Source organism: Scyliorhinus torazame, chromosome 4 (assembly GCF_047496885.1).
Source record: "Scyliorhinus torazame isolate Kashiwa2021f chromosome 4, sScyTor2.1, whole genome shotgun sequence".
Lineage (NCBI taxonomy): Eukaryota > Metazoa > Chordata > Chondrichthyes > Carcharhiniformes > Scyliorhinidae > Scyliorhinus > Scyliorhinus torazame.
This window is the reverse complement of record NC_092710.1, coordinates 52698413-52842591: the sequence shown is the minus strand read 5'-3', so window position 1 is coordinate 52842591 and position 144179 is coordinate 52698413. Positions and strand designations below refer to the sequence as shown.

The 144179-nt window shown below is 46.2% G+C and overlaps 22 non-coding genes across 22 annotated transcripts; 12 read left to right on the top strand and 10 right to left on the bottom strand.

The window, feature by feature from the left end:
* Window positions 1-27198: 27198 nt before the first annotated feature.
* On the bottom strand, window positions 27199-27271 carry trnak-uuu (transfer RNA lysine (anticodon UUU)). The gene has a single exon. It is a non-coding gene; the product is annotated as a tRNA-Lys (tRNA).
* A 6613-nt stretch (window positions 27272-33884) lies between these two features.
* On the bottom strand, window positions 33885-33957 carry trnak-uuu (transfer RNA lysine (anticodon UUU)). Its single transcript has one exon. It is a non-coding gene; the product is annotated as a tRNA-Lys (tRNA).
* A 4395-nt stretch (window positions 33958-38352) lies between these two features.
* On the bottom strand, window positions 38353-38426 carry trnat-agu (transfer RNA threonine (anticodon AGU)). The gene has a single exon. It is a non-coding gene; the product is annotated as a tRNA-Thr (tRNA).
* A 1588-nt stretch (window positions 38427-40014) lies between these two features.
* On the bottom strand, window positions 40015-40088 carry trnat-agu (transfer RNA threonine (anticodon AGU)). Its single transcript has one exon. It is a non-coding gene; the product is annotated as a tRNA-Thr (tRNA).
* A 1593-nt stretch (window positions 40089-41681) lies between these two features.
* Window positions 41682-41755, bottom strand: trnat-agu (transfer RNA threonine (anticodon AGU)). The gene has a single exon. It is a non-coding gene; the product is annotated as a tRNA-Thr (tRNA).
* Window positions 41756-43348: 1593 nt separating this feature from the next.
* Window positions 43349-43422, bottom strand: trnat-agu (transfer RNA threonine (anticodon AGU)). Its single transcript has one exon. It is a non-coding gene; the product is annotated as a tRNA-Thr (tRNA).
* A 1592-nt stretch (window positions 43423-45014) lies between these two features.
* Window positions 45015-45088, bottom strand: trnat-agu (transfer RNA threonine (anticodon AGU)). Its single transcript has one exon. It is a non-coding gene; the product is annotated as a tRNA-Thr (tRNA).
* A 1594-nt stretch (window positions 45089-46682) lies between these two features.
* trnat-agu (transfer RNA threonine (anticodon AGU)) lies at window positions 46683-46756 on the bottom strand. The gene has a single exon. It is a non-coding gene; the product is annotated as a tRNA-Thr (tRNA).
* A 1592-nt stretch (window positions 46757-48348) lies between these two features.
* On the bottom strand, window positions 48349-48422 carry trnai-aau (transfer RNA isoleucine (anticodon AAU)). Its single transcript has one exon. It is a non-coding gene; the product is annotated as a tRNA-Ile (tRNA).
* A 9866-nt stretch (window positions 48423-58288) lies between these two features.
* Window positions 58289-58362, bottom strand: trnai-aau (transfer RNA isoleucine (anticodon AAU)). Its single transcript has one exon. It is a non-coding gene; the product is annotated as a tRNA-Ile (tRNA).
* A 6598-nt stretch (window positions 58363-64960) lies between these two features.
* On the top strand, window positions 64961-65034 carry trnat-ugu (transfer RNA threonine (anticodon UGU)). Its single transcript has one exon. It is a non-coding gene; the product is annotated as a tRNA-Thr (tRNA).
* Window positions 65035-65323: 289 nt separating this feature from the next.
* On the top strand, window positions 65324-65396 carry trnak-uuu (transfer RNA lysine (anticodon UUU)). Its single transcript has one exon. It is a non-coding gene; the product is annotated as a tRNA-Lys (tRNA).
* Window positions 65397-74233: 8837 nt separating this feature from the next.
* On the top strand, window positions 74234-74306 carry trnak-uuu (transfer RNA lysine (anticodon UUU)). The gene has a single exon. It is a non-coding gene; the product is annotated as a tRNA-Lys (tRNA).
* Window positions 74307-74760: 454 nt separating this feature from the next.
* Window positions 74761-74834, top strand: trnat-ugu (transfer RNA threonine (anticodon UGU)). Its single transcript has one exon. It is a non-coding gene; the product is annotated as a tRNA-Thr (tRNA).
* Window positions 74835-85369: 10535 nt separating this feature from the next.
* Window positions 85370-85442, top strand: trnak-uuu (transfer RNA lysine (anticodon UUU)). The gene has a single exon. It is a non-coding gene; the product is annotated as a tRNA-Lys (tRNA).
* A 2128-nt stretch (window positions 85443-87570) lies between these two features.
* On the top strand, window positions 87571-87644 carry trnat-ugu (transfer RNA threonine (anticodon UGU)). Its single transcript has one exon. It is a non-coding gene; the product is annotated as a tRNA-Thr (tRNA).
* Window positions 87645-89243: 1599 nt separating this feature from the next.
* trnat-ugu (transfer RNA threonine (anticodon UGU)) lies at window positions 89244-89317 on the top strand. The gene has a single exon. It is a non-coding gene; the product is annotated as a tRNA-Thr (tRNA).
* A 1051-nt stretch (window positions 89318-90368) lies between these two features.
* On the top strand, window positions 90369-90441 carry trnak-uuu (transfer RNA lysine (anticodon UUU)). Its single transcript has one exon. It is a non-coding gene; the product is annotated as a tRNA-Lys (tRNA).
* A 453-nt stretch (window positions 90442-90894) lies between these two features.
* trnat-ugu (transfer RNA threonine (anticodon UGU)) lies at window positions 90895-90968 on the top strand. Its single transcript has one exon. It is a non-coding gene; the product is annotated as a tRNA-Thr (tRNA).
* Window positions 90969-92556: 1588 nt separating this feature from the next.
* On the top strand, window positions 92557-92630 carry trnat-ugu (transfer RNA threonine (anticodon UGU)). Its single transcript has one exon. It is a non-coding gene; the product is annotated as a tRNA-Thr (tRNA).
* Window positions 92631-93681: 1051 nt separating this feature from the next.
* trnak-uuu (transfer RNA lysine (anticodon UUU)) lies at window positions 93682-93754 on the top strand. Its single transcript has one exon. It is a non-coding gene; the product is annotated as a tRNA-Lys (tRNA).
* A 453-nt stretch (window positions 93755-94207) lies between these two features.
* Window positions 94208-94281, top strand: trnat-ugu (transfer RNA threonine (anticodon UGU)). The gene has a single exon. It is a non-coding gene; the product is annotated as a tRNA-Thr (tRNA).
* The last annotated feature ends 49898 nt before the right edge of the window (window positions 94282-144179 follow it).

The window sequence follows — 144179 nt, the reverse complement described above, 5'->3', positions numbered from 1 at the left end:
TTCCTCGCGCTGCAGCCGCCGGTTTTTTCCTCCTTTGTTTGGGGGGGACTCCCTTCTCACACACCCCACACCGGGTTGCGTTGTCAAAAAATTCCCCGTTGGGGCTCTTAAAAGAGCCCGAAGGTCCGTCGGAGCTGGAGCCGCCGAAACGTGCGGCTAGCTAGGCATCACCGCAACCGGAAGTCAAACCTAACACCTTCCTGACCCCTCTTGTGGTGACGGGTCGTGGCATTTGTTGAATTGCCTGCTTCCGATCTGCTGGTATTTCTTTAAGTCCTTGGGATATAAGGTGTCCTAGATATAGGACCTGTGCCTTCCCGATTTGTGCCTTCTTGGGGCTTACCTTTAACCCTGCAGTTTCTAACTCGTGTAGGATTAGGTACAGTGCTTCCTGGTGTCCCGACTTGGACCCTGAAGCTATTAGGATATCATCTACATATTGTAGGGCCATGCTGCCCTCTGGTAGTTCTACCCTACTCAGGATGTCACTCATTACCCGATGGGAGATAGCGGGGCTGTTGTGGAATCCCTGTGGTAGGCGAGTCCACGTGTATTGTCTGTCCCCTACTGTAAAGGCGAATTTGTCCTGGGATTCTGGATCCAATGGTCGGGACCAGAATCCATTGGCTATGTCCAATACTGTGAATATTTCATGTTCCTGCGACAGTCCATTCAGGATTGTCGAGGGGTTTGCTACAATGGGGTGCAATTTGGGCATGACGTTATTGAGTCCGGTATAGTCTATCGTGAGCCTATAGCTCCCATCAGGCTTGATTACTGGCCAGGTTGGGGAGTTAGTGATGCTTGTGGTCTCCCTTAGGATTCCCCTCTCCACTAACCCTTTGACTATTTCTACGACGGCCTTTTCTGCCTCTGGCTTAATTGGATACTGCCGGTGGGGCTTATGCTCTGGTCCTGGTACCCTTATCGGGTCCATTTTAGTCAGTCCAGTATCTAATTTTGTCTCCGCCCACACTCTGGGGATGGAAGCACAGATGGCTCCGAACCCCCCTGTCTCTAATTCCCAATTTCTGGCGGTGACTGTGGCCACCTTAATGATTTCCAAGTGATTTGTATGTTTCCCTATTTTAGTTTTCCGACCGTCCTGTCTTGGCCAAATCAATTCTCCCTCTCCACAATCTATTTAATCTTTATATTCCTTCATTAAATCATTTCCCGTTATTGAACTCTCGTTATTTTGGCATGCATAGAATCTCATGGCTATATACAGATTATTTATTTCTACTAACGTGGTTTCGCTCAGGTAGGCGGGTGTTTTGTTCCCTCCTATCCCGGTTCGGTGAATCATTTTGTTTGTATGGGGTAAGGGTAGGTTAGTAACAGATATGGACGCTCCTGTGTCCACTAGCATCTCATATTGTCTGCCCCCTACTCGTGCAGACACATAAATTCTTCCCTCCTTTTTACCCTTGTGAGTGGGGGCTGCAGACAGTCAGCCCTGCTGACCTCGGAGGTTCCGTGATCCCTCCGGTTCTGTGATGGTCCTGGATCTGGTCGGGGGTCTCCCATGCTTCTCCCAACACACTGCCTCTGAGTGTCCATACTTATTACAGTGGCTGCAATGCTTCCCACTGTCTCCTGGTCTGTCTCCTTTCTGTGGGGCCCTGCAATCCCTCGCATTGTGCCCTTGCCGGCCACAATTGTGGCAGGTCAGTTTCGGCTTGGCCCAGTTCCCGTTACTGGGGGTTTCTACTCTTTCTGGTCTTGCTCTGACCTGGGACGTCTCCTCTACCTGTACACCGCTAGCCCACTCTACCAACTCGTCGTAATCCTGGGACATAATCACTCCCATTTTTAGGATAGCCTGGTGGGCACTAGAGAGTCCATCCATCTTGAAAAGTTTGGATGAACGCCCACTCCCCACGGCATGGGTTCCCTTGCCCTGAGCACTCTTGGTACACGTGGAACAATCGTTCCTCATATTCAGAAGCTCCTTCCCCTTTCTGCTGTCTTGTGGTAGTGATCTTGCTCCAATTAGTGGGAGCGTTCCCTAACACTCTCTGGATTTCCGTTTTAAATTGGGCGAAGGGGTCCTGCTGTGCATCCATCTCTGCTGTTAAAGCGACGGCATGTGTCCACCGTCCCCCGTTATAATCCTGGGCTGCAGGAGTGGCGGGTCAGCCAGCTACCTGCCTCCACTTATCTGCTGGACAGGCTGCCCTGACCAGCTGGTGTACGTCTCTTAGGCCAAACTGGTGTCCTACCCAGATTGTGTCTAATTCTTCCCAGAATTTGGTGTTTGCGCTTCTAGGTTGTAACTTGCCCAGGGAAGCCATTATCTGCTGTCTCTCACCTGGGGTAAAGGGTTTATAATTCGCTTTTGGCTGCGCCTCTGTTCCTCCTCGGGTTACTGGCACTAAATTGTATTCTAACGCACCTTACCCTACCGGAAGGGCGGTTGGCCCCTGCTGTGTGGGCTCGTAAAGGGGTAGGGGATCAGTTTCCCCGCTCCCTTGTTGTTCTCTCAACACATGGTTGTGTTTCTCCAGCTCCCTTACTCTAGATTCTAATTCCCTGATCTTCTCTTTGTCTTCCTTCCACTTTTCAGGAGAGGTGTCTATTTGTTCAATTAGTCCTGCTAACTGATGTACTAACATTATCCCTATCTTTTTAGTCTTGTTTCTCTTCTCTTTGCCTATCCAACCCCTTTGTTGTTCTAAGGTCTGGGAAGTGTCCCAGCCGTCCTTCTTCATCTTTTTTATCAACACTTGTCCGTCTGTCATATATGTCTCAATAAGAGAAACTGCAGATTCCCTTTTTATATCATTGACTGCCATCTTGCAGACTTCAATACCCCCGGTTACTATGAGTAAAGTGTGCTCTCTACTGGAGGGACTTCACTACCCCCCCCAGCCACTATTATCATAGAATTTACAGTGCAGAAGGAGGCCATTCGGCCCATCAAGTCTGCACCGGCTCTTGGAAAGAGCACCCTACCCAAGGTCATCTAGGGTATTACTACCCTAGCACCGTCTGTACGGCAGCAGTTGCCTCCTAGCAAAGTGTGCTCTCTACTGAAGGGACTTCACTACCCCCCCCCCCCACCCCGCCCCCCCCCCCCAGCCACTATTACTACCCAAGCACCGTCTGTACGGCCGCAGCTGCCTCCTAGCAAAGTGTGTTCTCTACTGAAGGGACTTCACTGCCCCCCAGCCACTATTACTATTCCAGCGCCGCGCTATCGCTTCCGTCTCTCAGGGTTTGACTTATACTCATGGTGTCCACTATTACCACCTCGTCAACATGATTCTCCACCGGAGTTCGGCTCTAGGTCAGAGTTGATCAGCTCCTTTTCCGCACCGCTAATAAGACATTGGTCAGCCCAGTACCCAACTTATGCTCTACTTTCATACAAGAACTCTGCGTTTGTTCGCCACTACAGAGTTCGGGGTTAGCCGATTTCTGCCACTTGTGCTTCACAATCCTTAGTGCCTTTGGTGCCTCAATACCCACATCAAATCCTGACCTTCACGTGGGAGATTCCTCCTTTTGACAGCCAGTCGAAGGCTGGGCGTTTGGGGCAGCACTACCTTGTCCGTTTGTTGATCATCGCAAGCCACAAATCCTTAATACTATCAACAGTTATACAAAACTTGATCTATTATCATGTCACTATACAGTCAAGACTTATATCACTATGCTTATCACTATAGGTACCTTATTTTAAACTGCACCTTTTGACCTGTCTGACTCCTGCAGATTCGAAACGATCCTTACCCCGGCTTTCCGATCGAGGCCTTCGATCGGAACTCACCAGAAGTAAGATCCTGCCGACTACGCCAATATCTTGTGGGAAAAATCAACCACTTCAAGAGTCAGACTTGCTGTGATCAGATAAATGCAGTTTTATTGTTACACAAAGCTTCGGGAGAAAGCGTACGTACCCCGCGGTACAGTAGCCAGCCTTTCTCCCGGTTTGAATGGCAGTCATTCATTTTATACTTTGGGTTCACAATGAGCCCAGGTACAAAACAATTATCACCTTGTTATCTTTAAACATTTTATAGATTGTACATCGCTATTTGTAAGCATTTTGCCATTTACACATGGCCACAGTCAAAGAGGTTTAACAGGTTACAGGCAGCAGCAGGAAGGTAGTATCGATTGTCCCTTTGTTTTAGGAAATGGTCCAAGACATTCGTATTAGCATATCATTGTGTACACCTTGGCTGAAGTCAGCTTTATTCAAGTGGTGTCCCGCATTTATGTATTTCTTAATCTTCCTGCCTGGCTTCCTTTGTCCTGGATCTGTTCCTATCTGTCCTACCGGTACCCCCGCTGGACTCCAGGCATCAGTTATGTCTGCTTTATTCTCTGTGTCTCCATCTTGTGTGTCAGGCAGCCATCTTCTGTGTCAAGTGCCCTTTTGAACCATTTCCCACTTCAGTAATACACAGGATCAGCAATAGGCGATTCGGCCCATCGAGCAGCGAAACCGTGGATGGCCTGATTGTGATCTTAGTTCCATTTTCCTGACAGTCCCTCTGGTCAGAGCTTCCACTGCTGGCTGGGAAAGGGAATGGAAATACCAGCGACCCTCAGGTTGAACCAATTCCCACTCCGCTCCATCTTAAATTTAACCTCGCCCCGCTTTTAATGTTCACGAAGCTCCAGATTACTGAAATGAGAGGAACATCTTCTCCTAATCTTGCCTGCCACGCCTCCTCAGAATGGGACATGTTTCACTAGGATCACCTCTCATTCTTCAAAGATTTAATGAGTATTGCCCAACATGGGCAAAATCTCCTCCAACCAACACCTTCATAACAGGAAAAAGCCAAGTGAAACGATTCTGAGTGTCATCTAATTGGAGCTGACCAACACTGTGTTCTCTCCAATGCCATGTATATAAAAAATCTCATCTTTTATACTTGTAATAAAGTTGAGCATCCGATTTGCATTTTGTGAGTCATGTACACTGAGAGCAAATCCCTCCAAACATACTGCTCACCCATGTCAATCCAATTCTGCTCTTCTGCACTCCCTGTCCAAGTGAGCAACTCTGTGACCCTGTATGTAAGATTCTGTAGGATTTGGTGTATTCTCCTCCTCATCATGACCTTCCCTGTCGCCCCTCCGCTCTGTACAGATATTTGTTGTTCCTCGTCCCACATCTAGGGGGTCCACAGCGAGCTTTACTTTGGACAGGTGGTTAATCTGTCACCGGAGATGACACCAAGTTACCCTGGAACCAGAACTGGAGATTTCACAATTGTGATCGATCGATTTCTGGTGGGACAGGGGATCAGGGCGTATACACTGAATTAATGTCCGCATCAGTCACAACCTCAGCGTATATTGGCCAAGGTTCAAGCGGGAATTAATGGCTTCCTCACGTTCCTGTGAACGAGGTTCGAGTGTGGCTGAAAGTGCATGCCTCAAATATCATGTTCATGTGTTCTCCTGTTCATGTGTCACGTGCTGTCCCAGCTGAGATTGTGATAAAAATAACATGCAGAAAAGTAAGCCATGACTAAATATATCACAGGTCAGAGAATGTTCCTTAGGTTTTATTGCTATTTATTGGAAGGGGAAGAATTTGGATGGAACGCTGAGTACAAATATGTGCGCAATGTTGTCATTCAATACTCACGGGATGTATTTACACTCGATTATCCACAGAGTAAATCTCCTTCTGCACCGCACTTATCAAATGCCCCCAAACACAGGGTTCGATACAAAGTAAAGCTAGCTCTACAATGTCCCTCCCGGGGAACATGGAGCTAGATACATCCAAAGCTCCCTCGATATTGTCCCTGTCAAGCACTTCCATCAAATGGTTCTCTAGAGATTGCAGTCCCCGAAACTGTCCAACAACGACGTCCTGGGCAGGTATATCAAGATGTAATTGAAGAGTAAATGCCCCTTTAGATTGTCCCATCCACATTTCCAGGGCAATTAAAGTGCCTATTAGATGCAGAATAAGGGCCTCTACACTTTTTTGTTAAACCCAGTTTGGGACCTGGATTGGTAGAAACGCAATGGGTGTGGACAGATTGCAAGGAAGGGGAGAGACAGAGGGTGAGACTGAGAGAAAGTGGAGCAAGCAGTGTGGTTGATAAATAAGGGGCGCGATTCTCCACTCCCACGCCGGTTGGGAGAATCGCCTGGGCTGCCAAAATTTCCGAGGACGCCGGTCCGACGCCCTCCCGCGATTCTCCCAAGCGGCGGGAACGGCCCGGTCGAGTTTCGTGGGCCGCAGGCCGGAGAATCGCCGGAGAAACCGAAAATGGCAATTCTCCGGCACCCCCGCTATTCTGAGGCCCGGATGGGCCGAGCGGCCAGGCCAAAACGGCGGGTTCCCCCCGGCGCCGTCCACACCTGGTCGCTGCAGTCGTGGGCGGTGCGTGAACGCTGGGGGGGCGGCCTGCGGGGGGGCGAGGGGGGATCCTGCACCGGGCTTCACCTGGAATGTGGGGTGGCCCGCGACCGGTACCCACCGATCGTCGGGCCGTCCTCTCTGAAGGAGGACCTCCTTCCTTCCGCGGCCCTGCAAGATCCTTTCCCCCATCTTCTTGCGGGGCGGACTTAGAGAGGACGGCAACCACGCATGCGCGGATGACGTCCGTTATGTGGCGCCGGCCGCGTCATCTATGCGGCGCCGCCTTTACGCGGGCGACAAGGACTGGCGCGTGTAGATGACACAGCCCCGATACTGGCCCACTGTCAGGGCCTGAATCGGTCGGGACCTGGGCCGTTCCGCGCCGTCGTGAACCTCGACGGCGTGGCCACTTCGGCGTGGGGGTGGAGAATCACGCCCAGAGAGTGGGAGAGTGAAATAAAATAAAATGTGTGGAAATGATTCTCGGGAGGCGAGAGGGACTGATTATGCTGGAGAGTGAGGAAAGGTAATGGGAGAGGAATTCAATGTGATGTTGAGTGAGAGATAAAGTAGGGGAGTGAGTATTGAGCAGGAGGCAGAAAGCAAAAGTGGAGCCTGAGGGTTGAAGGTGGGAACAATGGACTGTGAAGAGACATATTGGTGTTGGGCAGTGAGAAGGAGAGCGGTGGATATCTGGTTAGAAACTTGTCTGAAGTCAGATAGGAACAGTCTGCAAACAGGCAGCGCCAGCTGCAGACAGTTCCCTGGGTGAGGGATGGCGTCGTCAAGAAAGCCCCAAGCTAAGTCTAAGGGTTGTCAGTACCGTTTGCCAATCCATTCACTGCCCTCAGATCCCTTACTGTTCTCAGCTCCCCACTGAGCTCCTTTTAACCCCCCCCCCCCCGCCCCACCCACTCTCTGTCCATCCAGGGGAGCACAGTAAGAAGACTTACAATCCCAGGTTAAAGTCCAACAGGTTTGTTTTGAATCACTAGCTTTCGAAGCACTGCTCTTCCCTCAGGTGCATGGAGGTAGGTTCCAGAAACATATATATCGACAAAGTCAAAGATGCAACACAATGCTTTGAATGCGAGCATTTGCAGGTAATTAAGTCTTTACAGATCCAGAGATAGGGGTAACCCCAGGTTAAAGAGGTGTGAATTGTCTCAAGCCAGGACAGTTGGTAGGATTTCGCAAGCCCAGGCCAGATGGTGGGGGATGAATGTAATGCGACATGAATCCCAGGTCCCGGTTGAGGCCGCACTTATGTGTGCGGAACCTGGCTATAAGTTTCTGCTTGGCGATTCTGCGTTGTCGCGCGTCCTGAAGGCCACCTTGAAGAATGCTTACCCAAAGATCAGAGGCTGAATGCCCTTGACTGCTGAAGTGTTCCCCGACAGGAAGGGAACATTCCTGCCTGGCGATTGTCGCGCGATGTCCGTTCATCCATTGTCGCAGCGTCTGCATGGTCTCGCCAATGTACCACACTTTGGGACATCCTTTCCTGCAGCGTACGAGGTAGACAACGTTGGCCTGTTTGAGGATACGTGGTTGTCTGAAGGCAAGTAGTGGAGATGTGGGGATGGCCTTGCCAAGATGTCCATCTTCATCGATGATAGGTTGAAGGCTTCGAAGAAGATGTCGTAGTTTCTCCGCTCCGGGGAAGTACTGGAAAATGAAGGGTACTCTGTCAGTTGTGTCCCATGTTTGTCTTCTGTGGAGGTTGATGCAGTTTTTTGCTGTGACACATTGGAACTGCCGGTCGATAAGTCGAGCACCATATCCTGTTCTTATGAGCGCGTCTTTCAGAGCCTGTAGATGTCTGTTACGTTCCTCCTCGTCTGAGCAGATCCTGTGTATACGGGAGGCTTGTCCATAGGGGATGGCTTCTTTAATGTGTTTAGGGTGGAAGCTGGAGAAGTGGAGCATCGTGAGGTTATCCGTGGGTTTGCGGTAAAGCCAAGTGCTGAGGTGACCGTCCTTGATGGAGATGCAAGTGTCCGATTCTGGAGAGTAGTCCATGGTGAGTCTGAAGATGGGATGGAACTTATTGATGTCATTGTGTTGTCTTTTCAGTGATTCTTCGCTGTGGGTCCAAAGGAAAAAAATGTCATAGACATTGGGGCAGCAAGGTAGCATAGTGGTTAGCACAATCACTTCACAGCTCCAGGGTCCCAGGTTCGATTCCCGGCTTGGGTCACTGTCTGTGTGGAGTCTGCACATCCTCCCCGTGTGTGCGTGGGTTTCCTCCGGGTGCTCCGGTTTCCTCCCACAGTCTAAAGATGTGCAGGTCAGGAGAATTGGCCACGATAAATTGCCCTTAGTGTCCAAAATTGCCCTTAGTGCCGTGTGGGGTTACTGGGTTATGGGGATAGGATGGAGGTGTGGACATTGGGTAGGAAGCTCTTTCCAAAGAGCCGGTGCAGACTCGATGGGCCGAATGGCCTCCTTCTGCACTGTAAATTCTATGATCTATGTATCTGGCGTATAACATCGGTTGAAGGTCCTGTGCAGTGAGGAGGTCTTGTTTGAACTTGTGCGTGAAGATGTTGGCGTACAAATTTGGTTCCGTGTGTCCGGATGAAGAACTTGTTGTCGATGGTGAAGACGTTGTCAAGACGGCTCCTCTCCCACGCTTTAAAAATCTCCGGCTCCACACTCACTTTTAAATCTCCGGCTCCTCTCCTGCTTTTAAATCTCCGGCTCCTCTCCCGCTTTTAAATCTCCGGCTCCTCTCCCGCTTTTAAATCTCCGGCTCCTCTCCCGCTTTTAAATCTCCGGCTCCTCTCCCGATTTTAAATCTCTGGCTCCTCTCCCGATTTTAAACAAAAAGATAGTTACGTAATGAAAAAGAAGCTACAAATAGTTTGATAATGACAAACTGTTTCCATAAGGAAGACGCACTGTATTGTTTGAAAGGTATGACGTGCCTGGAAAACTGCTTAAAAGCTGATGTTTGGTTTTGGTCTGCGTGCTGAATGCAGAAATTGTGACATAATATATTTTATGTTCGTGGCAGTAATGTGGCTAACTAATCTACGTTAAGATGTCCAGTCTCTATATCAGCTAAAGCTGTGCTTCTGTGTTGTAAAAGGTGTGGCCATTATTGGTGACTACCACTTAATTATTTAAAAATAAAGCAACCAATGGAAATGTGTTTTGATTGCTGGAGATTCACTGGAGTACAAATAAATTTACAAGGCATGGTGGTCAGTCCTAGCTAAGCAGGTCATGGAAACTAGTGGGATACAGATGATATAATCAAGGGGAGGAGCCAGATCTGTGTGCAGTTTTTCAGTCTGCCAGAAGGTTTGAGTTGAATAGCAGGCTTGCCAAATGCAGTCTGGCTGGGCACAAGAGTCTGATAAGACAGAAGGATTTTCAGACTTCCTGAAAGGGAACTATCTCCAATGGTCTGCACAAATAAGCAGGTAAACCGTTGTGTTAACTTTACTTCTAAGTGGCATTTGAACCATCTTGGGTTGCTTAGTTGGAATATATATGGCAATGGTGTAAGGCATAAGTTTGAAATTCCCTTATGTTTAAGAGCTCTTCAACTGACAGTTGTAAAGCTATCTTCTTTGATCTAAATGTGGGTAATTCTGTGCTTAAATTAAAGTTTGTTTGAAATAAAGGATACTTATTAATCAGAGTGATCACTCAGTTTAAGTAGGAATTTACTGGTAAGATTACTCTTTCAGTGAGGATGAGTTTCCTGGGTGTGGAAAAGGTTACTCTAGTTGTTTTCCAAATAGTGGTTAAAACAAAACTTTTGGATTTGGCGATCAAACTGCAATTGACTTTACCTGAAGGGGTGCAGACATTGGAGATAATTAAAGCGATAGCTCAGCATTTAAATTCACCAAAGGCATCATTCTGAATCAGTAGAACTAGCTAAAATTTAGTTACGAGTGAAACATTTTGAAATGGAGGAAAAGCTTGAGCTCCTCAAAAGAAAATTGAAATGAGGAAACCTGTTGTGGAAATGGAAAGATGAACAAGGGATGAAAAGGAAAGAGGCAAACGAAGAAGAAAAGGTAAAGAAAAGAGCGGTAGCGGTAGAGGGAAAAGACAAGCAGAGAGATTTTGAACTTCGGAAAATGAATCTGCAAACAGATTACAAACTGAAAAGTTTGCAGTTAAATGCGGACGTTGAGGCTGTTGTATTATATTACTTCACCTGGTAGCATGTTATATTACTTGAAGTAATGTATGTTACACATTTGTTTATGCCGAGAAGTTCTTAACTTTGATGATGCTGAATACTCAAAGTCGTCCAGTGACAACAAATAATTTATTCAGTAACTAAGCAATTAACTTGTGAGTTTGATTCTTCAATACTTTTACTAGCAGTTAAATTAAACAAGATAGGATTGGATTAACTTTGAATATTATACTTGCACTCTGAGCTAACTCTACACTTCTGTTCTATAGTCACAACACACCCAAAGAGTGTGGGGAAATAGAGTGAGCCTGTATTTATACCCCCTGATAGTGTTGCCCTCTAGTGATCATTTGACTGTACTGACTAACCATTAACCCTTTATGTATATACATATACAGAGATCACTACAGAGGCAAGTTCAGAGGAAGGCAGGAGTGTCAAAAGCCTAGAGCGAAAATGTTTAAATATATTCCTGAACTTCCAACGGTTGAAGAGAAAGATGTCAAAAAACGTCTTTATTCTCATTGAGAAAGTAGCTGAATAATTGAATTAGCCAAAAACCATGTGGGTATTGTTGGTTCAAACAAAATTGTTAGGTAGAGCGAGTGAAGTGTTTGCATTGCTAGCAGAGGAGTTATCTCGGGATTATGATGAGGTGATAAAAGCCAATTAAAATGCATATGGACTAGTGCCAGATTCCTATGGATGAAAGTTTAGAAATCTATGGAAGGAATCACGTCAGACGTAAATGGAATTTGAAAGAATTAAACAAAATAATTTTGATATATGGATAAGAGAATTAAAAATAGACCTAACGCATGAAACCCATGGGGACATAGTTATTTGTTGACCAATGTGAAGATTCACTTCCTATAGTAGTGCGAACTGCTGTGAAAGAGCAAAGGGTTAAAATTACTCGACTGGCAGCAGAGCACTGTCAATTAGTTCATAAATCAAGGTTTGTAGTTCAACATCTATTTTAAACTGTGAAGGATATGAGCTGGGGAAATGAGAAGACTGCAGGTAGTGAAGGCAAAGCAGGTCTCGGAGATATTGATGACTTTTCAGCTCAGGTCAGAAAGGAATCGTATGGGTGTGGAAGAGATTGAAGAAAAGTTCAATGTTTTCATTGTAATAAGTTTGGATCCACAAAGTCACGGTGTTGATGTCTTAAGATAAAAACTAGGAAGACAAACAGGATAAACAAACAGGGTTTATTAAAATGGGGAAAAAAACACGGTTACCACTCAAGAGGTGCACAATACTGCACACTGGCTCAGAGGGTGCATGTTAGGAAGGTGTCAGGTTTGTTTAAATATTTTAGATGTGGGGTCGGGTTTACACATGTCTACAAGGTGGGTATGTAAAGAGATTAAGATCTTCAGGCAGACAGGAGGAAGTCAATCTTTAATGGGTGAGAGACAGAGGTATGTCGTTCAGATTAAAATTGCCCGATAAAGTGGTAAAATGTGGGATCACAATGAAGTGTGTCGTATTCCATTATGTAAAACTGGTGAAGTGGCTGCAGGGTAATTATCTTTTACAGGCAGGTCCAGTCCTTCGTGGGTAATTATATAGCGAGTGATGCCTACTGTGGTTGAAAGGCAGTGGAAAGTGAAACGACTGAGGTGTTTCAAGAATCATATCCGAGTGGTGTTACTAGATTGTGTGGGAATAAAATCACAAAGTCACAGGTTGAGACATGAGGCGGAGAAAACAAGGAGTACGGATAGCGAGATTGAGGTTCATTTATCAGGTCCAGCCTTTAACCAGATGACTGATAAAGAACAAGAGCAAGTGGAGGGTGGAGGTCAGCTGTGGAATTCTCTGTCAGCGGATCCTCCGGCCCGCCGGTAGCACACCCACACCCGCACGTTTGCTGACGGCGAGGGTCGGCCCACAATCGGGTACTCCATTGGCCAGCTACGGGAATGGGGAATCCTGCTGCCGACGGGGGTGCGACGTGCAGGACTGGTGGACCGGAAAATTCCGCATATCTTTAGTTCCAGAAAATTAGGAGAATTACAACAGAGGAATTCAGAGATAAAGTTGATCAGAAAGCATACACAGAGATAGAATCTGAGTAGCCAGGTGTGTTATTACACAATAAATAATATATTAATAAGGAAGTGAAGCCCTTTAAATGCTCAGGTTGTTGATAAAAGGTCAGAGCTTGATCACATGGTATTAACAGTGCATTATAGAAATGAAGTTCTGTGGGTAGCACATGAGATTCCTGTAGGGGGTCATTTAGGAGTAAGGACAACTCCAGCAAATATACAAAAACATTTTCATTGGCCTGTCCTGCAGCGGGATGTCGTTGAACTTTGCCATACATGTCATACTTGATTGGTATTGGAAAATCTTAAACAACAATCAAGCCAGCTACCTTAATACCCATTCTTGCATTTGAGGAAACATTTGTTGAGGCCTCAATTGTTAAGACGTTAAAAATAAATCAATGTTTGTTGACAATAATGGGTGTGTTTGCTAGATTTCCGGAAGCAATTCTGTTGCAAAATATTACAGCAAAAAAGATTGTAGAGGACTTAACTTTGTTTTTGCCACAAACGGGCTACCAAAAGATATCTCGTCGGATCAGGGATCCAATTTTATGGCAACATTATTCAGGGAAGTTGTTAATAGCTGAGGAATAAAGTGCATCATCCAGCATCAGAAGGAGCTTTAGAAAGGTGGCATTTGAAAAGTGGAATCAGACTTTAAAGACAACATCCATATTGACTGTGTTGACATCTTTATTTCTCTGTGAACCACAAGCTGTTTCCTGTATTGACTGAATGACCGCACGACTGGAGTATTAGTTCAAAGACAGTTTTCTGAATAACACAAGACTTACATCTATATGCAATGATACACGCGACTACGCACTAAATTAGACCTAATCCCAAAGATGACCTTTACTTCACTTCGGGGTGACTGGCTCTGTGCGAGAGATCAGGCCTTTATCTGTGTCCACGTGGGTCAGTTGGAAGTCTTCAGGTTCATCTCGGCTGGACTCGTCCTTCTGGTAGCGATCACGGGTCCTTGAAGTTGGCTAGTTGATATGTTGCAATTGGTCACACACAGGCTGGTTCAAAAGAGGCCGATCTTTCGGTTTGCAGTTCTTCTTATCCCCCTGGGCTTTTGCCCCCTTTGGGCGGTCCTAACTGCAGATCCAGTAGATCGATAGGGTTTCGATCACACTCTTTGACCCTAGTCATTTAGGGGCGGATACCTCGGTGGCTGGGCAGGTCCTAGCTACCATTGTCATAGGCACATCGGCCTTTCCAAATAACAGGAAGTGGCGCCGGTTAGTCTGCTACCGTTGTAACACCTTGATTCAAACTTGAGTGTGCTGGGGGACATGGTGATTGACCCTTAGTGGATATAAGTTTCAGTCAGGCCTGGCTTCTTTGCACAATACACAGAGGCTGTGTACCTGTCTGTGTCCAAGCTGACCACAATTCCCATGATCCTTTGCAGGTGGCCATTTTAGATGGCTACCGATACAAAGATTGCTCAGATACAAAAGGAGATTGCAAGCACCCTTAAGAATATCATTGAAGTCAATTACAACGATTGGAGATCAACTATTGTGATGGTACCAAAACCAGATGGAACAAAATGATTGTGTGTTGCACAAGCAAAGAGTAATATCAAAGTTTATTTACTAAACGTATACTGACAAGTACCTTTAACAGACAGGGTGATAGAGATTCTGGCTTTTGTATCACCAAATGGCCTGCATTAGTTTAAAGTGGTGCCATTTGGAATGAATAATGCGTGAGCAACATTGTGAAGACTAACTGGACTACACAATTGTGCAGTGTACACTGCAGGTTTGGTGGTGTTCAGGTCTCTGCGAAAGGAGCTTTTGGAACATCTGAAGGATTTGCTCGATTGTCCACAGTGGAATGATTTGGTGGTAAACCTGATTCAACGTCTGTTTACCAAAACGAAACCACATTATTTAGCCACATTGTTGCTCATGGTCAGATTAACGCATGGAATGAGAAACTTAAAAGCGATTGGGCACTTCACAATGCCATCGATGAGAAGAGAACTTCTGAGATTTCTGGGCACGTGTTCCTTTTGGCAGAAACCCCACGCCACATTTCACCACGATGGTTGTTCCACTGTGTTCCGCCACCCTGGGCTAGTGCGTGGTCAATTCCAGCCTCACTTTACCCTGAGTTGCAGCACAATTTAAATTGACAATTAATTCTTCGAAAATATCTGAGGTCTCTGGACTTTCGCTGACAAAAGACGACAGTCATCAGGTATGTAAATGTAAACACATTTTGAAAAATTAATAACAGTAACTATAATTAACTATGCAGTAGATGAACGTGGTTAACTATTATCTAATTACTAATCCACCTCTTTAACTCACCCCCACTCTCTGTACACACAAATGCAAGACTGACAAACAAACACAGAGGGGGAAAAGGGTGTAAATATAATGATGGAAGTAAAAGGATAAGGGTCTTTGTTTCAAATGGTTGTATTATAGTTCAGCTTTTTCATACGTTAGCCTTCTCGTACTCCTTTCTACAGTCTAGCCCTTCAGTTCGAGGTTTTTGTTTTCAGTCCATAATGGTTTTCAATACAGATTCATCCAAGTCTAAAGAACCTCTCCACAGGTACAGACATCTTCATTAGGCAGCATTAATGGAGGAAGAGAGAGAGAGAGAGAGCGTGAAAGAGAAAGATAGACATTCACAGCTGCTCAACTCAGCATCCAAGCTCCGAATGTCCTGGTTATCTGAAACAATTCCACTCAGGTAGGACCCATCATTGCCTGTCACCGGGCAGAATATGGCCCTTTGCCAATTCATTGGCTACCAGCCAACCAATTGAACCGCCTACCTCCGATCTCTCGGGTTCCACAAAGTCTGAGTTCTGCTGTTCAAAAGCTCCACAGTTCATTATTTTACAACGTTTGAGTTCCTTGCTTGCTCTTTCACCTTAAAGGTATATGTTCAGAAAATATCCATGATCAAAATGATAACCACCAAGTAAAAGGAATGGGAAATAAAGGAATCACCACAAAAGGCACCTTACAACTGACTGACCTTGGAAGAAAGAACTAGAAATTCCTTTGGATGGCTGACCGTTTGGAGGTACTGACAAACTGAAAACTATGCTAGCTGTCGCATCAGTTTGAATCACACCGAATTACCACAAGCAATTTCAGGTGGCCATTGATGCCAGTGATGTGGGCCTTGGTGCTGTTATGTTACAAGAAAATGAAGAAGCTATGGAAAGACTTGTTTGCTCCCCCACCCCCCAAAAGCCAAATACTCGTCAAAGGATGTATTCGACCATTGAGAAGGAGGCGTTGGGTTTGGCATTGGCTTTGCAACCTTTTGGCATTGATGTTGCTACAAATTCATCAGCGATAATTGTTTGCACAAACCATAATCCATTGAAGTATTTGGTGAAATTTAAAAATTGAAACAAAATACTTATTCGATGGAATTTATTGCTGCAACAATTTAACTTGAAAGGTATACATGTGGCAGAAATAGAGAATGTGAATGCCGATATTTTATCATCATTTGAGATGAAAGAAGAATGGAACGTCAAAATTGGGAAAGACAGACTTAAATGTACTATACTGCTGTTTAAATGTTCATGCATAAATATGAGGGGATATGTATCATATAGAGCAATGTGAGTGCATAGTAATGAGTAGTGTTTAAAGTTGAAAATGTTATGCAAAATGAAGCCATATTTTCATATTGCTAGTTCATTCTGTTAAGGGGTTAAGTGTGAGGAATGTACAGAATTGGTATATTTCTATTGCATTTCATATCTGTTGCAGGAATGCTCTTCAAAGCCTGGTTAAGGTAATATCTGTTGCAGTCATATTATTAAAGAACCTTGATTATGATATCCAGACTGTGTTTCTGTTAAAACTTATTTTAAGATGAGTAAAACATTAGGTAAACACTGTTTCTATCTATTTATGTCTTTTCATACAGAAAGCTAATGAAACATTGTTATTGTTTCTGGAAATCCCCTGGGTAATAGATCATTTATGAGAGATTGTATTTTGTGCTAGCTGATTAAGTGACGGGACATTATAGTGGGATACAAATGATGAAATTAATGGGAGGAGCCTTGTATTGCTGTCGTTTTGCAGTGTGTAATCAGCTTTTATGTTGAACAGCAGTTATGCAAATTCTGCCAGGGCCTATTAAGACACAGTGTATTGGATCTGCTGTTGAAAAAGTCTCTCTTTCTCCAAAAGGTCTACACCGAGATAAGCAAGTAACCTATTTTGTCAACTTTACGTAGAAATGATATTTGAACTGTATTGGGTTGCTTCATTGGAATGAGTGGGTTAGGTGCAGACAGTAAGTACACGTTTTTTATTTTATTTAAGACCTGTTAACAAAGTTATTTATTTGATGCTAATCTTGTTAATTCTGTGTTTAAATTAACATGTGTTTTAACATAGAATATACTTATTGGTCAGAGTTATCATTCCTGGGGTGAAGTACCCTTCATTACTGTTTTACAAATAGAAAAAGAGCTCTGGGTTCCCGTCTGGTATTCTAAGAAAATTTGGGGCCTGTCCGTTTCCCCAATAGTATTAGTTTTAAAAGACATTTTGTAAGAGCTGACTGAAAGTTCAGAAATCTGCTGATAAAAGATGTTTTTTTGGACAGACGCAGCATTTGTGTGAAATTGTTGGGAAGCGGCATATTCATTCGCATAGAGTCCTGTTGATCAGTTGAATGCAATGATTTCAACATAGGCTAGGATGATTTTTTAAACTGGCAGTTGCAAGTTTGGCTTTAAAAAATAAACAATCTCTTCATATTGCTAGTTAGGGGGAAGGTCTGGTGTATGTAGAACTTGTTATATATTACATATAATAATTATATTTGTGGCAGTAATGTTTTAATAGCCTGGATAAGGTATATATTTGTTGCAGTAATTTTATTAAATAATCTATGTTGTGATATCCAGACTGTATGTCTGATAAAGCTGTAATTAAGAGTGGCAAATGGTGGGGAAATGCTTGATCCCGACCATTCTCTTCTTTTTACAGACAAATGAGCTTTTTACTTGTGTTCCGATTGCTGGAGATTCCCCGGAGTGTCGGTAATTCATGGGGCAGTGGTGCTAAGTCCAAGCTAAGCAGGCCATGGAACTTAGTGGGATACAAGGATATAATGAATGCAGGCTAGGTATATCTGTAGTTTTGCTGTCTGCGAGAAATTTTAAGTTGAACAGCACTTTTGCCAAATGTGGTCAGCTTGGGAGGAGAATTCTGACAAGACCGATGAATTTTCAGTTTGTTCCTGAAAGGGAATCTCTCTCCAAAGGTCTGAACAAGTAAGCAAGTAAACATGTTCTGCTAACTTTATTTATCAGTAGAATTTTAACCTTATTGTGTTACTTTGTTGGAATGGAGAAATCGTGGAGGTATGAGGCGTGAGTTGAAGTTTTTCCTTGTGTTCAAACACTGTTTACCCAATAATTGCTGTTATTTTCCTTGATGTTAATGCGGTTACTTCTTTGTTTAAATTTGCCATTCTCATCCCGTACCAATGCAATGTTGTGTTCTGGACCGGGATCTTGACATCTGGAAGAAAGGAGAAGGATCAACTGGGTGCTTGAAGATATCAACTCTTTGCATTTCAGAGCGTGCCCACAGCGGCACATAATTAGAAGCTGAGTGTCTGAAGATTATTCTCATGTCCGCCTGAAAACCAGTGCAAGAGTCATGGTTGGATTTATTGAGCTATGACCCAATTGTAAGCCACACATATTATCTGGCTAATGCTTCCTGCCTGGTCTCAGGAATAGGCAATATTTTCTGTAATTCCACTCTCTTTTCCTTTTTATGTTTTACAGTGAATTTGGTGTCAATTTTGATTATTTCCCGTGGAAAGTGCGGCCTCTCCACCTGCACCACACGCTACTTGGTGGCTATGGCAACAGCGGATCTTCTGGTCATTATCACTGAGGTCATACTAAACCGAATTTGATTATTTCCCATTGATTTTCCTAAGTATCACCCCTGTGTGTAGTGTTCGCTACGTCCTGCTCTGTATAGCCACAGACTGTTCTGTCTGGTTCACCGTCACTTTCACGTTTGATCGATTTGTCGCATTTGTTGTCAGAAGCTGAAATCTAAATATTGCACCAAGAGAACTGCAGCTGTGGTCCTAGCAATTATCGGCATTCTGTTCACATTCAAAAACATCCTCATCTACTTTTGATTTAAACCTAGAAGGATTATCGACAATGTACCATGGCAATGTTCAAATAAGCGGAGCTATTTTACTGACCCTGTTTGGATTGGATTCAGAAAATTTGCAACGGTTTTAACGCCACTGATACCATTCGGTTTAATTTTGCTACTGAACGTACTGACAGACACATTTTGGTGACCAGTCGGGTCCGTAAGCAACTGAGAGGTCAGAGCGTGGGGGATAATCACAGTGACCCGGAGATGGAGAGCAGAAGGAAGTCGATGATTTTACTCTTCTCCATATCCGGCAGCTTCATCCTCCTGTGGTTTGTTTATGTTTTGTATTTCTTTGATGTGAATGACTTCTTAGATGATGATTCATTTTACATCTTTGAAAATGTTGCCTATATGCTGCGGAACTTAAGTTGCTGCACAAACACCCTGATTTACGTCCTGACTCAGTCTAACTTCAGAGAGCAATTGAAGAGCATGCTGAAATACCCAGTTATATCAATTATTAAATTAATTAATAAACAACACATCTGAGACCAATCAGATGGTGAGGCAGTGCTGAAATGCAAGAGGATGAAGCAGGTAGTTCGGAAAGGAAAGGCCAGGAGCAGTGGGGAAAACAAAATAACTGTTAGGGATGGGCAAGGGTGAATATGAATGTTCACATATTAGGAATATTACTGTGACAATGCATTATTATTATTTATTTATCAATATATTCATTTAGTCAATAAACGCTTTATTAAATCTGAGTCCCGAGCTTTCTTAACGCCTAGCTGGGTAATTGGGAAGGTGGGGAATGGGAAGATGGGGAATGTGGTATATGGGAGTTTGTGGAAGGTGGGTGATGGGGAAGAGCGGGTTTGGGAAAGGTGGTGTGTGGAGTGGGAAGGTTGACTAGGTGATGTTGAAGATGGGCTTAATGAACATGCGGGATGGGGCAGGTGGGACTGGAATTTGTGGGAAATGGGAAGGTGAGAGGGTGGAGAATGTGGAGGATGGGAAATGTAGTGGATGCGGATTGTGGAGGATTGAAAATGTGGGTTGGGGCAAGTTGAGGAATGGTTAAGTTGGGGGATGGGAAATTGGGCAATGGGAAAGTTGGGTGACGAGGAAGGGGGTGGGGTTGGGAATGTGTTGTTGGTGCAGGTGGGTGTGAAATTGGTGCCATGGGGTGGAGTGGGGTATTGGCATGGTGAGGGTGGGAAAGTTAGGGGATGGGGAGGTGTAGCCATCTGGGATGGCCACTTCCAGAACATAAAATGGACACACACAAAGAATGTAGGGGAATGTGGACATTGCTGGACAGCAAGCATGCACAGTGCCTGAATGTATATTTGGGAAGCAGTTACCAGACGGAATTGAAACTTTGGGTCGATTAGCATATTGCTGGCCCGTCTCCGAGAAACAAAGGACTAACACTCAGGTAGTTGATATAGTTCCACAGTTACAGTACACAGATACAGTGCACAGATATGTACACAGATACATAGTTGCAGGGGCTGGTTTAGCAGACTGGGCTAAATCATTGTCTTTTAAAGCAGACCAAGGCAGACCAGCAGCACGGTTCAATTCCCGTACCAGTCTCCCTGAAAAGGCGCCGGAATGTGGCGACTAGGGGCTTTTCACAGTAACTTCATTTGAAGCCTACTTGTGACAATAAGCGATTTTCATTTTCATTTTTCAGACATCCCGGCACCAGAAAGACACAAACAAAGCCAGGCCAACAGCCACCTAGGACAGGCCCAGCCATCAGGGCACCCACCCCTTTCACGCCCAGCCATCAGGGCACCCACCCCTTTCACGCCCAGCCATCAGGGCACCCACCCCTTTCACGCCCAGCCATCAGGGCACCCACCCCTTTCACGCCCAGCCATCAGGGCACCCACCCCTTTCTTGGACAAGATCGATAACAATGATCGAGAAGCGGCCCAACTAATTGGGGCCAAGTTTAAGGCCCGCCTAAATGCGCAAAAGCCCCTCCAAGTATAAGAAGGAACCCCCACGAGAGATTCGCTCTCATGGACTTGGCTCTCAAAGCGGAGACACCCATCCACCAGCATCACCAGAAGCAAGTAAGTTTAAGGTCAACGCTCGCTACCAGACGGACGACCTTATCTGTTCTCCTGTACCCCTTCGAACCCAACAGCCTCAGATCCGAACAACGGCCATTGTTCCTCTGGCTGAGTGGGCGCCCGAAGTTAAGTATAGGCGTTAGCGTTAGAGATAGTTTAGTTTGTAGTACTGTTGTGCATGAGTAGATCTTACTGTGTGTGTAAATAAATAGTATTGACATTGAACTAACTAACTGGTGTACTGGCTCTTTGATCAGTATTCGGGTTTGAACCTTGTGGCGGTATCGAGAGATACCTGACGACTCTAAATGTAAACATAATAATGATTAAGGAAGGCGGACATATTGACCGCCATATTTATAACCAGAGAAACAGAGGTTGGGATGGCGAAGGTGTCCAATGTGGAACATTCATGATTGGGAAGGTGGCGACAGGAGAAGGTATGGAATGTGGTACATCAGGGATGGGGAATGTTGGGAATGAGGAATGTGGAATACACAGAAGATGGGGGGTGGGGAAGATGGGGATGGTGAATTTGCTGGATGTGAAAGGTGGGGTGTGGTCAAGCCTAGACTCTGGCAGAGCGGTGTGGAGGTTGGTCGTCACCACCAGGACCCATTTTCCTTGTGGGGTGGCTGTGGGAGGACGGGGTGGGGAGGTCTTAGGGAGGGGAGCCGAGATCCTTGGCCATGTCAGTCGGGAATGCATTCTCATTGCTCACTTCGAAGTCTCATATTGTATCGTTTGAATTTCCTTCATTGGTAATTCAGCCTCTCCAGCTGGTGTTTGTTGTGGCAGAGAGTGAACGCAAGTAAGCTCATCCAGTAAAGTAGCAAATTATGCAGATCGCAACGTTTCAGGGTGTAAATAGATCTGTCAACGCCACATCTTCATGGAAAACGCCCCATCCTTTATCCCGCCCAAATCGTTCTTGCTGACATGCAGCAACATATATCGTCCAATAAAAAGGCAAATTACTGCAGATGTGAAATCTGAAAAAAACAGGAAATGATGGAAAATCTCAGTGGGTCTGGCAGCATCTGTGAAGAGAGAACCGAGCTAACGTTTCGAGGCTGGGTCACTCTTCATCAGAGTAAATCATTTAATCATTCAATCTTTGCTCACAGACATCGCTGACAAACATTCAAAATGTTCCTACTGGATTTCCTGAGGTCAATCCTGTCGTGCATTCAAAGGAAAATACTGCACATGTTGTGAATCTGCATGAGAAACTAATAATGATTGGATTAAAGCTCAGAAAATTAGAGGATGTCAGTGGAGCCAGACACAGAGTTAATGTTTCAAATCCGTGTGATCCTTATTCAGAGCTGAAGCGAGGAGTACATACAATGGAGTAAATGAGGACTGATGTGACCATCAATTCACACGAGACGATTAGTAGAAGTGACAGCGGTTTTAATAAGCTAGATCGGTGCCTGCCTGCGACTGCTCTGTACTGAGGGCCGCCACAGGCTGCAGATTTATATACCACCCCCGAGGGGGCAGAACCACAGGCGGAGCCCACAAGGCCATCAACATAATACAATACAGAACAGTGGTGAATTGGAGTAGCAATACGTTCACCACATTCACCCGCTGTTTGAAGTCCAACGGGGGTGAAGTGGGCTCACAATCGAGTCTGTCCGGTGCCTTGATTGTTCTCTGTGATCGGCTCAGCTCCGGCTTTGCTGCGGGCACGGGTGTTGAACTCGTCGCTGCAGACACGGGTGTTGGGCTCATTGACTCAGGGAGTGTGTCGCCTGGAGCTTCATCACGGTGGGTCGGCGATGGGGGTAGGGGGTGTGTAGGCCGTGTAGGGGCGGGGGCGGTGTTCGGCGTAGGGGGAGCGTAGGTGATGGTCGCTGGGGAACCGGCGGGTGCCAGATCCCGGAGGGAGACTGTATCTTGTCGGCCGTTGCGGTGCGCCATGTAGGCGTACTGAGGGTTGGCATGTAGATGGTGGACCTTCTCGACCAGTGAGTCGGACTTATGGCTCCTCACGTGCTTCCGGAGGAGGACAGGCCCCGGTGTTGTCAGCCAGGACGGAAGCGAGACCCCGGAGGTGGATTTCCTGGGGAAGACAAACAGACGGTCGTGAGGGGTCTCGTTCGTGGCTGGGCAGAGGAGCGACTGAATGGAGCGGAGCGTGTCGGGGTGGATCTCCTGCCAGCGGGAAACTTGGAGATTCCTAGACCGTAGGGCCAGAAGGACAGCCTTCCATACCGTCACGTTCTCCCTCTCCACCTGTCCGTTTCCCCGGGGGTTGTAGCTGGTAGTCCTGCTCGAGGCAATGCCCTTACCGAGCAGGTACTGACGCAGCTCATCGCTCATAAACGAGGAGCACCGGTCTCTGTGGACGTAAGTGGGGAAACCGAACAGGGTGAAGATGCTGTGCCTTAATGACAGTGGCCGAGGTCATGTCGGGACATGCGATGGCAAAGGGGAAACAGGAGTACTCGTCAACGACGTTGAGAAAATAAACGTTGCGGTCAGTGGAGGGGAGGGGCCCTTTGAAATCGACGCTGAGGCGCTCAAAGGGGCGGGATGCCTTCACCAGGTGGACCTTGTCTGGCCGACAGAAGTGCGGCTTGCACTCAGCGCAGACTTGGCAGTCCCTGGTCATGGCCCTGACCTCCTCGGTGGAGTAGGGCAGGTTGCGGGCCTTGATGAAGTGGAGAAGCCGGGTGACAGAGGTCATTGTGGATGGCCCGAAGTCGGTCATCTTGTGCACTGTGCATGTGCTGTGGGACAGGGCATCTGGGGGCTCGTTGAGCTTCCCCGGACGATACACAATATCGTAATTCTAGGTGGAGAATACGATTCCCCACCACAAGATTTTATCATTCTTGATCTTGCCCCGCTGTGTGTTGTTGAACATAAAGGCTACCGACCGTTGGTCGGTGACGAGGGTGAACCTCCAATGCCGCACAGCTTCCACAATGGCTTGAGCTTCCTTTTCGACAGAGGAGTGTCGAATCTCGGAGGCATTGAGGGTACGGGAAAAGAAGGCCACGGGCCTGCCTGCCTGGTTAAGGTTAGCGGCCAGGACGACATCTGACGCATCGCTCTCCACCTGCAAGGGGATGGACTCGTCCACTGCATGCATCGCGGCCTTGAAGCGGCTGAAGGCCAGGCGGGCCTCAGTCGTCAGGGGAAAGATGGTGGCTTTGATAAGTGGAAGGGCTTTGTCCGCATAGTTGGGGACCCACGTGGCATAATATGAAAAGAACCCCAGGCATCTTTTCAGGGCCTTGGGGCAGTGGGGAAGGGGGAGTTGCAGGAGGGGGCACATGCGGTCGGGGTCGGGCCCTCGGACTCCGTTTTCCATGACATAGCCGAGGATGGCTGGAGGATGGATGCGGAAAACGCATTTCTCCTTGTTGTAGGTGAGATTGAGGGCTTGGGCAGTTTGAAGGAACTTCTGAAGGTTAGCGTCGTGGTCCTGCTGATCATGGCTGCAGATGGTGATGTTATCCAAGTACGGGAACGTGGCCCGCAGCCAGTACTGGTCAACCATTTGGTCTAACATTCTTTGGAAGACCGAGACCCCATTAGGTGATGCCGAAGGGGACCCTGAGGAAGTGGAAGAAGCGGCCGTCTACCTCAAAGGCAGTGTAGTGGCGGTCTTCCGGGCGGATCGGAAGCTGGTGGTATGCGGACTTCAGATCTACCGTGGAGAAAACCCAATAGTGTGCAATCTGATTAACCATGACCGCTATGCGGGGAAGGCGATACGCATCGAGTTGCGTGTACCGATTTATGGTCTGGCTGTAGTCTACAACCATCCGGTTCTTTTCCCCGGTCCTGACGACCACCAGGGGACTATAACTGGCCTCGATGATATCCTCCCTCAAGAGCCGCTGGATCTCTGACTTGATAAAAGTCCTGTCCTGGGCACTGTACACTGTCCTGGTGGCGACGGGTTTACAGTCGGGTCGCAAAGAGCGAGGGAGGGGCGAGCTTAAGGGTCACGAGGCTACATACGGTGGGAGGGGGTCGGGGTCCGCCAAACTTCAGGGTCAGGCTTCTGAGGTAGCACTGGAAATCCAGTCCTAACAGGAGAGGAGCGCAGAGATGGGGGAGGACATATAGTTTAAAATTAGCGTACTCGCCGCCCTGTATCGTGAGGTTCGCGACACAGTACCCCTGGATCTGCACTGAATGTGATCCGGAAGCAAGGGAGATTGTTTGGGATGCGGGGGAAATCTGGAGGGAACAGCGCCTTACCGTGTCCGGATGGATGAAGCTCTCCATGCTCCCAGAGTCAAACAGAAAGGGCGTTTCGTGCCCATTGACCCAAACGGTCATCATGGAGTTCTTGAGGTGCTTGGGCCGTGACTGGTCGAGAGTGACAGCGCCAAGCTGCGGGTAGCTGGCGTGGTCGGTGGTAGCGGGGTGGTCCCAAGATGGCAGCTAAGATGGCGGCCCCCGTCGGTCGCACGTGTCGCGCGGCGTTGAAGATGGCGGTCAAATGGCGGCCTCCGTCGGTCGTACGTGTCGGGTGGCGTTGAAGATATCGGCCAAGATGGCGGCCCCATGAGTCGCACGTGTCGGGTAGTGTTAAAAATGGCGGCCCCCACGGATAGCACGAGGCGGATGACACATCAGAAGGGGGCGGTACCGGCAGGAACACAGCCACGCTGCGGGGTCTGCGGACCTGTGAGTCGGGCCTGCGATTTTGAAACTTTGGGTCGGGCCAAACAGACTTTGGCAAAATGTCCTTTCTTGCCGCAGTCGCTGCAGGTCGTGTTCCGAGCTGGGCAACGCTGCCTGGGATGCTGGTTCTGGCCACAGAAATAGGAAGGCGCCACCCCCCAGGTTGGGCGGGCAGCCGCGCGGCACAGGCCTGGGCCACCCTCGGGACTAATCGAAGACGCAACCAAGGAACCTGGGACACCCTCGGGCCGGGTGATGGTCACGCCTCCGCTGCCCATGAGGAAATCGCGTGGTCGGAGGGCAAAGCATTTAGGCTATGGAAGGCTTCCTCTAATTAGGTGGATAGTTTTACCGTCTCGTCTAGGCCGAGGGCGCCCTTTTCGAGCAGGCGCTGTCTGACATAGTTGGAGCAGACTCCAGCCACATAGGTGTCCCGGATGGCGAGTTCCATGTGCTGCGAGGCCGTGACGTCCTTGCAGTTAAAATTTCGAGTGAGTACCCTCAGGTCGCGTAGATATTCCTCCAGCGTTTCCCCGGGGCGTTGACAACGTACGGTGAGGAGATGCCGCGCGAACACTTCATTCACCGGCCTCACGTAATGTCTTTTCAGGATCGCGACCGTGTCTGCGTATGTGGTCGCGTCTTCGATTTGTACCGAGATTCTGTGGCTCACCCGGGCGTGGAGGAGACTCAGCTAATGTGCCTCAGTGACGGCGGGCGAGGAGGAGGCGGCGAGGTAGGCCTCAAAGCAGCGGAGACAGTGTGAAAAGATTCCTTTGGCTTCAGTTGCCTGTGGGTCGAGTTCCAGTCGATCAGGTGTGAGGGTGGCTTCCATTGCGATATCTTAGCTTATTAAATTGATGCGACCATCAATTCACACGAGACGATTAGTAGTGCCTGCCTGCGACTGCTCTGTACTGAGTGCAGCCTACAAGCTGCAGATTTATATACCACCCCTGAGGGGGCGGAGCCCACAAGGGCATCAACATAATACAATACAATGCAGTGGTGAATTGTAGTAGCAATACGTTCACCACAAGGACAAAGTAAGTTGCGTGAAAAATGGGAGCTAAGGAAGGTTTGAATAAAGTTTGACATAAAGCAAACATCAAGGTCGGTGCCACAGAGATTTTGCCAACAATTTCTGCATTCATCATTAAATTGGGAGCATTGCTTCACAGGCTACTTGCTTGGACCTAAAGGCATGAAAGCACTGCTTAAATTTGAAGTCAGGATCTCCTGTTTACAAGACAGGCGCTTTAACCATCTAAGCCACAGCACCAATCTGCAAGACAACTTTGCAAGTGTAGAACAGATTTCAATTGTTTTGATTAAACATCGGTATTGTTGATTTCTCCTGCTGACTTTGAGAGTGCAAACTAAAATATTCATCGTCACTGGGCTTTTGAAACTGTAAAGATTGCAGTTATTTCTGAAAGTTATTAATTTAAAAGCAGTTCTGCAGGAAAGAAGTATACAAACAGGAAATATTTTGCGAATTGGGAAGTGATTAAACATGGCCAGAAGACGACAGTGGTATAATGCAGGACAAGACAAGGAGAGAGTTTTACATTCACTGAAAATCTAGCAAAAATTCTTGAAAATTCTGGACGGCTGTTGCAATTTGGCAAACACGACGTTGTCACGGTTCTTCCACTTTCCATAAAGCATCCTGCATTCTTTATTTTTATTTCCTACCATTCACTGGGAAGCAAATGCCTTGAGCCAAAATCAAAGCCCTGACAGGGACTTGAACCCTGGACCCTCAGATTAAAAGTCTGATGCTCTACCGACTGAGCTACCAAGGCCCATTTCAAAAGCCTTCTCACAGCTCACTTCAAAGTCTCATATTGTATCTTTTGAAGTTCCTTCACTGGTCATTCAGCCTCTCCAGCTCATTTCCCTCGCAAGCAGACCGGCAGCCTCCCTTCGGCTTTCTTTCTCAAATTCTTCAACTTGGACTCGCATTTTACCAATGACCTGTGATGTGACAACTGTTGTTACCCAGGGACATGCACTGGGACTTCAAGACATTGAAGATTATGTTTAGTTCGCTGAGATATCAGTGGGAAGCTGCAGAGATACAGATTGTATTTTGAGAGAGGGAATAAAGGGTGTTCTCTGTTGTTTGTTGTGGCAGAGTGTGAACGCAAGTAAGCTCATCTAGTAAAGTAACAAATTATGCAAATCGCAAAGTTTCAGGGGGTAAATAGATCTGTCAACGCCACATCTTCATGGAAAACGCCCCATCCTTTATCCCGCCCAAATCGTTCTTGCTGACATGCAGCAACATATATCGTCCAATAAAAAGGCAAATTACTGCAGATGTGAAATCTGAAAAAAAACAGGAAATGATGGAAAATCTCAGTGGGTCTGGCAGCATCTGTGAAGAGAGAACCGAGCTAACGTTTCGAGGCAGGGTCACTCTTCATCAGAGTAAATCATTTAATCATTCAATCTTTGCTCACAGACATCGCTGACAGACATTCAACATGTTCCTACTGGATTTCCTGAGGTCAATCCTGTCGTGCATTCAAAGGAATATACTGCACATGTTGTGAATGTGCATGAGAAACAAAAAATGATTGGATTAAAGCTCATAAAATTTGAGGATGTCTGTGGAGCCAAACACAAAGTTAATGTTTCAAATCCGTGTGATCCTTATTCAGAGCTGAAGCGAGGTTACATGCAATGGAGTAGATGAGGATAATGGAAGTTGCGTGAAAAATGGGAGATATGGAAGTTTGACGTAAAACAGGGGAAAGCAACCTTGAAGGTCAGTACCACAGAAATGTTGTCAACATTTTCTGTGTTCACCATTAAATGAGAAGCATTCTTCACAGGATACATGCTTTGACCTAAAGGTACAAAGGCATTGCTGAGATGTGAATTCAAGATCTCCTGTTTACAAGACAGGCGCTTTAACCATCTAAGCCACAGCACCAATCTGCCAGACAGCTTTGCAAGTGTAGAACAGATTTCAATTGTTTTGATTAAACATCAGTATTGTTTGTGGTATTATCAGGTATTGCTGTACCTAAGAGGCTGATGACCATTGGTTAAACCTAGAAGTTTACCATTGGCTGTTGATACGTAGCTCCGCCCTGACAGAGCTGGTGCCATCCCAGCAGCCTTCACTTTCTGTACCGAAACTGCTGGGGAACAGTTCTAGTCGATTAAAGCCTTCAGTTAGGAAATCACTTTGTCTTGAGTGTAATTGATCATGCATCAATTTAATCGACTACACTTAAGCTGGAAGGATGGATCTCCGAATCAAACCGGAGTACCTACAACTCAGCCCCCACGCGGAGTACTCGGCTGCAATATTTAAACACTGGCTGGCGTGCTTTAAAGGCTACCTCGAGACGGCCGGAGGTACCCCCTCCGAAGGACAGAAAATGCATCTCCTGCACTCAAGGGTCAGCCCTGGGATCTACACCCTTATCGAGGAGGCGGAGGACTATGATCCCGCGATCGAACTGTTAAAAGGACATTATATCCGCCCTGTAAATCAGGTCTACGCACGTCACCTGCTTGCAACGAGAAGGCAAAGACCCGGGGAATCGTTGGAGGCTTTCTACCGGGCGCTACTGGTGCTGGGCCGAAACTGTGGCTGCCCGCAATTTTCAGGGAGCGAGCACACGGAACTTTTAATCAGGGATGCCTTCGTAGCAGGTATGAGCTCTTCTGAGATCCGCCAAAGACTATTAGAAAAGGACACCCTGGGAATTGGAGAGGCATGGGCCCTGGCAGGGTCCATGGACGTAGCCTCCCAAAACACGCAGTCCTATGCGCCCGACCGCGCAGCAGCCCCCTGGGCTGCGTGGCACCCCACAGCGGCAGCCCCACAGACCTTCCCCTGACAGCGCAGGCCTGCGCTGCGAGACGGCCCGCTAACACCGCCGGGCACCGCTGTTTCTTCTGTGGGCATGTGAATCATCCCCGCCAGTGCTGCCCGGCCCGCACCGCCGCCTGCAAAGGGTGCAGCAAGAAGGGCCACTTTGTGGGGGTCTGCCAGGCCCACGCTGTGGCCGCGGTCTCCAGCGACTCCGGACCGCCGCGCCATCCCCCCCTTCAGGCCCCGACCGGCCAGCGCTCACCGCCACCCCACTATCCTAGGGCCACACGCGACCCATGGGCACGGCCATCTTGCCCCCCGGACTCCACGCTGGACGGGTGGGTGCCGCCATTTTGTCCATCCCCGCCGCCATCTTGTCCATCACCGATCACCATGTGCGACCCATGGGAGACGCCAACTTGGATGGGGCCCCAGGCCCCAGCACAACCGACGAAACGCTGCCCAATCAGAAATCGCAACTGCTTCATCTGGCCTCGGTGACACTGGACCAAAGTCGACCTCGGACACTCGCAACAGCAACAATGACGGTCTTCATCAACGGCCACGAGACATCTTGCCTGATTGACTCTGGGAGCACGGAAAGCTTTGTTCACCCCGACACGGTAAGGCGCTATTCACTTGTTACCCACCCTGTAAACCAAAGGATCTCCCTGGCCTCCGGGTCACACTCGGTGGAGATAAAGGGGTTCTGCCTAGCGAATCTCACTGTCCAAGGCAGGAGATTCAACAATTTCCGCCTTTTTGTCCTGCCGCACCTCTGCGTGGCTGCACTCATGGGGTTGGACTTCCAATGTAACTTGCAAAGCCTGACCTTTAAATCGGCGGCCCTATACCCCCCCTTAATGTCTGCGGCCTTGCGACCTTTCAGGTCGACCCGCCTTCCCTGTTTGCGAACCTCACCCTGGATTGCAAACCCGTCGCCACCAGGAGCAGACGGTACAGTGCCCAGGACCGGACCTTCATCAGGTCAGAGGTCCAAAGGCTGCTGAGGGAAGGGGTCATCGAAGCGAGCAACAGTCTCTGGAAAGCTCAAGTAGTGCCGGTAAAGACCGGGGAGAAACATAGGATGGTCATCGACTACAGTCAGACCATCAACAGGTTTACGCAGCTGGACGCGTACCCTCTCCCCCGTATAGCCGACCTGGTAAACAGGATTGCGCAATACAAGGTCTTCTCCACGGTGGATCTCAAGTCCGCCTACCATCAGCTACCCCTCCTTAATAGTGACCGCAAGTACACTGCCTTCGAAGCAGATGGGCGGCTCTATCAATTTTTAAGAGTTCCCTTTGGTGTCGGTCTTCCAGCGAGAGATGGACCGAATGGTTGACCAGTACGGCTTCCGCGCAACGTTCCCGTATCTGGATAACGTCACCATCTGCGGCCATGACCAGCAGGACCACAACACCAACCTCCGTAAATTTCTCCAGACCGCGAAAATCCTTAACTTTTTTTTAAAAATATATTTTATTGAAATTTTTTTCCCAAACAACAATTTTTCCCCTCTTACAAAGCAAACGTAACAATACAGAAATGTTTAACAATACACAAATAACAAAACCCCATTATCTTTTGACATAAACTAAACTAAAACCCCCACCCCCCCCGCCCCCTCCCCCCCCCTCCCCCCTGGGTTGCTGCTGCTGGTCATCTGTCTTCCCTCTAACGTTCCCCTAGGTAGTCGAGAAATGGCTGCCACCGCTTGGTGAACCCTTGAGCCGATCCTCTCAGGGCAAATTTTATCTGCTCCAGTTTAATGAACCCCGCCATATCGTTTACCCAGGCCTCCAGTCCGGGGGGTTTCGCCTCCTTCCACATGAGTAGGATCCTGCGCCGGGCTACTAGGGACGCAAAGGGCACAACGTCGGCCTCTTTCGCCTCCTGCACTCCCGGCTCTTCCGCAACTCCAAATAGAGCTAACCTGAAAATCCTTAACTTAACGTACAATAAGGATAAATGCGTATTCAACACCGACTGTCTAGCCATTCTAGGCTACGTAGTGCGAAATTGAGTTTTAGGCCCCGACCCTGAGCGCATGCGCCCCCTTATGGAGTTCCCCCTCCCTCACTGCCCCAAGGCCCTGAAGCGCTGTCGAGGGTTTTTCGGTTACTACGCCCAGTGGGTCCCGAACTACGCAGCCAAAGCCCGACCCCTAATCCAGTCCACAACCTTCCCCCTGTCGACCGAGGCCCGCCAGGCCTTCAGCCGTATCAAAGCAGACATTGCAAAGGCCACGATGTGCGCCATCGACGAGTCCTTCCCCTTCCAGGTCGAGAGCGATGCGTCCGACATAGCTCTGGCGGCCACCCTCAACCAAGCGGGCAGGCCCGTGGCCTTCTTCTCCTGTACCCTCCACGCTTCCGAAATGCGCCATTCCTTGGTCGAAAAAGAGGCACAAGCCATAGTTGAAGCTGTGAGACATTGGAGGCATTACCTGGCCGGCAGGAGATTCACTCTCCTCACGGACCAACGGTCGGTTGCTTTCATGTTCGATAATGCACAGCGGGGCAAGATTAAAAATGACAAGATCTTGCGGTGGAGGATAGAACTCTCCACCTTCAACTACGAGATCTTGTACCGTCTGGGGAAGCTAAACGAGCCTCCTGATGCCCTGTCCCACGGCACTTGTGCCACTGCACAAGTGGACCCCCTCCGAGCCCTCCACGAGGACCTCTGCCACCCGGGGGTCACTCGTATCTTCCACTTCATCAAGACCCGCAACCTGCCCGACTCCATCGAGGAGGTCAGGACAGTCACCAAGGACTGACAAATCTGCGCGGAGTGCAAACCACACTTCTACCGGCCAGAGAGGGTGCACCTGATAAAGGCTTCCCATCTCTTTGAACTCCTCAGCATGGATTTCAAAGGCCTCCTCCCCTCCACCGACCGCAACACGTATTTCCTGAACGTGATTGACGAGTAATCCCGGTTCCCATTCGCCATCCCCTGCCCCGACATGACCGCAACCACCATCATCAAGGCCCTCCAGGGTATCTTTACACTGTTCGGTTTCCCTGCGTACATACGCAGTGATAGGGGGTCCTCCTTTATGAGCGACGAACTGCATCAATTCCTGCTCAGCAGGGTCATTGCCACAAGCAGGATGACCAGTTACAACCCCCGGGGAAATGGACAGGTGGAGAGGGAGAACGGAACGGTCTGGAAGACTGTTCTACTGGCCCTATGGTCCAGGAATCTCCCAGTCTCCCGCTGGCAAGAAGTCCTCCCGGTGGCCCTCCACGCCATCCGGTCGCTGCTCTGTACAACTACCAATCAGACACCTCATGAACGTCTCCTTGTTTTCCCCAGGAAGTCCTCCTCCGGGACCTCGCTCCCAACCTGGCTAGCGACACCCGGACCCATCCTGCTTCGGAAGCATGTGCGGGCGCACAAGTTGGACCCATTGGTCGAGAGGGTCCACCTGCTGCACGCTAACCCCCAGTACGTCTTTGTGGCGTTCCCTGACGCCAGGCAAGATACAGTCTCCCTCCGGGACCTGGCGCCCGCCGGAACCCCACACGCACCCGGACCATTACCCCCACCCCCACCCCCCTGACAGCACCTCACTGGAGGGTCAGTACTCCCGCCGCTCCTGCCTAGGCCCGCCCACCCACCGATGCCCCCTACAGGCGACCCCCCCGTGTCAACCGTTTGCCCCAACTGCGCCGCCTAGGGGTGACGAAGCTGCCAGGGAGGCCAAAGCTACACTCCCGGAGTCGCAACCACCTGGACCCCCACCAGAATCACCACCGAAGCCCAGACGGTCCAGAAGGACGACCAGGTCACCCAATCGACTGATTGCTTCGCTGTGACTTTAACCGTGAACAAACAATTTGTAAATATTCTCGACAGCTCTGTAAGGACGTATCACAGTACCTCCATATCTGATCATACCATGTTAAAGGCGACTGTTACCACTGGCCACCACCCCCGCCGGACTCTTTTTTAACAGGGGGTGAATGTGGTATTATTAGGTATTGCTGTACCTAAGAGGCTGATGACCATTGGTTAAACCTAGGAGTTTACCATTGGCTGTTGATACGTAGCTCCGCCCTGACAGGTGGAGTATAAGAACTGGTGCCGTCCCAGCAGCCTTCACTTTCTGTACCGAAGCTGCTGGGAAACAGTTCTAGTCGATTAAAGGCTTCAGTTATGAAATCACTTCGTCTTGAGTGTAATTGATCGTGCATCATTGTTGATTTCTCATACTGACTTTGTGAGTGCACTGGGGTTTTGAAACTGTCAAAATTGCAGTTATTTGCTGAAAGTTATTAGTTTATAGCAGTTCTGCAGGAAAGAAGTAAACAAACAGGAAATGTTTTGCGAATTGGGAAGTGATTAAACATGGCCAGAAAACTATAGTGGTATAATGCAGGACCAGACCAGGAGAGAGTTTTTACATTAACTGAAAATCTAGCAAGAATTCTTGAAAATTCGCGACGGCTGTTGCAATTTGGCAAACACGACGTTATTCACGGTCCTTCCACTTTCCATAAAGCATCCTGCATTCTTTATTCTTTTTTCTTACCGTTCATTGGGAAGCAAATGCCTTGAGCCAAAATCAAAGCCCTGACAGGGACTTGAACCCTGGACCCTCAGATTAAAAGTCTAATGCTCTACCAACTGAGCTCCCAGGACCCATTTCAAAAATGCTCTCATATCTTACGTCAAAGTCTCATATTGTATCTTTTGATTTTCCTTCACTGGTCATTCAGCCTCTCCAGCTCATTTCCCTCGCAAGCAGACCGGCAGCCTCCCTTCGGCTTTCTTTCTCAAATTCTTCAACTTGGACTCGTATTTTACCAATGACCTGTGATGTGACAACTGTTGTTACCCAGCGATAATGCACTGGGACTTCAAGACATTGAAGATTACGGTTAGGTCGCTGAGATATGAGTGGGAAGCTACAGAGATACAGATTGTATTTTCAGAGAGGTAATAAAGCGTGTCATCTGTTGTTTGTTGTGGCAGAGTGTGAACGCAAGTAAGCTCATTTTGTAAACCGCAAATTATGCAAATCGCAAAGTTTCAGGGCGTAAATAGATCTGTCAACTCCACATCTTAATGGAAAACGCCTCAAGCTTTATCCCGCCCAAATCGTTCTTGCTGACATGCAGCAACATATATTGTCCAATAAAAAGGCAAATTACTGCAGATGTGAAATCTGGAATCAAACAGGAAATGATGGAAAATCTCAGTGGGTCTGGCAGCATCTGTGAAGAGAGAACCGAGCTAACGTTTCAAGGTTGGGTCATTCTTCATCAGAGTAAATCATTTAATCATTCAATCTTTGCTTACAGATATCGCTGATAAATTTTCAAAACGTTCCTTCTGGAATACCGGAGGTAAATCCTGTCATGCATTCAAAGAAAATACTGCGGATGTTGCGAATCTGCATGAGAAGCTAAACATGATAGGATTGAAGCTCAGAAAATCAGAGGATATATGTGGAGCCAGACACAGAGTTAACATTTCAAATCCGTGAGATCCTTAATCAGAGCTGAAGTGAGGAGTAAATGCAATGGAGTAGATGAGAAAATGGAAGTTGCGTGAAAAATGGAGCTATGAAAGGTTTGACATAAGAGTAGGGAAAGCACCTTCAAGGTTAGTGCCATGGAGATTTTGCCAATATATTCTGCATACACCATTAAATTGGGAGCTTTTCATAAGAGGTTACTTGTTTTGACATAAACGTATAAAGTCACTGCTGAGATTTGAACTCAGGATTGCCTGTTTACTAGACAGGAACTTTAACCATCTAAGCCACAGCACTAACTTGCAAACCAACTCTGCAAGTTTGGAACAGATTTCCATTATTTTGATTACCGCTCAGTATTGTTGATTTCTCATACTGACTTTGAGAGTGCAAATTAAAATATTCATCGGCACTGGGCTTTTGAAACTGTAAAAATTGCAGTTATTTCTGAAAGTTATTAGATTATAGCATTCTGCAGGGAAGAAGTAATAAAACAGGAAATATTTTGTGAAGTGAAAGTAAATAAACATGACCACAAAACTAAAGTGGAATAATGCAGGACAAGACCAATAGAGTTGTTACATGAACTGAAAATCTAACAAAAATTCTTGAAAATTGTCGACGGCAATTGCAATTTGGCAAACACGACGTTGTCACGGTTCATCCACTTTCCCAAAATCACCCTGCATTCTTTATTCTTTTTTCCTGTCGTTCATTGGGAACAAAAACACCTTGAGACAAAGTTGAAGCCCAGGCAGGGACTTAAACCCATCGATCTTCAGATTAAGAGTCAGATGCTCTACCGACTGCGCTTCCAGGGCCCATTCCAAACGCAGTCTTATAGCTCACTTCAAAGTCTCATATTGTATATTTTGAATTTCTTTCAATGGTAATTCAGCCTCACCAGCACATTTCCCTCGCAAGCAGACCGGCAGCCTCCCTTTGGCTTCCTTTCTCAAATTCTTCAGCTTGTACTCGCTTTTTACCAGTGACTTGTGATGTGACAACTGTTTACCCAGGGACCTGCACTGGGACTTCAAAACTTTGAAGATTACGTTTAGTTCGTGAGATCTGAGTGGGAAGCTACAGAGACAAAGATTGTATTTTGAGAGAGGGAATAAAAGGTATCATCTGGTGTTTGTTGTGGCAGTGTGTGAACGTAAATAAATTCATCTTTTAAACTAGCAAATTATGCAAATCGCAAAGTTTCAGGATATAAATAGATCTGTCAGCACCACATCATCATGGAAAATAACCCCATCCTTTATCCCGCCCGAGTCGTTCTTGCAAACGTGCAGCAACATAAATCGTTCAATATAAAAGCAAATTACTGCGGATGTAAAATCTGAAAGAAAAACAGGAAATGATGGAAAATCTCAGCGGGTCTGGCACCACCTGTGAAGAGAGAACCGAGTTAACATTTCGAGTCCGGGTCACTCTTCGTCCCAGTAAATCAATTAATCATTCAATCGTTGCTCACAGATGTCGCTAAAAAACATTCAAAAAGTTCCTTCAGGATTACCGGAGGTAAATCCTGTCATGCATTCAAAGAAAATACTGCAGATGGTGCGAATCTGCATGAGAAGCGAAACATGATAGGATTGAAGCTCAAAAAATCAGAGGATATATGTGGAGCCAGACACAGAGTTATCATTTCAAATCCGTGTGACCCTTAATCAGAGGTGAAGTGAGGAGTAAATGCAATGGAGTAGATGAGATGGAGTAGATGAGAAAATGGAAGTTGCGTGAAAAATGGAGCTATGAAAGGTTTGACATAAGAGTAGGGTGGGCATTTTCAAGGTTAGTGCCATGGAGATTTTGCCAATAAACTCTGCATTCACCATTAAATTTAGAGCTTTTCATAACAGGTTACTTGTTTTGACGTAAAGGTATAAAGGCACGGCTGAGATTTGAACTCAGGATCTGCTGTTTACTAGACAGGCGCTTTAACCATCTAAGCCACAGCGCCTACTTGCACACCAGCTCTGCAAGTTTGGAGCAGATTTCCATTATTTTGATTACCGCTCAGTATTGTTGATTTCTCATACTGACTTTGAGAGTGCAAATTTCATTGGCACTGGACTTTTGAAACTGCAAAAATTGCTGTTATTTCTGAAAGTTATTAGATTATAGCATTCTGCAGGGAGAAGTTAACAAACAGGAAATATTTTGTGAATTGGAAGTAATTAAACATGACCACAAAACTATAGTGGTAGAATGCAGGACAAGACCAGGAGAGAGTTTTTACATTAACTGAAAATCTAGCAAAAATTCTTGAAAGTTGTCGATGCCAATTGCAATTTGGCAAACACGACGTTGTCACAGTTCATCCACTTTCCCAAAATCACCCTGCATTTTTTATTTTTTTTTCCTGTCGTTCATTGGGAACAAACACACCTTGAGACAAAGTTGAAGCCCAGGCAGGGACTTAAACCCATCGATCTTCAGATTAAAAGTCAGATGCTCTACCGACTGCGCTTCCAGGGCCCATTCCAAACGCAGTCTTATAGCTCACTTCAAAGTCTCATATTGTATATTTTGAATTTCCTTCAATGGTAATTCAGCCTCACCAGCACATTTCCCTCGCAAGCAGACTGGCAGCCTCCCTTTGGCTTCCTTTCTCAAATTCTTCAGCTTGTTCTCGCTTTTTACCAGTGACTTGTGACTTGACAACTGTTTACCCAGGGACCTGCACTGGGACTTCAAGACTTTGAAGATTACGTTTAGTTCGGTGAGATCTGAGTGGGAAGCTACAGAGACAAAGATTGTATTTTGAGAGAGGGAATAAAAGGTATCATCTGGTGTTTGTTGTGGCAGTGTGTGAACGTAAATAAATTCATCTAGTAAACTAGCAAATTATGCAAATCGCAAAGTTTCAGGATATAAATAGATCTGTCAGCACCACATCATCATGGAAAATAACCCCATCCTTTATCCCGCCCGAGTCGTTCTTGCAAACGTGCAGCAACATAAATCGTTCAATATAAAAGCAAATTACTGCGGATGTAAAATCTGAAAGAAAAACAGGAAATGATGGAAAATCTCAGCGGGTCTGGCACCACCTGTGAAGAGAGAACCGAGTTAACATTTCGAGTCCGGGTCACTCTTCGTCACAGTAAATCAATTAATCATTCAATCGTTGCTCACAGATGTCGCTAAAAAACAATCAAAATGTTCCTTCAGGATTACCGGAGGTAAATCCTGTCATACATTCAAAGAAAATACTGCGGATGTTGCGAATCTGCATGAGAAGCTAAACATGATAGGATTGAAGCTCAAAAATTCAGAGGATATATGTGGAGCCAGACACAGAGTTAACATTTCAAATCCGTGTGATCCTTAATCAGAGCTGAAGTGAGGAGTAAATGCAATGGAGTAGATGAGATGGAGTAGATGAGATGGAGTAGATGAGAAAATGGAGCTATGAAAGGTTTGACATTAGAGTAGGGTGGGCATTTTCAAGGTTAGTGCCATGGAGATTTTGCCATTTAACTCTGCATTCACCATTAAATTGGGAGCTTTCATAACAGGTAACTTGTTTATACAGAAAGGTATAAAGGTACTGCTGGGATTTGAACTAAGGATCTCCTGTTTACTAGACAGGCGCTTTAACCATCTAAGCCACAGCACCTACTTGCACACCAGCTCTGCAAGTTTGGAGCAGATTTCCATTATTTTGATTACCGCTCAGTATTGTTGATTTCTCATGCTGACTTTGAGAGTGCAAATTTCATTGGCACTGGACTTTTGAAACTGCAAAAATTGCTGTTATTTCTGAAAGTTATTAGATTATAGCATTCTGCAGGGAGAAGTTAACAAACAGGAAATATTTTGTGAATTGGAAGTAATTAAACATGACCACAAAGCTATAGTGGTATAATGCAGGACAAGACCAGGAGAGAGTTTTTACATTAACTGAAAATCTAGCAAAAATTCTTGAAAGTTGTCGATGCCAATTGCAATTTGGCAAACACGACGTTGTCACAGTTCATCCACTTTCCCAAAATCACCCTGCATTCTTTATTCTTTTTTCCTGTCGTTCATTGGGAACAAAAACAGCCAGAGACAAAGTTGAAGCCCAGGCAGGGACTTAAACCCATCGATCTTCAGATTAAATGTCAGATGCTCTACCGACTGCGCTTCCAGGGCCCATTCCAAACGCAGTCTTATAGCTCACTTCAAAGTCTCATATTGTATATTTTGAATTTCCTTCAATGGTAATTCAGCCTCACCAGCACATTTCCCTCGCAAGCAGACTGGCAGCCTCCCTTTGGCTTCCTTTCTCAAATTCTTCAGCTTGTTCTCGCTTTTTACCAGTGACTTGTGACTTGACAACTGTTTACCCAGGGACCTGCACTGGGACTTCAAGACTTTGAAGATTACGTTTAGTTCGGTGAGATCTGAGTGGGAAGCCACAGAGACAAAGATTGTATTTTGAGAGAGGGAATAAAAGGTATCATCTGGTGTTTGTTGTGGCAGTGTGTGAACGTAAATAAATTCATCTAGTAAACTAGCAAATTATGCAAATCGCAAAGTTTCAGGATATAAATAGATCTGTCAGCACCACATCATCATGGAAAATAACCCCATCCTTTATCCCGCCCGAGTCGTTCTTGCAAACGTGCAGCAACATAAATCGTTCAATATAAAAGCAAATTACTGCGGATGTAAAATCTGAAAGAAAAACAGGAAATGATGGAAAATCTCAGCGGGTCTGGCACCACCTGTGAAGAGAGAACCGAGTTAACATTTCGAGTCCGGGTCACTCTTCGTCACAGTAAATCAATTAATCATTCAATCGTTGCTCACAGATGTCGCTAAAAAACAATCAAAATGTTCCTTCAGGATTACCGGAGGTAAATCCTGTCATACATTCAAAGAAAATACTGCGGATGTTGCGAATCTGCATGAGAAGCTAAACATGATAGGATTGAAGCTCAAAAATTCAGAGGATATATGTGGAGCCAGACACAGAGTTAACATTTCAAATCCGTGTGATCCTTAATCAGAGCTGAAGTGAGGAGTAAATGCAATGGAGTAGATGAGATGGAGTAGATGAGATGGAGTAGATGAGAAAATGGAGCTATGAAAGGTTTGACATTAGAGTAGGGTGGGCATTTTCAAGGTTAGTGCCATGGAGATTTTGCCATTTAACTCTGCATTCACCATTAAATTGGGAGCTTTCATAACAGGTAACTTGTTTATACAGAAAGGTATAAAGGTACTGCTGGGATTTGAACTAAGGATCTCCTGTTTACTAGACAGGCGCTTTAACCATCTAAGCCACAGCACCTACTTGCACACCAGCTCTGCAAGTTTGGAGCAGATTTCCATTATTTTGATTACCGCTCAGTATTGTTGATTTCTCATGCTGACTTTGAGAGTGCAAATTTCATTGGCACTGGACTTTTGAAACTGCAAAAATTGCTGTTATTTCTGAAAGTTATTAGATTATAGCATTCTGCAGGGAGAAGTTAACAAACAGGAAATATTTTGTGAATTGGAAGTAATTAAACATGACCACAAAGCTATAGTGGTATAATGCAGGACAAGACCAGGAGAGAGTTTTTACATTAACTGAAAATCTAGCAAAAATTCTTGAAAGTTGTCGATGCCAATTGCAATTTGGCAAACACGACGTTGTCACAGTTCATCCACTTTCCCAAAATCACCCTGCATTCTTTATTCTTTTTTCCTGTCGTTCATTGGGAACAAAAACAGCTAGAGACAAAGTTGAAGCCCAGGCAGGGACTTAAACCCATCGATCTTCAGATTAAATGTCAGATGCTCTACCGACTGCGCTTCCAGGGCCCATTCCAAACGCAGTCTTATAGCTCACTTCAAAGTCTCATATTGTATATTTTGAATTTCCTTCAATGGTAATTCAGCCTCACCAGCACATTTCCCTCGCAAGCAGACTGGCAGCCTCCCTTTGGCTTCCTTTCTCAAATTCTTCAGCTTGTTCTCGCTTTTTACCAGTGACTTGTGACTTGACAACTGTTTACCCAGGGACCTGCACTGGGACTTCAAGACTTTGAAGATTACGTTTAGTTCGGTGAGATCTGAGTGGGAAGCCACAGAGACAAAGATTGTATTTTGAGAGAGGGAATAAAAGGTATCATCTGGTGTTTGTTGTGGCAGTGTGTGAACGTAAATAAATTCATCTAGTAAACTAGCAAATTATGCAAATCGCAAAGTTTCAGGATATAAATAGATCTGTCAGCACCACATCATCATGGAAAATAACCCCATCCTTTATCCCGCCCGAGTCGTTCTTGCAAACGTGCAGGAACATAAATCGATCATTATAAACGCAAATTACTGCGGATGTAAAATCTGAAAAAAAAACTGGAAATGATGGAAAATGTCAGCGGGTCTGGCACCACCTGTGAAGAGAGAACCGAGGTAACATTTCGAGTCCGGATCACTCTTCGTCCCAGTAAATCAATTAATCATTCAATCGTTTCTCACAGATGTCGCGAAAAAACATTCAAAAAGTTCCTTCAGGATTACCGGAGGTAAATCCTGTCATGCATTCAATGAAAATACTGCTGATGGTGCGAATCTGCATGAGAAGCTAAGCATGATAGGATTGAAGCTCAAAAATTCAGAGGATATATGTGGAGCCAGACACAGCGTTAACATTTCAAATCCGTGTGATCCTTAATCAGAGCTGAAGTGAGGAGTAAATGCAATGGAGTCGATGAGATGGAGTAGATGAAAAAATGGAAGTTGCGTGAAAAATGGAGCTATGAAAGGTTTGACATAAGAGTCGGGAGGGCATCTTCAAGGTTAGTGCCATGGAGATTTTGCCAATAAACTCTGCATTCACCATTAAATTGGGAGCTTTTCATAACAGGTTACTTGTTTTGACGTAAAGGTATAAAGGCACTGCTGAGATTTGAACTCAGGATCTCCTGTTTACTAGACAGGCGCTTTTACCATCTAAGCCACAGAACCTACTTGCAGACTTGCTCTGCAAGTTTGGAGCAAATTTCCATTATTTTGATTACCGCTCAGTATTGTTGATTTCTCATGCTGACTTTGAGAGTGCAAATTTCATTGGCACTGGACTTTTGAAACTGCAAAAATTGGAGTTATTTCTGAAAGTTATTAGATTATAGCATTCTGCAGGGACTAGTAAACAAACAGGAAATATTTTGTGAATTGGAAGTAATTAAACATGACCACAAAACTATAGTGGTATAATGCAGGACAAGACCAGGAGAGAGTTTTGACATTAACTGAAAATCTAGCAAAAATTCTTGAAAGTTGTCGGCGGCAATTGCAATTTGGCAAACACGATGTTGTCACGGTTCATCCACTTTCCCAAAATCACCCTGCATTTTTTATTTTTTTTTCCTGTCGTTCATTGGGAACAAAGATGCCTTGAGACAAAGTTGAAGCCCAGGCAGGGACTTAAACCCATCGATCTTCAGATTAAAAGTCAGATGCTCTACCGACTGCGCTTCCAGGGCCCATTCCAAACGCAGTCTTATAGCTCACTTCAAAGTCTCATATTGTATATTTTGAATTTCCTTCAATGGTAATTCAGCCTCACCAGCACATTTCCCTCGCAAGCAGACCGGCAGCCTCCCTTTGACTTCCTTTCTCAAATTCTTCAGCTTGTACTCGCTTTTTACCAGTGACTTGTGATGTGACAACTGTTTACCCAGGGACCTGCACTGGGACTTCAAGACTTTGAAGATTACGTTTAGTTCGGTGAGATCTGAGTGGGAAGCTACAGAGACAAAGATTGTATTTTGAGAGAGGGAATAAAAGGTATCATCTGGTGTTTGTTGTGGCAGTGTGTGAACGTAAATAAATTCATCTAGTAATCTAGCAAATTATGCAAATCGCAAAGTTTCAGGATATAAATAGATCTGTCAGCACCACATCATCATGGAAAATAACCCCATCCTTTATCCCGCCCGAGTCGTTCTTGCAAACGTGCAGCAACATAAATCGTTCAATATAAAAGCAAATTACTGCGGATGTAAAATCTGAAAGAAAAACAGGAAATGATGGAAAATCTCAGCGGGTCTGGCACCACCTGTGAAGAGAGAACCGAGTTAACATTTCGAGTCCGGGTCACTCTTCGTCACAGTAAATCAATTAATCATTCAATCGTTGCTCACAGATGTCGCTAAAAAACATTCAAAAAGTTCCTTCAGGATTACCGGAGGTAAATCCTGTCATGCATTCAAAGAAAATACTGCAGATGGTGCGAATCTGCATGAGAAGCTAAACATGATAGGATTGAAGTTCAAAAATTCAGAGGATATATGTGGAGCCAGACACAGCGTTAACATTTCAAATCCGTGTGATCCATAATCAGAGCTGAAGTGAGGAGTAAATGCAATGGAGTAGATGAGATGGAGTAGATGAGAAAATGGAAGTTGCGTGAAAAATGGAGCTATGAAAGGTTTGACATTAGAGTAGGGAGGGCATCTACAAGGTAAGTGCCATGGAGATTTTGCCAACAAACTCTGCATTCACCATTAATTTGGGAGCTTTTCATAACAGGTTACTTGTTTTGACAGAAAGGTATAAAGGCACTGCTGAGATTTGAACTAAGGATCTCCTGTTTACTAGACAGGCGCTTTAACCATTTAAGCCACAGCGCCTACTTGCACACCAGCTCTGCAAGTTTGGAGCAGATTTCCATTATTTTGATTACCGCTCAGTATTGTTGATTTCTCATACTGACTTTGAGAGTGCAAATTTCATTGGCACTGGACTTTTGAAACTGCAAAAATTGCTGTTATTTCTGAAAGTTATTAGATTATAGCATTCTGCAGGGAGAAGTAAACAAACAGGAAATATGTTGTGAATTTGAAGTAATTAAACATGACCACAAAACTATTGTGATACAAGGCAGGACAAGACCAGGAGAGAGTTTATACATTAACTGAAAATCTAGCAGAAATTCTTGAAAGTTGTCAACGCCAATTGCAATTTGGCAAACACGACGTTGTCACAGTTCATCCACTTTCCCAAAATCACCCTGCATTCTTTATTCTTTTTTCCTGTCGTTCATTGGGAACAAAAACGCCTTGAGACAAAGTTGAAGCCCAGGCAGGGACTTAAACCCATCGATCTTCAGATTAAAAGTCAGATGCTCTACCGACTGCGCTTCCAGGGCCCATTCCAAACGCAGTCTTATAGCTCACTTCAAAGTCTCATATTGTATATTTTGAATTTCCTTCAATGGTAATTCAGCCTCACCAGCACATTTCCCTCGCAAGCAGACTGGCAGCCTCCCTTTGGCTTCCTTTCTCAAATTCTTCAGCTTGTTCTCGCTTTTTACCAGTGACTTGTGATTTGACAACTGTTTACCCAGGGACCTGCACTGGGACTTCAAGACTTTGAAGATTACGTTTAGTTCGGTGAAATCTGAGTGGGAAGCTACAGAGACAAAGATTGTATTTTGAGAGAGGGAATAAAAGGTATCATCTGGTGTTTGTTGTGTCAGTGTGTGAACGTAAATAAATTCATCTAGTAAACTAGCAAATTATGCAAATCGCAAAGTTTCAGGATATAAATAGATCTGTCAGCACCACATCATCATGGAAAATAACCCCATCCTTTATCCCGCCCGAGTCGTTCTTGCAAACGTGCAGCAACATAAATCGATCATTATAAAAGCAAATTACTGCGGATGTAAAATCTGAAAGACAAACAGGAAATGATGGAAAATCTCAGCGGGTCTGGCACCACCTGTGAAGAGAGAACCGAGTTAACATTTCGAGTCCGGGTCACTCTTCGTCCCAGTAAATCAATTAATCATTCAATCGTTTCTCACAGATGTCGCTAAAAAACATTCAAAAAGTACCTTCAGGATTACCGGAGGTAAATCCTGTCATGCATTCAAAGAAAATACTGCAGATGTTGCGAATCTGCATGAGAAGCTCAACATGATAGGATTGAAGCTCAAAAATTCAGAGGATATATGTGGAGCCAGACACAGCTTTAACATTTCAAATCCGTGTGATCCTTAATCAGAGCTGAAGTGAGGAGTAAATGCAATGGAGTAGATGAGATGGAGTAGATGAGAAAATGGAAGTTGCGTGAAAAATGGAGCTATGAAAGGTTTGACATTAGAGTAGGGAGGGAATTTTCAAGGTAAGTGCCAAGGAGATTTTGCCATTTAACTCTGCATTCACCATTAAATTGGGAGCTTTCATAACAGGTTACTTGTTTTGACAGAAAGGTATAAAGGCGCTGCTGAGATTTGAACTCAGGATCTCCTGTTTACTAGACAGGCGCTGTAACCATCTAAGCCACAGCACCTACTTGCACACCAACTCTGCAAGTTTGGAGCAGATTTCCATTATTTTGATTACCGCTCAGTATTGTTGATTTCTCATACTGACTTTGAGAGTGCAAATTTCATTGGCACTGGACTTTTAAAACTGCAAAAATTGCTGTTATTTCTGAAAGTTATTAGATTATCGCATTCTGCAGGGAAAAGTAAACAAACAGGAAATATGTTGTGAATTTGAAGTAATTAAAAATGACCACAAAACTATTGTGATACAATGCAGGACAAGACCAGGAGAGAGTTTATACATTAACTGAAAATTTAGCAGAAATTCTTGAAAGTTGTCGACGCCAATTGCAATTTGGCAAACACGACGTTGTCACAGTTCATCCACTTTCCCAAAATCGCCCTGCATTCTTTATTCTTTTTTCCTGTCGTTCATTGGGAACAAAAACGCCTTGAGACAAAGTTGAAGCCCAGGCAGGGACTTTAACCCATCGATCTTCAGATTAAAAGTCAGATGCTCTACCGACTGCGCTTCCAGGGCCCATTCCAAACGCAGTCTTATAGCTCACTTCAAAGTCTCATATTGTATATTTTGAATTTCCTTCAATGGTAATTCAACCTCACCAGCACATTTCCCTCGCAAGCAGACTGGCAGCCTCCCTTTGGCTTCCTTTCTCAAATTCTTCAGCTTGTTCTCGCTTTTTACCAGTGACTTGTGATGTGACAACTGTTTACCCAGGGACCTGCACTGGGACTTCAAGACTTTGAAGATTACGTTTAGTTCGGTGAGATCTGAGTGGGAAGCTACAGAGACAAAGATTGTATTTTGAGAGAGGGAATAAAAGGTATCATCTGGTGTTTGTTGTGGCAGTGTGTGAACGTAAATAAATTCATCTAGTAAACTAGCAAATTATGCAAATCGCAAAGTTTCAGGATATAAATAGATCTGTCAGCACCACATCATCATGGAAAATAACCCCATCCTTTATACCGCCCGAGTCGTTCTGGCAAACGTGCAGCAACATAAATCGTTCAATATAAAAGCAAATTACTGCGGATGTAAAATCTGAAAGAAAAACAGGAAATGATGGAAAATCTCAGCGGGTCTGGCACCACCTGTGAAGAGAGAACCGAGTTAACATTTCGAGTCCGGGTCACTCTTCGTCACAGTAAATCAATTAATCATTCAATCGTTGCTCACAGATGTCGCTAAAAAACATTCAAAATGTTCCTTCAGGATTACCGGAGGTAAATCCTGTCATGCATTCAAAGAAAATACTGCAGATGTTGCAAATTCTGCATGAAAAGCTAAACATGATAGGATTGAAGCTCAAAAATTCAGAGGATATATGTGGAGCCAGACACAGAGTTAACATTTCAAATCCGTGTGATCCTTAATCAGAGCTGAAGTGAGGAGTAAATGCAATGGAGTAGATGAGATGGAGAAGATGAGAAAATGGAAGTTGCGTGAAAAATTGAGCTATGAAAGGTTTGACATAAGAGTAGGGAGAGCATCTTCAAGGGTAGTGCCATGGAGATGTTGCCAATAAACTCTGCATTCACCATGAAATTGGGAGCTTTTCACAACAGGTGACTTGTTTTGACATAAAGGTATAAAGGCACTGCTGAGATTTGAACTCAGGATCTCCTGTTTACTAGACAGGCGCTTTAACCATCTAAACCACAGCACCTACTTGCACACCAGCTCTGCAAGTTTGGAGCAGATTTCCATTATTTTGATTACCGCTCAGTATTGTTGATTTCTCATGCTGACTTTGAGAGTGCAAATTTCATCGGCACTGGACTTTTGAAACTGCAAAAATTGCAGTTATTTCTGAAAGTTATTAGATTATAGCATTCTGCAGGGAGAAGTAAACAAACTGGAAATATTTTGTGAATTGGAAGTAATTAAACATGACCACAAAACTACAGTGGTATAATGCAGGACAAGACCAGGAGAGAGTTTTTACATTAACTGAAAATCTAGCAGAAATTCTTGAAAGTTGTCGACGGCAATTGCAATTTGGCAAACACGACGTTGTCACGGTTCATCCACTTTCCCAAAATCACCCTGCATTCTTTATTTTTTTTTCCTGTCGTTCATTGGGAACAAAAACGCCTTGAGACAAAGTTGATGCCCAGGCAGGGACTTAAACCCATCGACCTTCAGATTAAAAGTCAGATGCTCTACCGACTGCGCTTCCAGGGCCCATTCCAAACACAGTCTTATAGCTCACTTCAATGTCTCATATTGTATATTTTGAATTTCCTTCAATGGTAATTCAGCCTCACCAGCACATTTCCCTCGCAAGCAGACTGGCAGCCTCCCTTTGGCTTCCTTTCTCAAATTCTTCAGCTTGTACTCGCTTTTTACCAGTGACTTGTGATGTGACAACTGTTTACCCAGGGACCTGCACTGGGACTTCAAGTCTTTGAAGATTACGTTTAGTTCGGTGAGATCTGAGTGGGAAGCTACAGAGACAAAGATTGTATTTTGAGAGAGGGAATAAAAGGTATCATCTGGTGTTTGCTGTGGCAGTGTGTGAACGTAAATAAATTCATCTAGTAAACTAGCAAATTATGCAAATCGCAAAGTTTCAGGATATAAATAGATCTGTCAGCACCACATCATCATGGAAAATAACCCCATCCTTTATACCGCCCGAGTCGTTCTTGCAAACGTGCAGCAACATAAATCGTTCAATATAAAAGCAAATTACTGCGGATGTAAAATCTGAAAGAAAAACAGGAAATGATGGAAAATCTCAGCGGGTCTGGCACCACCTGTGAAGAGAGAACCGAGTTAACATTTCGAGTCCGGGTCACTCTTCGTCACAGTAAATCAATTAATCATTCAATCGTTGCTCACAGATGTCGCTAAAAAACATTCAAAAAGTTCCTTCAGGATTACCGGATGTAAATCCTGTCATGCATTCAAAGAAAATACTGCAGATGTTGCGAATCTGCATGAGAAGCTAAACATGATAGGATTGAAGTTCAAAAATTCAGAGGATATATGTGGAGCCAGACACAGCGTTAACATTTCAAATCCGTGTGATCCTTAATCAGAGCTGAAGTGAGGAGTAAATGCAATGGAGTAGATGAGATGGAGTAGATGAGAAAATGGAAGTTGCGTGAAAAATGGAGCTATGAAAGGTTTGACATTAGAGTAGGGAGGGCATCGACAAGGTAAGTGCCATGGAGATTTTGTCAACAAACTCTGCATTCACCATTAAATTGGGAGCTTTTCATAACAGTTACTTGTTTTGACAGAAAGGTATAAAGGCACTGCTGAGATTTGAACTAAGGATCTCCTGTTTATTAGACAGGCGCTTTAACCATTTAAGCCACAGCGCCTACTTGCACACCAGCTCTGCAAGTTTGAAGCAGATTTCCATTATTTTGATTACCGCTCAGTATTGTTGATTTCTCATACTGACTTTGAGAGTGCAAATTTCATTGGCACTGGACTTTTGAAACTGCAAAAATTGCTGTTATTTCTGAAAGTTATTAGATTATAGCATTCTGCAGGGAGAAGTAAACAAACAGGAAATGTGTTGTGAATTTGAAGTAATTAAACATGACCACAAAACTATTGTGATACAATGCAGGACAAGACCAGGAGAGAGTTTATACATTAACTGAAAATCTAGCATAAATTCTTGAAAGTTGTCAACGCCAATTGCAATTTGGCAAACACGACGTTGTCACAGTTCATCCACTTTCCCAAAATCACCCTGCATTCTTTATTCTTTTTTCCTGTCGTTCATTGGGAACAAAAACGCCTTGAGACAAAGTTGAAGCCCAGGCAGGGACTTAAACCCATCGATCTTCAGATTAAAAGTCAGATGCTCTACCGACTGCGCTTCCAGGGCCCATTCCAAACGCAGTCTTATAGCTCACTTCAATGTTTCAGATTGTATATTTTGAATTTCCTTCAATGGTAATTCAGCCTCACCACCACATTTCCCTCGCAAGCAGACTGGCAGCCTCCCTTTGGCTTCCTTTCTCAAATTCTTCAGCTTGTTCTCGCTTTTTACCAGTGACTTGTGATTTGACAACTGTTTACCCAGGGACCTGCACTGGGACTTCAAGACTTTGAAGATTATGTTTAGTTCGGTGAAATCTGAGTGGGAAGCTACAGAGACAAAGATTGTATTTTGAGAGAGGGAATAAAAGGTATCATCTGGTGTTTGTTGTGTCAGTGTGTGAACGTAAATAAATTCATCTAGTAAACTAGCAAATTATGCAAATCGCAAAGTTTCAGGATATAAATAGATCTGTCAGCACCACATCATCATGGAAAATAACCCCATCCTTTATCCCGCCCGAGTCGTTCTTGCAAACGTGCAGCAACATAAATCGATCATTATAAAAGCAAATTACTGCGGATGTAAAATCTGAAAGAAAAACAGGAAATGATGGAAAATCTCAGCGGGTCTGACACCACCTGTGAAGAGAGAACCGAGTTAACATTTCGAGTCCGGGTCACTCTTCATCCCAGTAAATCAATTAATCATTCAATCGTTGCTCACAGATGTCGCTAAAAAACATTCAAAAAGTTCCTTCAGGGTTACCGGAGGTAAATCCTGTCATGCATTCAAAGAAAATACTGCAGATGGTGCGAATCTGCATGAGAAGCGAAACATGATAGGATTGAAGCTCAAAAATTCAGAGGATATATGTGGAGCCAGACACAGCGTTAACATTTGAAATCCGTGTGATCCTTAATCAAAGCTGAAGTGAGGAGTAAATGCAATGGAGTAGATGAGATGGAGTAGATGAGAAAATGGAAGTTGCGTGAAAAATGGAGCTATGAAAGGTTTGACATAAGAGTAGGGAGGGCACTTCAAGGTTAGTGCCATGGAGATTTTGCGATTTAACTCTGCATTCACCATTCAATTGGGAGTATTCATAACAGGTTACTTGTTTTGACAGGAAGGTATGAAGGCACTGCTGAGATTTGAACTCAGTATCTCCTTTGTACTAGACAGGCGCTTTAACCATCTAAGCCACAGCACCTACTTGCAGACCAGCTCTGCAAGTTTGGAGCAGATTTCCATTATTTTGATTAGCGCTCAGTACTGTTGATTTCTCATGCTGACTTTGAGAGTGCAAATTTCATCGGCACTGGACTTTTGAAACTGCAAAAATTGCAGATATTTCTGAAAGTTATTAGATTATAGCATTCTGCAGTGAGATGTAAACAAACAGGAAATATTTTGTTAATTGGAAGTAATTAAACATGACCACAAAACTATAGTGGTATAATGCAGGACAAGACCAGGAGAGAGTTTTTACATTAACTGAAAATCTAGCAAAAAATTCTTGAAAGTTGTCGACGGCAATTGCAATTTGGCAAACACGACGTTGTCACGGTTCATCCACTTTCCCAAAATCACCCTGCATTCTTTATTTTTTTTTCCTGTCGTTCATTGGGAACAAACACGCCTTGAGACAAAGTTGAGGCCCAGGCAGGGACTTAAACCCATCGATCTTCAGATTAAAATTCAGATGCTCTACCGACTGCACTTCCAGGGCCCATTCCAAACAATGTCTTATAGCTCACTTTAATGTCTCATATTGTATATTTTGAATTTCCTTCAATGGTAATTCAGCCTCACCAGCACATTTCCTTTGCAAGCAGACCGGCAGCCTCCCTTTAGCTTCCTTTCTCAAATTCTTCAGCTTGTACTCGCTTTTTACCAGTGACTTGTGATGTGACAACTGTTTACCCAGGGACCTGCACTGGGACTTCAAGAGTTTGAAGATTACGTTTAGTTCGGTGAGATCTGAGTGGGATGCTACAGAGACAAAGATTGTATTTTGAGAGAGGGAATAAAAGGTATCATCTGGTGTTTGTTGTGGCAGAGAGTGAACGTAAATAAATTCATCTAGTAATCTAGCAAATTATGCAAATCGCAAAGTTTCAGGATATAAATAGATCTGTCAGCACCACATCATCATGGAAAATAAACTCATCCTTTATCCCGCCCGAGTCGTTCTAGCAAACGTGCAGCAACATAAATCGTTCAATATAAAAGCAAATTACTGCGGATGTAAAATCTGAAAGAAAAACAGGAAATGCCGGAAAATCTCAGCGGGTCTGGCACCATCTGTGAAGAGAGAACCGAGTTAACATTTCGAGTCCGGGTCACTCTTCGTCACAGTAAATCAATTAATCATTCAATCGTTGCTCACAGATGTCGCTAAAAAACATTCAAAATGTTCCTTCTGGATTACCGGAGGTAAATCCTGTCATGCATTCAAAGAAAATACTGCGGATGTTGCGAATCTGCATGAGAAGCTAAACATGATAGGATTGAAGCTTAAAAAATCAGAGGATATATGTGGAGCCAGAAACAGAGTTAACATTTCAAATCCGTGTGACCCTTAATCAGAGCTGAAGTGAGGAGTAAATGCAATGGAGCAGATGAGAAAATGGAAGTTGCGTGAAAAATGGAGCTATGAAAGGTTTGACATGGGAGTAGGGAGGGCAACTTCAAGGTTAGTGCCATGGAGATTTTGCCAATAAACTCTGCATTCACCATTAAATTGGGAGCTTTTCATAACAGGTTACTTGTTTTGACGTAAAGGTATAAAGGCACTGCTGAGATTTTAACTCAGGATCTCCTATTTACTAGATAGGCGCTTTAACCATATAAACCACAGCACCTACTTGCAGACTGGCTCTGCAAGTTTGGAGCAGATTTCCATTATTTTGATTACCGCTCAGTGTTGTTGATTTCTCATGCTGACTTTGAGAGTGCAAATTTCATTGGCACTGGGCTTTTCAAACTGCAAAAATTGCAGTTATTTCTGAAAGTTATTAGATTATAGCATTCTGCAGGGAGAAGTAAACAAACAGGAATAATTTTGTGAATTGGAAGTAATTAAACATGACCACAAAACTATAGTGGTATAATGCAGGACAAGACCAGGAGAGAGTTTTTACATTAACTGAAAATCTAGCAGAAAGTCTTGAAAGTTGTCGACGGCAATTGCAATTTGGCAAACACGACGTTGTCACGGTTCATCCACTTTCCCAAAATCACCCTGCATTCTTTATTTTTTTTTCTGTCGTTCATTGGGAACAAAAACGCCTTGAGACAAACTTGAAGCCCAGGCAGGGACTTAAACCCATCGATCTTCAGATTAAAAGTCGGATGCTCTACCGACTGCGCTTCCAGGGCCCATTCCAAACGCAGTCTTATAGCTCACTTCAAAGTCTCATATTGTATATTTTGAATTTCCTTCAATGGTAATTCAACCTCACCAGCACATTTCCCTCGCAAGCAGACCGGCAGCCTCCCTTTGGCTTCCTTTCTCAAATTCTTCAGCTTGTACTCGCTTTTTACCAGTGACTTGTGGTGTGAAAACTGTTTACCTCGGGACCTGCACTGGGACTTCAAGACTTTGAAGATTACTTTTAGTTCGGTGAGATCTGAGTGGGAAGCTACAGAGACAAAAATTGTATTTTGAGAGAGGGAATAAAAGGTATCATCTGGTGTTTGTTGTGGCAGAGTGTGAACGTAAATAAATTCATCCAGGAAATTAGCAAATTATGCAAATCGCAAAGTTTCAGGATATAAATAGATCTGTCAGCACCACATCATCATGGAAAATAACCCCATCCTTTATCCCGCTCGAGTCGTTCTTGCAAACGTGCAGCAACATAAATCGTTCAATCTAAAAGCAAAGTACTTCGAATGTAAAATCTGAAAGAAAAACAGGAAATGACGGAAAATCTCAGCGGGTCTGGCACCATCTGTGAAGAGAGAACCGAGTTAACATTTCGAGTCCGGGTCACTCTTCGTCACAGTAAATCAATTAATCATTCAATCGTTGCTCACAGATGTCGCGAAAAAACATTCAAAATGTTCCTTCTGGATTACCGGAGGTAAATCCTGACATGCATTCAAAGAAAATATTGCGGATGTTGCGAATCTGCATGAGAAGCGAAGCATGATCGGATTGAAGCTCAAAAAATCAGAGGATACATGTGGAGCCAGACACAGAGTTAACATTTCAAATCCGTGTGATCCTTAATCAGAGCTGAAGTGAGGAGTAATTGCAATGGAGTAGATGAGAAAATGGAAGTTGCGTGAAAAAAGGAGCTATGAAAGGTTTGACATAAGAGTAGGGGGTGCATCTTCAAGGTTAGTGCCATGGAGATTTTGCCAATAAACTCTGCATTCACCATTAAATTGGGAGCTTTTCATAACAGGTTACTTGTTTTGACGTAAAGGTATAAAGGCACTGCTGAGATTTAAAGTCAAGATCTCCTGTTTACGAGACAGGCACTTTAACCATCCAAACCACAGCACCTACTTGCAGACCTGCTCTGCAAGTTTGGAGCAGATTTCCATTATTTTGATTACCGCTCAGTATTGTTGATTTCCCATGCTGACTTTGAGAGTGCAAATTTCATCGGCACTGGAATTTTGAAACTGCAAAAATTGCAGTTATTTCTGAAAGTTATTAGATTATAGCATTCTGCAGGGAGATGTAAACAAACAGGAAATATTTTGTGAATTGGAAGTAATTAAACATGACCACAAAACTACAGTGGTATAATGCAGGACAAGACCAGGAGAGAGTTTTTACATTAACTGAAAATCCAGCAACATTTCTTGAAAGTTGTCGACGGCAATTGCAATTTGGCAAACACGACATTGGCACGGTTCATCCACTTTCCCAAAATCACCCTGCATTCTTTATTCTTTTTTCCTGTCATTCATTGTGAACAAAAACGCCTTGAGACAAAGTTGAAGCCCAGGCAGGGAGTTAAACCCATCGATCGTCAGATTAAATGTCAGATGCTCTACCGACTGCGCTTCCAGGGCCCATTCCAAACACAGACTTATGGCTCACTTCAAAGTCTCATATTGTATATTTTGAATTTCCTTCAATGGTAATTCAGCCTCACCAGCACATTTCCCTCACAAGCAGACCGGCAGCCTCCCTTTGCCTTCCTTTCTCAAATTCTTCAGCTTGTACTCGCTTTTTACCAGTGACTTGTGATGTGAAAACTGTTTACCCAGGGACCTGCACTGGGACTTCAAGACTTTGAAGATTACGTTTAGTTCGGTGAGATCTGAGTGGGAAGCTACAGAGACAAAAATTGTATTTTGAGAGAGGGAATAAAAGGTATCATCTGGTGTTTGTTGTGGCAGAGTGTGAACGTAAATAAATTCATCCAGTATATTAGCAAATTATGCAAATCGCAAAGTTTCAGGATATAAATAGATCTGTCAGCACCACATCATCATGGAAAATAACCCCATCCTTTATCCCGCTCGAGTCGTTCTTTCAAACGTGCAGCAACATAAATCGTTCAATATGAAAGCAAATTACTGCGAATGTAAAATCTGACAGAAAAACAGGAAATGACGGAAAATCTCAGCGGGTCTGGCACCATCTGTGAAGAGAGAACCGAGTTAACATTTCGAGTCCGGGTCACTCTTCGTCACAGTAAATCAATTAATCATTCAATCGTTGCTCACAGATGTCGCTAAAAAACATTCAAAATGTTCCTTCTGGATTACCGGACGTAAATCCTGTCATGCACTCAAAGAAAATACTGCGGATGTTGCGAATCTGCATGAGAAGCGAAACATGATAGGATTGAAGCTCAAAAAATCAGAGGATACATGTGGAGCCAGACACAGAGTTAACATTTCAAATCCGTGTGATCCTTAATCAGAGCTGAAGTGAGGAGTAATTGCAATGGAGTAGATGAGATGGAGCAGATGAGAAAATGGAAGTTGCGTGAAAAATGGAGCTATGAAAGGTTTGACATAAGAGTAGGGAGAGCATCTTCAAGGTTAGTGCCATGGAGATTTTGCCAATAAACTCCGCATTCACCATTAAATTGGGAGCTTTTCATAACAGGCTACTTGTTTTGACGTAAAGGTATAAAGGCACTGCTGAGATTTTAACTCAGGATCTCCTGTTTACTAGACATGTGCTTTTACCATCTAAGCCACAGCACCTACTTGCTGAAGAAATCTGCAAGTTTGGAGCAGATTTCCATTATTTTGATTACGGCTCAGTATTGTTGATTTCTCATGCTGACTTTGAGAGTGCAAATTTCATTGGCACTGGACTTTTGAAACTGCAAAAATTGCAGTTATTTCTGAAAGTTATTAGATTATATCATTCTGCAGGGACAAGTAAACAAACAGGAAATATTTTGTGAATTGGAAGTAATTAAACATGACCACAAAACTACAGTGGTATAATGCAGGACAAGACCAGGAGAGAGTTTTTACATTAACTGAAAATCTAGCAAAAATTCTTGAAAGTTGTCGACGGCAATTGCAATTTGGCAAACACGACGTTGTCATGGTTCATCCACTTTCCCAAAATCATCTGCATTCTTTATTTTTTTTTCCTGTCGTTCATTGGGAACAAACACGCCTTGAGACAAAGTTGAAGCCCAGGCAGGGACTTAAACCCATCGATCTTCAGATTAAAAGTCAGATGCTCAACTGACTGCGCTTCCAGGGCCCATTCCAAACACAGTCTTATAGCTCACTTCAAAGTCTCATATTGTATATTTATAATTTCCTTCAATGGTAATTCAGCCTCACCAGCACATTTCCCTCGCAAGCAGACCGGCAGCCTCCCTTTGGCTTCCTTTCTCAAATTCTTCAGCTTGTACTCGCTTTTTACCAGTGACTTGTGATGTGACAACTGTTTACACAGGGACCTGCACTGGGACTTCAAGACTTTGAAGATTATGTTTAGTTCGGTGAGATCTGAGTGGGAAGCTACAGAGACAAAGATTGTATTTTGAGAGAGGAAATAAAAGGTATCATCTGGTGTTTGTTGTGGCAGTGTGTGAACGTAAATAAATTCATCTAGTAATCTAGCAAATTATGCAAATCGCAAAGTTTCAGGATATAAATAGATCTGTCAGCACCACATCATCATGGAAAATAACCCCATCCTTTAACCCGCCCGAGTCGTTCTTGCAAATGTGCAGCAACATAAATCGTTCAATATAAAAGCAAATTACTGCGGATGTAAAATCTGAAAGAAAAACAGGAAATGACGGAAAATCTCAGCGGGTCTGGCACCATCTGTGAAGAGAGAACCGAGTTAACATTTCGAGTCCGGGTCACTCTTCGTCACAGTAAATCAATTAATCATTCAATCGTTGCTCAGAGATGTCGCTAAAAAACATTCAAAATGTTCCTTCTGGATTACCGGAGGTAAATCCTGTCATGCATGCAAAGAAAATACTGCGGATGTTGCGAATCTGCATGAGAAGCGAAACGTGATAGGATAGAAATTCAAAAAATCAGAGGATATATGTGGAGCCAGACACAGAGTTAACATTTCAAATCCGTGTGATCCTTAATCAGAGCTGAAGTGAGGAGTAAATGCAATGGAGTATAGGAGATGGAGTAGATTTGAAAATGGAAGTTGCGTGAAAATTGGAGCTATGAAAGGTTTGACATAAGAGTCGGGAGGGTATCTTCAAGGTTCGTGCCATGGAGATTTTGCCAATCAACTCTGCATTCACCATTAAATTGGGAGCTTTTCATGACAGCGTGACTTGTTTTGACGTAAAGGTATAAAGGCACTGCTGAGATTTGAACTCAGGATCTCTTGTTTATTAGACAGGCGGTTTAACGATCTGAGCCACAGCACCTATTGGCAGACCAGCTCTGCAAGTTTGGAGCAGATTTCCATTATTTTGATTACCGCTCAGTATTGTTGATTTCTCATGATGACTTTGAGAGTGCAAATTTCATTGGCACTGGACCTTTGAAACCGCAAAAATTGCAGTTATTTCTGAAAGTTATTAGTTTATAGCATTCTGCAGGGAGAAGTAAACAAACAGGAAATATTTTGTGAATTGGAAGTAATTAAACATGACCACAAAACTATAGTGGTATAATGCAGGACAAGACCAGGAGAGGGTTTTTACATTAACTGAAAATCTAGCAAAAATTCTTGAAAGTTGTCGACGGCAATTGCAATTTGGCAAAAACGACGTTGTCATGGTTCATCCACTTTCCCAAAATCACCCTGCATTCTTTATTTTATTCCTGTCATTCATTGGGAACAAACACGCCTTGAGACAAAGTTGAAGCCCAGGCAGGGACTTAAACCCATCGATCTTCAGATTAAAAGTCAGTTGCTCTACCGACTGCGCTTCCAGGGCCCATTCCAAACACAGTCTTATAGCTCACTTCAAAGTCTCATATTGTATATTTTGAATTTCCTTCAATGGTAATTCAGCCTCACCAGCACATTTCCCTCGCAAGCAGACCGGCAGCCTCCCTTTGGCTTCCTTTCTCAAATTCTTCAGCTTGTACTCGCTTTTTACCAGTGACTTGTGATGTGACAACTGTTTACACAGGGACCTGCACTGGGACTTCAAGACTTTGAAGATTACGTTTAGTTCGGTGAGATCTGAGTGGGAAGCTACAGAGACAAAGATTGTATTTTGAGAGAGGGAATAAAAGGTATCATCTGGTGTTTGTTGTGGCAGAGTGTGGACGTAAATAAATTCATCGAGTAATCTAGCAAATTATGCAAATCGCAAAGTTTCAGGATATAAATAGATCTGTCAGCACCACATCATCATGGAAAATAAACCCATCCTTTATCCCGCCCGAGTCGTTCTTGCAAACGTGCAGCAACATAAATCGTTCAATATAAAAGCAAATTACTGCGGATGTAAAATCTGAAAGAAAAAAAGGAAATGACGGAAAATCTCAGCGGGTCTGGCACCATCTGTGAAGAGAGAACCGAGTTAACATTTCGAGTCCGGGTCACTCTTCGTCACAGAAAATGAATTAATCATTCAATCGTTGCTCACAGATGTTGCTAAAAAACATTCAAAATGTTCCTTCTGGATTACCGGAGGTAAATCCTGTCATGCATTCAAAGAAAATACTGCGGATGTTGCGAATCTGCATGAGAAGCGAAACATGATAGGATTGAAGCTCAAAAAATCAGTGGATATATGTGGAGCCAGACACAGAGTCAACATTTCAAATCCGTGTGATCCTTAATCAGAGCTGAAGTGAGGAGTAAATGCAATGGAGTAGATGAGAAAATGGAAGTTGCGTAAAAAATGGAGCTATGAAAGGTTTGACATCGGAGAAGGTTAGTGCCATGGAGATTTTGCCAATGAACTCTGCATTCACCATTAAATTGGGAGCTTTTCACAACAGGTTAATTGTTTTGACGTAAAGGCATAAAGGCACTGCTGAGATTTGAACTCAGGATAGCCTGTTCATTAGACAGGCGCTTTAACCATCTAAGCCACAGTACCTACTTGCAGACCAACTCTGCAAGTTTGGAGCAGATTTCCATTATTGTGATTACCGCTCAGTATTGTTGATTTCTCATAGAACATAGAACATAGAACAATACAGCGCAGTACAGGCCCTTCGGCCCACGATGTTGCACCGAAACAAAAGCCATCTAACCTACACTATGCCATTATCATCCATATGTTTATCCAATAAACTTTTCAATGCCGTCAATGTTGGCGAGTTCACTACTGTAGCAGGTAGGGCATTCCACGGCCTCACTACTCTTTGCGTAAAGAGCCTACCTCTGACCTCTGTCCTATATCTATTACCCCTCAGTTTAAAGTTATGTCCCCTCGTGCCAGCCATATCCATCCGCGGGAGAAGGCTCTCACTGTCCACCCTATCCAACCCCCTGATCATTTTGTATGCCTCTATTAAGTCTCCTCTTAACCTTCTTCTCTCCAACGAAAACAACCTCAAGTCCATCAGCCTTTCCTCATAAGATTTTCCCTCCATACCAGGCAACATCCTGGTAAATCTCCTCTGCACCCGCTCCAAAGCCTCCAAGTCCTTCCTATAATGCGGTGAACAGAACTGTACGCAATACTCCAAATGCGGCCGTACCAGAGTTCTGTGCAGCTGCAACATGACCTCCCGTCTCCGGAACTCAATCCCTCTACCAATAAAGGCCAACACTTCTTCGGCCTTCTTCACAACCCTGTCAACCTGGGTGGCAACTTTCAGGGATCTATGTACATGGACACCTAGATCCCTCTGCTCATCCACACTTTCAAGAACTTTACCATTAGCCAAATATTCCGCATTCCTGTTATTCCTTCCAAAGTGAACCACCTCACACTTCTCTACATTAAACTCCATTTGCCACCTCTCAGCCCAGCTCTGCAGCTTATCTATATCCCTCTGTAACCTGCTACATCCTTCCATACTATCGACAACACCACCTACTTTAGTATCGTCTGCAAATTTACTCACCCACCCTTCTGCGCCTTCCTCTAGGTCATTGATAAAAATGACAAACAGCAACAGCCCCAGAACAGATCCTTGTGGTACTCCACTTGTGACTGTACTCCATTCTGAACATTTCCCATCAACAACCACCCTCTGTCTTCTTTCAGCTAGCCAATTTCTGATCCACATCTCTAAATCACCCTCAATCCCCAGCCTCCATATTTTTTGCAATAGCCTACCGTGGGGAACCTTATCAAACGCTTTGCTGAAATCCATATACACCACATCAACTGCTCTACCCTCGTCTACCTGTTCAGTCACCTTCTCAAAGAACTCAATAAGGTTTGTGAGGCATGACCTACCCTTCACAAAGCCATGCTGACTATCCCTGATCATATTATTCCTATCTAGATGATTATAAATCTTGTCTCTTATAATCCCCTCCAAGACTTTACCCACTACAGACGTGAGACTCACCGGTCTATAGTTGCCGGGGTTGTCTCTGCTCCCCTTTTTGAACAAAGGGACCACATTTGCTGTCCTCCAGTCCTCTGGCACTATTCCTGTAGCCAATGATGACATAAAAATCAAAGCCAAAGGTCCAGCAATCTCTTCCCTGGCCTCCCAGAGAATCTTAGGATAAATCCCATCAGGTCCCGGGGACTTATCTATTTTCAGCCTGTCCAGAATTGCCAACACCTCTTCCCTACGTACCTCAATGCCATCTATTCTATTAGCCTGGGGCTCAGCATTCTCCTCCATGCTGACTTTGAGAGTGCAAATTTCATCGGCACTGGACTTTTGAAACTGCAAAAATTGCTGTTATTTCTGAAAGTTATTAGATTATAGCATTCTGCAGGGAGAAGTAAACAAACAGGAAATATTTTGTGAATTGGAAGGAATTAAACATGACCACAAAACTATAGTGGTATAATGCAGGACAAGACCAGGAGAGAGTTTTTACATTAACTGAAAATCTAGCAGAAATTCTTGAAAGTTGTCGAGGGCAATTGCAATTTTGCAAACACGACGTTGTCACGGTTCATCCGCTTTCCCAAAATCACCCTGCATTCTTTATTCTTTTTTCCTGTCGTTCATTGGGAACAAAAACGCCTTGAGACAAAGTTGAGGCCCAGGCAGGGACTTAAACCCATCGATCTTCAGATTAAAAGTCAGACACTCTACCGACTGCGCTTCCAGGGCCCATTCCAAACGTAGTCTTAGAGCTCACTTCAAAGTCTCACATTGTATATTTTGAATTTCCTTCAATGGTAATTCAGCCTCACCAGCACATTTCCCTCGCAAGCAGACCGGCAGCCTCCCTTTGGCTTCCTTTCTCAAATTCTTCAGCTTGTACTCGCTTTTTACCAGTGACTTGTGATGTGACAACTGTTTACCCAGGGACCTGCACTGGGACTTCAAGACTTTGAAGATTACGTTTAGTTCGGTGAGATCTGAGTGGGAAGCTACAGAGACAAAGATTGTATTTTGAGAGAGGGAATTAAAGGTATCATCTGGTGTTTGTTGTGGCAGAGTGTGAACGTAAATAAATTCATCTAGTAAACTTAGCAAATTATGCAAATCGCAAAGTTTCAGGATATAAATAGATCTGTCAGCACCACATCATCATGGAAAATAACCCCATCCTTTATCCCGCCCGAGTCGTTCTTGCAAACGTGCAGCAACATGAATCGTTCAATATAAAATCAAATTACTGCGGATGTAAAATCTGAAAGAAAAACAGGAAATGACGGAAACTCTCAGCGGGTCTGGCACCACCTGTGAAGAGAGAACCGAGTTAACATTTCGAGTCCGGGTCACTCTTCGTCACAGTAAATCAATTAATCATTCAATCGTTGCTCACAGATGTCGCTAAAAAACATTCAAAATGTTCCTTCTGGATTACCGGAGGTAAATCCTATCATGCATTCAAAGAAAATACTGCGGATGTTGCGAATCTGCATGAGAAGCTAAACATGATAGGATTGAAGCTCAAAAATTCAGAGGATATATGTGGAGCCAGACACAGAGTTAACATTTCAAATCCGTGTGATCCTTAATCAGAGCTGAAGTGAGGAGCAAATGCAATGGAGTAGATGAGATGGAGTAGATGAGAAAATGGAAGGTGTGTGAAAAATGGAGCTATGAAAGGTTTGACATAAGAGTAGGGAGGGCACCTTGAAGGTTAGTGCCATGGAGATTTTGCCAATAAACTCTGCATTCACCATTAAATAGGGAGCTTTTCATAACAGGTGACTTGTTTTGACGTAAAGGTATAAAGGAACTGCTGAGATTTGAACTCAGGATCCCCAATTACTAAACAGGCGCTTTAACCATTTTTAGTTTCTCATGCACATTCACAACATGTGCAGTATTTTCCTTTGAATGCACAACAGGATTGACCTCAGGAAATCCAGAAGGAACATTTTGAATGTTTGTCAGCGATGTCTTTGAGCAAAGATTGAACGAGTAAATGATTTACTCTGAATAAGAGTGACCCAGCCTTGAAACGTTAGCTCGGTTCTCTCTTCACAGATGCTGCCAGACCCACTGAGATTTTCCATCATTTCCTGTTTTTTTTCAGATTTCACATCTGCAGTAATTTGCCTTTTTATTGGACGATATATGTTGCTGCATGTCAGCAAGAACGATTTGGGCGGTATAAAGGATGGGGCGTTTTCCATGAAGATGTGGCGTTGACAGATCTATTTACACCCTGAAACTTTGCGATTTGCATAATTTGTTACTTTTCTAGATGAGCTTACTTGCGTTCACTCTCTGCCACAACAAACAACGGATGACACCCTTTATTCCCTCTCTTAAAATACAATCTGTATCTCTGCAACTTCCCACTGATATCTCAGTGAACTAAACGTAATCATCAATGTCTTGAAGTCCCAGTGCATGTCCCTGGGTAACAACAGTTGTCACATCACAGGTCATTGGTAAAATGCGAGTCCAAGTTGAAGAATTTGAGAAAGAAAGCCGAAGGGAGGCTGCCGGTCTCCTTGCGAGGGAAATGAGCTGGAGAGGCTGAATGACCAGTGAAGGAAATTCAAAAGATACAATATGAGACTTTGACATGAGCTATGAGAGAACTGTTGAAATGGGCCCTGGTAGCTCAGTCGGTAAAGCATCATGAAGATGTGGCGTTGACAGATCTATTTACACCCTGTGTAGAGGGTTCCATCTCTGCTACTCCACTACTGGGCCGATATCAGGGGTTAGAGTATCTGTGTGTGTCTCTCTCCAGCTGGCACTGAAACATCAGAGGCCAGGGGATGCCGCACTGGGACACCTCCACGGAAGAGAGCACTGAATCAAGCCTGCCGTTTATCCCTAACCGGAAGCCTGAGGCTTATATCACACAGATATCCAGACCCCCACCAATGCCCAGGTGATTCTCTCTCTTGTCGGTGGTGCAACACCCACCCGGTTCCTACTTCGCTGGAGTAGCTTTCCCAAGAGAGAGAATAGGACACTGCTGTTTATTACCTAACCAGCAGCCTGTCCTGAGTGAACGGGTTCGAATCGTTCAAGATGACCCTAGATTCTCGACCCCGGAACTAAGGTGAGGAATATCTTAGCAATGACTTGGTCAGAGATCACTGGTGAGAGATTGAAGAATTGAAACGACTCCAATTATCAGCAAATCGAGGTTTATTGCAAAACCCAGGTCGAAATCATCAAACAGAAGAAATTATAATAAAATCTTAAACTCTAACACAAACTAAGTCTATTCAGGAAGTACTATAACGGACACAACGTAAAATCTTATTGTTACACAGGTTTAGCAATGGCACAAAACACAAATCAAGCCCCTGCCCCAAAGCCTCAACCACTATCAAAGTCAAGGGAGTTTCGCAAGCTGCTGCAGGGTACTTACGGTCACAGGCTGCAGGAGGTCAAGTCGAAGGTGGAGAGGTCAAGCCAAGAGAGCCTCAATCCCAACACAGCCCCTTTTATATCCGTTTTACCTGGCTTTTTCCTGTGTTCGGCCAGCCCCTTTTGCATTGAATTGGTAAGGTTTAAAGTTCCCGCTGGCCCCGCCCCCTTTGAGCCGGGCAGACCTGTTGACTTCCAGGTTCTCCTCGCAGGTCCGCTCCTTCCAGCCAGGCAGACCTGTCCCGATTTGAATTTGGCGCCGACTCCGCCCCCTCCACCCAGTGAGTTCCTGCCGGTGGCTTCTGTCAAGATTGGAGTACCTCCGCCAGGTCCGCCTCCAACTTGGTTTTTTTCTACCGTTTGTCTTCAAGGGGCTTTTCCAGCGCAATATACTGAGCCCAGACTGTCTGCTTTTTGGGATAACAAGGTTAAGCTCTCTTGTGAAGATTTTCAAAGTCTTCCATCTGCTCTGGAGATCGCTGCTATTCTCACCTCGCTATGTTGATGGGGTGTTGATTGGATTCTGCTCTGGTGGAGGCCAAGTCATTTACATCTGCATGGGGCTATGACCATCCCATTGTCCTGCTTGCAGGCAGGCCCCTTTGTATTCCCGTGCCCCTTTGTCTGTGTTTTAATCTTATCTAGTTGTCTGGCTCCTTCTTCCTTGTAGCTCCGGGGAGGGGGGGGTTTGTAAATACCTATGCCCCTACTCAGCTCAGCGGACCAAGCCTGCTGAGAAATTTGGTTACGTTCCTTTGGCTGAAAAGTGTCCAGTTTACAGTCTCTGGATTTTATTCTTGGGCAGTCCAAAAAGGGCCGAATTGCCCGAAAACCTTACAACTGACACTTTGAGATTTGCATAATTTGCTACTCTACTCGATGAGCTTACTTGCGTTCACACTCTGCCACAACAAACAACAGATGACACGCTTTATTCCCTCTCTCAAAATCCAATCTGTATCTCTGCAGCTTCGCACTGATATCTCAGCGAACTAAACGTAATCTTCAATGTATTGAAGTCCCAGTGCATGTCCCTGGGTAACAACAGTTGTCACATCACAGGTCATTGGTAAAATGCGAGTCCAAGTTGAAGAATTTGAGAAAGAAAGCCGAAGGGAGGCTGCCGGTCTGCTTGCGAGGGAAATGAGCTGGAGAGGCTGAATTGCCAGTGAAGGAAATTCAAAAGATACAATATGAGACTTTGACGTGAGCTATGAGAGAACTGTTGAAATGGGCCCTGATAACCCAGACGGTTGAGCATCAGGCTTTTAATCTGAAGCTTCAGGGTTCAAGTCCCTGGCAGGGCATTGATTTTGGTTTAAGGCGTTTGCTTCCCAATGAACGGTTGGAAATAAAAATAAAGAATGCAGGATGTTTGATGGAAAGTGGAAGAACCGTGACAACGTCGTGTTGGCCAAATTGCAACAGCCATCCAGAATTTTGAAGAATTTTTGCTAGATTTTCAGTGAATGTAAAAACTCTCTCCTGGTCTTATCCAGCATTATACCACTGTAGTTTTCTGGCCATGTTTAATCACTTCCCAATTCGCAAAATATTTCCTGTTTGTATACTTCTTTCCTGCAGAACTGCTTTTAAATTAATAACTTTCAGAAATAACTGCAATCTTTACAGTTTCCAAAGCCCAGTGCCGATGAATATGTTAATTTGCAATCTCAAAATCAGCAGGAGAAATCAACAATACTGATGTTTAATCAAAACAATTGAAATCTGTTCTACACTTTCAAAGCTGTCTTGCAGATTGGTGCTGTGGCTTAGATGGTTAAAGTGCCTGTCTTGTAAACAGGAGATCCTGAGTTCGAATCTCAAGAGTACCTTCATACATTCAGGTCAAAGCATTTAGCCTGTGAAGAATTCTCCTCATTTAATGGTGAACACAGAAAATGTTGACAACATTTCTGTGGTACTGACCTTCAAGGTTGCTTTCCCTTGTTTTATGTCACACTTGATTCAAACTTCCCTATCGCCCATTTTTCACGCAACTTCCATTTTCCTCATCTACTCCATTGCATGTAACCTCGCTTCAGCTCTGAATGACCAGTGAAGGAAATTCAAAAGATACAATATGAGACTTTGACGTGAGCTATGAGCGCATTTTTGAAATGGGCCCTGGTAGCTCAGTTGGTAGAGCATCAGACTTTTAATCTGAGGGTCCAGGGTTCAAGTCCCTGTCAGGGCTTTAATTTTGGCTCAAGGCGTTTGCTTCCCAATGAACGGTCGGAAATAAAAATAAAGAATGCAGGATGCTTTATGGAAAGTGGAAGAACCGTGACAACGTCGTGTTTGCCAAAATTGCAAACAGCCATCCAGAATTAAAGAATTTTTGCGAGATTTTAATTGAATGTAAAAACTCTCTCCTGGTCTTGTCCTGCGTTATACCACTATGTTTAATCACTTCCCAATTCGCAAAATATTTCCTGTTTGTATACTTCTTTCCTGCAGAACTGCTTTTAAATTAATAACTTTCAGAAATAACTGCAATTTTTGCAATTTCAAAAGCCCAGTGCCGATCAATATTTTAAAAAAATATATATATTTTACTGAAATTTTTTTTCTAAACAACATTTTTCCCTCTTACAAAACAAACGTAACGATAACAAAATAGAAATTTTTAACAATACAAAAGTAACAAAACCCCATTATCTATTGACCTAGACTAAACTAAACCCCCCCCCTCCCCCCTCCCCCCCCCCTCCCCCGGGTTGCTGCTGGTCATCTGTCTTCCCTCTAACGTTCCCTTAGGTAGTCGAAAAATGGCTGCCACCGCCTGGTGAACCCTTGAGCCGATCCTCTCAGGGCAAACTTTATCTGCGCCAGTTTAATAAACCCCGCCATTTACCCAGGCCTCCAGTCCGGGGGGTTTCGCCTCCTTCCACATAAGTAGGATCCTGCGCCGGGATACTAGGGACGCAAAGGCCATGACGTCGGCCTCTTTCGCCTCCTGCACTCCCGGCTCGTCCGCAACTCCAAATAGAGCTAGCCCCCAGCTTGGTTTGACCCGGGCATTCACCACCTGCGAGATCACTCCCGTCACTCCCTTCCAATATCCTTCCAGTGCCGGGCACGCCCAAAACATATGTGTGTGGTTTGCCGGGCTCCCGTCACACCTCCCACATCTGTTCTCCACTCCAAAGAACCTGCTCAATCTTGCCCCCGTTATGTGTGCTCTATGTAGCACCTTAAATTGAATCAGGCTAAGCCTGGCGCATGAGGAAGAGGAGTTTACCCTGCTTAGGGCATCAGCCCACATACCCTCTTCTAGCTCCTCCCCAAATTCTTCTTCCCACTTTCCCTTTAGTTCTCCCACCGACTCCTCCCCCTCTTCCCTCATCTCTCTGTAAATCTCTGACACCTTGCCCTCTCCGACCCACACCCCTGAAAGCACCCTGTCCTGTATCCCCTGTGTCGGGAGCAACGGAAATTCCCTCACCTGTTGTCTAATAAACGCCCTCACCTGCATATATCTCAAGAAATTTCCCCGGGGTAACTTATACTTTTCCTCCAATGCTCCCAAGCTCGCAAAAGTCCCATCTATGAATAAATCTCCCACCTTCCTAATTCCCAACTGGTACCAGCTCTGAAATCCTCCATCCATTCTTCCTGGGGCGAACCTATGGTTGTTCCTGATAGGGGACCCCACCAGGGCTCCCCGCACCCCTCTCTGTCGCCTCCACTGTCCCCATATGTTCAGTGTTGCCGCCACCACCGGGTTCGTGGTAAACCTTTTAGGTGAGAGCGGTAGCGGTGCCGTCACCAGCGCCTCTAAACACGTCCCTTTACAGGACTTTCTCTCCAGTCTTTTCCACGCCGCTCCCTCACCCTCCATCATCCATCTACGTATCATTGCCACATTTGCGGCCCAATAATAATCTCCTAAGTTCGGTAGTGCCAGTCCTCCTCTGTCCCTACTACGCTGAAGGAACCCCCTCCTTACTCTCGGAACTTTCCCTGCCCACACAAAGCTCGTAATGCTCCTATCTATTTTATTAAAAAAGGTCCTGGTGATTAGTATAGGGAGACATTGAAATACAAATAAGAACCTCGGGAGGACCATCATCTTAATTGCTTGCACCCTGCCCGCCAGTGATAAAGGCTGCATCTCCCACCTCTTGAAGTCCTCCTCCATTTGTTCTACCAGCCGTGTCAAATTAAGTCTGTGCAAGGTTCCCCAGCTCCTAGCGATCTGAATCCCCAGGTATCGGAGGTTTCTTTCCACTTTCCTTAGCGGTAAGCCTTCTATCTCTCTACTCTGGTCCCCTGGATGTATCACAAATAATTCACTCTTCCCCATGTTTAGCCTATACCCCGAGAATTCCCCGAACCTCCTCAAAATTCGCATAACCTCGATCATCCCCCCCCGCCCCGCTGGGTCCGACACGTATAACAATAGGTCATCCGCATATAACGAGACTCGATGTTCTTCTCCCCCTCTAATCACCCCTCTCCATTTCCTGGAGTCTCTCAACGCCATGGCCAGAGGTTCAATTGCCAACGCAAACAACAATGGAGACAGCGGGCATCCCTGTCTTGTTCCCCTATATAATCGGAAATACTCCGATCTATTTCGACCTGTAACTACGCTTGCCGTTGGTGCCCCATAAAGAAGTCTAACCCAGCGAATAAACCCGTTTCCAAACCCAAACCTCCTTAACACTTCCCATAAATACTCCCACTCCACCCTATCAAATGCCTTCTCTGCGTCCATTGCCGCCACTATCTCTGCCTCCCCCTCCACTGGGGGCATCATTATCACCCCTAATAGTCGTCGCACGTTAACATTCAGTTGTCTCTCTTTTACGAACCCTGTCTGGTCTTCGTGCACCACCCCTGGGACACAGTCCTCTATCCTCGATGCCAGTACCTTTGCAGCAACTTGGCGTCCACGTTCAATAGTGAAATAGGTCTATAGGACCCGCACTGCAACGGATCTTTGTCTCTCTTCAAAATTAGCGATATCGTCACCTCCGACATCATCGGGGTTAGAGTCCCCCCTTCCCTGGCCTCATTGAACATCCTCGCCATCAACGGGGCCAACAAGTCCACATATTTTCTGTAGTATTCCACCGGGAACCCATCCGGCCCCGGAGCCTTCCCTGCTTGCATGCTTCCCAGTCCCTTAATAACCTCGTCCACCTCAATCGGCGCCCCCAGGCCTGCCACCGCCTGCTCCTCCACTTTCGGGAACCTCAACTGGTCCAGGAACTGCCGCATCCCCTCCTCTCCCTCTGGGGGTTGAGACCTAAACAGTTCCTCATAAAAGGTCTTAAACACCTCATTTATCTTTCCTGGCCTTCGTTCAGTGTCTCCCCTTTCATCCCTAATTCCTCCTATCTCCCTCGCTGCTGCCCTCTTTCGCAGTTGGTGCGCCAACAGGCGACTAGCCTTTTCCCCATATTCGTACCTCCTCCCCTGTGCCTTCCTCCACAGTACCTCCGCCTTTCTGGTGGTCAGAAGGTCAAACTCGGTCTGGAGTCGTCTCCTCTCCCTGTACAGCTCCTCCTCCGGGGTCTCTGCAAATTCCCTGTCCACCCTTAAAATTTCCCCCAATAATCTATCCCTTTCCTTGGCCTCTGTTTTCCTTTTGTGGGCCCCAATAGAGATCAGCTCTCCTCTGACCACCGCTTTTAGTGCTTCCCAGACCACTCCCACAGGGACCTCGCCGTCGTCATTGACCTCCAGGTATCTCTCAATACACCCCCTCACTCCTGCACACACTCCCTCATTCGTCTTCAGTCCCACGTCTAATCGCCAGAGTGTTCTCTGCTCCCTGTCCTCTCCTACTTCCAGGTCCACCCAATGTGGGGCATGATCCGAAACCGCTATGGCTGAGTATTCAGCTTCTTCCACCCTCGAGATCAACGACCTTCCGAAAACAAAAATATCTATCCGGGAGTACACTTTATGGACGTTGGAGAAGAAGGAATACTCCCTAGCCCTAGGTCTAAGAAATCGCCGTGGATCCACTCCCCCCATTTGGTCCATAAACCCCTTAAGTACCTTGGCCGCTGCCGGCCTTCTTCCGGTCCTTGAGCTGGATCTATCTAGCCCCGGGTCCAGCACAGTATTGAAGTCCCCTCCTAAAATCAAATTTCCTGCCTCCAGGTCCGGAATACGCCCCAGCATCCGTCTCATGAATCCCGCATCGTCCCAATTTGGGGCATACACATTAACCAACACGACCTCCATTCCCTCCAGCCTACCACTCACCATTACATATCTACCTCCGCTATCTGCTACGATGTTCTTTGCTTCAAATGCTACCCGTTTCCCCACCAAAATGGCCACCCCTCTGTTCTTTGCGTCCAGTCCTGAGTGGAACACCTGTCCCACCCATCCTTTCCTTAGCTTAACTTGGTCTGCCACCTTTAGGTGCGTCTCTTGGAGCATAACCACGTCTGCCCTTTGTCCTTTCAAATGCGTGTGCGCTTGGGCCCTTTTTATCGGTCCATTCTGGCCTCTCACGTGCCACGTGATCAGCCTCACTAGGGGGCTACCTGCCCCCCTCCCGTGTCGACTAGCCATTACCTTCTCTAGGCCAGTCCCATATCCCGCCTCCACGCTCCCGCTCGCTCCCCCAGCGTCGCACGCCGTCCCCGACCACCCACTCTTTAGCCATTCCCTTTTGGATTTCCGCAGCAGCAACCCAGTTTCCCCACCCCCCCTCCCACTAGATCCCTATCTAGCTTGATTGCTCCCCCATATCACTTCCGTAAGTCAGCTGACTTCAACTGACCCCGGCTACTCCTCCTCACTCCTCGACCCCCCGGTGTGAGGGAACTCCCGTCCGCCTTGCGCCTGTTTTTCCGCCTTATTCTTTCTGGCGCGGGAACATCACTTTACCTGACCCGCCTCTTCTGGCGCAGCTCCCTTTCCCCTCCCCCTCCCCTTCCCCATTCTCCGACTATGTCCCGTCTTTCCCCCCTCACCGGCACCCACATTTACCCAGTGTCTCCCCCCTTCCCTGTTTACTTCTCGATTAACTTTCACCTTAACATTAACAAAAACAATAACAATAACAATTCCCTGCAGCATCAGTCCCTCAGTTCCAGTCCAGTTTCTCTTCTTTAATAAAGGTCCATGCTTCCTCCGCCGTCTCGAAGTAATAGTGTCTCTCCTGATACGTGACCCATAGTCTTGCCGGCTGCAGCATCCCAAACGTCACCTTCTTTTTGTGCAAAACCTCTTTGGCTCGGTTGAAGCTCGCCCTCCTTCTCGCCACCTCCGCACTCCAATCCTGGTATATCCGTACCACCGCATTCTCCCATCTGCTACTCCGCACCTTTTTAGCCCATCTCAGGACCTCTTCTCTGTCCTTAAGGCGGTAGAATCGCATGATTAACGCACTCGGTGATTCTCCCGCTTTTGGTCTTCTCGCCGGGATCCGACCTGCCCACTCCACCTCCATGGGGCCCGCAGGGGCCTCAGCACCCATCAGTGAGCTCAGCATCTTACTTGCGTATGCTCCACAGTCCACTCCTTCCACACCCTCAGGGAGACCTAGTATCCTAAGATTCTTCCTTCGCGTTCCGTTTTCAAGGGCCTCGATCCTTTCAGCACACTTTTTATGAAGTGCCTCGTGCGTCTGAGTCTGAACCGCCAGGCCCAGGACCTCGTCCTCAATACCTGACACCTTCTGCTCCACCACGCGGAGCTGTCTCCTGGGTCTTTAAAGTCTCCTTAAGCCCCTCAATTGCCTGTAGCATTGGGGTCAGTACCTCCTTCTTCAGCAGGTCCACGCACCGTCTCACGACCTCGTCCTGCTCAGGCCCCCATGTCGCCTGCGATTTCACCGCCGCCATTTTGTTTTCCTCTCCCTCTGACCTTATAGTCGAAGATTCTTCGGGCTGCAGCCGCCGCCGCCGGTTTTTTCTTCCGTCGTTCGGGGGGGACTCCCTTCCCACACACCCCACACCGGGTTACTCGGCCGAAAAAATCCCCTTTGGGGCTCTTAAAAGAGCCCGAAGGTCCGTCGGAGCTGGAGCCACCGAAACGTGCGGCTAGCTCATCCTCACCGCAACCGGAAGTCCGCCGATGAATATTTTAATTTGCACACTCAAAGTCAGCAGGAGAAATCAACAATACTGATGTTTAATCAAAACAATTGAAATCTGTTCTACACTTGCAAAATTCTCATGCAGATTGGTGCTGTAGCTTAGATGGTTAAAGCACGTGCCTTATTAACAAGAGATCCTGAGTTCAAATCTCAGCAGTACCTTTATACATTCAGGTCAAAGTACGTAGCCTGTGAAGAATGCTACTCATTTAAATGGTGAAAACAGAAAATGTTGACAACATTTCTATTTCTGTGGTACTGACCTTCAAGATTGCTTTTCCTTGATTTATGTCAAACTTGATTCAAACTTCCATATCTCCCATTTTTCACGTAACTTCCATTTTCCTCATCTACTCCATTGCATGAAACCTCGCTTCAGCTCTGAATAAGGATCGCACGGATTTGAAACATTAACTCTGTGTCTGGCTCCACAGACATCCTCTAATTTTCTGAGCTTTAATCCAATCATATTTAGTTTCTCATGCAGATTCACAACATGTGCAGTATTTTCCTTTGAATGCACGACAGGATTGACATCAGGAAATCCAGAAGGAACATTTTGAATGTTTGTCAGCGATGTCTGTGGGCAAAGATTGAATGATTAAATGATTTACTCTGATGAAGAGTGACCCAGCCTCGAAGCGTTAGCTCGGTTCTCTCTTCACAGATGCTGCCAGACCCACTGAGATTTTCCATCATTTCCTGTTTTTTTTCAGATTTCACATCCGCAGTAATTTGCCTTTTTATTGGACGATATATGTTGCTGCATGTCAGCAAGAACGATTTGGCGGGATAAAGGATGGGGCGTTTCCCATGAAGATGTGGCGTTGACAGATCTATTTACACCCTGAAACTTTGCGATTTGCATAATTTGTTACTTCACTCGATGAGCTTACTTGCGTTCACTCTCTGCCACAACAAACAACAGATGACACGCTTTATTCCCTCTCTCAAAATACAATCTGTATCTCTGCAACTTCCCACTGATATCTCAGCGAACTAAACGTAATCTTCAATGACTTGAAGTCCCAGTGCATGTCCCTGGGTAACAACAGTTGTCACATCACAGGTCATTGGTAAAATGCGAGTCCACGTTGAAGAATTTGAGAAAGGAAGCCGAAGGGAGGCTGCCGGTCTGCTTGCGAGGGAAATGTGCTGGAGAGGCTGAATGACCAGTGAAGGAAATTCAAAAGATACAATATGAGACTTTGACGTGAGCTATGAGAATATTTTTATAATGGGCCCTGGTAGCTCAGTCGGTAGAGCATCAGACATTTAATTTGAGGGTCCATGGTTTAAGTCCCTGTCAGGGTTTTGATTTTGGCTCAAGGCGTTTGCTTCCCAATGAACGGTCGGAAATAAAAATAAAGAATGCAGGATGCTTCATGGAAAGTGGAAGAACCGTGACAACGTCGTGTTTGCCAAATTGCAACAGCCGTCCAGAATTTTCAAGAATTTTTGCTAGATTTTCAGTTGATGTAAAAACTCTCTCCTGGTCTTGTCCAGCATTATACCACTGTAGTTTTCTGGCCATGTATAATAATTTCCCATTTCGCAAAATATTTCCTGTTTGTATACTTCTTTCCTGCAGAACAGCTTTGAAATTAATAACTTTCAGAATAACTGCAATTTTTACAGTGTCAAAAGCCCAGTGCCGATGAATATTTTAATTTCCACTCTCAAAGTCAGCAGGAGAAATCAACAATACTGATGTTTAATCAAAACAATTGAAATCTGTTCCACACTTGCAAGCCTATCTTGCAGATTGGTGCTGTGGCTTAGATGGTTAAAGTGCCTGCCTTCTAAACAGGAGGTCTGTAGTTCAAATCTCAGCAGTGCCTTTGAACATTCAGGTCACAGCATGTAGCCTGTGAAGAATGCTCCTCATTCAATGGTGCACACAGGAAATGGTGACAACGTTTCTGTGGTGCTGATCTTCAACATTGCTTTCCCTTGATTTATTTCAAACTTCCATAACTCCCACTTTTCACGCAGCTTCCATTTTCCTCATCGACTCCATTGCATGTAACCTCGCTTCAGCTCTGAATAAGGATCACACGGATTTGAAACATTAACTTTGTGTCTGGCTCCACAGACATCCTCAAATTTTATGAGCTTTAATCCAATCATTTTTTGTTTCTCATGCACATTCACAACATGTGCAGTATTTTCCTTTGAATGCATGACAGGATTGAGCTCAGGAAATCCAGTAGGAACATTCTGAATGTCTGTCAGCGATGTCTGTGGGCAAAGATTGAATGATTAAATGATTTACTCTGATGAAGAGTGACGCAGCCTCGAAACGTTCGCTCGGTTCTCTCTTCACAGATGCTGCCAGACTCACTGAGATTTTCCATCATTTCCTGTTTTTTTTCAGATTTCACATCTGCAGTAATTTGCCTTTTTATTGGACGATATATGTTGCTGCATGTCAGCAAGAATGATTTGGGCGGGATAAAGGATGGGGCGTTTTCCATGAAGATGTGGTGTTGACAGATCTATTTACACCCTGAAAATTTGCGATTTGCATAATTTGTTACTTTTCTAGATGAGCTTACTTGCGTTCACACTCTGCCAAATTGCAACAGCCGTCCAGAATTTTCAAGAATTTTTGCTAGATTTTCTGTGAATGTAAAAACTCTCTCCTGGTCTTATCCAGCTTTATTCCCTCTCTCAAAATACAATCTGTATCTCTGCAGCTTCCCACTGATATCTCAGCGAACTAGTGTAATCTTCAATGTCTTGAAGTCCCAGTGCATGTCCCTGGGTAACAACAGTTGTCACATCACAGGTCATTGGTAAAATGCGAGTCCAAGTTGAAGAATTTGAGAAAGTAAGCTGAAGGGAGGCTGCCGGTCTGCTTGCGAGGGAAATGAGCTGGAGAGGCTGAATGACCAGTGAAGGAAATTCAAAAGATACAATATGAGACTTTCAACTGAACTATGAGAACATTTTTGGATTGGGCCCTGGTAGCTCAGTCGGTAGAGCATCAGACTTTTAATCTGAGGGTCCAGGGTTCAAGTCCCTGTCAGGGTTTTGTTTTTGGCTCAAGGCGTTTGCTTCACAATGAACGGTCGGAAATAAATATAAAGAACGCAGGATGCTTCAAGGAAAGTGGAAGAACCGTGACAACGTCGTGTTTGCCAAATTGCAACAGCCGTCCAGAATTTTCAAGAATTTTTGCTAGATTTTCTGTGAATGTAAAAACTCTCTCCTGGTCTTATCCAGCATTATACCACTGTAGTTTTCTGGCCATGTTTAATCACTTCCCAATTCGCAAAATATTTCCTGTTTGTATACTTCTTTCCTGCAGACCTGATTTTAAATTAATAACTTTCAGAAATAACTGCAATTTTTACAGTTTCAAAAGGCCAGTGCTGATGAATATTTTAGTTTGCACTCTCAAAGTCAGCAGGAGAAATCAACAATACTGATGTTTAATCAAAACAATTGAAATCTGTTCTAAACTTGCAAAGCTGTCTTGCAGATTGGTGCTGTGGCTTAGATGGTTAAAGTGCCTGTCTTGTAAACAGGAGATCCTGAGTTCAACTCTCAGCAGTACCTTTATACATTCAGGTCAAAGTACGTAGCCTGTGAAGGATGCTCTTCATTTAATGGTGGACACAGGAAATGTTGACAACATTTCTGTGGTACTGACCTTCAACATTGCTTTCCCTTGATTTATGTCAAACTTGATTCAAACTTCCATATCTCCCACTTTTCATGCAACTTCCATTTTCCTCATCTACTCCATTGCATGTAACCTCGCTTCAGCTCTGAATAAGGATCACACGGATTTGAAATATTAACTTTGTGTCTGGCTCCACAGACATCCTCTAATTTTCTGAGCTTTAATCCAATCATATTTAGCTTCTCATGCAGGTTCACAACATCTGCAGTATTTTCCTTTGAATGCACGACAGGATTGACCTCAGGAAATCCAGTCGGAACATTTTGAATGTCTGTCAGCGATGTCTGTGAGCAAAGATTGAATGATTAAATGATTTACTCTGATGAAGAGTGATCCAGCCTCGAAACGTTAGCTCGGTTCTCTCTTCACAGATGCTGCCAGACCCACTGAGATTTTCCATCATTTCCTGTTTTTTTTCAGATTTCACATCTGCAGTCATTTGCGTTTTTATTGGACGATATATGTTGCTGCATGCTAGCAAGAACGATTCGGGCGGCATAAAGGATGGGGCGTTTTCCATGAAGATGTGGCGTTGACAGATCTATTTACACCCTGAAATTTGCGATTTGCATAATTTGCTACTTTACTAGATGAGCTTACTTGCGTTCACTCTCTGCCACAACAAACACCAGATGACACCCTTTATTCCCTCTCTTAAAATACAATCTGTATCTCTGTAGCTTCCCACTCATATCTCAGAGAACTAACCTTACTCTTCAATGTCTTGAAGTCCCAGTGCATTGTCCCTGCGCAACAACAGTTGCCACATCGCAAGTCATTGGGAAAATGCGTGTCCAAGTTGAAGAATTTCGGAAAGGAAACCAAAGGGAGGCTGCCGGTCTGCTTGTGACGAATGTGATATAAAATAGTTACTTTAGAGATATTAGTTAATGTAATGTAGAAATAAGCCACTTTGATACTGGCAAGTAGAGACAAAGGATTTTAGACCGCATGGAAAAAAGCAGGAAGAGGTGTGTCTATGAGAGTGATGCTGCATTGATAGGGGCCGGAGAAAGGGATTGGAAGTGAGCCAATCAGAATAGATCAAACAAGTCAGGAGGGACATAGGATGACCTATGGGTGTCGAGTATGTGAAACTTGATGCCATTTGAATGTATCAGTACTGATCTCTTTGTGTGGGACCTTCACTTAGCTCCCGGGGCTGCAGAGAGCAACATGTTATCTGTATCACTGTGGGCTAGGTAGCTTGCAAGCTGAATAAAATAACTAATGTTATACCTGCAAATCCATCTTGACTTTTATTGAGGCCAGACTGACGGATAAAGACATTTGGGATTCAACATTTGGTGCCGAAAACCTTGATTTCTCAGGGCGATCCTGGTTTCAACTGCGAAATCAGAATTAGACTGATTATGAACAGGAGGATGGGGAACGAGGGCCCTCAATGTAGAACTGGAAAATGACCGCACATTGATTGTTCCCCTCTTCTTATCATCTGATTAGTCTGGTCACTCGCGGTTGGCACAGAAAGACCGCCTCGACGAAATCACAGGTCAGTCTGGGGATTAGCATTTTAATTGATGGGATTTCATTTGTGAGTTAATCGGCTGGGGTAGGCTATATTGTTGATGGGACATTTAAAACTATAAATGGTTCAACTTCATTTGTGAGTTAATTTGGCTGGGTAGGCTATATTGTTGATGGGACATTTAAAACTATAAATGGTTCAACTTCATTTGTGAGTTAATTCGGTTGGGTTCGATTAAGAGAGGTCGATGCGACATTTGAAATTGAAAATGGTTCACCTCCATGTGTGTGTGTGTTAAAAATATAGTTGATTAAGCTAAAATTGTCTCCTTGGACTGTAGTGGCGAAAAACGCAGTTCCGAGGACTAGTTGAGATTATGGGGAATTCCTTGGATAGCACAAATGATCCAGGCATGCGACTGCAAATATTATGTGATAAGTATCCGGACAAAGTGAAGGATTTTAGAAAATTGTCAGCACAGTTAAGAACTAAAATGGGAGATGAATGGCCACTAGGGGGCACCAAAGACCTAGAAATGGTTAAGAAAATCCAGGGACAAATTTGGAGAAAAAATCAAAGTATGAAAGCTAAAGAATTAATTGGATTATGGAGGCAATATTGTCAAGAGAAAAGAGATAAGATTATGTTGTCTAGCTGGCAGGACAATGCCCTTAAAATGGGGATTCCAATTAGTGAACAGGGTAACCTAAAAACATTACAGATCTTGAAAAACGAATGTGCATTTAAAAAAGAGCAAGTAGAGACAGGAAAGACGCGGGCCAAACAAGAGATGAGCTACGTAGTTCAATGGCTGGCCTTGAATTGACAGAAAAAGAAAAATTCAATAATTTGGAAAAGTCAATAAAAGTTCCGTCTGCACCTGTAGCATGGTCTGCGCTCATTCCAGAACCACCAGAGTACAATAATATATACCCAGTCATTGCTCCCCAGATTCCAAATATGCCAGAAACTCAAGCCCTTTTGGATGATAGTGTGGGTGATAGTGTGGGTCCTGATTTACCAACTTCACGACCAGAAGAGCAAAAGGAACTCTGTCCCACAAGCCCAGTTAGCTCGAGGACAAGATCTCGGACAGCGAGAGAGGGGCTTGACCCTCACCAGAAACAATTAAGCATATCACCTAAGTCTCTCCAAACTAAGGAGAAACCACAAGATTCGGGAACAAAGGAAGCTGAAACAACTTCTTTTGAAGAGAAAGAACACCCCCTAGTGACAGCGAGAGACGTTGAAGTCTTGGAACAACCAGGGGAAATAGCTAGAGTGCCCCCTGGTGACATTCGGAGACAGTTACCGATTAGGAAGATGCGAAACCCCGACGCAGTGACTGCGGGAGCGAACCCCACGATAGACGTTTACTTCCCATGGACACCCAGTGAGATGATGGCTATTATGGCTACAATCCCAGATAGAAAAAAATCTCCTGCTGCCTTTGTGGATTCCTTGAGAACTACCATCTCAATTTATCAAGCTGATTCAAGGGACCTCTGGGCCCTAGTCCAGCAGATTTTAACCCCAGCAGAGTACCGCAATTATCTTAACCACCTGAATTATGCTAGTCATGCCGCACTTCAGCAGGCCTATGCGTTAGACGACGATAGAAGGACACAGATCTTGAATGCGTTGAATACACATTTCAAAGGCCCATAAATCTTTCTGTTCTCTTAGACCTAAAACCTAAGAAGACTGAAGAGCCAGAGGAATTTCTGGAGCGTTTTAATGAAATCTACCGGGGGCAGTCAGGCGATTTGCTGTATCAAAATGGTCAGAAGTCCCCTCAATATTGTGCTATGTTAATGCATTGCCTACCACCTTTTGTGGTTACTGCTGTGAAATGTAATAACATGAATTGGACAGAGAACGACCCTTCCCAGATGGCAAGGGTAGTCAGATTTTATTGGAAGGAGGGTGTAGGCCAAGAAGGAGGCTCAGTTACAAAGCTTAAGACTGAGTATGTAATGAAAAAGGATGATTGGCGATCCCAACAAGCGGCAGAAATGGTAGTTTACCAGCAGGAGCCCCAATATAGTGACTTTGGGTGGGTGGATCAGCGAAGAGGAGGATACCAAACCCACCCAAAGGGACCCTCACCCCATTTTTATGGCCCACCGAACAAATCAACAGCTCTACAACCGCAGCCCCCTCTGAGGGGCCATTGGTCTACTGGAAGAAGAGGACGGGGCAGAAATAGAGGGAGCAATGCATGTTTTAATTGCGGCCGTGTAGATCACTGGCAACAGGGATGCCCCTTTAAAAGACAGGCAGTAGAAGGAGATTATCCGACCCAAAGGCGAGGGTACCCACCAAGGGGAGGACAGACGAGATACACTGACTTCTCCCAGGAAAACCCTTTCCCAACACAGGATTGACGAGCTAATTTAGCCATAAGGACTCTCCAATCGGACAGGGAACCTATTATCTCTCTGCAGATAGGAGATCAACATCACTCATTTGTAATCGACACCGGGGCAGCCATGTCTTCTGTGCAATCAGCACTTAAATTACCATTATCCGACCACACGCAGCAATTGTCAGGGTTCCAAGGACAGGTGTGTGAGTATCCTATTTCTGAACCTGTGACAGTCACTTACGAGAATAAGTCTGCAGAGCATCAGTTTGTAGTGACTACTGAATTGGACTGTAACTTGTTGGCCCGAGATTTACTGTGTATCTTGCAGCTACAGCTAGAATGCGGAGATGAGGGGGTAACGGTTACATCATGGAGGATGAGACAACAGTGCTATATTTCTATCACCCCCCAGTGGTGGACGTTAGACGTTGAACAGTCACTGCATCACGTTACCCTGGCCTATGACAGAACTGGACGAAACAGGGAGTTGGAGGACAAATACCGGCCATTACTTGAGACCGAATGGCCAGTCAAGGTTACAGCCACAGTCACTGGAAAAGAAGGTACAGCCGATTTTGTTGCAATATCACCACATTTATGGCCACAGTCAGCTTCGGTAAGCCCTCATATTACACGTCAGGTCCGTGACCAGTACCATGCCAGGGATATGGGGCGAATGGTCAGGAGGGCGGTGGATCATTCAGATCCAACAGACTACGCACTTCAAGTCATGCCGGACGGCACTACCATAAAATATTTTGAGGTCCCTGAAACGATTAACACTCGACTGCAGCATCACAGGGGACATGATGTGTTGGAATATGTCAATCCACAGGTCTGGGCGGAATACCCATCACAAGTGGGAAAGACAAATGTTACACCTATTAAGGTGATGATTAAGGATCATGTAAAGCTACCTTCCATTCGACAATACCCCCTGAAATCTCAAGCTGCTCCATCAATAGATAAATTAATTCAACAGCTGTTGAAACAGGGTATTTTGGTCCCTTGCCAATCAGAATGTAACACCCCCATACTTGCTGTGCCTAAACCAGCCAAACCAGACCAGTACCGATTAGTACAGGATTTACGTTCAATTAATGCCATCGCATAGCCATTACATGCTCTCGTCCCTAACCCTGCCCACATACTGGCTCAAATTCCAGCTCAAGCCCGGGTCTTCGCCGTAATTGACCTTCAGCACGCCTTCTTTGCCCTCCCACTTGCGACTGAAAGTCAATATTTGTTTGCCTTCACTTACAATGGACAGCAGTATACCTGGACCCGACTGCCACAGGGGTTCGTCAATTCACCTACACTCTTCTCCAGATGTCTGCAGACCCAACTCCAGGCCTTGACATTGGAGCATGGTTCCACTCTGGTGCAGTATGTAGATGACATATTGGTGGCAAGTCCTGACGAGCCCAGTAATAGGGATGATGTGATCCAATTATTGAACCACCTATCCTCGTTGGGTTATGTTGTTTCACAAGCAAAGGTCTTGGTGGCTCAGAGAAAAGTTAAGTTCTTAGGAGTTTTACTTACAGCCACAGAAAGAAGTCTCGAACCCAGTAGTATTGAACCAATATGCCAATTCCCCGCCCCTACAATAGCCAAGGAGGTTCGTCATTGGCTGGGTATGATGAATTATTGTCGGCAGTGGATACCAAACATTGCTGTCTATACAAAGCTGCTGACGCCTTACACTCGTGAAGGGGGGAATTTTACTCTCACCACCGAGGCACTCGAGGCCTTCCGTTGCCTGAAGCAGGCCTTGCTACAAGCACCGGCCCTCGGTAGGCCCCTATACGACCGACCATTCCAGATATACTGTACTGTTCTGGAAGGATGTTCAACAGCGGTACTCACCCAGCAACATGGGGACAAGCACCGGCCCGTAGCATATTACTCTTCCAAACTCGACCCAGTGGCGTTGGGCCACCCTGTTTGCACCCAGATCTTGGCAGCGATATACAATAGTTTTCAGGCTGCTGCCAACATCACTCTCCAACAGGATATTACGGTGTATAGCTCCCACTCGGTAATCGCACTATTGGGGCAACTGCAGACTCAGCATCTTACCGCAGCTCGTCAGAATAGGTATGAGATATACCTTTTGAACAATCCACGTCTGACATTTAAATACTGTACCACTATCAATCCAGCCTGTTTTCTCAGTGGTCCCCCTGTCAATGAGGACGTGCCTGGTCACGACTGTTTAGCCTTGATTCAGGAAACTACAACAATAAGGGACGATCTGAGTGATATTCCGTTAGAACAACCTGACATGATTATGTATGTTGATGGCAGTGCATTAGTAAGCCCCACTGGCCGGAGACTGTCGGGTTATGCAATCATAGATCAGGATGGTCTGATTCTAGAAGCGGCAGCTTTCCAGACCCCTTACTCAGCACAACAAGCCGAACTTTTTGCCCTCACCCGTGCATGTATACTGGGGGGAGATCGCCGGGTAAATATCTACACTGACTCCCGATATGCTTTCGGGGTAGTTCATGACTTCAGACAACTCTGGAAGAATAGGGGATTCCTTACCTCGGCAGGCACAGAAATATCCAACCGGGGTTTAGTTAATGACCTACTGCAGGCCCTCCTTATGCCCGCGCAGATTTCCGTTATTAAATGCGCTGCCCACACGAATGGTACAACCCCAGTTGACGTTGGTAATGAACGAGCAGATTGTGCAGCGCGAACAGCCGCGCAAATTCAGCAAGTGATGGTGCCTAAGATGTTAAGTCAGACTAAACGATCTACTATAAATATGTCTGCTTCTGACAAGTCAATGCCAACCATCCAAGACGTCATAAGATTACAGGAGGACGCTCCTGAGAGTGATAAACAAATGTGGAAACGGTTAGGTTGTACATATGATTCTGTTTCCTCTTTATGGACCACGCCTGCACATCAGACTTGTATGTCTGATGTGCTGGCTTTATGGGTCATTGAATGTGTACACTTTGCAACTCATTGTGGGGCTCGAGGGACTAGTGATTTGTTGCTGGACACTTGGTGGCACCCTAAAATGCAGGGGTTGGCCCAAAGTATCAGTAATAGGTGTTTGATTTGTCAGCAATATAACACCGGAAAAGGTATCTCTTGTGGGAAGGGGCAAACCCTGTTGCCCAGTGGTCCCTTTGAGACGCTCCAAATGGATTACATTGAGTTGGAAAGGTGTCAATGTCATAAATATGTTTTGGTCATTGTGGATGTGTTCAGCAGATGGGTCGAGGCGTATCCGACTATCGATAATAAAGCTGCTACTGTGGTTAAAGTCTTGATGAGGGAAATCATTCCCCGGTACGGTATACCAGCTCAGTTAAGTTCTGATAATGGGCCTCATTTTATTGGACAAATTAACAAGGAGTTTTGCTCACAGTTGGGCATACGCCAGCAGTTACACTGTGCTTATAGACCGCAGGCGGCCGGGTTGGTTGAGAGACACAATCAGAGCCTCAAAACTAAATTGGCTAAATTAAGAGCAGACACGGGACTGACATGGCTTAAGTTGCTCCCTGTTGCCCTCTTCCAGCTGCGGGTTACACCTGCGGGACCGGCCCGGCTCTCTCCCGCCGAGATTCTTTATGGCAGGCCTCTTAGAACTCCCTGGAGCCTGCAGGTTCCCAGACTGGTTCAGTTTCATCAGATGACTGAAGAGATGACCACCTATGTTCTAGCCCTCACGCAAGTGCTCAAGGAACTCCATGGCCAGGTCCGCGCGGCTCACCAGCCATCGCCCCCAGTACCTAGCTCACTTTCAGTCCAGCCCGGTAGTTATGTCATGGTCAAAAATTGGACTAGGAAGGGGTCGGAGCCGCGATGGGACAGGCCCTTCCAAGTTCTCCTTACCACCCCCACAGCAGTTAAAGTGGAGGGGCGAAGTGCTTGGGTCCACCTAATTCACTGTAAATTGAGTCCATCTCCACTACTGTAAAAGGTCAGATACTAAACTGCCTCCCTTCTCCAGTGCTATTTTACAGGTGTGGAGCATGATGGAGTGGCTACGCATCGTCTGTCTGATATTTGGCCTCACTTCGCTTGGCGTGTTATTGGCGATGGACATGGAAAAGGGGAATATTATGTATCTGTGTAGCCCCAACCAATCTACAAGGTTACATCACCTCTGCAAAGGTGATGTTCTTCGCTGCCCCCATATACGAGGACATGGTATCGACTCATGGAAGGTCATCAAAGTTAAGGAGAATGCAGGAGTCATGAAGCAGTTGCACCGGTCCCGGCGATGAGAAGGGAACATTATGTGGACATTGCCTTGTTTTTGGAATACATGTAAATTCGATTTTGGATGTGTTAAGAGTGGTGCAATAAAGGTAAAATCAGGCCGTCAGGAGAGCGTAGGAAGAGGCTATGAGAAAGTGAAAGGGACTAGAGAGAGGATGGGGCGTATGAGAAGGGAAGTACAGCTAGAACGTAGGTTACCGGGAGATACACTTAAGTTAATTAAAGGCCAAACTGAGGAAAACCCGGGTAGTATGAATCTCTTCTACCAGATTTACCACCACTTGTATGGCCAGGGACGGGTTGTCTGCTACCCAAACCCCGCAGCGGTGTCTAGGTTATTTTCTGTTTCACCGCTTTGGGGCACTACCCAAACGGTGGTCCATTGTCAGCATTCCAAACCACTGCCCGAGCAAGTCACTCTTCCTTACGATCCGGATTCAGCACCACCGGCTATTTGCCTTCCCCTTCCTCGGGATAATTCCCATTCACAGTACGATAGGCTGCGACGGTGGAGGGCGTACATACCTAGCCACTTCACTCCCAATAGGGATTCCCGGTCGTACGAGAATTGCTTCAGCAGTGAAGGATACGGCTGTTTGCTGGTAGAGGTGGACACAAATATAACATGTCTGTTTCCCACCTGTACGGACAGGAGGTGCCATATCACCCAGGCGTCTGGCCAATGCGTTTGTTACAACACCACTTGCGTTCCATTGAACGCCGGCCTCCAGCTCCTTTGTGGCTGGGCGAATGTCTCTCATATCACTGTTGGGACTAGGGCTTTCCGCATTGCTAGGCGGCCCGAATGGGCGTTTCAAAGTTGGATAAACTGGGCTACTGGAGGGTCCTTACGCAACCGATATGCTGATTGTGATGCTAGCCTGCACACGGAGCAAGGATACTACTTTTTATTTAATGGTACAGCGACCAATGTTTTGTCACCTCCATTTCCCCGCCGAATTGCTATAGGGACTCTAGTCCCTACCACAGTCCCCTGCCCTTCGGCGTGGAACCTGCATAATCAGTTAGCACGCCGGGCAGTCTCTGCTGAATTTTGCGAGAACTGGAAAAAACCTCAGGATCTTGCACCCAACCGGGGCCACTCAGCCGGGTGGGGCATTCTGGGCGTATTGACACTGGGAGGTGTGGGGGGTTCCTTGGCTGTCAGTGATCGGAATTATTTTATTTGCGGCCTTACCATCTTGGGAAATGAAACCTTGGGAGCCCTCGGGGCAATAACCAAGGAGTTGTCTCAGCTACGGTTGTTTGCAATGCAGAACCGGTATGCTCTTGACTATCTTCTGGCCCGTGAGGGTGGGGTATGCGCCATAGTGCAGGGCAAGTGTATCGTGGGAGTTCAAGACTTGACCGCTAACATCACTAAATTTATGGATCGCATACGGGATCACTTGGACGGGATGCAGGATCCTGGCTCTTGGGGTAACTGGGGATTTGGAGGTTGGAAGGACTGGTTGATAAATATGGCCATGTATCGAGTGGTAGCTATCGGCTGCATCTTTGTGGGCCTGGCCATCCTTAAATGTGTGATGGGTAGAATGCGGGGTGCACTGGATCAGATCACCGCCCCAAAAAATTTAACTGTTAAAATCCATGAGGGTGAAGCAGATGAAGGGGGGCTAAGACAGGAATTGGAAATGCAGCGACAGGTCTTTTTAGATGAGGAACCGTAGCTATGGATTGGATAGTTCGGTTATCATGGAATGATAAAAGGAGGGAATGACGAATGTGATATAAAATAGTTACTTTAGAGATATTAGCTAATGTAATGTAGAAATAAGCCACTTTGATTCTGGCAAGTAGAGACAAAGGATTTTAGACCGCATGGAAAAAAGCAGGAAGAGGTGTGTCTATGAGAGTGATGTTGAATTGATAGGGGCCGGAGAAAGGGATTGGAAGTGAGCCAATCAGAATAGATCAAACAAGTCAGGAGGGACATAGGATGACCTATGGGTGTCGAGTATGTGAAACTTGATGCCATTTGAATGTATCAGTACTGATCTCTTTGTCTGGGACATTCACTTAGTTCCCGGGGCTGCAGAGAGCAACATGTTATCTGTATCACTGTGGACTAGGTAGCTTGCAAGCGGAATAAAATAACTAATGTTATACCTGCAAATCCATCTCGACTTTTATTGAGGCCAGACTGACGGATAAAGAAATTTGGGATTCAACATTTGCGAGGGAAATGAGCTGGAGAGGCTGAATTGCCAGTGAAGGAAATTCAAAAGATACAATATGAGACTTTGACGTGAGCTATGAGAGAACTGTTGAAATGGGCCCTGATAGCTCAGTCGGTAGAGCATCAGACTTTTAATCTGAGGGTTCTGGATTCAAGTCCCTGTCAGGGTATTGATTTTGGTTCAAGGCGTTTGCTTCCCAATGAACGGTTGGAAATAAAAATATAGAATGCAGGATGTTTTATGGAAAGTGGAAGAACCGTGACAACGTCGTGTTGGCCAAATTGCAACAGCCGTCCAGAATTTTGAAGAATTTTTGCTAGATTTTCAGTGAATGTAAAAACTCTCTCCTGGTCTTATCCAGCATTATACCACTGTAGTTTTCTGGCCATGTTTAATCACTTCCCAATTCACAAAATATTTCCTGTTTGTATACTTCTTTCCTGCAGAACTGCTTTTAAATTAATAACTTTCAGAAATAACTGCAATTTTTACAGTTTCAAAAGCCCAGTGCCGATGAATATTTTAGTTTGCACTCTCAAAATCAGCAGGAGAAATCAACAATACTGATGTTTAATCAAAACAATTGAAATCTGTTCTACACTTGCAAACATGCAATGCAGGTTGGTGCTGTGGTTTAGATGGTTAAAGCGCCTGTCTTGTAAACAGGTGATCCTGAGATCAAATCTCAACAATACATTTACACTTTCAGGTCAAAGTGTGTAGCCTGTGAAAAAGGCTTGTCATTTAATGGTGAACACAGAAAATGTTGACAACATTTCTGTGGTGCTGACCTTCAAGATTGCTTTTCCTTGATTTATGTCAAACTTGATTCAAACTCCCATATCTCCCACTTTTCACGCAACTTCCATTTTCCTCATCTACTCCATTGCATGTAACCTCGCTTCAGCTCTGAATAAGGATCACACGGATTTGAAACATTAACTTTGTGTCTGGCTCCACAGACATCCTCAAATTTTATGAGCTTTAATCTAATCATTTTTAGTTTCTCATGCACATTCACAACAGGTGCAGTATTTTCCTTTGAATGCACGACAGGATTGACCTCAGGAAATCCAGAAGGAACATTTTGAATGTCTGTCAGCGATGTCTGTGAGCAAAGATTGAATGATTAAATGATTTACTCTGATGAAGAGTGACGCAGCCTCGAAACGTTAGCTCGGTTCTCTCTTCACAGATGCTGCCAGACCCCCTGAGATTTTCCATAATTTCCTGTTTTTTTTCAAATTTCATAACTGCAGTAATTTGCCTTTTTATTGGACGATATATGTTGCTGCATGTCAGCAAGAACGATTTGGGCGGCATAAAGGATGGGTTGTTTTCTCTGAAGATGTGGCGTTGACAGATCTATTTGCACCCTGAAACTTAGCGATTTGCAGAATTTGCTACTTTACGAGATGAGCTTACTTGCGTTCACACTCTGCCACAACAAACAACAGATGACATGCTTTATTCCCTCTCTCATAATACAATCTGTATCTCTGCAGCTTCCCACTGATATCTCAGCGAACTAAACATAATCTTCAATGTCTTAAAGTCCCAGTGCATGTCCCTGGGTAACAACAGTTGTCACATCACAGGTCATTGGTAAAATGCGAGTCCAAGTTGAAGAATTTGAGAAAGAAAGCCGAAGGGAGGCTGCCGGTCTGCTTGCGAGTGAAATGAGCTGGAGAGGCTGAATTGCCAGTGAAGGAAATTCAAAAGATACAATATGAGACTTTGACGTGAGCTATGAGAGAACTGTTGAAATGGGCCCTGATAGCCCAGACGGTTGAGCATCAGGCTTTTAATCTGAAGCTTCAGGGTTCAAGTCCCTGGCAGGGCATTGATTTTGGTTTAAGGCGTTTGCTTCCCAATGAACGGTTGGAAATAAAAATAAAGAATGCAGGATGTTTGATGGAAAGTGGAAGAACCGTGACAACGTCGTGTTGGCCAAATTGCAACAGCCATCCAGAATTTTGAAGAATTTTTGCTAGATTTTCAGTGAATGTAAAAACTCTCTCCTGGTCTTATCCAGCATTATACCACTGTAGTTTTCTGGCCATGTTTAATCACTTCCCAATTCGCAAAATATTTCCTGTTTGTATACTTCTTTCCTGCAGAACTGCTTTTAAATTAATAACTTTCAGAAATAACTGCAATCTTTACAGTTTCCAAAGCCCAGTGCCGATGAATATGTTAATTTGCAATCTCAAAATCAGCAGGAGAAATCAACAATACTGATGTTTAATCAAAACAATTGAAATCTGTTCTACACTTTCAAAGCTGTCTTGCAGATTGGTGCTGTGGCTTAGATGGTTAAAGTGCCTGTCTTGTAAACAGGAGATCCTGAGTTCGAATCTCAAGAGTACCTTCATACATTCAGGTCAAAGCATTTAGCCTGTGAAGAATTCTCCTCATTTAATGGTGAACACAGAAAATGTTGACAACATTTCTGTGGTACTGACCTTCAAGGTTGCTTTCCCTTGTTTTATGTCACACTTGATTCAAACTTCCCTATCGCCCATTTTTCACGCAACTTCCATTTTCCTCATCTACTCCATTGCATGTAACCTCGCTTCAGCTCTGAATAAGGATCACACGGATTTGAAACATTAACTTTGTGTTTGGCTCCACAGACATCCTCAAATTTTATGAGCTTTAATCCAATCATTTTTAGTTTCTCATGCACATTCACAATATGTGCAGTATTTTCCTTTGAATGCACAACAGGATTGACCTCAGGAAATCCAGTAGGAACATTTTGAATGTTTGTCAGCGATGTCTGTGAGCAAAGATTGAATGATTAAATGATTTACTCTGATGAAGAGTGACCCAACTTCGAAACGTTAGCTCGGTTCTCTCTTCACAGATGCTGCCAGACCCACTGAGATTTTCCATCATTTCCTGTTTTAATTCAGATTTCACATCAGCAGTAATTTGCTTTTTTATTGGACGATATATGTTGCTGCATGTTAGCAAGAACGATTCGGGCGGGATAAATTGTTGGGCATTTTCCATGAAGATGTGGTGTTTACAGATCTATTGGCACCCTGAAATTTGCGATTTGCATAATTTGTTAGTTTTCTAGATGAGCTTACTTGCGTTCACACTCTGCCACAACAAACAACAGATGACACCCTTTATTCCCCCTCTTAAAATACAATCTGTAGCTCTGTCGCTTCCCACTCATATCTCAGCGAACTAACCGTAATCTTCAATGTCTTGAAGTCCCAGTGCATGTCCGTGGGCATCAACAGTTGCCACATCTCAAGTCATTGGTAAAATGCGAGTCCAAGTTGAAGAATTTGAGAAAGGAAACCAAAGGGATGCTGCCAGTCTGCTTGCGAGGGAAATGAGCTGGAGAGGCTGAATGACCAGTGAAGGAAATTCAAAAGATACAATATGAGACTTTGAAGTGAGCTATGAGCACATTTGCACATTGGGCCCTGGTAGCTCAGTTGATAGAGCATCAGGCTTTTAATTTGATGGTCCAGGGTTCAGGTCCCTGTCAGGGTTTTGATTTTGGCTCAAGGCGTTTGCTTCCCAATGAACGGTCGGAAATAAAAATAAAGAATGCAGGATGCTTTATGGAAAGTGGAAGAACCGTGACAACGTCGTGTTTGCCAAATTGCAACAGCCGTCCAGAATTTTCAAGAATTTTTGCTAGATTTTCAGTTGATGTTTAAACTCTCTCCTGGTCTTGTCCTGCATTTTACCACTATCGTTTTCTGGCCATGTTTAATCACTTACCAATTCGCAAAATATTTCCTGTTTGTATGCTCCTTTCCTGCAGAACTGCTTTTAAATTAATAACTTTCAGAAATAACTGCAATCTTTACAGTTGCAAAAGCCCAGTGACGATGAATATTTTAATTTGCACTCTCAAAGTCAGCAGGAGAAATCAACAATACTGATGTTTAATCAAAACAATTGAAATCTGTTCTACACTTGCAAAACTGTCTGGCAGATTGGTGCTGTGGCTTAGATGGTTAAAGCGCCTGTCTTGTAAACAGGAGATCCTGAGTTCAAATCTCAGCAGTACCTTTGTACATACAGGTCAAAGCATGTAACCTGTGAAGAATGTTTCTCATTTAATGGTGAACACAGAAAATGTTGACAACATTTCTGTGGTACTGACCTTCAAGGTTGCTTTCCCCTGTTTTACGTCAAATTTCCATATCTCCCATTTTTCACGCAACTTCCATTATCCTCATCTACTCCATTGCATGTAACCTCGCTTCAGCTCTGAATAAGGATCACACGGATTTGAAACATTAACTTTGTGTTTGGCTCCACAGACATCCTCAAATGTTATGTGCTTTAATCCAATCATTTTTAGTTTCTCATGCACATTCACAACATGTGCAGTATTTTCCTTTGAATGCACGACAGGATTGACCTCAGGAAATCCAGTAGGAACATGTTGAATGTCTGTCAGCAAAGATTGAATGGTTAAATGATTTACTCTGATGAAGAGTGACGCAGCCTCGAAACGTTCGCTCGGTTCTCTCTTCACAGATGCTGCCAGACCCACTGAGATTTTCCATCATTTCCTGTTTAATTTTTCAGATTTCACATCTGCAGTAATTTGCCTTTTTATTGGACGATATATGTTGCTGCATGTCAGCAAGAACGATTTGGGCGGGATAAAGGATGGGGCGTTTTCCATGAAGATGTGGCATTTGCAGATCTATTTACACCCTGAAAATTTGCGATTTGCATAATTTGCTACTTTACTAGATGAGCTTACTTGCGTTCACACTCTGCCACAACAAACAACAGATGACACGCTTTATTACCTCTCTCAAAATACAACCTGTATCTCTGCAGCTTCCCACTCACATCTCAGCGAACTAAACATAATCTTCAATGTCTTGAAGTCCCAGTGCATGTCCCTGGGTAACAACAGTTGTCACATCACAAGTCACTTGTAACATGCGAGTCCAAGTTGAAGAATTTGAGAAAGAAAGCCGAAGGGAGGCTGCCGGTCTGCTTGCGAGGGAAATGAGCTGGAGAGGCTGAATGACCAGTGAAGGAAATTCAAAAGATACAATATGAGACTTTGAAGTGAGCTATGAGAACATTTTCAGAATGGGCCCTGGTAGCTCAGTCGGTAGAGCATCAGACTTTTAATCTGAGGGTCCAGGGTTCAAGTCCCTGTCAGGGCTTCGATTTTGGCTCAAGGCGTTTGCTTCCCAATGAACGGTCGGAAATAAAAATAAAGAATGCAGGATGCTTGATGGAAAGTGGAAGAACCGTGACAACGTCGTGTTTGCCAAATTGCAACAGCCGTCCAGAATTTTCAAGAATTTTTGCTAGATTTTCAGTTGATGTTTAAACTCTCTCCTGGACTTGTCCTGCATGATATCACTATAGTTTTCTGGCCATGTTTAATCACTTACCAATTCGCAAAATATTTCCTGTTTGTATACTTCTTTCTTGCAGAACTGCTTTTAAATTAATAACTTTCAGAATAACTGCAATTTTTACAGTTTCAAAAGCCCAGTGCCGATGAATATTTTAATTTGCACTCTCAAAGTCAGCAGGAGAAATCAACAATACTGATGTTTAATCGAAGCAATTGAAATCTGTTCCACACTTGCAAGCCTGTCTTGCAGATTGGTGCTGTGGCTTAGATGGTTAAAGTGCCTGTCTTGTAAACAGGAGATCCTGAATTCAAATCTCAGCAGTACCTTTATACATTCAGGTCAAAGCATGTAGCCTGTGAAGAATCCTCCTCATTCAATGGTAAACACAAAAAATGTTGACAACATTTCTGTGGTACTGACCTTCAAGATTGCTTTCCCCTGTTTTATGTCAAACTTCCATATCTCCCATTTTTCACGCAACTTCCATTTTCCTCATCTACTCCATTGCATGTAACCTCGCTTCAGCTCTGAATAAGGATCACACGGATTTGAAACATTAACTTTGTGTTTGGCTCCACAGACATCCTCAAATTTTATGAGCTTTCACCCAAGCATTTTTAGTTTCTCATGCAGATTCACAATATGTGCAGTATTTTCCTTTGAATGCACGACAGGATTGACCTCAGGAAATCCAGTAGGAACATTTTGAATGTTTGTCAGCGATGTCTGTGAGCAAAGATTGAATGATTAAATGATTTACTCTGATGAAGAGTGACCCAACTTCGAAACATTAGCTCGGTTCTCTCTTCACAGATGCTGCCAGACCCACTGAGAATTTCCATCATTTCCTGTTTTAATTCAGATTTCACATCCGCCGTAATTTGCTTTTTTATTGGACGATATATGTTGCTGCATGTTAGCAAGAATGATTCGGGCGGGATAAATTGTTGGGCATTTTCCATGAAGATGTGGTGTTGACAGATCTATTGACACCCTGAAATTTGCGATTTGCATAATTTGTTAGTTTTCTAGATGAGCTTACTTGCGTTCACACTCTGCCACAACAAACAACAGATGACACCCTTTATTCCCCCTCTTAAAATACAATCTGTAGCTCTGTCGCTTCCCACTCATATCTCAGCGAACTAACCGTAATCTTCAATGTCTTGAAGTCCCAGTGCATGTCCGTGGGCATCAACAGTTGCCACATCTCAAGTCATTGGTAAAATGCGAGTCCAAGTTGAAGAATTTGAGAAAGGAAACCAAAGGGAGGCTGCCAGTCTGCTTGCGAGGGAAATGAGCTGGAGAGGCTGAATGACCAGTGAAGGAAATTCAAAAGATACAATATGAGACTTTGAAGTGAGCTATGAGCACATTTGTACATTGGGCCCTGGTAGCTCAGTTGATAGAGCATCAGGCTTTTAATTTGATGGTCCAGGGTTCAGGTCCCTGTCAGGGTTTTGATTTTGGCTCAAGGCGTTTGCTTCCCAATGATCGGTCGGAAATAAAAATAAAGAATGCAGGATGCTTTATGGAAAGTGGAAGAACCGTGACAACGTCGTGTTTGCCAAATTGCAACAGCCGTCCAGAATTTTCAAGAATTTTTGCTAGATTTTCAGTTGATGTTTAAACTCTCTCCTGGTCTTGTCCTGCATTTTACCACTATCGTTTTCTGGCCATGTTTAATCACTTACCAATTCGCAAAATATTTCCTGTTTGTATGCTCCTTTCCTGCAGAACTGCTTTTAAATTAATAACTTTCAGAAATAACTGCAATCTTTACAGTTTCAAAAGCCCAGTGACGATGAATATTTTAATTTGCACTCTCAAAGTCAGCAGGAGAAATCAACAATACTGATGTTTAATCAAAACAATTGAAATCTGTTCTACACTTGCAAAACTGTCTGGCAGATTGGTGCTGTGGCTTAGATGGTTAAAGTGCCTGTCTTGTAAACAGGAGATCTTGAGTTCAAATCTCAGCAGTACTTTTGTACATACAGGTCAAAGCATGTAACCTGTGAAGAATGCTTCTCATTTAATGGTGAACACAGAAAATGTTGACAACATTTCTGTGGTACTGACCTTCAAGGTTGCTTTCCCCTGTTTTACGTCAAATTTCCATATCTCCCATTTTTCACGCAACTTCCATTATCCTCATCTACTCCATTGCATGTAACCTCGCTTCAGCTCTGAATAAGGATCACACAGATTTGAAACATTAACTTTGTGTTTGGCTCCACAGACATCCTCAAATGTTATGTGCTTTAATCCAATCATTTTTAGTTTCTCATGCACATTCACAACATGTGCAGTATTTTCCTTTGAATGCACGACAGGATTGACCTCAGGAAATCCAGTAGGAACATGTTGAATGTCTGTCAGCAAAGATTGAATGGTTAAATGATTTACTCTGATGAAGAGTGACGCAGCCTCGAAACGTTCGCTCGGTTCTCTCTTCACAGATGCTGCCAGACCCACTGAGATTTTCCATCATTTCCTGTTTAATTTTTCAGATTTCACATCTGCAGTAATTTGCCTTTTTATTGGACGATATATGTTGCTGCATGTCAGCAAGAACGATTTGGGCGGGATAAAGGATGGGGCGTTTTCCATGAAGATGTGGCATTTGCAGATCTATTTACACCCTGAAAATTTGCGATTTGCATAATTTGCTACTTTACTAGATGAGCTTACTTGCGTTCACACTCTGCCACAACAAACAACAGATGACACGCTTTATTACCTCTCTCAAAATACAACCTGTATCTCTGCAGCTTCCCACTCACATCTCAGCGAACTAAACATAATCTTCAATGTCTTGAAGTCCCAGTGCATGTCCCTGGGTAACAACAGTTGTCACATCACAAGTCACTTGTAACATGCGAGTCCAAGTTGAAGAATTTGAGAAAGAAAGCCGAAGGGAGGCTGCCGGTCTGCTTGCGAGGGAAATGAGCTGGAGAGGCTGAATGACCAGTGAAGGAAATTCAAAAGATACAATATGAGACTTTGAAGTGAGCTATGAGAACGTTTTCAGAATGGGCCCTGGTAGCTCAGTCGGTAGAGCATCAGACTTTTAATCTGAGGGTCCAGTGTTCAAGTCCCTGTCAGGGCTTCGATTTTGGCTCAAGGCGTTTGCTTCCCAATGAACGGTCGGAAATAAAAATAAAGAATGCAGGATGCTTGATGGAAAGTGGAAGAACCGTGACAACGTCGTGTTTGCCAAATTGCAACAGCCGTCCAGAATTTTCAAGAATTTTTGCTAGATTTTCAGTTGATGTTTAAACTCTCTCCTGGACTTGTCCTGCATGATATCACTATAGTTTTCTGGCCATGTTTAATCACTTACCAATTCGCAAAATATTTCCTGTTTGTATACTTCTTTCTTGCAGAACTGCTTTTAAATTAATAACTTTCAGAATAACTGCAATTTTTACAGTTTCAAAAGCCCAGTGCCGATGAATATTTTAATTTGCACTCTCAAAGTCAGCAGGAGAAATCAACAATACTGATGTTTAATCGAAGCAATTGAAATCTGTTCCACACTTGCAAGCCTGTCTTGCAGATTGGTGCTGTGGCTTAGATGGTTAAAGTGCCTGTCTTGTAAACAGGAGATCCTGAATTCAAATCTCAGCAGTACCTTTATACATTCAGGTCAAAGCATGTAGCCTGTGAAGAATCCTCCTCATTCAATGGTAAACACAGAAAATGTTGACAACATTTCTGTGGTACTGACCTTCAAGATTGCTTTCCCCTGTTTTATGTCAAACTTCCATATCTCCCATTTTTCACGCAACTTCCATTTTCCTCATCTACTCCATTGCATGTAACCTCGCTTCAGCTCGGAATAAGGATCACATGGATTTGAAACATTATCTTTGTGTCTGGCTCCGCAGACATCCTCAAATTTTATGAGCTTTAATCCAATCATTTTTAGTTTCTCATGCAGATTCACAACATGTGCAGTATTTTCCTTTGAATGCACGACAGGTTTGACCTCAGGAAATCCAGTAGGAACATTTTGAATGTTTGTCAGCGATGTCTGTGAGCAAAGATTGAATGATTACATCGAACATAGAACATAGAACGATACAGCGCAGTACAGGCCCTTCGGCCCACGATGTTGCGCCTAAACAAAAGCCATCTAACCTACACTATGCCATTATCATCCATATGTTTATCCAATAAACTTTTAAATGCCCTCAATATTGGCGAGTTCACTACTGTAGCAGGTAGGGCATTCCACGGCCTCACTACTCTTTGCATAAAGAACCTACCCCTGACCTCTGTCCTATATCTATTACCCCTCAGTGTAAAGCTATGTCCCCTCGTGCCAGCCATTTCCATCCGCGGGAGAAGGCTCTCACTGTCCACCCTATCTAACCCCCTGATCATTTTGTATGCCTCTATTAAGTCTCCTCTTAACCTTCTTCTCTCCAACGAAAACATCCTCAAGTCCATCAGCCTTTCCTCATAATATTTTCCCTCCATACCAGGCAACATCCTGGTAAATCTCCTCTGCACCCGCTCCAAAGCCTCCACGTCCTTCCTATAATGCGGTGACCAGAACTGTACGCAATACTCCAAATGCGGCCGTATCAGAGTCCTGTACAGCTGCAACATGACCTCCTGACTCCGGAACTCAATCCCTCTACCAATAAAGGCCAACACTCCATAGGCATTCTTCACAACCCTATCAACCTGGGTGGCAACTTTCAGGGATCTATGTACATGGACACCTAGATCCCTCTGCTCATCCACACTTCCAAGAACTTTACCATTAGCCAAATATTCCGCATTCCTGTTATTCCTTCCAAAGTGAATCACCTCATACTTCTCTACATTAAACTCCATTTGCCACCTCTCAGCCCAGCTCTGCAGCTTATTTAAATCCCTCTGTAACCTGCTACATCCTTCCACACTATCGACAACACCACCAACTTTAGTATTGTCTGCAAATTTACTCACCCACCCTTCTGCGCCTTCCTCTTGGTCATTGATAAAAATGACAAACAGCAACGGCCCCAGAACAGATCCTTGTGGTACTCCACTTGTAACTGAACTCCATTCTGAACATTTCCCATCATCCACCACCCTCTGTCTTCTTTCAGCTAGCCAATTTCTGATCCACATCTCTAAATCACCCTCAATCCCAGCCTCTGTATTTTCTGCAATAGCCTACCGTGGGGAACATTATCAAACGCTTTGCTGAAATCCATATACACCACATCAACTGCTCTACCCTCGTCTACCTGTTCAGTCACCTTCTCAAAGAACTCGATAAGGTTTGTGAGGCATGACCTACCCTTCACAAAGCCATGCTGACTATCCCTGATCATATTATTCCTATCTAGATGATTATAAATCTTGTCTCTTATAATCCCCTCCAAGACTTTACCCACTACAGACGTGAGGCTCACTGGTCTATAGTTGCCGGGGTTGTCTCTGCTCCCCTTTTTGAACAAAGGGACCACATTTGCTATCCTCCAGTCCTCTGGCACTATTCCTGTAGCCAATGATGACATAAAAATCAAAGCCAAAGGTCCAGCAATCTCTTCCCTGGCCTCCCAGAGAATCCTAGGATAAATCCCATCCGGACCCGGGGACTTATCTATTTTCAGCCTGTCCAGAATTGCCAACACCTCTTCCCTACGTACCTCAATGCCATCTATTCTATTAGCCTGGGTCTCAGCATTCTCCTCCACAACATTATCTTTTTCCTGAGTGAATACTGACGAAAAATATTCATTTAGTATCTCACCTATCTCTTCAGACTCCACACACAACTTCCCATCCCTGTCCTTGACTGGTCCTACTCTTTCCCTAGTCTAAGAGTAGGGAGGGCACCTTCAAGGTTAGTGCCATGGAGATTTTGCCAATAAACTCTGCATTCACCATTAAATTGGGAGCTTTGCATAACAGGTTACTTGTTTTGACTTAAAGGTATAAAGGCACTGCTGAGATTTGAACTTAGAATCTCCTGTTTACTTAGACAGGTGCTTTAACAATCTAAGCCACAGCACCAACTTAAACCAGTACTGAGCCGACTTCCAGTTGCGGCAGGGATGAGCTAGCCGCACGTTTCGGCGGCTCAAGCTCCGACGGAACTTCGGGCTCTTTTAAGAGCCCCAACGGGGACTTTGGCGGCCGAAAAACCCGGTGCGAGGCGCGAGGGAAGGGAGTCCCCCCCGAACGACGGAGGGAAAAACCGGCGGCGGCGGCTACAGCCCGAAGAATCTGCAGCCAGAAGGTCAGAGGGAGTGGAACAAAATGGCGGCAGAGAAACCACAGGTGACATGGGGGCCTGAGCAGGACGAGGTGGTGAGACGGTGCGTGGACCTGCTGAAGAAGGACGTAATGACCCCGTTGTTACAGGCAATTGAGGGGCTTAAGGAGACTTTAAAGACCCAGGAGACTGAACTTCGCGTGGTGGAGCAGAAGGTGTCAGGTATTGAGGACGAGGTCCTGGGCCTGGCGGTCAAGACTCAGACGCACGAGGCACTTCATAAAAAGTGTGCTGACAGGATTGAGGCCCTTGAAAATGGAGCACGAAGGAAGAACCTCAGGATACTAGGTCTCCCAGGGGGTGTGGAAGGAGTGGACTGTGGAGCGTACGCAAGTGAGATGCTGAGCTCACTGATGGGTGCTGAGGCCCCTGCGGGCCCAATGGAGGTGGAGTGGGCAAATCGGATCCCGGCGAGAAGACCAAAAGCGGGAGAGCCACTGAGGGCGATAATTGTGCGATTCTACCGCCTTAAGGACAGAGAAGAGGTCCTGAGATGGGCTAAAAAGGTGCGGAGTAGCAGATGGGAGAATGCGGTGGTAAGGGTCTACCAGGATTGGAGTGCGGAGGTGGCGAGAAGGAGGGCGAGCTTCAACCGAGCCAAAGAGGTTTTGCACAAAAGGAAGGTGAAGTTTGGGATGCTGCAGCCGGCAAGACTATGGGTCACGCATCAGGAGAGACACTATTATTTCGAGACGGCGGAGGAAGCATGGTCCTTCATCAATGAAGAGAAACTGGACCGGAACTGAGGGACTGATGCTGCAGGGAACTGTTATTGTTGTTATTATTGTTTTTGTTAATGGGATGGTGAAAGTTAATCGAGAAGTAAACAGGGAAGGGGGGAGACACTGGGGAAATGTGGGCGCCGGTGAGGGAGGAGAGGCGGGACATAGTCGGAGAATGGGGAAGGAGAGGGGGAGGGGAAAGGGAGCTGCGCCATAAGAGGCGGGTCAGGTAAAGGGATGTTCCCACGCCAGAAAGAATAAGGCGGGAAAATAGGCGCAAGGCGGATGGGAGTTCCCTCACACCGGGGGGGGGTCGAGGAGCGAGCAGGAGTAGCCGGGGTCAGTTGAAGTCAGCTGACTTACGGAAGTGATATGAGGGGAGCAATCAAGCTAGATAGGGATCTAGCAGGGCGGGGGGGGGGGGGGGTGGGGGGGATGGGAGGGGACAACCGGGTTGCTGCTGTGAAATCCAAAAGGAAATGGCTAAAGAGAGGGTGGTCGGGGGCGGAATGCAACGCTGGGGGAGCGAGCGGGAGCGCGGAGGCGGGATATGGGACTGGCCTAGAGAAGGTAATGGCTAGTCGACACGGGAGGGGGGCAGGTAGCCCCCCAGTGAGGCTGATCACGTGGAACGTGAGAGGCCTGAATGGACCGATAAAAAGGGCCCGAGTGCTCGCGCATTTGAAAGGACTGAGGGCAGACGTGGCTATGCTCCAAGAGACGCACCTCAAGGTGGCAGACCAAGTTAGGCTAAGGAAAGGATGGGTGGGACAGGTGTTCCACTCAGGACTGGACGCAAAGAACAGAGGGGTGGCCTTTTTGGTGGGGAAACGGGTAGCATTTGAAGCAAAGAACATCGTAGCAGATAGTGGAGGTAGATATGTAATGGTGAGTGGTATGCTGGAGGGAATGGAGGTCGTGTTGGTTAATGTGTATGCCCCAAATTGGGACGATGCAGGGTTCATGAGATGGATGCTGGGGCGTATACCGGACCTGGTGGTAGGAAATTTGATTTTAGGAGGGGACTTTAATATGGTGCTGGACCCGGGGCTAGATAGATCCAGCTCAAGGACTGGAAGAAGGCCGGCAGCGGCCAAGGTACTTAAGGGGTTTATGGACCAAATGGGGGGAGTGAATCCATGGCGATTTCTTAGACCCAGGGCTAGGGAGTATTCCTTCTTCTCCCACGTCCATAAAGTGTACTCCCGGATAGATATTTTGTTTTAGGAAGGTCGTTGATCTCTAGGGTGGAAGAAGATGAATACTCAGCCATAGCGGTTTCAGATCATGCCCCACATTGGGTGGACCTGGAAGTGGGAGGGGACAGGGAGCAGAGAACACTCTGGCGATTAGATGTGGGACTGATGGCGGATGAGGGAGTGTGTGCAAGTCTGAGGGGGTGTATCGAGAGATACCTGGAGGTCAATGACGACGGCGACGTCCCTGTGGGTGTGGTCTGGGAAGCACTAAAAGCGGTGGTCAGAGGAGAGCTGATTTCTATTGTGGCCCACAAAAGGAAAACAGAGGCCAAGGAAAGGGATAGATTACTGGGGGAGATTTTAAGGGTGGACAGGGAATTTGCAGAGACCCCGGAGGAGGAGCTATTCAGGGAGAGGAGACGACTCCAGACCGAGTTTGACCTTCTGACCACCAGAAAGGCGGAGGTACTGTGGAGGAGGGCACAGGGGAGGAAGTATGAATATGGGGAAAAGGCTAGTCGCCTGTTGGTGCACCAACTGCGAAAGAGGGCAGCAGCGAGGGAGATAGGAGGAATTAGGGATGAAAGGGGAGACACTGTGCGAAGGGCAGGAAAGATAAATGAGGTGTTTAAGACCTTTTATGAAGAACTGTATAGGTCTCAGCCCCCAGAGGGAGAGGAGGGGATGCGGCAGTTCCTGGACCAGTTGAGGTTCCCGAAAGTGGAGGAGCAGGCGGTGGCAGGCCTGGGGGCGCCGATTGAGGTGGACGAGGTTATTAAGGGACTGGGAAGCATGCAAGCAGGGAAGGCCCCGGGGCCGGACGGGTTCCCGGTGGAATTCTACAGAAAATATGTTGACTTGTTGGCCCTGTTGTTGGCGAGGACGTTCAATGAGGCCAGGGAAGGGGGGACACTACCCCCGACAATGTCGGAGGCTACGATATCGCTAATTTTGAAGAGGGACAAAGATCCGATGCAGTGTGGGTCCTATAGGCCTATTTCACTATTGAACGTGGACGCCAAACTGCTAGCAAAGGTGCTGGCATCGAGGATAGAGGACTGTGTCCCGGGGGTGGTGCACGAAGACCAGACAGGGTTCGTAAAAGGGAGACAATTGAATGTTAACGTGCGACGGCTATTAGGGGTGATAATGATGCCCTCAGTGGAGGGGGAGGCAGAGATAGTGGCGGCAATGGACGCAGAGAAGGCATTTGATAGGGTGGAGTGGGAGTATTTATGGGAAGTGTTAAGGAGGTTTGGGTTTGGGAACGGATTTATTCGCTGGGTTAGACTACTTTATGGGGCACCAACGGCAAGCGTAGTTACAGGTCGACATAGATCGGAGTATTTCCGATTATATAGGGGAACAAGACAGGGATGCCCGCTGTCTCCATTGTTGTTTGCGCTGGCAATTGAACCTCTGGCCATGGCGCTGAGAGACTCCAGGAAATGGAGAGGGGTGACTAGAGGGGGAGAAGAACACCGAGTCTCGTTATACGCGGATGACCTATTGCTATACGTGTCGGACCCAGCGGGGGGGATGATAGAGGTTGTGCGAATCTTGAGGAGGTTCGGGGAATTTTCGGGGTATAGGTTAAACATGGGGAAGAGTGAATTATATGTGATAAATCCAGGGGACCAGAGTAGAGAGATAGAAGGCTTGCCGCTAAGGAAAGTGGAAAGAAACTTCCGATACTTGGGGATTCAGATCGCTAGGAGCTGGGGAACCTTGCACAGACTTAATCTGACACGGCTGGTAGAACAAATGGAGGAGGACTTTAAGAGGTGGGACATGCAGCCTTTATCGCTGGCGGGCAGGGTGCAGGCAATTAAGATGATGGTCCTCCCGAGGTTCTTATTTGTATTTCAATGTCTCCCTATTTTAATCACCAGGACCTTTTTTAATAAAATAGATAGGGGCATTACGAGCTTTGTGTGGGCAGGGAAAGTTCCGAGAGTAAGGAGGGGGTTCCTGCAGCGCAGTAGGGACAGAGGAGGACTGGCACTACCGAACTTGGGAGATTATTATTGGGCCGCCAATGTGGCAATGATACATAGATGGATGATGGAGGGTGAGGGAGCGGCATGGAAAAGGCTGGAGAGAAGGTCTTGTAAAGGGACGAGTCTCGAGGCGCTGGTGACGGCGCCGCTACCGTTCTCACCGAAAAAGTACACCATGAACCCGGTGGTGGCGGCAACACTGAACATATGGGGACAGTGGAGGCGACAGAGAGGGGTGCGGGGAGCCCTGGTGGGGTCCCCTATCAGGAACAACCATAAGTTCGCCCCAGGAAGAATGGATGGAGGATTTCAGAGCTGGTACCAGTTGGGAATTAGGAAGGTGGGAGATTTATTCATAGATGGGACTTTTGCGAGCTTGGGAGCACTGGAGGAAAAGTACAAGTTACCCCGGGGGAATTTCTTGAGATATATGCAGGTGAGGGCATTTACTAGACAACAGGTGAGGGAATTTCCGCGGCTCCCGACACAGGGGATACAGGACAGGGTGCTTTCAGGGGTGTGGGTCGGAGAGGGCAAGGTGTCAGAGATTTATAGAGAGATGAGGGAAGAGGGGGAGGAGTCGGTGGGCGAACTAAAAAGAAAGTCGGAAGAAGAATTAGGTGAGGAGATAGAGGAGGGTATGTGGGCTGATGCCCTAAGCAGGGTAAATTCCTCTTCCTCATGCGCCAGGCTTAGCCTGATTCAATTTAAGGTGCTACATAGAGCACGCATAACGGGGACAAGATTGAGCAGGTTCTTTGGAGTGGAGGACAAATGTGGGAGGTGTGGCGGGAGCCCGGCAAACCACGCACATATTTTTTGGGCATGCCCGGCACTGGAAGTGTACTGGAAGGGAGTGACGGGAGTGTTTCGCAGGTGGTGAAGGCACGGGTCAAACCAGGCTGGGGGTTAGCTCTATTTGGAGTTGCGGAAGAGCCGGGAGTGCAGGAGGCGAAAGAGGCCGATGTCGTGGCCTTTGCGTCTCTCGTAGCCCGGTGCAGGATCCTACTCATGTGGAAGGAGGCAAAAACCCCCGGACTGGAGGCCTGGGTAAACGATATGGCGGGGTTTATTAAACTGGAGCAGATAAAGTTTGCCCTGAGAGGATCGGCTCAAGGGTTCACCAGGCGGTGGCAGCCATTTCTCGACTACCGAGGGGAACGTTAGAGGGAAGACAGATGGCCAGCAGCAGCAACCCAGGGGGAGGGGGTGGGGGGGGGGGGGGGGGGGAGGAGGCTTAGTTGAGTATAGGTCAATAGAGTACGAGGTTTTGTTACTTGTATATTATTATTATTATTATTATTGTTAAAAAGTTTTTTAAAAATTTGTTTCAATTGCTTTGTAAGCGGGAAAAATGTTGCTCAGGGAAAAACAATTTCAATAAAACCAGTACTGGGCCTCTGACTGTGTGTAAATATCCCCAGTACTGAGCCTCTGACTGTGTGGCACTATCCCCAGTACTGAGCCTCTGACCGTGTGGCACTGTCCCCAGTACTGAGCCTCTGTCTGTGTGGCACTATCCCCAGTACTGAGCCTCTGACCGTGTGGCACTATCCCCAGTACTGAGCCTCTGACTGTGTGGCACTATCCCCAGTACTGAGCCTCTGACCGTGTGGCACTGTCCCCAGTACTGAGCCTCTGTCTGTGTGGCACTATCCTCAGTACTGAGCCACTGACTGTGTGGCTCTATCCCCAGTACTGAGCCTCTAACTGTGTGGCTCTATCCCCAGTACTGAGCCTCTGACTATGTGGCACTATCCCCAGTACTGAGCCTCTGACTGTGTGGTACTATCCCCAGTACTGAGCCTCTAACTGTGTGGCACTATCCCCAGTACTGAGCCTCTGACTGTGTGGCTCTATCCCCAGTACTGAGCCTCTGACTGTGTGGCACTGTCCCCAGTACTTAGCCTCTGACTGTGTGGCACTGTCCCCAGTACTGAGCATCTGACTGTGTGGCACTATCCCCAGTACTGAGCCTATGACTGTGTGGCACTATCCCCAGTACTGAGCCTCTGACTGTGTGGCATTATCCTCAGTACTGAGCCTCTGACTGTGTGGCTCTATCCCCAGTACTGAGCCTCTGACTGTGTGGCACTATCCCCAGTACTGAGCCTATGACTGTGTGGCACTATCCCCAGTACTGAGCCTCTGACTGTGTGGCTCTATCCCCAGTAGTGAGCCTCTGACTGTGTGACACTATCCCCAGTACTGAGTCCCTGACTGTGTGGCACTATCCCCAGTACTGAGTCTCTGACTGTGTGGCACTATCCCCAGTACGGAGCCTCTGACTGTGTGGCACTATCCCCAGTACTGAGCCTCTGGCTGTGTGGCACTATCCCCAGTCCTGAGTCTCTGACTGTGTGGCTCTATCCCCAGTACTGAGCCTCTGACTGTGTGGCACTATCCCCAGTACTGAGCCTCTGACTGTGTGGCACTATCCCCAGTACTGAGCCTCTGACTGTGTGGCACTATCCCTAGTACTGAGCCTCTGACTGTGTGGCACTATCCCCAGTACTGAGCCTCTGACTGTGTGGCACTATCCCCAGGACTGAGCATCTGACTGTGTGGCACTATCCCCAGTACTGAGCCTCTGACTGTGTGGCACTATCCCCAGTACTGAGCCTCTGACTGTGTGGCACTAGCCCCAGTACTGAGCCTCTGACTGTGTGGCACTATCCCCAGTACTGAGCCTGACTGTGTGGCACTATCCCTGGTACAGAACCTCTGATTGTGTGGCACTATCCCCAGTGCTTAGCCTCTGACTGTGTGGCACTATCCCCAGTACTGAGCCTCTGACTGTGTGGCACTATCCCCAGTACTGAGCCTCTGACTGTGTGGCACTATCCCCAGTACTGAGCCTCTGACTGTGTGGCACTATCCCCAGTACTGAGCCTCTGACTGTGTGGCACTATCCCCAGTACTGAGCCTCTTACTGCGTGGCACTATCCCCAGTACTGAGCCTCTGACTGTGTGGCACTATCCCCAGGACTGAGCCTCTGACTGTGTGTCTCTATCCCCAGTACTGAGCCTCTGACTGTGTGGCACTATCCCCAGTACTGAGCCTCTGACTGTGTGGCACTAGCCCCAGTACTGAGCCTCTGACTGTGTGGCACTATCCCCAGTACTGAGCCTGACTGCGTGGCACTATCCCTGGTACAGAACCTCTGATTGTGTGGCACTATCCCCAGTACTTAGCCTCTGACTGTGTGGCACTATCCCCAGTACTGAGCCTCTGACTGTGTGGCACTATCCCCAGTACTGAGCCTCTGACTGTGTGGCAATATCCCCAGTACTGAGCCTCTGACTGTGGCACTATCCCCAGTACTGTGCCTCTGACTGTGTGGCACTATCCCCAGTACTGAGCCTCTGACTGTGTGGCACTATCCCCAGTACTGAGCCTCTGACTGTGTGGCTCTATCCCCAGTACTGAGCCTCTGACTGTGTGGCACTATCCCCAGTACTGAGCCTCTGACTGTGTGGCAATATCCCCAGTACTGAGCCTCTGACTGTGTGGCTCTATCCCCAGTACTGAGCCTCTGACTGTGTGGCACTATCCCCAGTACTGAGCCTCTGACTGTGTGGCACTGTCCCCAGTACTGAGCATCTGACTGTGTGGCATTATCCTCAGTACTGAGCCTCTGACTGTGTGGCTCTATCCCCAGTACTGAGCCTCTGACTGTGTGGCACTATCCCCAGTACTGAGCCTATGACTGTGTGGCACTATCCCCAGTACTGAGCCTCTGACTGTGTGGCTCTATCCCCAGTACTGAGCCTCTGGCTGTGTGGCACTATCCCCAGTACTGAGCCTCTGACTGTGTGGCACTATCCCCAGTACTGGGCCTCTGACTGTGTGGCACTATCCCCAGTACTGAGCCTCTGACTGTGTGGCTCTATCCCCAGTACTGAGCCTCTGACTGTGTGGCACTATCCTCAGTACTGAGCCTCTGACTGTGTGGCACTACCCCCAGTACTGAGCCTCTGACTGTGTGGGCTCTATCCCCAGTACTGAGCCTCTGACTGTGTGGCACTGTCCCCAGTACTGAGCATCTGACCGTGTGGCACTATCCCCAGTACTGAGCCTCTGACCGTGTGGCCCTGTCCCCAGCACTGAGCCTCAGACTGTGAGTTGTTATTCACAGCACTAAACCTCTTGTTATGTGGAACTATCCCAAGTCTTACGATCTGACAATGCGGCCGCTCTTCAATGCTGACTTGAACTCACACGGTTCTGATGCTAGAAACGGGCTGTGATGTGCAGATTGATTGGAATAACACAATGGTTAAAATGGCTGAACTGGGAGTATGTACTCCAACCTCGAATATTATCTTGAATAAATTAAGAATAATTGGAATCATGAATATAGTAATACACAGGATCAGCAATAGGCGATTCGGCCCATCGAGCAGCGAAACCGTGGATGGCCTGATTGTGATCTTAGTTCCACTTTCCTGACAGTCCCTCTGGGCAGAGCTTCCACTGCTGGCTGGGAAAGGGAATGGAAATACCAGCGACCCTCAGGTTGAACCAATTCCCACTCCGCTCCATCTTAAATTTAACCTCGCCCCGCTTTTAATGTTCACGAAGCTCCAGATTACTGAAATGAGAGGAACATCTTCTCCTAATCTTGCCTGCCACGCCTCCTCGGAATGGGACATGTTTCACTAGGATCACCTCTCATTCTTCATAGATTTAATGAGTATTGCCCAATATGGGCAAAGTCTCCTCCTAACTTTTGTAAGGGCCCCGAAGAATCCAGCACGAGTTTTAAGGATACAAAATAATAAAGTTTATTTACTATAACAATATATACATAGCAGTAGCAGTAACTTCCCTTGCTACCTTCTCCTTCCTCCTGGTTCCTGGACTGGCCAGCTTATTTATAGTAGGAGTTTCTCCGCCCCCCTCATTGGGGAAGTTCATACTCCCATAGGATTGTGGGAAAGTCATTAGTCCCCAGCCAATCGTCAGTAGGCAGGTTATAACATCCCTCCCCCCCAAAGTCTAAGGAATCCACCGTAGGCCCTGGCGAAGGAAGGCGTCAAACTCGTTTGGCCGCAGGCCGGACGCCATTTTCACGCGGCGCTGGATCAGGCGGCGTATTACGAGACGGAGACCGGCGCTTCCGTGATGAACGGCGCGGTTGTACATCCACGGCCTGTGGACCCGAGGATTCCCCCTCTGATTCATCCTGTGTCTCCATCTCGGAGTCAGAGTCTGCTGCCTCCGTCATGTCAGCGTCTCTGTCCCCATTCGGTCCCGTCATGACCTGCGCAGGCTTTGAGTGAGGCACCAGTGGAAGATTTGGAGGACTACCTTCCCTTGTTTCTGGTCTTTGCCGCTGTTGAACTGAGCTCCGGGGGCGGGGAATCTTTTGCGGGGATGATCTTCTGGACCGGACGTGGTCTACATGTTTTCGCTGGAGACGACCCTGGGCTTGCACTTGGTACGATATAGGGCCCGTTTGGTGAAAGATTACCCCAGGAACCCATTGGGCACCACCAGCAAAATTCCGAACGAATACTGGGTCACCGGGCGCAAACTGCCGAATCGGACGATGCCGAGACAATCCCGGTCCCTGCCGTTCTTGTGTGCGGCGTACTTTTGCGCCAATGTCCGGGAAGACCATACTAAGGCGGGTGCGAAGTCTCCGGCCCATTAGGAGTTCTGCGGGAGCTACCCCAGTCACTGCATGGGGGGTGGGCCTGTACGTAAACAAAAACCGAGCCAGTCTCGTGTCCATTGATCCGGAATACTGCTTCTTTAGGCCTCTTTTGAATGTTTGCACTGCACGCTCTGCCAACCCATTTGAAGTCGGGTGGTAAGGGGCAGTGCGGATATGGCGGATGCCGTTCATCTTTGTAAACCTAGCAAACTCCTCACTCGTGAATGGAGTGCCATTATCCGTGACCAGCACCTCGGGGAGGCCATGCATGCTGAATGATAAACGCATTTTTTCCAATTGTTGCGCAGGACGTTGTCCCCTGCATTTTATGCACCTCCAGCCATTTGGACTGGGCGTCAATTAGTAGAAGGAACATGGATCCCTGAAAAGGGCCTGCGAAATCTGCATGTAAGCGTGCCCAAGGCCGCCCTGGCCATTCCCAGTGATGTAGGGGCGCGGCCGGCGGAAGCTTCTGATGCTCCTGGCAAATGGAGCAGTTTTGGGCCACCTTCTCAATGTCGGTGTCGAGGCCTGGCCACCAGACATAACTCCGGGCCAACATTTTCATCTTGGTCACGCCCGGATGCCCATTGTGCAAGTCTGATAATATCAGCTCCTGGCCTTTTTCCGGGACAACCACACGCGTCCCCCACAAGAGGATGCCGTCTTCCACGCTGAACTCTGACAGCTTGGAGGAAAATGCCCGTAACTCGCCTGGGAGCTGTCTATGCTGCCCACCATACAGGACTATGTGCCGAACCTTTGACAGGACTGACTCCGTCTGGGTCCACTCACGGATCTGTGATGCCGTGACAGGCAAGGTGTCCATAAAAATTTAGGGTTGCGACCACCTCACCGGTCGTGGGGGTCGACATGGGGCCGGTCGATAAAGGCAATCGGCTCAGTGCGTCGGCATTTGCTATCTGTGTACCTGGTTTGTGCTCCAGAGAATACTCATATGCAGCAAGCAACAAAGCCCAGCGCTGGATCCGTGCAGAAGCAATGGGCGGTATCGGCTTATCCTCTCTGAAGAGTCCCAGCAGGGGCTTATCGACTTTCATAGACTTTCATAGACTTTCATAGAATTTACAGAGCAGAAGGAGGCCATTCGGCCCATCGAGTCTGCACCGGCTCTTGGAAAGAGCACCCTACCCAAGGTCAACACCACCACCCTATCCCCATAACCCAGTAACCCCACCCAACACTAAGGGCAATTTTGGACAGTAAGGGCAATTTATCATGGCCAATCCACCTAACCCGCACATCTTTGGACTGTGGGAGGAAACCAGAGCACCCGGAGGAAACCCACGCACACACGGGGAGGATGTGCAGACTCCGCACAGACAGTGACCCAAGCCAGAATCGAACCTGGGACCCTGGAGCTGTGAAGCAATTGTGCTATCCACAAGGCTACCGTGCTGCCCCTTATGATCAGTCACGATAGTGAAATGGCGGCCGTACACATACTGGTGGAAGCGTTTCACCGCGAAAACCACTGCCAGGCCCTCCTTCTCGATCTGCGCGTACTTCTTCTCCGCTGCAGTCAATGTGCGGGAGGCGAAAGCTATCGGTCGCTCGGCCCCGTTCTCCATCTTGTGGGACAGGACAGCCCCAATACCATACGGGGATGCATCACATGTGACGAGCAAAGGCTTTCCCGGATCATAGTGGGTTAGTAACCCAGACGACGACAATTGTTGCTTTACCCGCCGGAAAGCGGTTTCTTGCGGCTGACCCCAAACCCAGGTGTGATTTTTCTTTAGCAGCAGGTGTAAGGGGGCCAGCGTAGTTGCCAGATTGGGGAGGAACTTCCCGTAATAGTTTACGAGACCGAGAAAAGAACGAAGATGCGAAGTGTCAGTCGGGGTGGGGGCATGTTGAATTGCACGCACCTTCTCTGCGACGGGGTGCAGACCCTCGCGGTCCACCCGATAACCTAGGTAGACTACTTCTTTTGCCTGAAATACGCACTTTGTGTGACGTAAACGGACTCCAGCCTCCGAAAGGCGTCTAAGGACAGGCTCCAGATTTTCCAAATGCTCTTGCTCCGACGTCCCTGTAATCAACACGTCATCTAGGTAGACAGCCACACGTGGTAAACCTCTCAAAATGCCCTCCATAACACGGTGAAAAATTGCGCAGGCAGAGGATACTCCAAAGGGCAACCGTGTATATTCATACAGGCCCCGGTGTGTTTAATTGTTACATATGGTCGGGAGGCAGGGTCCAGCTCCAACTGCAGGTAGGCGTGACTCATATCTAATTTTGTGAATGAGAGTCCACCTGCAAGTTTCGCGTAGAGATCCTCTATGCGAGGCATTGGGTATCGGTCGAGTCGGGAAACTGTATTCACTGTAAGTTTATAGTCGCCACACAAGCGAACTGTGGCATCTGGCTTCATTACTGGCACAATTGGTGCTGCCCAGTCAGCAAAACGGACGGGCCTGATAATACCCAAACTCTCCAAACGAGTGAGCTCCCCTTCTACCTTCTCGAGCAAAGCGTAAGGCACTGGGCGCGCCCGGAAATAGCACGGTGTGGCTCCTGGTTCAACTTGGATACGGGCTACGGCCCCTTTTATTTTCCCCAGACCAGGCTGGAATACCTCTGTGTATCGTCCTAGCACCTCAGTCAACCCTCCAGAAACTGTTTGGAGGATGTGCTGCCATTGCAACCGCAAATGGCGCAACCAGTCCCGACCCAACAGGCTGGGCCCATGGCCACGCAGTACGATAAGTGGGAAACGCCCCTCCTGGCGTCCATAGACAACAGGGGTCATTGTAGTTCCTGCAATGTCCAGTGGTTCCCCCGTGTAGGTGGCCAACCTGGCCTGTGAGTCAGTTAGTGTAAGGGTCTGTATACCCTGCTTGATGCGGTCGAATGTCCTCTGGGCGATCACGGAGACTGCTGCGCCAGTATCCAACTCCATCTCCAGCGGGTGGCCATTGACCCGTACTGTCACCTTAATGGGGGCCACACGGGGAGCTGCCACACAATGCAGCTGCAGGCAGTCGTCCTCCGTCTCCACGTCCTCAGGAGTGGTCGCCGCAGGTTCATCCACATGGAAGGTACGGCCTCTGGGCTGGTCCCAGTTACGGCCCCTGGGCTGGTCCCAGTTTCGGTCGGAAAGACGGCGCCTCTGGCGTCCCCAGGACCGCCGTCCGCGACGGGGTCGCGCCTACAAGTCTGACACGGACATGGCTCCTCATCCATTGGCTCTGGAGAAGGCTCCCTTCGGGGAGGAATGTCCGATGGCCACTGGCGTCAGTCTGGTCGTTGCCTCGCCCAAGGTACCGCAGGAGTGCGGGGGGACATTTTTGGGCGGAAAGGGTTTCGCCCCAAGGCATGCACTTCCATTCCCTGTCGCTCCTGTACTCCTCGCTCTGCGCTCTCTCGGGACAAGACTATTTGTATTGCCTGTTGAAAAGTCAATGTTGGCTCCGCTAACAACTTTCTCTGGGTGGCCGCATTGTTAATACCGCAAACCAAACGGTCGCGTAACATTTCTGACAAGGTCTCACCATCGTCACAGTATTCCGCAATCCCGCGTAGCCTGGATAAAAAATCGGCAAGGGATTCTCCAGGGGTCCTCTCAGCGGTATTAAACCGGTAACGTTGGACTATCGTGGACGGGGTTGGGTTAAAGTGTTGCCCCACTATATTCACAAGTTCGTCAAATGTTTTGGTGTCCGGCGCAGCTGGGTACGTAAGGCTCCTAATCACCCCAAACGTATGCGGCCCGCAGGCGGTGAGCAATATGACCACCTGGCGCTCGTTTTCAGTGATATTGTTTGCCCGGAAATAGTAACGCATCCGTTGCGTGTACTGGTTCCAGCTTTCCAGCGCAGCATCAAAAACATCCAAACGTCCGTACAGAGGCATGGTATAATAGAAAACAACTTCCAAGCTGTATCCAACAAAAATCCAGGGAGGTGGCTTCAGCAGTGTAGACAGCTATTCACTTTTACCTTCGTCGCCAGTTTTGTAAAGGCCCCGAAGAACCCAGCACGAGTTTTAAGGATACAAAATAATAAAGTTTATTTACTATAACAATCTATACATAGCAGTAGCAGTAACTTCCCTTGCTACCTTCTCCTTCCTCCTGGTTCCTGGACTGGCCAGCTTATTTATAGTAGGAGTTTCTCCGCCCCCCTCATTGGGGAAGTTCATACTCCCATAGGATTGTGGGATAGTCATTAGTCCCCAGCCAATCGTCAGTAGGCAGGTTATAACACTAACCAACACCTTCATTACAGGAAAAAGCCAAGTGAAACGATTCTGAGTGTCATCTAATTGGAGCTGACCAACACTGTGTTCTCTCCAATGCCATGTACATCAAGAAATCTCATCTTTTATACTTGGAATAAAGTTGAGCATCCGGTTTGCATTTTGTGAGTCATGTACACTGCAAACATACTGCTCACCCATGTCAATCTAGTTCTGCTCTTCTGCAATCCCTGTCCAAGTGAGCAACTCTGTGACCCTGTATGTAAGATTCTGTAGGATTTGGTGTATTCTCCTCCTCATCATGACCTCCCCTGTCGCCCCTCCGCTCTGTACAGATATTTGTTGTTCCTCGTCCCACATCTTGGGGTCCACGGCGAGCTTTACTTTGCACAGGTGGTTCCCCTGAACCAGGTTCAAGTGTAGCTGAAAGTGCATGCCTCAAATATCATGTTCATGTGTTCTCCTGTTCACGTGTCACGTGCTGTCCCAGCTGAGATTGTGATAAAAATAACATGCAGAAAAGTAAGCCATGACTAAATATATCACAGGTCAGAGAATGCTCCTTAGGTTTTATTGTTATTTATTGGAAGGGGAAGAATTTGGATGGAACGCTGAGTACAAATATGTCCGCAGTGTTGTCATTGAATACTCACAGGATGTATTTACACTCGATTATCCACAGAATAAATCTCCTTCTGCACCGCACTTATCAAATGCCCCCGAACACAGGGTTCGATACAAAGTAAAGCTAGCTCTACAATGTCCCTCCCAGGGAACATGGAGCTAGATACATCCAAAGCTCCCTCGATATTGTCCCTGTCAAGCACTTCCATCAAATGGTTCTCTAGAACCAGGTTCTCTAGACGTCCTGGGCAGGTGTATCAAGATGTAATTGAAGAGTAAATGCCCCTTTAGATTGTCCCATCAACATTTCCAGGGCAATTAAAGTGCCCATTAGATGCAGAATAAGGGTCTCTACACGTTTTCGTTAGACCCATTCAGGGGCCTGCATTGGAAGAAACGCAATGGGTGTGGACAGATTGCAAGGAAGGGGAGAGACAGAGGGTGAGACTGAGAGAAAGGGGAGCAAGCAGTATGGTTGATAAATAGAGAGTGGGAGAGCGAAATAAAATAAAATGTGTGGAAATGATTATAGGGAGGCGAGAGGGACTGATTATGCTGGAGAGTGAGGAAAGGTAATGGGAGAGGAATTCAGTGTGATGTTGAGTGAGAGATAAAGTAGGAGAGTGAGTATTGAGCAGGAGGCAGAAAGCAAAAGTGGAGCCTGAGGGTTGAAGGTGGGAACAATGGACTGTGAAGAGACATATTGGTGCTGGGCAGTGAGAAGGAGAGTGGTAGATATCTGGTTAGAAACTTGTCTGATGTCAGATATGAACAGTCTGCAAACAGGCAGCGCCAGCTGCAGACAGTTCCCTGGAAGAGGGATGGAGTCGTCAAGAAAGCCCCAAGCTAAGTCTAAGGGTTGTCAGTACCGTTTGCCAATCCATTCACTGCCCTCGCATCCCTTACTGTTCTCAGCTCCCCACTGAGGTCCTTATAACCCCCTCCACCCCCCCACCCCCCTCCACCCACTGTCTGTCTATCCAGGGGAGAGGAGGGATAGAAAGAGAGAGAGAGAGTTCGCAATGATCAGGCGGGCGAATGAAAGTGGCACATATAAATAAATAGAATAATAAATAAATAAAATGTATTCACACAAGGTTTCCACAATGGGCAGCCTGTTGTATTTGTGAAAGCTCTATTCTTTCTTCTGAGACGACTGAAGGTGTTGAGAATCGAGACAGAGGAGGTGGAGGAGGCACGGGCCTGCTGTTGTATTTCCTGATGCATCAAGAAGTCCAGGTTAAAGCCCAACAGGTTTGTTTCAAATCAGTAGCTTTCGGAGCGCAGCGCATTCCTCAGGTGAATGAAGAGGTGAGTTCCACATCCACATATGCAGACAAAGTCAATGATGCAAGACGATACTTTGAATGCGAGTCTTTGCAGGTAATTATGTCTCTACAGGTTCAGATGGAGCAACTGGAGAGAAGTACAATCGCAGGTTAAACAGGTGTCAATTGTCTCAAGCCAGGACAGTTGGTAGGAGTTTGCAAGCCCAGGCTGTCATGATATTCAAACACACGCATCATGATGGACACACCAACAGACAAATCAGAGCACACAACACCACAACCAATCACACACAAGGACAGCAACCACATAAAAGCACGAGCATGACACCTAGTGGACAGTAGGTCTGGGGACAAAGACACGGACAAGACCTGTTACAAGATCACAAACAGGGAATCCCCACGTGCAGAGTATCAAGACAAAACTGTACATAGAAAGTTTAAATAAAATAGCGTTGTACCATATACAACCGTGTTGGCTCATCTGTGTGTCAGAACGCCCAACACCACACAGGCCAGATGGTGGGGGATGAATGTAATGCAACATGAGTCCAAGGTTTCGGTTGAGGCTGTAGTGCAGAACCTGGCTATCAGTTTCTGCTCGGCGATTCTGCATTGTCGTGCATCCTGAAGGCCGCCTTGGAGAACGCTTACCCGAAGATCAAAGGTTAAATACCCTTGACTGCTGAAGTGTTCCCCGACTGGAAGGGAACATTTCTGCCTGGCGATTGTCGCACGATGTCCGATCATTCGTTGTCGCAGCGTCTGCATCGTCTCGCCAATGTGCCACGCTTCGGGACATCCTTTCCTGCAGCGTACGAGGTAGACAACGTTGGCCTGTTAGAGGCTGTGTGGTTGTCTGAAGGCAAGTAGTGGGGTGTGGGGATGGCCTTGTCAAGATGTTCGTCTCCATTGATGGCATGTTAAAGGCTGCGAAGAAGATGTCGTAGTTTCTCTGCCCTGGGGAAGTACTGGACGGCGAACGGTACTCTGTCGGTTGTGTCCCATGTTTGTCTTCTGTGGAGCTTGGTGCGGTTTTTTGCTGTGGCACGTTGGGACTGTTGATCGATGAGTCGTGCACCATATCCTGTTCTTACGAGTGCGTCTTTCAGTGTCTATAGATGTCTGTTACGTTCCTCCTTGACTGGGCAGATCCTGTGCATATGGAGGGCTTGTCCATAGGGGATGGCTTCTTTAATGTGTTTAGGGTGGAAGCTGGAGAAGTGGAGCATCGTGAGATTGTCCTTGGGCTTGCGGGAAGTGCTGAGGTGACCGTCCTTGATGGAGATGCATGTGTCCAAGAATGCAACTGATTCTGGAGAGTAGTCCATGATGAGTCTGATGGTGGGATGGAACTTATTAATGTCATTGTGTTGTCATTTCAGTGATTCATCGCTGTGGGTCCAAAGGAAAAAAATGTCATCAATGTGTCTGGTGTTGAAGGTCCTGTGCAGTGAGGAGGTCTTGTTCGAACTTGTGCGTGATGATGTTGGCGTATTGGGATGCAAATCTGATCCCATGGCTGTTCCGTGAGTCTGGACGAAGAACTTGTTGTCGATGGTGAAGACGTTGTGATCCAGGATGAAGCGGATGAGTTGCAGAATTGCGTCTGGAGATTGGTAATTGTTGGTGTTGAGGACTCAGGCTGTTGCAGCAATGCCGTCGTCATGGTATATGCTGGTGTCGAGTGATTTTGTCAATGTATGGGTTGTGGAACCCACCTCTTCACTCACCTGCTGAAGGAGCAGTGCTCTGAAAGCTAGTGATTCGAAACAAACCTGTTGGATTTAACCTGGTGTTGTCAGACTTCTTACTGTGCCCACCCCAATCCAACGCCAGCATCTCCACATCAGTATTTCCTGATATTCAGAGACTGTGCTGTCTGTCCTCCTGGCCCCTTTACAGCCGCTCCTCTGAATGTCAGCGCTTATCCATCGTGGCCCGATCTGTCGTATTCCCTCCTCGGGGGGTTTCCTTCCAGTCCTCCTGCATTCCTCTGTTACCCTTGAGCATTGGGCCATTGAGCTCCTCTCAGTGTTTCTGTTTCTTCATTAATTTAATAATTGACACAGCCGGATATCTCACTAACTTCACAACCTGTTCTCTAAATTTGGACTGAGTCAACACATAAATAAACGCATTGGTGCAGCAATTTAAATTCCGCAGCATGTATGAGACTTTATCAAAGATATAAGAAGAACTATTTTCTAAATATCCATCGACATCAAAAAAATATAAAATATACATAAACCACAGGAGTATGAAGCTGCCCGATAGAGTGAAGAGTAAAATCATAGATTTCCTTCTGCTCTCCATCTCTGGGTCACTGACATTCTCTCTCTTCCTCTGACCCCTTAGTGCCTTCCGGGCTCGACTGGCCACTAAAATGTGTCTGACTGTCAGAGCGTTGAGCAGCAGAATTAAACCGAATGGCAGCAAAGGAGTTAAAACCTTATCAAACATTCTGAATCCAATCCAAACCGGGTCAGTAAAGTAGCTTGGCTTATTAGAACATCTGATTTCAACATTGTTAACTATCCTGCTGGGTTCAAATCTGAAGTACAGGGGAATGTTTTTTAAACAGAGAAAAATGCCGGTTGTTGCTAGTATCACCGCCGCAGTTGTCTTGGTGCAATATTTAGATTTCAGCTTCTGACAACAAATAAGGACAAATCGATCAAAAGTGAAGGTGACGGTGAACCATACAGAACAGTCGATGCCTATACGGAGCAGGACATATCGAACTCGACACGCAGGGGTGAATTCCATTAAAACCATTGGGAAATAATAATTATTGATTCGGTTGAGTATGACCTCAGTGATAATTGACAGGAGATCTGCCATTGCCATGGCTACCAGGTAACGAACGGTACCAGCGGAGAGGCCACACTTTCCCTGCGACACGACCACAATTACCATTAAATTCGCTGTCAGAGAAAGAGGGAAGACTGAAAATTACCAATAAACATTCCTGGTTTCTGAGCCCATGTAGTAAGGACTGCTTTTGTCACGCAAACATTGGATTTGGGATTGCTTAAGAGGTAAAAAATCGCAATAATGACCTCACCTTGTCTCCGATCTAAACCTCCAGGCTTAACAGATAAGCAGCTGGGACATGCAGCAGATCACTTGCAGGTGGCAGGGGAAGGGGGCGCAGACTGTTACCAGAATAGGGACAGAGTGTATCACAGAAAAACAATCAAGTCAGAGGGAATACAGTGGAGTAAGAGAAGGCTAAATGGCCTCTGCTTTATTAACGGAGTATTACAGGTAAAACGGATGAGTTAAGGGCGAGGATTGACACGTGGAATTATGATATAGTAGCCATCGCGGACACGTGGTTGAGAGAGGGGCAGGATTGGCAGCTTAACCTCCCGGGATACAGAATCTTCAGGACGGACAGGGGAGGGGGCAAAAGAGGGGGAGGAATTGCAATATTAGTTACGAAGACAATTACTGCAGTAAGGAGAGATGAGAGAGAACATACAGTGCAGAAGGAGGCCATTCGGCCCATCGAGTCTGCACTGACCCACGTAAGCCCTCACTTCCACCCTATCCCCGTAACCCAATAACCTCCCGAACCTTTTTTGGTCACTAAGGGCAATTTATCATGGCCAATCCATCCAAGCTGCACGTCTTCGGACTGTGGGAGGAAACCGGAGCAAACCCACACGGACACGGGAAGAAGGTGCAGACTCCGTACAGAAAGTGACCCAGTGGGGAATCGAATCTGGGACCCTGGTGCTGCGAAGCCACAGAGCTATCCACTTCTGATACCGTGCTGCCGAGGGTTGCATCTTGGGGGTTGCATTAATTGAAGCTTTGTGGGTAGAGCTTAGAATAAAAAAGGGACAGCCACATTGCTAGGTGTTTATTATAGACCCTCGAATAGCCAGAGGGAAATTGAGAAGCAAATATGGGCGTAATATGCAGATGTAAAAATAACAGAGTAATTATACGGGGTGAATTCAACTTTCCCAACATTAACTGGCATAGTCATTGTGTTAAGGGCTTAGATGGAGCAGAGTTCATAAAACTTATGTGTGGAGGGTCCAACAAGTGATGTTGCAGTGCTGGACCTAATGCTGGGGAATGAAGCCAGACAGAGTGGTCGACGTGATGGCAGGGGAGCATTTTAGTGATAGCGACCTCAACATGGTGCAATGTCAATTTATTATGTACAAGGAAATAAGCAAATTGCAGAAAATTTTGTTGGATTGGGGAAGAGCAGACTTTAATAAAATAAGGCCGGATCTGGCCAAGGTAGATTGGGAAAAGTACTGGCGGGGAGATCTACGGAAGAGCAGTGGGGGGGGGGGGGGGTTCAAAGAGGAAATGGGGAGGGTACAGGCCCAACATGTTCCCTTTAGGGTAACAGGAAGGAGTAACAAGCCCAGAGAAGCATTGATGGCCAGAGATATTCAGGATACAATGAGAAGGAAGAGAGAGGCCCTTAATAAGTACAAGGGAAACAAATCAACATACACATTCGTGCAGTACAGAAAGGGCAGGATTGAGCTTAAGAAAGCAAAGAGGGGATATGAGAAATCTCTAGCTGGTAAAAGTAGGGAAAATCCCAGGATATTCTCTAAGTATATCAAAGGGAAGAGGATAACTAGAGAAACAGTAGGGTCCATTCGGGACCAAGGGGGGAATCTGTGGTGGAGCCAGAGGGATTGGTAGTGTGTTAAATTAATATTTCACATTTATCTTCACCCAGGAGAATGAGGAGGCAGCTATGGAACTCTGGGAGAGAGATTGTGAGGTTATTGAGCAAGTTGTCACAGGGAGGGAAAGTTATCGGAAAGTGTGAGGCGTTACATTTTGGAAGGAGCAAGTTGACAAGGAAATATTCAATGAATGACACCACACTGGGAAGTCCTGTGGAACAAGGAGACCTTGGCGTGTTTGTAATTAGATCTCTGAAGGCAGAAGGGCAGGTTAATAGGGTGGTGAAAAAGGCATATGGTACACTTGCAATTATCAATCGAGGCATAGATAGTAAAAGCACGGAAGTCATGTTGGAGTTATGTAGAGCATTGGTGATGCCACAGCTGGGATACTGTGTGCAGTTCTAGTCATCGCATTATAGTAAGTATGTGTTTGCACTGGAGCGCCTGAAGAGGCGTTTCAACAGATGTTGCCTGGGATGGGACATTTTAGTTATGAAGAGAGGTTGGATAGGTTTGGATTGTGTTCACTAGAGCAGAGAATACTGAGGGGTGACCTAATCAAGGTGTACAAGATTATGAGGCGCATGGACAGGGTGGATGGAGAACAGCTGTTCCCCGTAGCTGAAGGCTTGGTTACGAGGGGACACAAGTTCAAGGTGAGGAGCAGATGGTTCAGGGAAGGTTTGAGGAAAAACCTTTTTACCCAGAGGGTGATGACGGTCTGGAATGCACTGCCTGGGAGAGTAGTAGAGGCAGGTTGCCTCACATCCTTCAAAACTACCGGGATGAGCACTTGGCATCTCTTAACATTCGAGGCTATGAGCCAAGTGCTGGTAAATGGGATTAGGATGGGCAGACCATGCGGCGGTGCAGACTTGATGGGCCGAAGTCCCTTTACTACACTGTATTTTTCTGTGATTCTGTGAGGCATGTTTAATATTCTAATCATGAAACAAAGAAACTGATCGGTTGGCAAACCCTTCTCTGGACTTCGGTCACTCCCGAGGTTGTAACCCATCCAGGATTCGGATCAGTCCCCGGAATAGGAGACATTCCTCCCTGGCTCAAATCATTCAGTTAGACAGTGGACTCTCATTTGAATCACTGACTATTATTAGGATACCGGGGTTGCAAATTCATCAATTATTGAAATGAAAGCGAGTTTATTTTGATTATGTTAATATGCTCAAAGCACTGGGTGCATGCCTACAAGAAGACCATTAAAAGAAACAAGGTCATATTAGCTTATGTAAAACCAAGGTTATAGCACATTTAGCACAGTATATACGGTTCTAGTCTACAAATCATGTCGAGGCATTGAAGTAGGTGCACACGGTATTTTCAGTAATAATGCCACCATTGGAAATGATAGGTGTGGTGAAATATTCAACCGACTGAGGCACTATTCTAAGGATGGGAGAAGACTGCGTGATGACCCAATAGATTACCCTAAAATTATAGACTGGTTTGAGAGGGGCATATGTAGAAGTTATTTCCACATGTGAGCGTGTCTATTTAGAAAGTAAAGGCAGAACTGTTTGTTCCGAGTGGTGAGAATGGGGAATTCTTGGGAAACGGAATAGTTCAGAATCGAAACATTTAAAGGACGTGAGCTCAGTGCATGAAGGAGACAGGGATGGAAATGCATTCTGATGGGATTCGATGAGCTGGAACAGAGGAGGCAGGTGCGCAGCACAAAGTCAGATGGAACTCAGTTGGCACAAATGCCACGTTTCTCTGCTGTAACATCTGTAACTTCATAATCATCAGAGTTTTAACTTCATAATATTGAAGTCATTTAAAATTTAATACAGTTCATTCCTGACTCAGCCACTCTCTGGACTGAAGAAGGCAATTATTCAGTTGCAAAAGGTGCTGTCATTAACCCTACCCAGAGTAAGAATAAGATGGTTCCCCACACCGAACGTAATTGAACAATGGAAGATTCTGCAGGAACAATATCCTAACCGTGGTGAGGTGTTACACACCAGTTAGTGATCCACACTCTGTGCTTTGTAACATTGACAGATACTCCCGGCAGCATACACTAACTGCGGTCAGATATTCCACTCTGGTTAATGATCCACACACAGTCCAATTCTACACGGACAGATAGTCCCAATATACATCTTCACTGGAGTCAGGTATTCCACTCTGAATAGCGACAAACACAGTTGAATTATTCCCTGACAGGAACTCCCAGTAATAAAGGGTCACTACTGTCAGGTGTTCATTCTGATTAGTGGCCCACATTCTAGATAGGCAGTAAACCTCAGTAATACATCATCACTAGGGTCAGGTCTTCCACTATTACTCATGATTCACAGTCAAGACAATTCTACATCAACAATGGGAAATAGGAAAATATCAAGACATTTCTCTTTATACGTGCACTGCCACACATCACGAGCCAACAGAAAAGCTCATCCTGTTTTTAAACTATTGTATTGGTGAAACACAGATGGAGCTCCATTAATTGGAGAGATATTCTCCAAATAAAGTGTCATTTCAAAATAGGGTCACCGTATTCCACTTGTATTAGTGCCTTACAGTCAGCAAAATTTAGGTGCTCCCAGTAACACATGCTAACTGGGGACCGGTATTACACTATAGTTCGTGTCTCACACTCGGTACAATTCTACACTGACAGCTGCTCCCAGTAACACATGGCAACCGGGGTCATGTAATCCACTCTTGTTCGTGACCCACACTGAGTACAATTCTACACTGACAGGTGAACCCAGAAACATATGGGGTCAGGGAGGCACTGTTGTTAGTGACCCGCAATCTGTACAATTCTGCTCCCAAAAATGGCCACAGTAACACAGGGTCATTGAGATCAGGGGCGTCATTCTCCGACCCCCCAGCGGGTCGGAGAATGGCCGTTGGCCGCCGTGAATCCCGCCCCCGCCGGTTGCCGAAGTCTCCGGTACCGGAGATTGGGCGGGGGCGGGAATCAGGCCGTGCCTGTCGACGGGCCCCCCGCTCGATTCTCCGGCCCGGATGGGCCGAAGTCCCGCCAATAAATTTGCCGCTGACAGTTTCCCGCGCATGCGCAGTGGGGAGAGTCTCTTCCGCCTCCGCCATGGTGGAGACCGTTGCGGAGGCGGAAGGGAAAGAGTGCCCCCAGGCCACAATTTATCGGCGGGACTTCGGCCCATCCGGGCCGGAGACTCCAGCGGGGGGGCTGCCAACCGGCGCGGCCCGATTCCCGCCCCCGCCGAATATCCGACACCGGAGACTTCGGCAACCGGCGGGGGCGGGATTCACGGCGGCCAACGGCCATTCTCCGACCCGCTGGGGGGTCGGAGAATGACGCCCCTGGTTAGTGACAGAAATCAGTATAATTCTGCATTCACAGATACTCTCAGTATAACACGTTTACAAGGGTGAAATGTTCCACTGCAATAATTCACCCACTGAATCCACAATTCAACAACTATAAATAATCCCAGTAATACTTACAACTCACAGGGTTTCCTGCTTTAAATTTGTTTCAACATTAAAGAATATTTCACTGAATGCAGTTACTTTATACTGTGGAGTGCCTGTGAACTAGAAACAATTGAGACAACAGAATAAAACAGCTCAGGTAATTCAGGTCATTTAATTAACGTTATTATATTACTGAGTGTGTGCCTGTATAACTGTGAGAATTTAATCCGCTGGGACATTATCATTCACAGCGTAATAACAGAAATCATTTCAAACAAAGGTTTACACAACTTCATTATTTATAATGTGGAGATGCCGGCGTTGGACTGGGGCCAGCACAGTAAGAAGTCTGACAACACCAGGTTAGAGTCCAACAGGTTTGTTTCGAATCACGAGCTTTTGGAGCACAGCTTCTTCCTCAGGTGAATGCAATTTGTTTATTTAATTATTATTATTTAGAGACACTTACCAGGTACACCAATTATCGCAAGAATCGTATAGTATATTTTCCTGACCGGTATCATTATACGGTGCATTTTCCTGTGCGTAGGAAATCTTCTCTTCCGTGCAGGAGACAATATCTCTGAAATAAACTCAGGTTAGGCATTACAAGTGCACTTACTTTATACCCCGACGATCCCCACGGGGATATTGAGGTTGAAGAATTATTCCAAATGTGTTTTTTGAAGTTTGCTTAAACAGATGACGACAACTATGTTAATTCCCTGTGGTTGAAATGTAATCAAAGCTGAGAGTTAATTGGAACCTCAAGTCAGGACAAGTCTGATTATGCAGAATAGCAAATCATCATTGGAAGATGTGCTAAACAACCAAGGAAGTCTTCCTTCAAACATTAGACATCCCATCCCTGGTTCTCATATTGGTCCAGTGAATGGCCTGCACCCTTCATGTTCCTCAGAAATTAAGTTCCTAGTCTTACTGATATTGGTGATGTTCAGTCATACTCATGGACATGATTGCTCTCTTTCACCATGGTAATTTGTTGGGAAACATCAGTGAGACCAAAATATCATAGAATGGTTGCAATCCAGCAGTTGGGTATTGGGACTCGTCTGTCCGTATCTGCGCGCTGCACGAACACCACCTCTCATTTTCAAGTCTCCTCATAATCTCCTTGTTTTATTTTCTCGTCAGTTGCTTATCCAGTTCTCTCCTGATTAAGCCTGGATTCTCCACCCTTTCAGGCAGTTCATTTCAGACCCTAACCATGGACTGTCCAAAGATGAACCAGTCCACAAACGATGGTTGAGATTTAAATTCAAGATCAAGTCTTGAATGGCGGTGGACAATTAAACACTGAACTGGAGGAGGAGGCATCAACAATATCCCCATGCGCTGTGATGTCAGAGCCAGTCATTGCAAAAGACGGTACTGAACCCTTTGCAAAAAAAAAATCAAACAAAGGTTTCATGTGAATAATCCAATTCGACCTCCTCCGGGGGTCCCCTTAATCACAGATGCCAGTCCACAGCCCATTCGATTCACTCTGTGTGATATCCAATCAAGGGATACTGCAAAGGTTACGGGCCCTGACACTATTCTGCGCAATTCTTGGTCTCCAGAACTAGTCGCACCACTAGTCACGTTTCTCACGCTACAGCCCTGACATCTGCCGAGCAGTTTGGGAAATTGCCCAGTTATGCACAGTCCACAGAAACTGGATAAAATCCAAGCAGGCTAATTACGCCTCATCACTCTACTCGCGATCATCAGTTAAGTGATGGAATGTGTCATCGATAGTGCCACAATAAGGCACTTACACAGCAATAACTTCCTCCCTGATCCTCAGCTGATCTCAAGGCAGTGTTTGACCATATGTGGCATCAAGGAGCCCGAGCAAACCTGAAGTCAATGAGGGTTACGAGAAACAGCAAACTCCCAGTTGGACCTGTTACAAAGGAAAATGGTGGCAGTGGTTGGACATCAAACCTCTGCGACCCGGTGCTTCACTGCAGGAGAGTCTCACTGTATTGGTCTCAGTCAAACCGCCTTCAGGTGCTTCACCAATGACATTCCCTCAACCATAAGGTCAGAATTGGCATTTTCACTGATAATTGTGCAATGTTCCACATCACCCACGGCTCCACAGATACGCAAGCAGTACGTGACCATCTGATGCAATACTTGGACGGTATTCAGTCTTGGGTTGACAAGTACGAACAATATTTTTGTCACCATAGACCATAAGACCATAAGACATAGGAGCAGAATTAGGCCACTCGGCCCCTCGAGTCTGCTCCGCCATTCAATCATGGCTGATATTTTCTCATCCCCATTCTCCTGCCTTCTCCCCATAACCCCTGATCCCCTTTTTAATCAAGAACCTATCTATCTCTGTCTTAAAGACATTCAGCGAATTGGCCTCCACAGCCTTCTACGGCAAATAGTTCCACAGATTCATCACCCTCTGGCTGAAGAAATTCCTCCTCATCTCTGTTTCAAAGGATCGTCCCTTTAATCTGAGATGGTGTCCTCTGGTTCTAGTTTTTCCTACAAGTGGAAACATCCTCTCCACGTCCACTCTATTCAGGCCTCGCAGTATCTTGTACGTTTCAATAAGGTCCCCTCTCATCCTTCTAGACTTCAATGAGTACAGACCCAGATTCCTCAAACGTTCCTCATACGACAAATTCTTCATTCCAGGGATCATTCTTGTGAACCTCCTCTGGACCCTTTCCAAGGGCAGCACATCCTTCCTTTGATATGGGGCCCAAAACTGCTCACAACCCTCCAAATGGGGTCTGATTAGAGCCTTATACAGCCTCAGAAGTACATCCCTGGTCTTGTATTCTAGCCCTCTTGACATGAATGCTAACATTGCATTTGCCTTCTTAACTGCCGACTGAACCTGCACATTAATCTTAAGAGAATCGTGAACAAGGACTCCCAAGTCCCTTTGTGCTTCTGCTTTCCAAAGCATTTCCCCATTTAGAAAATAGTCTATGCCTAGATTCCTCCTTCCAAAGTGCATAACCCCAACTTTTCCACGTTGTATTTCATCTGCCACTTCATTGCCCACTCTCCTAGCTTGTCCAAGTCCTTCTGCAGCCCCCTTGCTTCCTCAATACTACCTGTCCCTCTACAGATCTTTGTATCATCTGCAAACTTAGCAACAGTGTCTTCAGTTCCTTCTTCCAGATCATTAATGTATATTGTAAAAAGTTGTGGTCCCAGCACAGACCCCTGAGGCACACCACTAGGCACCGGCTGCCATCCTGAAAAAGACCCCTTTATCCCCACTCTTTGCCTTCTGCCAGTCAGCCAATCCTTTATCCATGCCAGGATCTTACCCTGAACACCATGAGCCCTTAACTTATTTAACAGTCTCCTGTGCGGCACCTTGTCAAAGGCCTTCTGGAAGTCTAAGTAAATCACGTCCACTGGTTCTCCTTTGTCTAACTTTCTTGTTACCTCCTCAAAGAACTCTAACAGATTTGTCAGACACGACCTCCCTTTGACAAAGCAGTGCTGACTCAGTCCTATTTTACCATGCACTTCCAACTGCTTCGCGATCTTATCTTTAATAATAGACTCTAAAATCTTACCAATGACCGAAGTCAGGCTAACCGGCCTATAATTTCCCGTCTTCTGCCTCCCTCCCTTCTTAAACAATGACAATGACATAAGTGCTGGGCAATTAGTATACGGAGCGAGAGATAATCTACTCATATTACCTTGACATATAATAACGTTTCCATCGTTGAATATTTCATGATCGACATCCTGATAGTTGCCATAGACCAAAAACTGAACTGGACTAATGATATAAATATCGAGTCTACAAGAACAGGTGGGATGCTGGGAATTCTGCAGTGAGTAACGCACGCCCTGAGTCCCCAAGCTCTGGCCAAAATCTGCAAAGTACACACCAGGGGTGTCTTGGCACACTCTCCATTTGCCTGGATGAGTGCAGATCCAATAACAATCAAGAAGATTGACACTGCCCAGGAAAAAGCAGCCCGCTGGACTGGCACTCCATTCACCAACTTTAACATCCGGTCCCTCCACCATCAACACTCAGTGGCAGCAGTGTGAACCATTTACAAGATGCACTGCAGAAAATCACCAAGATTCCGTCAACAGCACCGCTACATACCATGCTGTCTTGGATATCTATCGCCATTCCATCATTGTCACTGGATCAATATTCTGGAACTCCTCTGTAACTGGACTATGGGTGTCCCTGTTACACTTGTACTGCAGAGGTGCAAGAAATTGCTTCCGCACCAATATCTCAACCGCAATTCGGGATGGGCAATAATTGTTGGCCTCACCTGCGGTGTCCAGATCCTGTGAAAGAATAACTTAGAATATAATTTCCTTAATGTCACTGTTGATTAAAAAATGAAAAGAAATTTGCTTATTGTCACAAGTAGGCTTCAAATCAAGTTACTGTGAAAAGCCCCTAGTCGCCCCATTCCAGCACCTGTTCGGGAGACTGGTATGGGAATTGAACCGTGCGGCTGGCCTGCTTTAAAAGCCAGCTATTTAGCCCTGTGCTAAACCAGCCCCTGGTTACATTGTTTATCGTCTGAAACCTGTGTCCGATGGTTTTTGACATTTATTCTCTATCTGAGATCAAAGCAAATTACTGCGGCTGCTGGAATCTGAAACAAAAACAGAAAATACTGGACAATCAAAAGATTTGACAAAGTGTCATCCCGACTGGAAATGTTAACTCCCTTCTCTCTCCACAGATGCTGCCAGACCTGCTGAGATTGCCCAATATTTTCTGTTATTCTCTACCTACCCATTTTAAAGTGAGTCCTCCAACCCCGACCCCATCCTGATTTTCAGCACAATTCAATTTACTCTCAAACTTCCCTTCCCTGAGAAAACAAATGCAGTTTCTCTAATCTATCTGCAAGACGGAAGTTCCTCAAACCTGGAAAAATCTCACGCCCGTTTTGCGACTTTTGAAATGCGTTCACATTGTTCCTCAGGTGTAAATCTCTATCACTCCGTCTCTGGAATTCTCAGGGTACCTGTTTAACATCTTTATCCTATACAGCGATGACTGCGTTTGTTTCAATTCATTCTTTCATTCTGATTTCGGAAACCTCATTAATTTTATCTCGAATACAGGCCCAATCAAACCAACTCTCCTCAAAGGACAGTTGCTGCAATCCTGATATCAGTGTACTGAGCCTGTGCTACATGCTCTCCTTGGTAGTTATATCCGTTGTCAGGTAGGGAGCCAAAAACTGAACACAGTACTCCCGCTGTGGTCTCACCAAGGCCCTGTGTTACTACACTAAGATATGTGTACTTCTGAACTCAAATCCTCTTGCGATGAAGGCTAACTTGCCATTTGTCTTTCTAATTGTTGCTGCATCTGCCTCTTCACTTTTGTTTACAAGGAAACACTTTGTACATCCACATTTCCCAAAATATCACCATAAAAACAGCGTCTTCAACGCCCACTCTTTTGTAACAGTGTTCATATCAAAGAACAAATAGAACAAAGAACAAAGAACAATACAGCACAGGAACAGGCCCTTCGGCCCTCCAAGACTGCGCCGATCACGTGTCCTATTAGACCAGCCGCCTGTATCCTTCTATACCCCGTCTGTTCATGTGCCTATCCAGATAAGTCTTAAAGGTCACTAACGTATCTGCCTAAACCACCTCACTTGGCAATGCATTGCAGGCAACACCGCCCTCTGTGTAAAAACCTTCCCCCCTCACCTTGAACTTGTGCCCCCTTGTAATTTTCAATTGTGCCCTGGGGAAAAGCCTCCAACTGTTCACCCTATCTATACCACTAATAATTTTATAAACCTTTTTCAGGTCACCCCTCAGCCTCCATCTCTCGAGGGAAAACAATCCCAGTTTATTCAATCTCTCCTCATAGCTAATGCCCTCCATACCAGGCAACATCCTGGTAAGCCTTTTTTCGACTCTCGCCAAAGCCTCCACGTCCTTCTGGTAGTGTGGTGATCAAAATTGGACACAGTATTCCAAATGTGGCCTCCCCAATGTTTTGTATAACTGTAACATAATCTCTGCCTTTGTTGTCATACTCCTGTGATGATACGCTCACTATTATTGAGACTCAATTTTGTTCACGATTTATTTCTTTAGTCAAATACATTCCCCCAGCTGGTGGAACATTCACTCCAGGACTCCGAATTATTACCCCAGTAATTTAACCACTGTATTAGCGTTCCAGGTGTCACATCTGAATCATGTTATGTACATGATTTAGACTCTCTGAAGATGAGTCCAGAATATGGGTTGTTACAGTGTCAATTTATTGCATAAAATGTGTCTCAGGAGAACGCGAGTGGGCTCTCCTGGCAGCCAAGGTCAGTTTCAGAGTGAAATGACAAGCGATGGAATGAACAGAGGTCATTGATGTATATTTCATCAATCTTTATTCTGATCAGTGGGGAATTTGGAGAAAGGTGTTCACCAGTCAATGATTTATCGACCCGCAGCGACAATTGTGACTGACTGATTACTCATGTAATAACTGTTACATTTCCGTCTCAATCACAGCCAGATAGGGGAGAGATTTCCCATACCCTCTTTTATTGTTTTTTGCCTCGAGTCTTGAGTTTTTCTTTTCCAATTCCACGGTAAGTTTTTCTCTGACATTCTGCACCATCTATTTCTTCTTAAACACTGAATGCCTTTCCCGTCATTTACCTACAAACATTGCATACATCCTATAGTTTAACCTTCTACACAACTCTCCTCTGTCCTATTTCTTACCTAACAAACAATATGTTCCATTAAGTTCCCTTCTTCTCTATTCCTAATTAAACATCACAGCACTTCATTCAAGTTATTTTTATTCTATTCTAATAATAAGTCACTTTGTCCCATTAAATCCACTTTGCTTTGACAAATTACATTATTGTTGCATTCCTCAAAATTCCAATATCCTCCAGTTACAGTTTACGAGTTACCAATTTTGAACTTCCTTTATTCCCGTTGTAATTAAGCAATTCCCCTCAATTCACTTCCCTCTCTCTTCAAGGAGCTCCTGTATTACCAGCTCCCCTCTGTTTTCTCTGTTTCCGGTCTTAATTCTTTAAGCTCATTACTGCGAATTCTATCCAACTCGTGACCTCTTAACCCGATTCACCTATTGATCGTTCCGAACTGCAGGCTAGCTGATAATACGATTGGTTTATTATATCCGTCTCCCTTTTTAATTAGCCAAAATCTCGTAGCTCCGACCAAATACACTTTTGGGTCCTGTGGTTCTAATCTACTAGCCCAGCTCCATCCTGCATTCCCTCTCCAGAATCCTTCAATGTTTTCTCGTCTGCCCAAACCTCTCATCCGCCTGAGGTTTCAGTTTTGTGCCTTTGACACAGCAGTGAAATAACCTTTCACAAAGTTTGAAAAAGCCGATGGTGTCATTCATCCTGTCTTTGACATGGTTGGAGCGCGCCTTCCACTCTAAACTCAAGGCTCCAGTTAGCAGGTGGGTGGAACTGCCCTCGCCTGGTCCCACTCTTACCTCTGTGGTCAGATACAGAGAGAATATCCTGGAATGATTCACCATCGAGTGCTGGCTCTGCTACCTCCGCCCTTTCCACTGGTTGTCCTGCTCACCTTGTTATTCTTCATTGTCCAGGCTAACCTTGGTGAAGTTATTGAGAAACACCTGATCAGATTTCACATACACATTCCTGACTCTGCCTCGACACCACTTTTCTCGACGCCTCCATTGCCTCTTTGTGGTCAAATTCCTTGAGCATGTTCTGCATGTTCTGAGAACATTTTTTCTGTCATGACATTAAACCAAAAATCGGAACAGATGACTCGAGTGCAGAGAACCTAGAAGTGACTGTATAACACGGTGCACACACTTCCAGTGAGAGTAACATATTACAAAGAATTTCCAGTGATTTGGCCCGTCGGGTCTGCACCTTGGAAAAAGCACCCTACTTAAGCCCACACCTCCGCCGTATCTCCCTGCGGCCAATCCACCTAACCTGCACATCTTTGGACTTGTGGGAAGAAACCGGAGCACCCGGAGGAAACCCACACAAACACAGAAAGACTGTGCAGCCTCCACGCAGACAATGACCCTAGCCGGGAATTGAACCTGGGACCCTGGAGCTGTGAAGCAACAGTGCTAACCACTGTGCTACCGTGCTGCCGATTAATCCGGTTCCCACCTAAACTCAGACCCTGGGTCAATGAGGCGTAGAACAAGCCAAAAGTAGAAGGTTTCCCATGTGATGTGGCGGGCATGTAAGGTTAGGTTACTAAGGATCAATGTTTTAGACAATACTAATGTGAGGGGCCTTTCATTGTTGCAGTTAAGGGTCCATCAATATGCGAGGGTTTGTGTCTCAAAGATTCATTGTTTGGTCCTCGGCTCCATTTGTGATGTCAGCTGGAGACGGGAATCAGCCCCTAGTTACAATTCATTACCGGGAGTTACCCTGGGCACGGAGTGGAATTACTATCACACCTAAATAAGAGGAGTTATGGCTGGACGAGATGTAGATCCTCACATTATTAATCTGTGTCTGTGCCTATTCCCCAGTTTTAAATGGGCGGAGAAAGGTTTGCAGCCTCGTGATCTTGTCCTTCCGTCCCAGTGACTCCCATGGCTTCCTCCCAGAGATGGAGAGAAGCATTTGTGACTGTCTCCTGCACAAACATTTTAACCAAGGGGAAATAAAGAGGAGGAGACGCAGGGTGCCACCCAGCAGATGCTTGTCTTGGTGGAGGCCCATTTAGAAGTGTGCATGAGGATGAGGCCAGGAACCCTTCCTCTGCAGCTCAGAGGGACTGCCAGCAATGCGATGGAGGCTCAATAAGTAAATAGAGCGATTTTGCACAACAGGAGACTGACAAACTGCAGCCGCAGGTTAGCTCTCCAATCCCCACACGCACTCATTCCAGCCAGGAAGACGACAGCACAGAGAGCGGAAGCCGATTCGTAGATGCAGAGCTCAGGTCCCTGCTGGACGCCATGGAAGAAAGGTGGGACACCCTGTTCCCAAGGTGGGAAGGAGGATGCCAACTGCCATCATACAATGGGCCTGGGCGCTGGTGGCAGAGGCTGTGAGTGCCGTGGGCCCCACCATCAGGACTGGACAGCAATGCTGGAAGACGCTGCACCAGTTTCTCAGGGCCGTCAGGGTGAGTAGGCAGAATTGTGCCCCTGGCACTAACGCCCATCCAAAACACCTGTAACCCCCCCTCCCCCACACCAAACCCCACCCGCCGGCGGTGTGCACGCACCCCGCACTGCAACAAATGTCAACACCCATATCGGCCACCATGGCTGGTGCCCTGCCCACGGACGCCACCAGCTGCTCCACCGAGTGTGGCACGGGTCTGACTGCCGACCACTGTCCACTTTCTGTCTCCTCCCTCCCGCAGGAGAAGATGGCGAATAACCACAGTGAGAGAGGGGACCGCAGCGGGACCGTTTGACCTCAGCAGTTGCGGAACAGCGGGCACTGGACTTTGTAGGTTGGCTCGGAGAGAGGGCAGTCACCGAGACGGAGATCTGAATCGGGCAACCAAGTGAGCTCCTCGCTGCATGGTGGATTCCCATGGCACGCATGGGCACCACGCCCACCCCACCACCACCCCACCCCACACCCACACCACCCGCATACCACTCCCACACCATCCCACCCCACCCTCACACCACCCCCACAGCACCCCGGCCCACCCCCACACCACTCCCTCATCACCCCACCCCCACCCCACCCCACTCTCCCACCACCCCCTCACCATCCTCTCACCACCCCAACACCATCCTCTCACCATCACCCTCCAATCATGGGTCACGAACTGTGTCTTGCAAGATCACCGGGCGATGATGCGGGCCCTTCTGGTGTCCCCAACCCCAATACCAGGAGAGCAGCGAGGAGGATGCAGACACGGGCACGGGTGGGCGCCCTCGACCCGCAGCCAGAGGTACCCCAGAGCACCAGTCTGGGGATGAAATTGACTTCCCATCAGAGCTGTCTCCAACACCCTCCACCATCCCAGAGACACTCACCTGGGCTGGGCAATTCAGTGAAGTGGGCCTTGTGGCAGGATCTGGTGCACATCACTCACGTGGAGCAGTACAGCAGGTGGAGGGAGGATCCCCCGAAGGGGTGGACGGTGGGACGGTGACCCTTTCCCAGGGACCAGCTGCCTTGTGGGCAAGTTTCGGCCTTCAGGAAAGGGCGGTCCCATCTATTGTGGAGATGCAGTCTCAGAGCCAGGGACTACATGAGGGGAGTCGGCAACCACCCATCGCCTGAAGGTGCAGTTAGAGCTGGTGAACCAGCTGTAGGGCAGGAGATGGTGCCGACCATGCGTACTACTGAGGTCAACACCGTACGTGCAGCATCTGCAATGGAGGCCTTGAGGGCGAAGATTTCGGCCATGGGTCAAGATGTCCAAGGCCTGGGCCACTCTGCACTCTCAGTGGCCAAGGCCCAGGTCAGGGCTACCCTCTCACAGGCAGCCATGTGCCAGGGCCACCTGGATTTTGCAGCAGCACTCCTGGGCATGGCCCAGTCACAGGGGGACCATGACTGAGGGCCTCGGCAGCATTGCCCGGGTGCTGGCCGCCGTGCCACAGACCCAGAGGGAGGTGGCACCGTCACTGTCCGATGTAGCACAGACCCAGAATGTGATGGCCCAGTCCCTGGGTGAAATGGCGCAGTCCTAGAGGGATGAGTTCCACTCCCTGCCCTCCATGGCTGCGAGCATTGCGACCTTGGTCTGGGCGCCTCAAAGAGTTCATGAACCGCCAAGTGCGCCAAGGTAAAGGTGCCGCGCGCACTACCCGGGTTTAGGGCGCAGACGTGCATAATGCCCAGGTTTCGGGTGAAGAGGTGCATGATGCACATCTCATGGTCACACACCAGCTGCACGTTCATCGAGAGGAACCCCTTTCAGTTTGTGAAGACCAGCCTGTCCTGTACCGGAGCTCGTAGGGTGACATGCATCCCATCAATCACCGAGCTCTGTGAGATTCCCGACAAGCCCCCTCTCAGCGCTTGGAAGTTCCCCTTTTCATAAAGGATCAGGGCGACCATCACCTTGAAGGCCAATGGGAGCGGGTGTACTCCCCCATTCCCCCGGGGTGCCAGATGCACCATGATCTGGTAGATATGCCTTAGACGGCATGCTCGATCCGGCAGGTCCTGGGATCACATGTGCTGCCGGTACACATGAGGCTTTATGCGGAACCTCTTTTGCACCTCCTCCCCCTCGGCCTGTTGGGCGACTGCCTTCCATCCTAAGCGACTGACTCCCGTGCCTCTGGGGCAGGCTTCGCTACTGAAACGTCCTCCTCAATCACCACCAGATAGTACAGCCTCTGCATCCCAGGGCTGCCGTGACTACGAACAAGGCCACCATTCAAGGTTGAATCCCAATGCCCATTGTCTGCAGGGGTGAAGGTCAGACATGTAGCATGGTGCATACCTCTGTGCTCAACCAGATCCAAAGGGATACACGGTGGTTCCGGCCTGCATTGAAGACCCTGCCCCCGCATGTCCCCCTCTCCCATCCTGCCCCTCGCAGTCCCACACCGTTAATGATATGGAAACATCGTTTACTGTACATGCGGAGGAGAACGCATTGATGCTGCTGTCGAGGTGCCGGACATTACAAATTGGTGCACGCCCGGCACCCACCATGATTTTGGCTTCACGACCAATTCTCCCCCCAATCTCCTTTCCCGATTTCCCAGTCGGCCTGGGGAGAATCCCGCCAATGATGAGGATAAAGGGGAGTGAGATTAGCTGAACTGATCTTCCAGAGAGTGTGAAAGAGAAACATGTGCCAAATGGCCAACAGCAGCTGTGTGTTACCCATCGATAATCTGCCTTGGACTCGAAGATTTCTCCAATTGAATTTCAACTGGTGAAAGAGAGCAGCCATATGCGAGAGTGTAAAGGAACTGCCCAAACTGGGCACGCTGACGTTAGCATTACTGAATGGTAAATAAAGACAAAGGCCACGCAACAATCACAGATTTGTCCAGAGCAAGATAGACGGAGGGTTTCAAAGCTGGCATAGGGCAGGCATTAAAAGGATGGGGGACCTGTTCATAGACGGGACCTTTCCCAGCCTGAAAGCGCTGGAGGAGAAATTCAGTTTGCCTCCTGGAAATGCTTTCAGATACCTTCAGGTACGCGCCTTTCTAAAAAAACAGGTGGTGTCATTTCCGCTGCTACCCCCACACAGGATACAGGATAGGGCGGTCTCCGGCACCTGGGTAGGGGAGGGGAAGTTGTCGGACATCAACCAGGAATTTCAGGAGGCGGAGGAAGCCCCAGTGGAGGAACTTAACGGTAAATAGGAGAAGAAGCTAGGTGGGGAGCTAGATGCGGGCCTGTGGACAGATGCCCTAAACAGGGTTAATTCTTCATTATCATGTGCCAGGCTTAGCTTAATCCAGTTTAAGGTGGTCCACCGGGCACACATGACGGCAACCAGGATGAGCAAGCTCTTTGGGGTTGAGGATGTGAGGTGTGCGGGAAGCCCTGCAGATCATGTCCATATCTTCTGGGCATGGCCGGCTCTTGAGGGTTTCTGGCAGGGTTTTGCTCTGGCAATGTCCAAGATCTTAAACACGCGGGTGGTGCCGAGTCCAGAGATAGCGATCTTTGGTGCGTCAGACATTCCGGGAGTTCAGGAAGAGAAACAGGCCGTCGTATTGGCCTTTGCCTCCCTGGTAGCCCAGAGACGGATCCTTTTAATGTGGGAGGACTCGAAGCCCCCGAGTGTAGAGACCTGGGTTAGTGACATGGCTGGCTGTCTCAGTCTCGAGAAAATAAAGTTTGCCTTGAGAGGGTTCTCTCGGAGGAGGCAGCCATTCCTCGACTTTCTAGGAGAGCAGTAATGTTCAGCAGCAGCGGCATCCCGGGGGGGGGGGGGGGGGGGGGGGGGGGAGAATTGTTATGTTGTATTGTTCTTTTCTTTGTATATATGATTAACTTTTACTTCATTTTGTTATGTTAATGGTTGCGCACGGTTATGCAAAAATTATGTATTTGACAAAAATTTTGAATGAAAATAATGTAAAAAATAATAAAGACAAAGGCCATTGGGTGAAATGATATGAAATCTAAATATGGGAATCATGCTGTTTACAGGAACGATTCTAATGCTGGTTAATACAGCTTCCAATTGTTTTTTATTACATGTGATGGGACTTGTACACTCTTGTGGTAAGGAGGTGGATGGAGTACAATTGCATCACAGAGTTTCTACAAGGGAATTCATTCAGCTGTCGAAACTTGTTTGTGGGAAATTACAAAAAAACAACTTGAACCGTTTTCTAACCTCAGCTTCCCTGGAGAGATCCTGGAGAGTATAAAATGAATGCAGTTTAATTGAGAGACATTGGTTGCTTATCAACGGAAGAGATTCACTCCACACAGAAAATGCATCGACCAATTCAGATGGTCAGGAAAATATACTACTTGATACTTGCCATAATTGGTGTTCCAGGTAAGGGTTTATAACAAATGTTCTGAAATTATGCACATGCGCTGGTTTCCGGAATTCACCTTCTCATGGCTGCTTTAGTCACAGAAAATCTTTCATCACGAAGGATTAAGAACATTATTGTTTAATTCAAGGACACTGGTTGTTGCTGTTCCTGGAAATCACGGCATTTTAAAAAGTGCCTGGAAAACGGCTTACAAGCTGTTTTTTGGTTTTGGTCTGCGTGCTGAATGCAGAAATTGTTACATAATAGATTTTATGTTCGTGGCAGTAATGTGGCTAACTAATCTATGTTAAGGTGTCCAGTCTCTGTATCAGCTAAAGCTGTGCTTCTGTGTTGTAAAAGGCGTGGCCATTATTGATGACAACCACTTGATTATTTAAAATTCAAGCAACCAATGGAAATGTGTTTTGATTGCTGGAGATTCACTGGAGTACAGATAATTTTACAAGGAGTGGTGGTCAGTCCTAGCTAAACAGATCATGGAACCTAGTGGGCTACAGATTATATAATCAATGGGAGAAGCCAGATCTGTGTGCAGTTTTTCAGTCTGCCAGAAGGTTTGAGTGGAATAGCAGGCTTGCCAAATGCAGTCTGGCTGGGCACAAGAGTCTGATAAGACAGAAGGATTTTCAGACTTCCTGAAAGGGAACTCTCTCCAATGGTCTGCACAAATAAGCAGGGAAAGCGTTGTGTTAACTTTACTTCTAAGTGGCATTTGAACCATCTTGGGTTGCTTAGTTGGAATATATATGGCGATGGTGTAAGGCATCAGTTTGAGATTTCCCTTATGTTTAAGAGCTCTTTAACTGATAATTGTAAAACTATCTTCTTTGCTCTAAATGTGGGTAATTCTATTCTTAAATTAAAATTTGTTTGAAATAAAGGATACTTATTAATCAGAGTGATCACTCAGTTTAAGGGGGAATTTACTGGTAAGATTACTCTTTCAGTGAGGACGAGTTTCCTGGGTGTGGAAGAGGTTACTCTAGTTGTTTTGCAAAGGGTGGTTAAAACAAAACTTTTGACTTTGGCGGTCAAACTGCAATTGACTTTACCTGAAGGGGTGCAGACGTTGGAGATAATTAAAGCGATAGCTCAGCATTTAAATTCACCAAAGACATCATTCGGAATCACTAGAACAAGCTAAAATTTATTTACGAGTGAAACATTTTGAAATGGAGGAAAAGCTTGAGCTCCTCAAAAGAAAATTGAAATGAGGAAACTTGTTGTGGAAATGGAAAGATGAGCAAGGGATGAAAAGGAAAGAGGCAAACGAAGAAGAAAAGGTAAAGGAAAGAGCAGCAACGGTAGAGGGAAAAGACAAGCAGAGAGATTTTGGACTTCGGAAAATGAATCTGCAAATAGATTACAAACTGAAAAGTTTGCAGTTAAATGCGGACGTTGAGGCTGTTGTATTATATTACTTCTCCTGGTAGCATGTTATATTACTTGAAGTAATGTGTGTTACACATTTGTTTATGCCGAGAAGTTCTTAACTTTGATGATGATGAATACTCCAAGTCATCTCGTGATAGCGAATAATTTATTGAGTAACTAATCAATTAACTTGTGAGTTTGATTCTTCAATACTTTTATCAATACTTTTACTAGCAGTTAAATTAAACAAGATAGGATTGGATTAACTATGAATATTATACTTGTTCTCTGAGCTACCTCTACGCTTCTGTTCTCTAGTCACAACACACCCAAAGAGAACGGGGAAACAGATTGAGCCTGTATTTCTACCCCCTATTAGTGTTGCCCTCTAGTGATCATTTGACTGTACTGACTAACCATTAACCCTTTATGTATATACATATACAGAGATCACTACAGAGGCAAGTTCAGAGGAAGGCAGGACCCCTCTTTGTCAAAAGCCTCGAGTGAAAATGTTTGAATATATTCATGAACTTCCTACGGTTGACGAGAAAGATGTCGAAAAACGTCTTTGTCTCGTTGAGAAATTAGCCAAATACCATGTGGGTATTGTTGGTTCAAACAAAATTGTTAGATGGAGCGAGTGAAGTGTTTGCATTGTTAGCAGAGGAGTTATCTCGGGATTATGATGAGGTGATAAAAGCCAATTAAATGCATATGGACTAGTGCCAGATTCCTATGGATGAAAGTTTAGAAATCTATGGAAGGAATCACGTCAGATGTATATGGAATTTGAAAGAATTAAACAAAATAATTTTGATATGTGGTTAAGAGAATTAAAAATTGACCGAACGCATGAAACCCATGGGGACATAGTTATTTGTTGACCAATGTGAAGATTCACTTCCTATAGTAGTGAGAACTGCTGTGAAAGAGCAAAGGGTTAAAATTACTCGACTGGCAGCAGAGCACTGTCAATTAGTTCATAAATCAAGGTTTGTAGTTCAACATCAATTTTAAACTGTGAAGGATATGAGCTGGGGAAATGAGAAGACTGCAGGTAGTGAAGGCAAAGCAAGTCTCGGAGATATTGATGACTTTTCAGCTCAGGTCAGAAAGGAATCGTCTGGGTGTGGAAGAGATTGAAGAAAAGTTCAATGTTTTCATTGTAATAAGTTTGGATCCACAAAGTCACGGTGTTGATGTCTTAAGATAAAAACTAGGTAGATAAACAGGATAAACTAACAGGGTTTATTAAAATGGGAAAAAAATGTGGTTACCTCTCAAGAGGTGCACAATACTGCACACTGGCTCAGAGGGTGCATGTTAGGAAGGTGTCTGGTTTGTTTAAATATTTTAGATGTGGGGTAGGGTTTACACATGTCGACAAGGCGGGTATGTAAAGAGATTAAGACCTTCAGGCATACAGGAGGAAGTCAATCTTTAATGGGTGAGAGACAGAGGTATGTAGTTCAGATTAAAATTGCCCGATAAAGTGGTAAAATGTGGGATCACAATGAAGTGTGTCGTATTCCATTATGTAAAACTGGTGAAGTGGCTGCAGGGTAATTATCTTTTACAGGCAGGTCCAGTCCTTTGTGGGTAATTATATAGCGAGTGATGCCTACTGTGGTTGAAAGGCAGTGGAAAGTGAAGCGACTGAGGTGTTTCAAGAATCATATCCGAGTGGTGTTACTAGATTGTGTGGGAATAAAATCACAAAATCACAGGTTGAGACATGAGGCGGAGAAAACAAGGAGTACGGATAGCGAGATTGAGGTTCATTTATCAGGTCCAGCCTTTAACCAGATGACTGATAAAGAACAAGAGCAAGTGGAGGGTGGAGTTCAGCTGTGGAATTCTCTGTCAGCGGATCCTCCGGCCCGCCGGTAGCACACCCACACCCGCACGTTTGCTGACGGCGAGGGTCGGCCCACAATCGGGTACTCCATTGGCCAGCTACGGGAATGGGGAATCCTGCTGCCGACGGGGGTGCGACGTGCAGGACTGGTGGACCGGAAAATTCCGCATATCTTTAGTTCCAGAAAATTAGGAGAATTACAACAGAGGAATTCAGAGATAAAGTTGATCAGAAAGCATACACAGAGATAGAATCTGAGTAGCCAGGAGTGTTATTACACAATAAATAATGTATTAATAAGGAAGTGAAGCCCTTTAAATGTTCAGGTTGATGATAAAAGGTCAGAGCTTGATCACATGGTATTAACAGTGCGTTATAGAAATGAAGTTCTGTGGGTAGCACATGAGATTCCTGTAGGGGGTCATTTAGGAGTAAGGACAACTCCAGCAAATATACAAAAACATTTTCATTGGCCTGTCCTGCAGCGGGATGTCGTTGAACTTTGCCATACATGTCATACTTGATTGGTATTGGAAAATCTTAAACAACAATCAAGCCAGCTACCTTAATACCCATTCTTGCATTTGAGGAAACATTTGTTGAGGCCTCAATTGTTAAGACGTTAAAAATAAATCAATGTTTGTTGACAATAATGGGTGTGGTTGCTAGATTTCCGGAAGCAATTCTGTTGCAAAATATTACAGCAAAAAAGATTGTAGAGGACTTAACTTTGTTTTTGCCACAAACGGGCTACCAAAAGATATCTCGTCGGATCAGGGATCCAACTTTATGGCAACATTATTCAGGGAAGTTATTAATAGCTGAGGAATAAAGTGCATCATCCAGCATCAGAAGGAGCTTTAGAAAGGTGGCATTTGAAAAGTGGAATCAGACTTTAAAGACAACATCCATATTGACTGTGTTGACATCTTTATTTCTCTGTGAACCACAAGCTGTTTCCTGTATTGACTGAATGACCGCACAACTGGAGTATTAGTTCAAAGACAGTTTTCTGAATAACACAAGACTTACATCTATATGCAATGATACACGCGACTACGCACTAAATTAGACCTAATCCCAAAGATGACCTTTACTTCACTTCGGGGTGACTGGCTCTGTGCGAGAGATCAGGCCTTTATCTGTGTCCACGTGGGTCGGTTGGAAGTCTTCAGGTTCATCTCGGCTGGACTTGTCCTTCTGGTAGTGATCACGGGTCCTTGAAGTTGGCTAGTTGATATGTTGCAATTGGTCGCACACAGGCTGGTTCAAAAGAGGCCGATCTTTCGGTTTGCAGTTCTTCTTATCCCCCTGGGCTTTTGCCCCCTTTGGGGCGGTCCTAACTGCAGATCCAGTAGATCGATAGGGTTTTGATCACACTCTTTGACCCTAGTCATTTAGGGGCGGATACCTCGGTGGCTGGGCAGGTCCTAGCTACCATTGTCATAGGCACATCGGCCTTTCCAAATAACAGGAAGTGGCGCCGGTTAGTCTGCTACCGTTGTAACACCTTGATTCAAACTTGAGTGTGCTGGGGGACATGGTGATTGACTCTTAGTGGATATAAGTTTCAGTCAGGCCTGGCTTCTTTGCACAATACACAGAGGCTGTGTACCTGTCTGTGTCCAAGCTGACCACAATTCCCATGATCCTTTGCAGGTGGCCATTTTAGATGGCTACCGATACAAAGATTGCTCAGATACAAAAGGAGATTGCAAGCACCCTTAAGAATATCATTGAAGTCAATTACACCGATTGGAGATCAACTATTGTGATGGTACCAAAACCAGATGGAACAAAATGATTGTGTGTTGCACAAGCAAAGAGTAATATCAAAGTTTATTTACTAAACGTATACTGACAAGTACCTTTAACAGACAGGGTGATAGAGATTCTGGCTTTTGTATCACCAAATGGCCTGCATCAGTTTAAAGTGGTGCCATTTGGAATGAATAATGCGTGAGCAACATTGTGAAGACTAACTGGACTACACAATTGTGCAGTGTACACTGCAGGTTTGGTGGTGTTCAGGTCTCTGCGAAAGGAGCTTTTGGAACATCTGAAGGATTTGCTCGATTGTCCACAGTGGAATGATTTGGTGGTAAACCTGCAAATTACTGCAGATGTGAAATCTGAAAAAAACAGGAAATGATGCAAAATCTCAGTGGGTCTGGCAGCATCTGTGAAGAGAGAACCGAGCGAACGTTTCGAGTTTGGGTCACTCTTCATCAGAGTAAATCATTTAATCATTCAATCTTTGCTCACAGACATCGCTGACAAACATTCAAAATGTTCCTACTGGATTTCCTGAGGTCAATCCTGTCGTGCATTCAAAGGAAAATACTGCACATGTAGTGAATCTGCATGAGAAACTAATAATGATTGGATTAAAGCTCAGAAAATTAGAGGATGTCAGTGGAGCCAGACACAGAGTTAATGTTTCAAATCCGTGTGATCCTTATTCAGAGCTGAAGCGAGGAGTACATACAATGGAGTAAATGAGGACTGATGTGACCATCAATTCACACGAGACGATTAGTAGAAGTGAACAGCGGTTTTAATAAGCTAGATCGGTGCCTGCCTGCGACTGCTCTGTACTGAGGGCCGCCACAGGCTGCAGATTTATATACCACCCCCGAGGGGGCAGAACCACAGGCGGAGCCCACAAGGCCATCAACATAATACAATACAGAACAGTGGTGAATTGGAGTAGCAATACGTTCACCACATTCACCCGCTGTTTGAAGTCCAACGGGGGTGAAGTGGGCTCACAATCGAGTCTGTCCGGCGCCTTGATTGTTCTCTGTGATCGGCTCAGCTCCGGCTTTGCTGCGGGTGTTGAACTCGTCGCTGCAGACACGGGTGTTGGGCTCATTGACTCAGGGAGTGTGTCGCCTGGAGCTTCATCACGGTGGGTCGGCGATGGGGGTAGGGGGTGTGTAGGCCGTGTAGGGGCGGGGGCGGTGTTCGGCGTAGGGGGAGCGTAGGTGATGGTCGCTGGGGAACCGGCGGGTGCCAGATCCCGGAGGGAGACTGTATCTTGTCGGCCGTTGCGGTGCGCCATGTAGGCGTACTGAGGGTTGGCATGTAGATGGTGGACCTTCTCGACCAGTGAGTCGGACTTATGGCTCCTCACGTGCTTCCGGAGGAGGACAGGCCCCGGTGTTGTCAGCCAGGACGGAAGCGAGACCCCGGAGGTGGATTTCCTGGGGAAGACAAACAGACGGTCGTGAGGGGTCTCGTTCGTGGCTGGGCAGAGGAGCGACTGAATGGAGCGGAGCGTGTCGGGGTGGATCTCCTGCCAGCGGGAAACTTGGAGACTCCTAGACCGTAGGGCCAGAAGGACAGCCTTCCATACCGTCACGTTCTCCCTCTCCACCTGTCCGTTTCCCCGGGGGTTGTAGCTGGTAGTCCTGCTCGAGGCAATGCCCTTACCGAGCAGGTACTGACGCAGCTCATCGCTCATAAACGAGGAGCACCGGTCTCTGTGGACGTAAGTGGGGAAACCGAACAGGGTGAAGATGCTGTGCCTTAATGACAGTGGCCGAGGTCATGTCGGGACATGCGATGGCAAAGGGGAAACAGGAGGACTCGTCAACGACGTTGAGAAAATAAACGTTGCGGTCAGTGGAGGGGAGGGGCCCTTTGAAATCGACGCTGAGGCGCTCAAAGGGGCGGGATGCCTTCACCAGGTGGACCTTGTCTGGCCGACAGAAGTGCGGCTTGCACTCAGCGCAGACTTGGCAGTCCCTGGTCATGGCCCTGACCTCCTCGGTGGAGTAGGGCAGGTTGCGGGCCTTGATGAAGTGGAGAAGCCGGGTGACAGAGGTCATTGTGGATGGCCCGAAGTCGGTCATCTTGTGCACTGTGCATGTGCTGTGGGACAGGGCATCTGGGGGCTCGTTGAGCTTCCCCGGACGATACACAATATCGTAATTCGAGGTGGAGAATACGATTCCCCACCACAAGATTTTATCATTCTTGATCTTGCCCCGCTGTGTGTTGTTGAACATAAAGGCTACCGACCGTTGGTCGGTGACGAGGGTGAACCTCCAATGCCGCACAGCTTCCACAATGGCTTGAGCTTCCTTTTCGACAGAGGAGTGTCGAATCTCGGAGGCATTGAGGGTACGGGAAAAGAAGGCCACGGGCCTGCCTGCCTGGTTAAGGTTAGCGGCCAGGACAACATCTGACGCATCGCTCTCCACCTGCAAGGGGATGGACTCGTCCACTGCATGCATCGCGGCCTTGAAGCGGCTGAAGGCCAGGCGGGCCTCAGTCGTCAGGGGAAAGATGGTGGCTTTGATAAGTGGAAGGGCTTTGTCCGCATAGTTGGGGACCCACGTGGCATAATATGAAAAGAACCCCAGGCATCTTTTCAGGGCCTTGGGGCAGTGGGGAAGGGGGAGTTGCAGGAGGGGGCGCATGCGGTCGGGGTCGGGCCCTCGGACTCCGTTTTCCATGACATAGCCGAGGATGGCTGGAGGATGGGTGTGGAAAACGCATTTCTCCTTGTTGTAGGTGAGAGTGAGGGCTTGGGCAGTTTGAAGGAACTTCTGAAGGTTAGCGTCGTGGTCCTGCTGATCATGGCTGCAGATGGTGATGTTATCCAAGTACGGGAACGTGGCCCGCAGCCAGTACTGGTCAACCATTTGGTCCAACATTCTTTGGAAGACCGAGACCCCATTAGGTGATGCCGAAGGGGACCCTGAGGAAGTGGAAGAAGCGGCCGTCTACCTCAAAGGCAGTGTAGTGGGGGTCTTCCGGGCGGATCGGAAGCTGGTGGTATGCGGACTTCAGATCTACCGTGGAGAAAACCCAATAGTGTGCAATCTGATTAACCATGACCGCTATGCGGGGAAGGCGATACGCATCGAGTTGCGTGTACCGATTTATGGTCTGGCTGTAGTCTACAACCATCCGGTTCTTTTCCCCGGTCCTGACGACCACCAGGGGACTATAACTGGCCTCGATGATATCCTCCCTCAAGAGCCGCTGGATCTCTGACTTGATAAAAGTCCTGTCCTGGGCACTGTACACTGTCCTGGTGGCGACGGGTTTACAGTCGGGTCGCAAAGAGCGAGGGAGGGGCGAGCTTAAGGGTCGCGAGGCTACATACGGTGGGAGGGGGTAGGGGTCCGCCAAACTTCAGGGTCAGGCTTCTGAGGTAGCACTGGAAATCCAGTCCTAACAGGAGAGGAGCGTAGAGATGGGGGAGGACATATAGTTTAAAATTAGCGTACTCGCCGCCCTGTATCGTGAGGTTCGCGACACAGTACCCCTGGATCTGCACTGAATGTGATCCGGAAGCAAGGGAGATTGTTTGGGATGCGGGGGAAATCTGGAGGGAACAGCGCCTTACCGTGTCCGGATGGATGAAGCTCTCCACGCTCCCAGAGTCAAACAGAAAGGGCGTTTCGTGCCCATTGACCCAAACGGTCATCATGGAGTTCTTGAGGTGCTTGGGCCGTGACTGGTCGAGAGTGACAGCGCCAAGCTGCGGGTAGCTGGCGTGGTCGGTGGTAGCGGGGTGGTCCCAAGATGGCAGCTAAGATGGCGGCCCCCGTCGGTCGCACGTGTCGGGCGGCGTTGAAGATGGCGGTCAAACGGCGGCCCCCGTCGGTCGTACGTGTCGGGTGGCGTTGAAGATATCGGCCAAGATGGCGGCCCCATGAGTCGGACGTGTCGGGTAGTGTTAAAAATGGCGGCCCCCACGGATAGCACGAGGCGGATGACACATCAGAAGGGGGCGGTACCGGCAGGAACACAGCCACGCTGCGGGGTCTGCGGACCTGTGAGTCGGGCCTGCGATTTTGAAACTTTGGGTCGGGCCAAACAGACTTTGGCAAAATGTCCTTTCTTGCCGCAGTCGCTGCAGGTCGTGTTCCGAGCTGGGCAACGCTGCCTGGGATGCTGGTTCTGGCCGCAGAAATAGGAAGGCGCCACCCCCCAGGTTGGGCGGGCAGCCGCGCGGCACAGGCCTGGGCCACCCTCGGGACTAATCGAAGACGCAACCAAGGAACCTGGGACACCCTCGGGCCGGGTGATGGCCACGCCTCCGCTGCCCATGAGGAAATCGCGTTGTCGGAGGGGAAAGCATTTAGGCTATGGAAGGCTTCCTCTAATTAGGTGGATAGTTTTACCGTCTCGTCTAGGCCGAGGGCGCCCTTTTCGAGCAGGCGCTGTCTGACATAGTTGGAGCAGACTCCAGCCACATAGGTGTCCCGGATGGCGAGTTCCATGTGCTGCGAGGCCGTGACGTCCTTGCAGTTAAAATTTCGAGTGAGTACCCTCAGGTCGCGTAGATATTCCTCCAGCGTTTCCCCGGGGCGTTGACAACGTACGGTGAGGAGATGCCGCGCGAACACTTCATTCACCGGCCTCACGTAATGTCTTTTCAGGATCGCGACCGTGTCTGCGTATGTGGTCGCGTCTTCGATTTGTACCGAGATTCTGTGGCTCACCCGGGCGTGGAGGAGACTCAGCTAATGTGCCTCAGTGACGGCGGGCGAGGAGGAGGCGGCGAGGTAGGCCTCAAAGCAGCGGAGACAGTGTGAAAAGATTCCTTTGGCTTCAGTTGCCTGTGGGTCGAGTTCCAGTCGATCAGGTGTGAGGGTGGCTTCCATTGCGATATCTTAGCTTATTAAATTGATGCGACCATCAATTCACACGAGACGATTAGTAGTGCCTGCCTGCGACTGCTCTGTACTGAGTGCCGC